The sequence below is a fragment of the Tympanuchus pallidicinctus genome, unplaced genomic scaffold (genome assembly GCF_026119805.1).
Source record: "Tympanuchus pallidicinctus isolate F22 unplaced genomic scaffold, pur_lepc_1.0 scaffold1, whole genome shotgun sequence".
NCBI lineage: Eukaryota > Metazoa > Chordata > Aves > Galliformes > Phasianidae > Tympanuchus > Tympanuchus pallidicinctus.
In genome coordinates, this window is record NW_026294618.1 from 32,307,710 (window position 1) to 32,451,888 (window position 144,179).

At 39.0% G+C, this 144,179-nt stretch overlaps 2 protein-coding genes and 2 long non-coding RNA genes across 9 annotated transcripts in view; 1 reads left to right on the plus strand and 3 right to left on the minus strand.

The window, feature by feature from the left end:
- Positions 1-30,715: 30,715 nt before the first annotated feature.
- On the minus strand, positions 30,716-86,189 carry IBTK (inhibitor of Bruton tyrosine kinase). Of its 5 annotated transcripts, none has more exons than XM_052701204.1 (30): positions 86,001-86,189; positions 79,658-79,731; positions 79,059-79,407; positions 74,909-75,005; positions 73,385-73,509; positions 71,097-71,207; positions 70,050-70,220; positions 68,719-68,836; positions 66,979-67,159; positions 65,895-66,018; positions 63,954-64,131; positions 63,035-63,212; positions 61,629-62,225; positions 60,699-60,785; positions 59,679-59,761; positions 59,544-59,581; positions 57,716-57,812; positions 57,288-57,389; positions 56,335-56,452; positions 54,744-54,804; positions 53,802-53,929; positions 51,457-51,569; positions 50,720-50,868; positions 50,078-50,241; positions 48,207-48,299; positions 47,467-47,625; positions 42,994-43,146; positions 34,890-34,958; positions 34,660-34,792; positions 30,716-32,100 (listed from the first exon to the last, which is right to left on the minus strand). In XM_052701204.1, the coding sequence occupies exons 3-30, from the start codon at positions 79,380-79,382 to the stop codon at positions 31,975-31,977; spliced, it is 4,077 nt and encodes a 1,358-aa protein (XP_052557164.1). In that variant the 5' UTR covers positions 79,383-79,407; positions 79,658-79,731; positions 86,001-86,189; the 3' UTR covers positions 30,716-31,974. The 5 variants fall into 5 exon arrangements, with proteins under 5 accessions (XP_052557164.1, XP_052557397.1, XP_052557245.1 ...); XM_052701437.1 differs by having other exon boundaries at positions 79,059-79,186; positions 86,001-86,188; XM_052701285.1 differs by having other exon boundaries at positions 63,035-63,209; positions 79,059-79,731.
- Positions 86,190-91,213: 5,024 nt separating this feature from the next.
- On the minus strand, positions 91,214-98,676 carry LOC128090016 (uncharacterized). Its single transcript, XR_008210770.1, has 4 exons — positions 98,625-98,676; positions 93,689-93,889; positions 92,951-93,052; positions 91,214-92,831 (listed from the first exon to the last, which is right to left on the minus strand). It is a non-coding gene; the product is annotated as an uncharacterized LOC128090016 (long non-coding RNA).
- A 10,636-nt stretch (positions 98,677-109,312) lies between these two features.
- On the plus strand, positions 109,313-116,101 carry TPBG (trophoblast glycoprotein). Its single transcript, XM_052701562.1, has one exon. The coding sequence runs from the start codon at positions 109,424-109,426 to the stop codon at positions 110,561-110,563; it is 1,140 nt and encodes a 379-aa protein (XP_052557522.1). The 5' UTR covers positions 109,313-109,423; the 3' UTR covers positions 110,564-116,101.
- Positions 116,102-138,297: 22,196 nt separating this feature from the next.
- LOC128089838 (uncharacterized) overlaps positions 138,298-144,179 on the minus strand; it is a 7,300-nt gene continuing 1,418 nt past the window's right edge. Inside the window, exons 2-5 of one of the 2 annotated variants that reach the window (XR_008210708.1) lie at positions 142,097-142,192; positions 140,980-141,034; positions 139,383-140,032; positions 138,298-139,264 (exon numbers count right to left, since the gene is read on the minus strand). This is a non-coding gene — a long non-coding RNA (uncharacterized LOC128089838). Of the gene's footprint in view, positions 140,033-140,979; positions 141,035-142,096; positions 142,193-144,179 lie in introns of both variants that reach the window. The other variant, XR_008210704.1, reaches the window with a different exon arrangement.

Genomic DNA, 144,179 nt, shown 5'->3' on the forward strand with positions numbered 1-144,179 from the left:
TCCCTTTCTGCCTGCCAAGGAAGCTCATTCCTCCAAAGTGACCTGAAGGGCAGCTCACAGCTGATGCCTTCAGAATTGTGCTTTTATTTTTTACTCATCAAGCTTAAATCAGCTCTGTTCTTTTAATTATACCTGAAAGTTCACCTCAAAAAAACAAAGGAAACATGCATTTCTTTCTTGGGGAGAGCGGAAGGAGCAGTAGTCTGCTCAAAAAAAAAAAAAACAAAAAAACCCACAGCAATTGCTACTCTGAGCCTTACCAACAGCTAGAATCAAAAGTCAATCAGTGTGCTGAACATGCTATAGTATTTCCAGTTTTGTACTTCAGAAATAATTAAAGCAGGCCAGTAGAGTCCTGCCAGTACCAGATTCTTTGGTGTAGAAGGCTCCTAAGGTGAGTCAATGGTTAGTCTAGCCACAAGCCAGCAACTCATAAACCACACCAGGAATTTTGGCATAAGCACCAGAGAACACGCACATGTGCACATTCCTATTTTGTAACCAGGCCACCGTTAATTAAGAAACAGATGTTAGAGGTTAAACATCCCCCTTGATTTCAAAAGCAGAAATTGCTCTGACTCGTAGTAGCCTCTGCCATCAGAACAACCATACTGAAGAGTCCCCGTTAACTTACCCCAAGTGACACAAGACCACTCACATGAGGAACAAGGTGCAGATCCCAGTCACTTTCCATTAGGAAGCCCAAGACTTGCTATGCACTTGTAGAGGCAGGCTGAGGCAATAGCAGCATCTCTGTCACCAGAACTTTTTGCCACCAGCCCAGTCCATGGGCAAAGGAGCTATCCTCAGTCACACAAGGAAGCCCCACCAGCAGTCCAGGGTTAGCAAGAGACTATGGGGGATATTTCGCTCCAATTCATAGCTGGCAAGACATTGACACATACATCTGTACAGTCCTCTTCTGCAGAAAACTGAAATGCAAATATCACAGTTTGTACTTTCTCCTTGACTCCATTTTTCCAGCAACATCCAGCTACCAAACTAGGAGAAGAAAATTACTGCATTCCAGCATTGAGGAACTGTAATTTTAGGGACTGCAGCAGAGGGACCACTGAATCCAAGCATCTACATATATATATATATATATATATATATATATATATATATATATATATATATATATATATATATTGTTTCTAGTGACCAGACTGACAGTAAGCTGGTCTTTCTATTTAAGATTTTAACTGAATATTAGAGGGATAATGAACTTGTGCCTTTTCAATGACTGCACTGATGACTGGGAGATCACAAGTCACTGTCATTCCACATTTCTCACAGTTTCCAAATTTTTTTTCATGATCACAACAGAAATTTGTGCTAAGAATGGAAGAAAAATTCAAATTCTCATGCTATCAGTCTTGCAGAGTAGATACAGAAGTATGCAGAGAGAAATGGGCCTAGTTTTGGGGGTAGGGGAGACAAGTTGCAGGAATAAGTTATTCAAGCTTTTAATTTCTGAGTGTTCTGAATGTAATTCAGCAAGATAGTTGAGCATATTACAACACAACAATATGAGTTTACACAGATACTCAAAATTAAATGCACCTATAAAGTGCTTCCGAAACTATAACCACTAAAAATGAAATGTGGGAAATGAAAATGCAGTTCATGATCTAGTCTTTTTCCTGTCAGCATCCCAGAAGTGAGAGGAAAAACTAAGTACCATCGGTAAGATTAAGTGCTAAAAGCCTCTTTAGAATGAGTGACTTTAAAAAAAAGTCCATCTTAAAATAAAAAAAAAAAAAACGTAATCACTCCAACATTATACTATAGATATTTCTCGATTATTTTGATAAGTGTAATCTTCTGAGAAGCACAAAGTTTCGTGTGGCTGGGAGATTGGGAGATGTTTATATGCAATTTCTGATTATACAAAAGAACCACAATTTATTTTATGGGTTGGGACCACATAGTTGACCATATCCCATCCCAAGACTTCAAATTCTCTTATTGACTTGATGGTAGCACAGCATATAGAGCAATGACAGATACTGTTTATCAAAAATCATATTTTCACAGCCTGGATGTAAGTCTTCAAATTTTTAAAGGAGAACCATTTTTCTGAGTGAAGAAGAGAGCTGGAAAGATGTCAAATTAGTCAATTTATCCAGTATTTGTAGTTATATAGGAGTTTAATAAAAAAGTAACTCTACTTAAGAGAGAGTAAAACTTTAACAATTTACTTGGTTTGTTGTTCTTTTGTTTTGTTTTAATACTACAGGAAAGTGAATGTAAAAACCATACGCTGCTAAGAACATTACGAATTTCCTGGCATTAATTTGGCTGGTGCCAAAAAAACAAGCTTAGAAATGCTGCTATTGCAAGAATCTTGGATTGAAAGCAATTCATTTCTGCAAGACAATAACAACTCTCCAGCATAACAGATAAGAGAAAGGTTGTTTGCTTCACATGCAGATCTGTAGGTTCTTGTCCAAGTGGTGGGCTGAAAATCAGAAGCCATCAGTTTTCTCCAGTGAAAGAGACCATAAAATTCCAAAGATGTCTCACTAGAGTTTTGCCTCAGAAAGAGAATCTTCCAGCAGAATAGAGAGGATAATTAGGAATTCCCTTTGCCAGCATACACAACATCATTTTATTCTAGAGCTAAAGTGTTCTGCTTTCCTATTGCCAGTATGTACAGACAGTCAGATAACATGAAGTAATACAGATAAGATTTTTTTTTTTAATTAAACAATGCATGAAACACTTATTTCTCTGAAGCAAAAAAAAAAAAAAAAAAAGAGTAGCCATGCCCATGTCTGAGCCCTGTTGAACCCCTCTTCATTTAGTTTTTAGAAGATATTGATTGCACAAGAGAACAACATCACAAAAATTCAAAACCAAACAAAACAACCAAAATAATGGATGCTTTAATTCTTTCCACACATAAGCATTTCCCTATTATTTATTCTTCAAATTTTCTATTCTAATTCAGATTTTTACACAAATCATCAGCAATAACAGGTTCATAGATATTTTGTTCTTCTTAAAGAAAGATACACAAGTTTCCAAACAAAAACGTCCTTGAACTTTGGGCAGAGACTCAGATTCTCTACATCCCACCATTATGTCTGAGCAGTTCATCCCTCGTGGCCTGACTTGTGAATGGAGAAAAGACTTATGACTGTGAGAGAGCACAAGAGTAAGAGGTGAAATGCAGCTGCTCAGAGAAAAATACTGGGCAGTTTTTTCTCTGAAAGAGACAGCTGGGAAGAAGAGCAATGCTGAACATAGTCCATTAGGCCTTCATAATAACTACAGATTTCTCATAGTTCTGACCGTTACATTGTAGCTTGATCCATTGGAGAAAAATACATCAATTTAAATCTCTTCAAAACTAACATGATAGTTTCTTATGAAATAACACCTGCGCTATGCACTCTGTATATCTCCTTGGTTGTAAGCTATGAATTAAGCAATGCTGCTATGTTATTAATAAAAAAATAAAAAAAATAAATAAAATGGCACAAGCACCATTGACAATGAATGGAGTTTGCTCCTAGTTCCAGCGTAGACATAGCATCACCGACTTCAGCTTGGCAAAAATTAAATGGTCATAGAATCATAGAATCACAAAGTTGGAAAGGACCTACAAGAGCATCTAGTCCAACCGTCCTCTCATTGCCATTGCTACCACAAGCTACTAAACCATATCTCATAGCTCCTCAACCAGACATCATGTCTAAAGCACACTTCAAACTCCTGTAGGAAGCCTGAGAATTAAATTCAGTGCATAGAAAAATTCTACAGCCATCAGACTTTCCTGCTTCCTTGAGTTTAAAAGCTGGTTTATTTGTACTACAAAATCTACTATGAGATCCCCTCTATTTTGTTTTCAATATCCACACAGGAGATGGTATACATTTGACTAAATCAATTTTCTCAATTGATTTTAACTAGGATAACTCCTTCAAAAGAAAAAGACTATCTTCAGAGTCCATCCCAATAAACTCAATTCAAAAAAGAGTAGGTTGAGAGATCTGTCATATTATTGACAGTAACAGCTTGTTTTAGCTGCAGATGAAGTTTCAATTCTTTTTCAATTAAGGGTGTTTCAACAACTTTGTAATTTAGGTTATTGCTTGTAGCTGAGGTGAAGGAACTGTCAAGGGTTTTCTGTAGCCCTACAGCAAATAGTGTCAGTTATATAAAAACCTCTTCTCTAAGGTATGCTGCATTTCCTGGTTTGCCACATGCTTGCAGTATGCACACTAACAGTCTCAGTAGCTCAGATGCTCACTGCCAGCTTATGATGCCAGTGCGCTGGCAGAGGGTAGATCTCCCACAGTGTATGTAATGATACCACCTGTCATCCTGTCAGTCACCTACCTGCTAATAACTGACAAATATATTAGGTGCTATGCTCATTTTACAGGTAGAGAGTAGAGAATTTTTTAAAGAAGTGTCACTCAGAATGACAGGAACCACCAGGGAGCACATCAAGTCCCATACAGACTCTTCAGCATGTCTCTCCTCAGTGACCACTTGTATTCTTCTCTTATTCTCTGCAGTTAATCGTTAGTGTCACAAATCCGCTTTCAGAATCCAGTAAGTCTCCCAAATTTCTGTCTGCTGGGCAAGGTGCCCTTCCTGCTTAAAAAAAAAAAAAAAACAACCAAACAAACTAACAAAAAACCTAATAAACAAGTAATTATGCATTTGCTAATTAACCACAATTCTCCAAGCCAGCTAGCCATAAGTATGCAAATAGTATGCAGCTGGCTTGTCCACAACCTTATGAACAGATACAATAACAAGGGCCCACACTTCAGTTGTCCTTATTTTGTCTTCAGGAACATATCTATTGATATTTAGCTCAAAACAAATTTCAGACACAGGCTGAGTACCATAAGACAGCACAGCTTCACAGAGCTGATTGCTCACTTAAATTATTTTAAAACAAATACATACATACAAAAAATCAGCAGATGATAGATAGCTCCAGCCACATACCTGTTCATCCACAGTCAAGCAAAAAAATGATAAGATCCCTATGGTGCTGAATACATAGATTTAAGTATCACATTAAATTTGTCCAGTGTAGCAATACTCATTTTATCTCCATGAGCAACGGATCCACTCAAAATGGTCAAAAACAGATGTAATTCCAAACAGCACAATGCTGCATAAATAATAATTTCCTAATATTAGTTCTTTTTTCTTATTAGAAAGAATGTATTTGCCATCATGAGATTCACTCGTTTTCCTTGAAAGAGAATAACTGACCAGTAATGAGAATAATCATCAGCAATTAATGCTTAAAAAATAAACTAACCAATCTAAAATCTAAAATTCTGTTTTCCAATGCTTGTAACTTTCCATCAATTCCAACTTTGGAATAGTAATTAAAAAAAAAAAAAAAAAAAAAGTATTTTTCATAGTGTGCAGGGTACCCAGAGCATCAAGCCCCAGATACATACATCTCACACATGTTCCTGCCACATGGCTTGGTTAAACTTTTTGCAATCATTTGATCTCTATTACATTCCCTTCTAGAAATCAATGGTGGTCCCTGAAGAAGCATAGGCAACCTCATGCTTCAGTAGCACTACGAGATGTATGCACAGGATGATTTAGAATGAACAGCGATACCAGTGACAGGTACATTAAGCAAAGCACCTGTAATTTTTGTGAAAATGTGCCACAATGTGCTGAATTGTCCTATCCACTTCCATTTCTCCTCAGTGGGACTAGCATCTCAGGGAATACACAGCCACTCCAAGCTATGACTGCACTACTCAATCCATTTCTGTTCTCCAGATTTAATTGGTTGATTCTCTTCAGACCACATCTCTGTACTTTAGAGTCACCACAGCATGGTGGTATATCAACATAAATCAGCAGAGACTAGCCTGTAGTTGTTAAGAGGTACAGCCAGCCTCTGAACTCACAGTAATCCAACAATTCACCACAAACAACTGCAACTTTTCTACTTTTATGTTTTCTTAAGTTAATGAAGAGAGAGAAATTTCCCCAAGAAGTACTGGAGATCCACAAAACATTATTTGCCCTTCTTTTAACAGCATCATTTTTGCCAATGGAAATTACTCAGAATGCATTAAAACATGTTTTTCTAACAAAGCAAAGTCCAAATCTTGTTTCCTGTACCAATGTGGATTTTCCAATGGTAGAAAACAAAACTTCCCCTTAGACTAGAGAAAATGCTATTTATGCCTTTCTTTTAATCATACAGCACTGGTACATAAATACATAGATAGGCCATCACTATGCTTTATTTTGTGGGTAACATAAAGATTCCTCATTGATCTCAGTTTGACCTTGTTTAAAGCCTGGTACACACTGAAAAGTGTCTCAGGCTCACTAACCCTAGCTACCAGGCATGCACCCACCTCCAAGATAGAGAAGAATTCACAAAAATACACCCGGAACTTTTCTGGGGCTGCTATCTTCAAGTTGACCCCTCTATTGCAGAGGCTATAAGACTTAAAAGATTGCCTGGGTGCAAGCAGGAGTAGGCAGTGATTTATTTCTAAAACAGAGAATAACTGTAGGGTACTCACCCTCTAGTTTCCAGAGGCTGCTATCCAGAATTACTATTCTCCCCAGAGGAAGCCAAAAGCTTACAAATGATGTCCAGGAACAGGTAAGGTTAGTTACTTACTGGGCATGGAGCTTCCTTGGCAGGAGAGGAAATTCTTTTGGCACCTACAGTCCCAGAAACAGTCTGGGGTTGCTATAGAGAATCTCTCTGGAGGAAGAAAGAAGCCTACAAATCATCCCCTGGAGGTTGTAAGGATAGAAATTGTCTCCAAAATAGACAAAAATTCTAGGCATCAACCCTGCAGGAGCTTGGTACTTCTACCTCAATTTCAGCTCTCCCAGGAGGAGGGCACAATACTCTCAGCAATGTAGAATTCTAAGCCAGAACTACAGCAGACCTCCCTACAACACAAGCAAAGCTTCTTAAGTATCTACCCTGGAGAAGTCTCATGCTGCTACCTCTGCATTTCAATTGTTCTAAAGCATACGTAACTTCTGGCCACTGTTTTCAGATACTCACGCAGAGAGGATGCTCCATACACACACACACAGAAAACAAACAAACAAACAAATGAAACAAAAAAAACAAACAACAATTACTGTTTTGTGTGACAGAAGAGAAGCTGTTTTCAGACTATGATTATCCTAGGCTTGGAGCTTGAGCAAAAATTAGGTTTGCTGGTTATTTCTAATCTTGTGGAAGAAAATCACTGAGAAAATCTGTATGGCTCATACATAACAGTGTTTCTCACCTCAGACTTAACTTCCAGGGTCTTTGACCAGCTATACTTCTGGCAGTTTATCATTTGTTTCAAATATAACTAAATTAGAATAATCCCATCCTTGCCAGTCCTTTCAAAGAGTCAGCTACAGCTAAAACTAGCTTAAATGTAGCTAAGATTAATAAATACATAAATTAAATAATGCATAAGAATCCCATTTTCTGGCAAATACATTTCAAAAATTGTTAAAGAGTTCTTTGCAACTCATAAAGTGATAGGAATATTTCTATTAACTGTATATCTGCCTCAATTCTGTTTTCTTTTAACTGTATTGTCCCAGGATTGCATTATTATTATTATTATTTTAACCACTTTGTACTGCAGGGTGTTGGGTAATATATTTCTTTTTTTTAAGCAACAAAATAGTAATGACTTTTCAGTTATATTATAAGAGGGAAAATCATTCAGTTATCCATTGCTTAGTTTATACGTGAAATTCTTCTGGCAAACTGTTCTGATGTCAGCATAAACTATGTTTACATTAGACACGTTCAGCATTCTAGTTACAGACAGCTGATGTAATGAGACTACAAAGCCATTACATTTTTTCTTAAAAGTGAATGGCTGCACCACTTTTAAACAGAAATTTCTGTTCTAATAGGTTCTTCACAGTTCGTTTTCTCGTATTATAAGATTAAATATTTCATCCTAACAAGGGAAAAATACCAAATATATTATGTACATTTTGTGCAGCTTTACAAATAAAGGCACATTAGGTTAAGTTATTCAAAGTAAAAAGTACTAAGAGACAAGCAAAGTAATACAGAGTTTCTTGCAATAGTAAGGACCAGCACAGAGGTTCACTGCATGAATATTATCTTTCTTGATTGGAAGGCAAAGAAAGCTATCACAGAATGATAGAATTGCAAGGGTTGGAAGGGACCTCAAGAGATCATCAAGTCCAACTCCCCTGTTACAACAGGTTCCCTACAGTAAGTACGTTACAGGCATCCAGACAGGTCTTGAATAACATCTCTATAGAAGGAGACTCTGAAACCTCTCTGGGCAACCTGTTTCAAGTGTTTTGTCACTCTTACTGTAAATAAGTTCTTCCGTGTGTTTGTATGGAACTTCCTACGTTCAGGTTTTAGGCCATTGCTCCTTTTCCTATCACTACCCATCACCATGAAGAGCCTGGCCTCATCCATTTGCCTCCCTGTAGATATTTATAAACATTAATCAGATCCCCCCTTAGTCTTCTTTTCCCAAGGCTATTCGACCTTTCCTCAGACAGGAGATGCTCCAGGCCCTTTATCATCTTTGTTACCCTCTACTGGACTCCTAGGAAATCCCTCTTTTTTGAACTGAAAAGACCAGAACCAAATACAGTATTCTAAACGTGGCCTTAATGGGGCAGAGTAGAGGGGGAGGAAAACTTCTCTCAACCTGCTGGCCATGCTCTTTTTAATGCACCTCAGGATACCATTGTCCTTCTTGGCCATGAGGGCATACTTCTTGCTCATGGCCAACCCTTCTGTCCACCAGAACATCCACATCTTTCTTCACAGAGCTGTGAAGAAAGGGACTCCATCCCTTCTTTGAGATCATCGATGAAGATTTTGAATGGTCCAGACTCAGCTCTGACCCTTGACCCCCATCACTAGTTACAGTTGTTGAAACTTAGTATACAGTTTCTACTATTCCTTAGAAAAAAATAAGTAAATAAAGAAATGAATCTCAATAGTGTGTCTTTTTAACACAATTGCCTGATGCCCCAGACTTCATTGCCGCCAAATCACAGTGATACCAGTGGAACCAGGAAAAACAGGACAAGCACAGCTTGTGCATCACCATAAGAATTGATGATTGAACCAAAACAGGGTGTGATCTTCCACAGGAAAAAATGCCTTCTACATAGATGCCAACTCTGACCTGAATTCCTAGCCTCTGAGTTGTTTGACCTGTTTTAAAAATACATCGATTGCCACAACAACGCAAACAATTCTACCTAAATAAACACCTACAAGCACCTCTGAAATGAAAAACTTTTGAAACATCCAGAAATATTCTGATTATCCAGTTATGATTGTGATCTCTATGACACTCAGTCATGTTAAGTCAGTTCAGTCAGTAATCGTGGTGACAAACCAAGTCTTAGCCCTTGCAGGATTTGCAATGACTCCTGGTGTTCTTCTTGTAACCTCCAGGCTTTTTAAGAGAACGGGTAAAATTCTCCAAGCATCATCACTTTGGCTTCTGCAAGCCTTTGGAGAAACCAGTGCTGAATTTTTGCTGAGATGGTTGTCCACATGGTACACAATGTGGTACTGTATATACTGTTTCCATAGGGTAAAATCATGGCCCTGACAGAATCTCACCCACATTTCATAGATTCATTGCACAATCAGCCCTGAGCATTTTCATAAGCAACTCAGCTGCTCTTTTCTCACCATGGCACCATTTTGGAGTTTAAAACTTTGCATGAAAAAGGAGAAAAGTGGCCAAAGGGGAAGAGAAAGGAGAAATACAAAAGAACAATTCCTTACCTTACAGTAATTCTGTAACTTCAAGGTGTGTTGTTAACTAGGATTCTGCCTTTTGGGCTCATTCAGCTCAGTTAAGAACAGACTGCTTTGGCAAGTGTCCTGCCCCATATAAATACCTTATCTATCTTTGTTTCTTTATCAACGAGTCCTGAAGCATAGTGGTTTAATACCAGGAAAAATAATTACTAAACAACATAGACAAAGCTTCTTAAAAATCATGATTGTCTTAGGTTAAGTAGCCCTTCTGTACTCTTTCAGAGATTACTCACACAGATCCCACTTACCAGTTATTATAACGCACAGTTCCAAGCACACTCAGGTTTCCTCAGACGTTATATTCTGAGATAGGCATTCAATCCAGAAGACAGGCCACATGAGTAGTACTGAGAATATGAGCCAAGTCACATACTGTTATTTTTGTTAATTTTCAGGAATGTCGTAGTTTTTCAAAGCAGGCACAAGATGTTCTGCAAACACATATCCATTTCTGAGTATGTTTGTCCTGTCTGACAAGTTTGATTTGACCAATTGTTCTACAGACCAAGAAGCCACAAATTTCAGACCAGCTCCGCCTCTAAAAATGGAGTTCTTCCTCATCTTTGATGCAGTGTGCTGTTGCCTGTCAGTGCTACTGTATCTTAGACATAAGGAACTTATGTCTTACTGTATTTTAGACATAAGGAAGAACTATTAGACATAAGGAAGAACTTTTTCTCTCAGAGAGTAGTCAGGCACTGGAATGGCTGCCCAGGGAGGTGGTGGAGTCGCCGTCCCTGGCAGTGTTCAAGAGGCGTCTGGATGAGGAGCTGCAAGATATGGTTTAGTGCTTGTGGTGGCAATGGTGGTGAAGAGATGGTTGGATTAGATGGTCTTGTAGGTCGTTTCCAACCTTGTGATTCTATGATTCTATGATCTCCAGATAAAGGGACATTCACCAATTAGGCAGACAGGTTTCATGCCTTGGATGCTGCTGGAAAAATTACATGGTTGAAGGAAGTCTATCAACAGTACTGAAAACATCTTAGCAAACTTCTCATTTATGACAGATATTTTTAAATAGAATCAGATCTAGATTTTGCTGCAAAGAATTTCTGAGCATGGTAGAAGAATACAGAGGTACTCAAATCTATATGGGAACAAATTCAAAATAATAGGAGTGGATAAATAGGATTTACTGATTGAAAAAAATAATTCAAGTGATAGAGAATCGTTCACTGCTTGAATGAGAATTTTGCAGTCTTATTGGCACTAACTCTTTCAGTGCCCAGTTAACCATTACTTCATCAAAATTATGAGCAGAGGAATTACTGGTATGCTCAAGTAGTTTGAAAATTTCCCAGAACTCTTTTTATTAATGTTAATGTGCAGTTGGAACATTCTATACTTGAGTTAGTGACTCACAATATTAGATATAGCCCTACAGCAATCAAAAGTGTCACAAATATCTGATAGTACACTTTTGTAGCAATGTCCTGTAAAATATCCTTTGCATCTGAAATTCATCATTTCCTAAGCAAGCTAATAAAAATAAGTTTAGAGATGCCTGCAGCAATACAGGCTGTACACAAGCCTGTTCTTCCACACGTCACTTCACAGAGCTGCTATTAACATTCATGAGCAGTAAATCTGGCTGGTGGGAGCTAAGCATTGGCTGTCAGCTCATCATGTTCAATCAGTCACTGCTGGTATGAGCTTGTGAATAATGCAGCATAGAGCAAGCACTTCTGCAGATAATGACAAAACATCAAAACAACAGGAAGGTCATTACTGAGTGTAAAGCATGAGACTCATTCCACAGTATGTTTTATTTAATAATACTGACAGCAAACCCAATAAAAATAACTGTGATGTGGTGCCATCTAGACATGAGGCATTAAAGAAGTCCAGCCTTGCAGCTGAGAGAGAAAGGGAGAGAAGTTCCATTCACTAACCACCCACAGAGAGGCAGATCCCCAGGGCTCTCCTGGGGACAACAGATCTCCAATGTCCCTGGGATCACCAGACATTCCAAATCACCAGGGACACCACTGAAGCAGACTGCTGTCCCCAAGACAAACCCTCACAAGCTGCTCTTGCTGGTGAGCATGTAGGGTTCTAGTTCACAGCCACTGCTTGTGAACAATGCTACCAAAACTGAGATATTTTTGATGAGGATAAAAAGAACACAATATCACCAGTTCCATGCCACATTACCAGCTCTTGAACACTCATCTATCTGGAAGTGTGATTAGAAGACCATAGAAAGGCTTGAGTTCAAAGTACCTTCAGTATCTAGTTCTAACTTTCCTGTTACAGGCACGGGCACCTCCCACTAGACCAGGTTGCTCAAAGCCCCATACAGTCTTGGCCCTGAACAATCTAAGGGATGGGGCATCTACAACTTCCCTTGGCAATCTGCCCCAATGACTTCACAGGGAAGAACTCATTCTAAATATATAATTTAAATCTACTCACTTAGGACAAGATGCTATCTATACATCTGCTAATCACGTAGCTTTCCCCAGGCTCTACTGATTTTTATTTATGTGGGAATATTATTTTTCCTTCGGCACACGTTTCATAATTATTGTCAAAGTAATGATGACCTGCAAAGTAATTTATCATTGCATGCATTCACCCACCTGCAGAGCACGTGTTTGTGTACACACAGGCTTTCCTACATAGTGCCAAATCCAATATGAAAAAAAAAGATTCTCAAATTATGTAACAGAATAAAGGAAGAAAGTTTAAAGTAATCTAAGAACTATATGCTATGCAGGAAAAGTGTAAGAACAGATTAACATCTCCACCTGCAAAATGATGATTATCCTTAAATGTTTGAATTTTGGATGGGTAATTAACTGAGATAATGATTATATGTACATGGCCTGAAGTTTTCTTTTACTTACTTTAACATGAAAGGTAATATCCATAAGGAAGAAATGTTCTCAAAGAAAACTAATGGCATTAATCAAGTCTTTCCACATGGGAGGACAAATTCTCTCCCATAAATTATGAAGTTGTTCTTAGAGCTTTTTTCTTCAAGCAGAAGAAATCCTACAGTGATTTCATATAGAGATTTTGATGGCTTGGTACGGTATGAGTTTCCTCAAAATTAATCTGACCCCAATTCAAGCAATGCTGTTTCTGTACTTATTTACATATAGTAGAATATAATAGCAAGAAAAAAAAGTTACATTGCATAGCTTCATTGAACATCATTCTTTCATCAGTCAACTGACATGGCACTTAAAAAAACCCTGTTTATTAAATATAAAAATGTAGTTTATGAAAATAAACGTTGTAGGAGGGCATGACTCAGTATTTTCACTTTTTCAGAAATGCAAACTCCTATCATACAAATGACAGACAGGATATTACCTTCTTTATAGCAATAGAATAGCTCCAAAAGTTTGGTTTTACTGCCAGATCCAAATTTGGCTACTCATGCCCAGAGCTACTGATGAAAGTGCTAGGTTCACCATTCCATGGGGTATGCCTATACTCCTCTTCTGGAACTGTCTCTGTTCACTCCACGTTTCTTAGAAATACAGCCAATAGAGAACGTTTGCTTGAGATCACAGTTGGGGATGAACAAACACGATCAAAAGATGATATCAATCCATCCAGCAATAAAAGCTTAGAAGGAACATTCCTCCAGCAGGCATTCAAACTGCTTCATATGCTCTTCAAGGTAAGTGGCTGCAGACCCCCACCTATTCCCCAGTCAGAGAACAGGGAAATAGCTATGACACACTACAGCTTCCAGCTGCTACTCTAGAGCTTCTACTCTATGCCCTGATGATTCTGTAGTAGGTACACATTTTATGAAATAGTAATTCCAGGCACCACACAGAGAGTGAGGCTGTTTTCAAAAGCAACTACCATCAGTCTCTGCACATACCACAAAAAATACTTTAATCCCTACTCTACATGACTGCTTCAGACTTCATAAAAAATGTTTTGGTTATATTTTGGTTATACTGAATGAACACAAGGATCTTCAGCACTCCTGCTGAGAGACCAGAGGTGAGAGATGTGAGATGCAGCATGCAGAAAAGCAGCAAGGAGGGAGATATGAGGGTCCTTCAAAACATGCACAATATTTTCCATCTCCAAAACATACTGGGAAAAAAAAAACCAAAAAACAAGGAAGAAGCATGTAATGCAACATGATAGGAAACTGTAAGAGAAAAGACACTGCACAGGAAACAGAGGAAAAATGAGGCAGGAAGAAGAAGGAAGGAATGCAGCAGAACTCATCTTGCAAAAACCTGCGAGGAGTTGAGATTCCAGAGATGATGTTCATGGTCAGGTTAAAACAAAAATAGATGTAAAATGTATTCACATTCTGTTCATCTACAGTGATAAAATTATGCTAGCTTTCTTCCTGTAGTTATTAACACCAGTATACAGAGTCTTACTGCTGCACAAGGCTCAAGCATTTACTCACATCTTGACCACTAGACCATATACATCTATCCTCTGCTGACTTATACAGTTATGAAAAACATCTGGAAGAATTAAACTAGTACCAGTGGTTTAAAGCTTTTTGGCTCTCTTCCTAATTTCCACTTGCTAAATTGCCTTAAAAGGCAAGTAGTTATGTGATGGCAAGGATTTTTCTTGTGGCATTTCATAAGTGATTATCCTTAGCCTTCTTGTTTTTCACATCACTTCCATGTGTCAGCAAGAGGCATCTTAAAAAACATCTTGTGTAGTCATGATTAGCAGAGAAAAAGTCTCACAGCACTGTGAACTGGGAAGGCAGGGGGCAGATGTGACCCACCTGCTGGCATGATAAAATCCCAGCTGAAACATTATGCCTTGGAAGCAACCTTGGGGTCTCTGAAAGAAAATTCTGATTTCTCAGTCTTGTTGGTATGCATCAGTACTGCTGGCACAGAGGGACTCAGACTCTTCACAGGATCCATTCATACTCCAGCTCCAGATTCTCCCTTAATGTATACAGTGGCTTACCTTCAAGTTCACAGCCAAGACTTGGTAGGCCCTGATGAATCACGTCTACCAAATCTCCTCACAAGAGTAAAGAGTACAAATGATATGATTTGGCACAAAGAGGAACTATGTCTTGTAACTACTTCTCACAGACATCTTGACTGGATAAATCAGGCAACAAATAAATATTAAGAAAATGTTAATAAATATTATAATTAATAAATATAAGCAATAAAAATTATAAACAGATTATTATAGATAAAATATAAATAATAAATATAATAAATACTAAATATAAATATTACTTTCATAATGGAGGAAAAAAGAGCAAGGATGAAAAGTACAGACACAGGAGATGCTCTTAATGGAAAGATGCAAGTTCAAACATACTGAAATGAGATACCTGGATACCTGGAATGAGAGGGCAAAGTATCTGAAAGCAGAAAGGAAATTTTCTTCAGTCCAAGGTGGAGAAGTTCCTTTCTCATTTTAATCAAAATTATTATGTTCTGTGCATGTTGTTAAGCTGCTCCTATTACTCCAAAGCTTGCCTTGTTCATGCATCAAGGTAACATGCAGCTGTACAGTAAATGATCTAAATGTCCTCTCTTTGCTGCATCATAACTATTTTCTGATCCACTCTGAGATTGAATACAAGCTGACTGCATAATGTGTGGCTAATATAGTATACTGATGGTAAAAACCAAGACTAGGGCAAGAAATACAGGTGCTGCACACTGGCTGGCATTTGCCATAGACTCTAACCAGAGCAGTCTCAAAATGAAACATGTTTCTCCAGTACCTGCTCAGATATTTTCTCACTTTTCTAAAAAAAAAAATATGCATATATATCCATTTATTTCCCTTGTTTAGATTTTTATTATTTTTCCATTTTCTTCACTATATTAAAAAGGAGAAAGTGAAGCAGGCTATAGTGACACTGAGTCACTAACCACTAGGAAGAACAAAAACTTCAGGAAACCATCACCATAAGAAAGGAGGCTAGAATAAAAACATCACAATAAAGCTTGACTGGGACTAAATCACTGTGTTTAAAAAAAAGTTTTCTTTTTCATTGTTTTTGTGAGAAGGTCACCAGAAAGTCATCTATTATATCCTGCAAGTCTAAACTTCGAAAGACTACAAACTTTCTTACCAAAACAGTATTATACATTACGTTTTTCTTGGGGGAGATAAGTTTAATCTGAAATACAGTTACAAATCCAAATTTAGAGTTTTGGCAGTTTAGAGCTCTTTTCATAGCATAGCTCATTTTCTGCTTCCGCAGATGATTTGATAGACAACAAGGTGATAAGGAAGTGTCTAGCAATCAATATTCTGCAATTAATTTTCTGTAACAGGGAGCTGTAAGCAGCACATGGAGAAGGTCAGGGCTAAAGAGATTGCACAGTTACTATGAACTACGTAAAATAGAGCAGATGCATTATACTATTTGCGTCAAACTGCTTTACTTTTCCATACGCACTTGCACATTCATACTGCTTTTGTACATTTCCACTAAAAGCCAGGTACTTATGTTCTATACTCATGCATCAGATTTCCAAGATAAAAGCACCTGACTCTCTCTACACCCACCAGATTTTCCAAATCACAGTCGCTCTTTTTTAAGAACATAATGGGCTTTTAAAGTGAGTGTTTTACATAAATTCAGACAGGCATAGTAGTGTTAGTACATTATTTTCATTGAGATAACACCAAACTCTAGCTGCTTTGAATGGCACTTCAAGTGCATGGCTGCATATTAAAAGCACTCGCAGAAATAAAAAAAAATAATAATAATAAAGAAAGAAATTGAAACAATCAAATTAATTCCCGATTATGCTTAAAGAAAAGCAATTTCAGAGTAGTAGAAATTGGTAAAAATAGAAAAATAGAAATTTGACTGGTAGGCCAGTCAAATCTTGTTACTCAACCATGACACATTAGATTTATGCTTTGATGCCTATTAGTTCTCTAATCGTTTTCCCCTCAAGCATTGATTTATGGAGATTTGATAGATCTCTAGGGTTGTTATCAATTACTCTGAAATGATCTGCCCTTAAAAATTTTTCATTGTTCTTGATAAGTGGTGAGTCTAAATGCTTAGCTGCATGATTCATGCACATCAACTTTTATTAAAGCTCCTACAGATAAGCACTGAAAGTTCATTGCAGTAATAACAGCATTTAATGCAGAAGCTTTTCTCTTAATAGCTGTCTTTATACAAAGGTGCCTGTTTCATACATATATCTGCACTGGCAGAAATTTCTTCCTTTTTAGGATGCTAGTTATGATTTCAGGCAAACCACTAAGCAGGAGGATATTTGCATGAGAAATGGAATAAACGATTTGGACTTGTACCCAGCTCACTTTTAAGTGGGCTTTACTATGCCTGCCTTAATCCAGCACATTTCCCAAGACTTTGGTGATTAAAACTGCCAAGCAAAGTCATGCTAAGACTTCATCGTTGCTGTTATAGTGGTTTTCTTACCATTAAACCTCAGTCCTTCATGCTCCAGTTCTCTTCCTTTTTCACCACGGACATCAGCAAAAGGTGTTTCTTTTCCCACAGTTCAGTATGTTCCTGTTGCTTTAGAAAACCCTTCACCATCCTTTTCTTGATGTTAAACTATTTTAATATTTCCAATCTTTCTTCAGTTGTGAGATCTTCTACACCTGAAATGATTCTTGATAGCAAACTTGTCCATCTCAGTCAGAGAAACCGTGCAGGAAAGCAAGTCCAGACAATTTTCATAGATATCGTTGTATTGTAAAGGCATAGCAGGAGGTGCTCCAAAGGCCCAGTGTGCTCTCTGAATGCAACAGGCATTCCTTGTGCAAGCACCTAATGCAAGATGCCATATGTTCATGAAAAATCATACATACAGAATTAAGAATGGAAGCCATTCTTTCAGTGGGAGAGTTCACTCAAGAAAAATAGTGTCAATGAAAGAAACAGTGATAACAAGCTGCACACTAGGAATTAGTATACAAACAGGTTAAAGGGTTACTGAGATTCTGTCCATGCCAACTAGTCAGCTATCAAGAGCAAGGAAACACTGCACCCCAATCACTTTGTTCTATGACTTCCAGTGGGATGCTGCATCAATCTACTATACCCAAATATATATATTTCAAAGATGACTAAAAATAAAAACTGCAATATTTTGAACAAACTGCTAAAATGACTAAAACAAGAGGAAATGGCCACACAGAGAAGAATTAAAGAAATCCAGTATATCTAGTTTAGACAGTTACTCAGTTATTCTTTGGGATTCTAAACAAAATAAAATTTTGCAGAAAAAGCAATATTGAGACAAATGATGGAAGCTAAAACTAAGCAAATAAGATTCACAGTCAATTCACTAGTGAAGGAGATAAGACTTTTCAGAGTATTTCACAAAACTTACAGATATTCAGCTGACTTTTGGAAAATAGACTGTGAGCAGCAACTCACAAAGAGCTGCACTTATATCAAGATTTGATTAAGTTATTGTAGCAATTTTCAAACTTGCTGAGTTTTTTATTTCTTAATTCATTGGATTGTTGTCGATCTGTAGCTTTTAGATACAGCATTTTTTTTATCCAGATCGAAAAAGGAAAGACAAAATAAAATGAAGTCTTAGATTGGAGGAATCACTGATATTGCCAGGTTGTAAGGTCAATTTGATTCTTTGTCAGTCTCAAGGAAAGTGGGAGAGGATGCAGCTGGGATGGGGAAGTATATATGTATAGACTGAGTTATCATAGAATCATAGAAAAGCTCAGGTTGGAAAAGACTTTAAAGACCATCGAGTCCAACCACAACCTAATCATACAACCTTAACAACCCTCTGCTAAATCATGTGCCTGAGCAATGAGAGGCTGAGAGAGAAGCCCCTCTGAAAGGGATTTGGGGTTCTGGCGACCGCAAGTTGAACATGAGCCAGCAGTGTGCCCTGGCAGCCCGAAGTGACAACCATGCCCTGCGGTGCAGCAGGGGAAGGGAGGGGCTGTCCTGATCTGTTCTGTGCAGCCTTATTTCAAGCATTGGTGTGCAGATCTGGATATCACAGTACAAAAAGCACGTAGAACTATTATACAATGTCCAAATGAGGGCTACAAAAATGGTGAAGAGTCTGAGGATGAAGTGTAAGAGAAGCAGCTGAGGTCCCTAGGTTTGCTCAGCCCTGATCAGAGGAGGGGAGGCTTCATGGTGGCTACAGCTCCTCACAAGGAGTGGATGGGCAGCACTGAGCCCTGCAATCTGTGACAGTAACAAGGCCCGAGGGAATGGCATGGAGCTGTCAGGGGAGGGGCAGCTGGGGTTAGGGGCAAGTTCTGCACCAGAGGGTAATGGGCATGGAACAGGCTGACCAGGGCAGTGGGCACAGCTTTGAGCTGCAAAAGAAGCAATTGGGCACCAAGAAGCAATTGGACACCACTGTCAGACAAAGGGCTTGCATTTGGCTGGAGCAGTTTGGATCCAAAGTCAGACTTGGTGATCTCTGTGGGTCTCATCCAACCATGTATATTCTATGCCTCTATTTCATATGCAAATACACTGAACAGATAGAGAATAATTAATAAAACATGGACAAAAGAATAATGGGATCCAACTCCAACCTTCATCTAAATCACAAACAAAACTTAAACGTGAGCCTTGCTGGCAGCAAATAAAACTTCACTTGTGCTCCTTTCATTCCCTCACTGCAATCTTCTGTGCTCAATTTCTTATTGGACCAGAACTACGTGCCACCACTCACAGCAGCATCTCTGACCTCCTGTATTCCACAGTATGTGAGAAAGGCCCTCCTTGTACCGCAGTCTTGCAGTCAGGCTCACAGGAAAATATAATCCAGCACAGACCTCTCCCTGAACTACTCCTTTCTGCACAAAGCATGGCCAGACACCATTTCCAAGACAGAAATATGCTGTTATGCTTCCCACAACAATATTGACATATGCTCCCTAGCATCAGCTCATAAAAACCTGGATCTCCTTTCTCCAAAATTATGTCGGTTCACTCAAGAGTCAAGATGCAGGAATCAGACATTCTATTGATGGTTTGCTACTAGAGGTAGCTAATAGATTACTTCCCTAGGCTTGCAGGATTTCTCTATTGATTCACATTATCTCACTCAAATGCCATTTACATCTCTTAATTTGATTTCAGATATACTTAATTAAGTTATTTAAATCACTAGTTGCTGAAAACGTGTATGTGAGATAGTGTAGTAAAGAGTATCAGGAAAAGGGATGCCAGGTGGGTGTACTTCTGAAATGGCTGTGCCTGTCCAATATCCTGGATAATCATTAGCACAACACCATTAGAACAGCAAATTGCTTCCCAGGATGAGTCCAACTGCATTTTTACAGACCTCTGCAGAAGTACAGAATAGATAGTAAACTTTAATCCACTTTCCAAATGGTGTAAAAACAAACACTTAATATGAGGAGAAAAAAAAAGAAAAAAGAAAAAAACAACTGCTTGCATTGGGACCATAAAGATGCTACAACAAGAGAACTGAAGGGTGATGCTGGCTTCACAATGACTGCAAGGTAGAAACACATTAGATGCAACATTATAGAAGTCCCAAAGACAGACGTGAAATCAGGCATCATGAATATTACAAAGCAGATGTAAATAAAACATAATCAATGAGAACCTGGTAACAGATCAGATTGTTGTTTACAAGCAGATGAACTTTACAGAGGAAATGTTTAATAAGTGAGTTTTCTACAGCTAATGTAGACACTGTGAAATCGCCAGAAGAGGAGATAAAGGGAGAGGGAGGTAAGCAGTGGAAGGAGGAGAAACATCTTAAACATGCTGTTGTGTAACAGCAGCATTTAAATCAACCATGAAGTAGCAGGGAGCCAAGGGAGTGGAATCTTGGGAATTCTCCAAAAGCCCTTTAAATCCACAGAAACACCCCATGTATAAAAGATGTTTTTGAACATTTTAATCAAGAAGTTGAAGAAATCACACTGTAATATTTCATCAAGCCACACAAAATGGCTGACTCATGTAATGCCCTAATTTTCGGAGATAAACAGATGGCCTTAGTAACAGAAATGGAAAATGCAGTAGCTGAAATGAAAGCGCAGAAGTTTATGTGAACTCTTCCAAACACTGTAGACCCAAGCCAACGCGATAAACAGGCTTATATGCAAACACAAGTCACAAATTAAACAGGCAGAAACAATACAAGGAGGAAGAGGTGTCAGGCAAGAAAAAAAAAAAAAAAAAAAAAAACGAAACAGGCATGAAAAATAAACTGGCACTCAGTGCCAAATGTATAAAAGACAAAGAAAACGCAAGGAGGAATCCAGTGATGTTGTGTAGAAACCTGAATGAAATAAGTCTTACACAGTCATTCTGTAAAGTGTTTCAGGAAACAAACAAACAAACAAAACCAACACACGTCAGTGACATAGAGATTTCCCATCAAGATATTTCAGAAATACAAAAACAAAAAGTAAACGTCAGCCGCCCCCCCAAAAAAAGCAAGACAGCAGCAAATAAATTAAAAGACAAAGAGAGAAAAATGAAATTTGTAGTAGTGTAAATCAAAATTCTAAAAGATGGTAGAGGGATCTTCATTATAAATACTATCAGACACAGGATAAGGTAAAAAGATTGAAATTTCACAAAGAGTGGAGAAGTCACAGTTTCCAAGTAAAACAAAGTGCATATATGAACTAACTAGCACAAAACAATACAGTAAAATCAAGATGGTGTTGAGTCAGTCACTAATTCAGAAGTGAAATATTTGTTGATCATCGCCCTGAAGAAATACTGCAGGTTCTCATCCTGAGCACTATCAGTGCAGAATCATATGGGGGTTTTGGGCTAATGCATTCTCAAAGACCTCCAAGGATTCACCACCTGAGACAACAAATGGAGTAAAGCTTCTACAGGATACTAACTCAGCTCCCTGCAAATTATATGTAAGGAGATTGAAGCCAGCTACCACATCCTGAAAAATAAAGCAGTGAATGAAAAGGCAATGAGCATTCAGTATGAGGTCAGGCAGGCAGAGCAGGTGTACCACTCCAGCAAAAGGCAGTGAGCTGCTGGCTTGCACCTCAGCTTCATCACCAACAGATGATCCAGAAATACTTGAAAAGAACATATGAGGAGAAATGCCTGCTTTCACAGCTATTTTTAAAAAAATATATTAAACAAACAAACAAACAAACAAAAAAGTACTTCACTAGGGGAACTGAGGGGCAGCTAATTGGTGAAATGGAGTGTCCAGGCTGTATGAAAATGTGTCAACTGAACAAGAATGTTAAACTCCTAAACAGAAAGTGCCAGCCATTCCACTTAAATGAAAGTTTTAGGCTGGCACCAGAAGGAAACAGGAAAATAAAATAGACATATCCACGCATTCACATTTGTACTTGTGACAGGCTGACCCAGCGGTGGAAGGAAGCATTGTCTGTCCTCATAAAGACACAAAACATGGAGAAAAACTGAGCCAACTTGAAAGCACTACGTAAAAGGTAGAGTGCATCACTGAGAACAGAAGCATTGTGAAAAGAGCCACTGTGAGAAAGAAGTCTATTCCTGAAAAGCTGGAATTTCAGCAACTGAAGTTAATTACAGTTACACTGCCAGCAAGAGAATCTAAAGAGGTATTACTGAAAATTAGAAATATCTAGACAAAAGTAGGAGTTAAAAAGCCAATTCTACAGTCTCCTGGATGTCAGCACGCTGCTTCAAACAGACATCCAACCCTGACTTAGAGCTGATAGCACTTTTAAAGAGTTAAAGAAATATTAATTGCCTATTCATTCATTCCAGAATGAGCTTCAATTAATTAGCTCTCAATAAATCCTTGATAAATCTTTAAGCTGCAATGAGTTTGTAATCCCTCCTGCTACCCGCTGCATCCGCTCTAGCTGCTATAGTCTAACAGTAATGTTTGCAGAATGAGAAACATGGAATAGTTCCTTTCTGCTCCAGATGTCAGAACTGACAACTGATAAAATAGTGGCATCACCAATGGTTTATACCTCTTTCCATCACAGAATGGCCTGGGTTGAAAAAGACCTCAAAGATCATCTAGTTTCAACCCCTCCCACTGCTACAGGCAGGGTCACCAACCACAGGCTGCCCAGAGCCACATCCAGCCACATCCATTCACCACCTTTCAACCTTGAAAATATGAATACAAATAATAAAGCAAAGCATAACTCAACTGTGCTCCTAGTTAAGGTAGTCAAATTCTTTCTTCATTTGAAGTGGAAGGAGACTCTTTCTAGGCAGCACTCAATCCTTAGCCAGAGAAGATGTGCCTCTCTATCATTTCTCATCTGTAATTTCATTTACAGTGAGAAGGACAACTAGCAGCTATCAGTGTGTCATAAATAAAGCAGGGTACCTGTAGCGGCTCTAAGGATGCTCATTACACACCAATAGCATCTCCAGTTGTTGCTCAGCTTACAGCAGGCAGAGACTTCAACTACAAATTTTATTGTAGATTTGTGTGTGCACACTACTGCATATGCTTGTGCACAAAAATAATGCAACTGAGATAGAGGAACACAGTACGGAGACAGACTCCATCGCACCCACGGTAGGAGTCTCTCAATAGACCAGTATGCCTTTTGATTTCCCTGCCTCAGTCCGGTAGGAATCAGCAAGCACCTCCTGTATTTCAGATAGAAAGCATCAGAAGAACATTAACAGTCACAAACTGACAGAGCTAATTCGAAATACTCAACACTGCAGACACTTTACCAAGGCTATCAGCTCTGGAGTGACAGGCAGAAAGGCACCTTTGAAAGGTAGTTCACAGGGCCTGTGAAACACAGCAGGTTTTTGCTACTGAAGGCACAATACCAAAAGAGATTAAATCCAGCTTCAGAACTGCAAGCACTTGAACATGACTCAAACTAAAGTCGTAATTTCAGTTTCTGAACAAGGTAAAAGGTGCAGTTTAATGACAGTATGCAGGTAAGACTTCCACACTGAAACATAAGGAATTTCTGGGTGCAGTTTATGTCCACTCTTCAGGTAGAGAAAGTAAGTATATAACAATAAAATCACAAACATGTTTTGTCTTTGCCACTTATAGTGAAATCTTTGCAACCTTTTCAGCAGTTGGCACACTTTTAACATACCTAGCAGCCCTCACAGAATAAAGTTTGCACTGCGAAGTGTTACTTAAAGCTTCAGAGGAAAAAAATCTGTCATGATTGATCAGTATCGTGCTTTTAGTTATTGCTGCTCCTTATGGAATTGCAAAGGAAGAGGAAGGACCAAATCTCGAAATTACGCTTCTAGGAATGCAGAGATTGCAGTGTGAGGGATGACAATGAATGTGGGACAGCTTTAACTATTTAACAGCTTGCAATTCCCATTGAGTTTTCAGAAATTCAGCCAGAACTTCCTTTCTGTTGTCATCAGCAAGAAGAGAGCCCTAGCAATACAGTTCCCTCCACTGTCCATTTGTACCACTGCCCAGCCCTCATAGCTCTTCTGAAACTTTGCATGGATACAGTGACATCACATGCCTCAAAATATAACAAAACACTATTATTATCTTTTTAAATAAATTAAACTTCTGATTTTTCACTTGCATCATTTTGCCATTTTTTTTTCTCTCTGACACTGCCCCACTCCCAGGCTGAGCTTCATTTTTGGGATCATTTTGATTTGGTGCTGCAAAACCCAGGGAACTCAAGTCAGACCTGAAGATTTTCCAGAGGCTGGGAGAATTGGAAGACATTTCTGTACCAGATACTACCACACAGTCACCAAGAAACTGCCCACAGCTTTCACCTCCCCCTCAGCCATCTCAGAGGCTACTGTCACTCCTCCAAGCTGTGGGCATGTGCCTCACGTTGTTGGGCCTACCTCCAAGAAAACTATTGCCACTGCATTTGGTTAAGCCACCCTGATTAAGGTGCAAACATCACACTAAAACTTCCTGGAACAACCATCAGGTTGCCAATGGCACACCAAGCACTTATTTGATGGAAATATTACTTTACAGGACTAGTAATTGCCTGTGAACATAGAATGAAACTAAAAAGGAGATGCAGCTCAACCACCTTGTGGAGAGCACACAGATCCCTCAGGGCAGGAAATAGCAGAACTTACCCCCAGCTGGCAGTTCTGGTCACAAGGCTGCATGCCTCATAAAGCTCAAGAAAGGGAGCAACAAGCCCTGCTTCAGTGGGATTTGCCTAGATTGGCAGTGGATGCCCTGTCCCAGGAAACACTCAAGGCCAGGTTGGATGGGACCCCAGGCAGCCTCCTCTGATGGGTGGCAGCTCTGTCCGTGGCAGGGGGTTGAAACTGGGTTCCTTTCCAACCTAAGCCATTCTGTGATTCTATGGATTTATGATCTGCATGTAGCTGAGCTCAGAAAAGCTACAAGCTGTGTGTGTGACTGGGATGGACAGCTGGAAGAAGAGACTCCCAGATTTTCCCACAGGACACGGCATGACATTTAGTGCTGAACCTGAGTCACCAGTTTGTAACTCACACATTGATGACCTCCTTCTCGACAGTGAGTAACAGCTCCCTGTTCCTGTACCTCACAGATACAGTGAGGCTTACTCATTAATATTTGCAGAGTATGGAGATAATGTTCAGATGAAAAGGTTCACTACCAATTTATATATATTAGAGAAAGTGTGCTATTATAGCGTCCATGCTATCAAATAAAGAGATTGCACAGTACATAAAGATGGAGATGACAGATAACATCCCAACTCCGTTTGCTGAAGTGGTACAATATAATTAAATCCTACAAGTGTAAACAAATCAAAGAGTTATGGTTATGCACACATGCATACATACACATTCTCCTTCACTCCTGATGCTGTCAGCTGCTTGTACAATGCATTTACAAAGATGGGATCCTGGAAGCCCCACTGTGTTCACAGCTTGATGGCTTAATTTTTATCTTCAGAGCATGCTTGTATGTGGGCAGTGTGTCTTGTAAACATCTTAAAATATACACATGAGGAAAAGGACTGGGATTCTGTATATTTTCCCTTCCTTTGCAATAAAGACAGCATCTCACTGCAGGCTAAACAGATCCGTGAATTTGTACAGGCAAAACACAAAGCACTTTTGAGTTAGTGCAGTCTTTGCATTTTCTTTTTTGCTAGATTACCTGTTGTTCCGAGCATTGTGACACTAGGTGGCATGAGTGTAGCTCTCATACTCAAGTGCTGTGCCGCCATCGGTGACATTAAGCAGTAGTTAGGGTCTGCATCAGAACAGACAGACAGAAAATAACCTCAAAAGCTCGGTCACCCTGCAAGGCAGTAACAGCTGATGAATCATTATGTCCAGAGAGAGCTAAGCTGGAGCATGTTACTGCTATTTGCAGCGTGGTTCTCATAACCTCTTCACTCAGTGTATGTAGATTATGGACAGACTCACGGAGCAGATGTAGCTCCTGTGCTTGAAACAAGGGGTGCCTGGCATTCTCCCACCTGCAAGAGCGTAACCTGTGAAATAGGCAGCTCCTTCCTTGCAGGAAGAGTTTACTGATATACTCCTGCAGAATTACAGGATGGTGAAACAATTAGATTAAGACTCAATTTCTTTAAAGCCACTTGAGTCTGAGTAGCTTTAAATGATTTACCGTTGATATAAATTAGTTGGGAATCCATTGCATTTGGATTGTTGCATTCTCTGTCTTCCTAGAAAAAACTTGAGGAATAGGAGGGAAAAAACAAAAACAAAAACAGCAGGAGGTAGAGAAAAACATAAAATAAACTTTTGGGGTCAATTTTTCTTGCCTACTTTATTATTTGAGAATGAAAAAAAGATTATTTTTTCTCTTAAGGTAGCTGACTGTTGGCATTCCAGTTGCTTGTATGCTATTATTGCAGAGAAAACTCAGCGCACTTGCTGAAGCGAGCTCTTTTTGCTTGCTTGCTTATCTGGTTTTGATACATGTAATATAACTTATGCAAACAAAATTAAACAAGCATGGAAAGTTGGGTGGAGAGTATGAAGTTCAGTAAGGGCAAATATAGAGTCCTAACCCTAGGGAAGAATAACCACAAACATCAGTGCAGTTCAGGGACTGACCTGTTGGAAAGGAGCTCTGCAGAGAAGGACCTGGGTGTCCTGGTACCCCGGTGTCCTCCTAACAATGCTGCCTGAAGGAGATGCTCTAGGACAAAGCTTAGACTTTTGACAATCTGATGGTGTCACCATGAAAACATTAACCAAGAAATTCTCATCCTACTTTCTTAAGGATGAGACACAAAAAAATGAAAGCAAAAAGCCACAAATGACAAATCACCTTCACATGCGAAATTCTTATCAGTGCAAGCTGGGGGACAAAAGGACTGGAACAGGGTGACCCAACAGGTGGTAGCTGCCCTGTCTCTGAAGACATCCAAAGTCAGGCTGGTCAGGGCTCTGAACAATCTGGTTTAGCTGTAATCCCTGGGGAAGTTGGACTAAATGACCTTTAAAGGTCCCTTCCAACTCAACAATTCTATGATACGAAGAGTCTGAGCTCTGACCAGAGCTGTGGAGATTCAGCCAAGGCAGCACCACAGCCTGGACAGAATTCAACTGACTTCTCAGGAGCCTGTTCCAGGACCTTCATATCCCTTTAGCTCCACTGTTTAATCTTCATTGACTATAACAGGAGCTCAGCCAACAAGCACCTACTCCAAGCCCTAATTTCAGCTTCCAGCTGAAATCTATGTACATGACTCCCTTCTAAGAAGAACTCACGGCCCAATATACTGGCCTGCCCCAACCCTTAGGGAGGTGTGCTGCCTCCCTGAGGCCTGGTCAGGGATATCTGTACTTTATAATAAAACAGAGATGTCTGCATTTCTGTCACACAAATTAAGAGGAAACAAAACACATTTTAAGCAACATCTTAATAAAGTTAGGTATATTTTTGAAAGGTGGCCAAATGACCATGCTCGATCTGTCAAAAGTTTTAGCTCCATTTAACCCTTATCTGAAGTCCTCACAAAATTTTGCTCCAATTCTTTCCTCATTTTTTTAAACTGACAAGAAGGAAAAAATAGAAGACAAGCAATGTTAACAAAATAGCATTCAGTATGTGCTTCTAGAGGGGGATGGGAAGAAAAATCAGGAGTCTTTACTGGAAGAATGAAGATGATAGTGAACCTGAGAAATGGCTTAATCTCCATGAGATTCTGGCTTTTTCACACCTAACCCAAAACAAGGTCTTTGAAGCTCCTGGAGCTGAAACAGTAGGGCAACACAAGTCCCTGAAGGTATCCAGGAGCTGGTTGGTTTTTTTTTTTTGTTTTGTGTGTGTGTGTGTGTCTTAGAATACAGTACAGTGCAGAAAACCATTGCATGGAAAGCAAGAACTTTTTTAGTTAGCCTGTCTGATGCTTATCTCCTACACAAGAAAAATCTCACACAAGCCATCTGAGGCACTCCCTGAACTCAGGGAACTGCTTTGCTGTATTGTTACTAAAAACATTTTCATACAGAACATAATATTACAGTCATGCAAATTTGTTGGTCTTCTACAATTAAATATTTCCAAAGTTAAATACCTAAAATAACATTCCAAGAATAAAACCAGGAGTGTAAGTATTCCAGGCTAGGTTAACCTAGAAAGCAGGTAATGAGTAAGAAAAAAAGAAACAAAACAAAGTTTCAAGTTTGAGTCTAAAAACTTGAATGTATCTTCAGATCCTGCCCATAACGTTCCTCCAAGAACATTCATAGAAATACTTACTATATTGCTCTCACTGGGTTTAGAAATTAGCAGACATATGACTAATCTCAATGAAGTTTCAGGTTTCATAGTACTAGTCAGTGGTCACAAAGATTTCTGTATTCAAGCAAGCTCTGCTGGGTTCCTCCCCTCTGAGCATTTTTGAGGTTTGTCACAGCTATAACCTCAACAAGGGACACTCACCTTTTGGTACCTCATCCACATGTCACCAGGTTGAAGGGCACTGTGCTTTGTAGATGAAATAATTCAATTAACAGGCTCTTTAATGAAGTTCTACAGTGTTGTGGTGGATTACAATGCATGGCATCCTATCTGAGACCATTTGATACCTTTGTAAACCAGTTTCCTGTTACCGCAAAGGTCGTCTTAATGCTAGCACGTCAACCTTGCTCATTCTCTGATGTTATCATAAAAGTTAAATGCTTAGAGGCAATGTTGCTTCATTTTAAAATCAATCTTTTACCTTCGTATTCTGAAGATGATCTAATAATCCAGTAACTGTTCTGACTTAAATGGTGTACATCAGAATAAGCATCTCTTTCAGCAACAAAGAAGTTCATATTGTTAAGCAGCTGAAGAACGCTACTCTAATACTGGAATAGACAGTGAACTTGTTCAGCTGAGCACTGTTGAGAGAACATGAAGTTTCTCTATTCCAACTATTTAAAATGAGGGAGAAAGAACAGCCATTTAAACTTCAGAACTTTAAAGGCATAGCATTACTTCCCTGTAGCACAAAACTTTGCTGAAGCCTTTGTAAATAAATTTTGAAGTTTTATTTATCTTTCAATTCTTTCAAAAGTATCTGATGTTTAAGAGATAAATAATGGAAGAGAAAAGAAAAAGTGCTTATGTGCAAAAATCTGTTGCGAAGTTTTGATTTTGAAATATATTTCAGTGTGAGGAAAGACTAAAAGAGTGGAGATTGTTCAGTCAGGAGAAGAGAAGGTTCAGGGTTAATAAAGTGTACAAATAGTCAAACGGGCAAAGGGGAAGAAAATAGAGACAGACTTCTCAGTTGAGCCGGTTTGGGCTGGACAGGTTGGACTAGGTAATCTTCAGAGGTTTATTTCAGTCTCAATGATGACGCAGTTAAGACTGACATGACATTAATCTCAGGAAGTGATACTGTTTTAGATCAAAGCAAAGTATGTAACTCAAGAAAATTTCAAGTCCTACCACTTCCATCAAAAAGATATTTACATCTGTTGAAACAATTGCCTTGTTCTGCATTTTTGTTCGGGCTGTCATGTATGCAAAAGCACATACAGTGAGTTAGAAAATCCCGTTTCTGTTTCTAGAACTTTGACAGATTTAACTACATTCCAGGCATCTTACACTCTTCAATTCAAAGTTTTGACAAAATAAAAATAGAAACTAAGCTTACTCAGCCTAGAATCAGTGACAAAGAATAAACAAACTACTGCAATAAACCCAGGCTTTAAAAGCAGTCAAGCTCATCAGCATGTGGGAACAGGAATTCCCTGATAACAACTTAAGAATGACATTTAAAACCACATATCCTAAACAATTTTGAATAAAAGAACTGAAGTGCATATAAGCAACATCCAAGTGATTTAACAAATGGGGTTCAGACTTGGAAAAGCCGAGTGCTTTTATAGCTGTTTATCAAAATACATAAGCTTTCTTTCAATCTCAAAGGATTGATGCAGCAGACTAAGGCCCTGCGCATTGAATCGTGCAAAGCACTTTGCAGAATCATAGAAAGGCCTGGGTTGAAAAGGACCACAACAATGATCAAGTTTCAAACCCCCTGCTATGTGCAGGGTTGCCAACCAGCAGACCAGGCTGCCCAGAGCCACATCCAGCCTGGCCTTGAATGCCTCCAGGGATGGGGCATCCACAACCTCCTTGGGCAACCTGTTCCAGTGCATCACCACCATCTGTGTGAAAAACTTCCTCCTAATATCTAACCTAAACCTGCCCTGTCTCAGTTTAAAACCATTCCCCCTTGTCCTATCACTATCCATCTTCGTAAACAGTCATTCCTCCTCCTGTTTATACATTCCTTTCAAATACTGGAAGGCCACAATGAGGTCTCCTTGGAGCCTTCTCCAAAGATAATTTCACTTAATGAAATTATCAGTATATTGAAAGAATCACCAGTAGAATTTAAAATATAATTAAAATCCACATCTTCTTTTTTTCTGTGTAGCTCCAAAATGGCTACAGTTTTTTCATACGTAGCACAATTACTTTCGTATTACTCTGTACTTACCTAAAGTATTGATTTTATCTGAACAGCATGTAAAAGTATACTAACTTTGGGTAAATCAAGGTTTTATGGTTTATTGCATTTGTTTACAACTTTTGTGGAGGATTTTTTTTGGTGTAGCTTAACCTGAAACCATTAGACATATCTACACAGCGTTTTTTCAAGACTCAACTCTTATCACACAGTGATCAATTCTCTACATTCATCATCTGCAGCTCTCTCAATTCCAGTTTTCCAGAGTTTGTGAGTACTGACACTATTGAAAAAGTAGAAGTTCAAACACACCTATGCAAACAGACAAACTAAACAGAATACTGTAGATAAGGCTATCCTTTTTTCTTTTCTTTTACATACATATACAAATTTTTTAAACCAAGCACAGAGAACTTCAGGAAACACAATACTGAAAGCCACCTATGATAATCTTTGCAAGGTTAGGCATTTACAAATTCCACAAAATCAAGCATTCATCCTTGTAGCTCTAGCTTTAACAATGAACGTACAGATCTTGCATTTCCTCACCACTTCAAGTGAATCGTACCTTAAACACAGTGGTTCTAAAACTGTACCATATTTACCAGAATAAGACTACAGATGAGCTAATCAAGTGCCACCACGTTGTATTCAACTGTGTACTTCACAATGGAACTGACTGCTCAAAGGCCAGTCTCACAACAGTGAAAAGAACATGCATAACCAAACTGATAGCAGGCAATGATTGGGCACTTAGGTACAGCACAGAGGTTCATTGTGGAGCATGACAGTAAGACGTACTGGTCACAGCAGTCAGAAAACCAGCACAGACTTACACTAGTTAAGGAAAACTGCATTATCAAACTGTACTTTTACATCAAGTTCAAGCACGAACTTTTTGCTATACTCCAATTTGTCAGAAAGCTCTGAAGAACGTAACCCCCCAAATAAACTTTAAAGATGTATAATTCTGCACAATCAATTCCACATTAAATCACAAAATAAGCACTCGCTTTTCAGCCACCTGTAAGTTCAACAAAATACCTTCAATATTTAAATTAGCAAACACATTTCCAATCTACAGCTTCATGTGACACTACTACTTAAACAGGACTTGTTGAAGAAATTCTCTCAAACCATACATACAAAACATGTTGTGGGTGAAAGACACAGTGAACAAATTACTTCCATTATCTCTACCAAATACCTACTGATTATGTGCAATTTTTAATGCTGATGTTAAAAGTTACATGATTTATGTTTTACCAGTCTCATTCTGATTGTAATGAGGATTTCAGAAGTGCATGTATAATATGTGCTGTTAACAGTATGAATTAGTGCTTGTTCCACATAGGTGTGGCCATAGGTCCCTGTGGAGCCCTTTCAACAGTCACAAATTCTTCAGGGTTGTCAAAAGCTTCATAGTGGATTAACAAATCTTGAATAGCACACTCCTCAATCTGGAACAAAAAAAAGAACATGTATTTCAGTATTAGACTGGCACATACGCCACGAATAGTTATGAACAGGCTGTGGTGGCCCTTAGTACATCTGCTATAGACCTCATCAGCAAGTAGTAGTAGCTGAGGTCTCCTTCAAACCAATGAAGGAAGCTTCATGCTTGCAGACTCTGGCCCTCATCAGAGACCCTGATATCTGCTCGAAGGGCAACGCAGAAGGGCACAAGTGCTCCAGAAGTTTTGCTCTGGTGACTTCCTCACACAGATGATCAAGAAACTGACAAAGGGAGACACTGTTAGATGTCAAGGTCAAGGGCAGCTTTGGCCACTCTGACCTTGAGATCTTGCACCATCTCATGAGAGGGGAACAGGACATATCAGAATCACAACCCCAGACCTTCAGAAGAACAGATTATGATTTGTTCAGGGATCTGCTTGGAAATCTCAGAGAACGTGGTCCTTGAAAGAAAAGGGGTCCAGAAGACCTGCTTGATTTTAAGATCAGTGCTTCCAAGCTTAGTAACAGTCCGGTGACCAGGAAGTCTAACAAATATGGCAGGAGGCCTGCATGGATAATAAAAAGCTCTTTACAAAACTCTAACACAAGAAGGAAGTGCATATAAGGTGGAAGCCAAGACAGATGACCCAGAAGAAAAATACAACCATTGTCTAAGCATGCAGGAACAGAATTAGTAAAGTCAGAGCCCAGCCAGAGTTGAGTCCTGCAAGTGACATGAAAGGCAGTAAAAAAGTTGCAAAAAGAATACTAGCGAAAACGTAAGCTCATAGCTGAAAGAGAAAGGAGATGGACAAGGCTGAGGAACAATTAGTCTTCTTCATTTTCATCTGCAGTAGTAAGACCAGCTTTCAGTAATCCCTGGCCCCTGAGACCAGAGGGAAAGTCTGGGGAGAAAAAAAAAAGATCTACCCTCAGCAGAGGATAACAAAGTTAGGAAATATTTTAATAAACCAGACACCCATATACCTATGACACTGACGGAATGAACTCATACTTTTAAAGATTGTTATGGCAGCTGGCCAGTCAAGGCCACTGTAAAAAATACTTTGAAAGATCATGGTGGTAGAAGGAGATTCCTGAGGACTAGAAGGAAGCAAAAATGTCATCTTCAAGAGGACCAAGAAGAAGCATCTGGGAACTAATTGCCAGTCACCTTCACCTTTATCCCTGGAGTCATGATAAAACAAATCTTCCTGGAGGTTATTTAATGCATGCAGGACAGGAAGGCTATCTGGTAGTGTACACATTACAAGGGGGAAATCATGTCTAATGAACCCAACAGCATGCTCATCATAGAAGGGTGGCTTGGTGGACGAAGAGAAAGTGGTGGACATTGTTTACTTCTTCAAGTCTTTCAACATTGTCTCCCACATCCTCACAGACAAATTGAAGCATGGACTTGATGAATTTAAGTAAAATGCACTGAAAGCTACCTGAATTGGTAGTCTTAGACAATTATGAACTATGTCCCAAAGAACATGTTAGTGCACCACTGCTAGTATTAATACCAAGATCAAGACAAGGGTCAGTACTGCTTAGCATCTACATTAATGACCTGTGTAATATGACATAACACACCCTCAGCAAGGTTGTAGATGACAAAATCAGGGGGAGTGGTTGGCACACTAGTGAGTTGTGCTGCTATTCTGAAGGTATTCAGCATGCCTGGGGCATTAGCTGAGAGGAATCCCATCAAGTTCACGAAAGGAAAATGTAAAGTCCTGCTTATAAAAAGAGTGAAGCACAAGAACATACACCAGCCAAGTGTATGGAAAGTAGCTTGGCAGAAAAGGACTTGGGGACCTGGTAGGCAAGTTGACTCTAAGTCACCAATGTGCTCTTGCATCAAAGAGTCCCTCTATTAGGGACAGCACTGTCAGAAGATTGAGAGAGATGATTCTTCCCCTCTACTGGCGAGAAACATCTAGAGTTTTGGGCCCAGTTATGACTCCGCAGTATTACAAGAGAGAGGGTCCAGTGAAAAGACACAAAAAGGATTAAAAGCCTGAAGTCACTGATGTGCAAGGAGAAGCTAAGAGAGCTGCAGCTGCTTAGCAAGGAAAAGATTCAGGGATATCTTATCAATATGTATGAACAGCTGATCAGAGAAAGTAAAAGAAGCTAGATGTCTCAGTGATGTCCAGCAACAGAACAAGAGGCAATGAACAGAGACTGAAATACAGAAAATTTCATTTCAACATAAAATCTTCTAAAATTTTAAAAATCTTTTTTTCACTGTGGGTGGTTGGACACTGAAACAGGCTTTCCAAAAAGGCCTCTGTTAGTCTAGACTATTTACAGACTTCGACCTCAACTATTTTGTGATTCTGAAAATCTATCCGCCATGGATTCAACAGTCAATCTAACATAGATCTACCTTACCAAACTGCAAGAAGATGTTATTATTAAATGATATTTAACTCCATTTTACAAGTGATACTAAATATAATGATACATAATTAATACTAAAAACTGATCTCTAAAACAGCCAGTGGAAACTCGTGGTGATAATACCCAGCTGCAGAAACTTAGCACTTTACCTGGATCAAAGCCAAGGGTTTTTCTCTGCTCCTAATAAGAGCAGCTTCTTGCTGGCGCTCTTCCTCTACAATAGATGCAAACATGACAGGTGCCATGACAGGAGAGTTAGTTGGTGGTGTTGCCAACCAAGGACTGCAAAAAAGCAGAAGACATTATGAGGCAACATCGAAAACAAGGTCAGCATGGCAGAGAGAAAATAAATTCTGGAATTTAAGTGAGTCAAACTTACTTATGGCTCTCCAGCTGAGGAGAATCCAAAACGTGGCCTTCTGGACCTGGGCTACTTCGAGCCACACATCTGCAAAAAGGAAAGAAAGGGGGGTGAAAGTCACTAACAATGGATTTTACTTAATTGTAATTGATTACAAATTCAAAGTAGCTAATTACAAATTTGTACTCTTTCCCCCCTTTCCCCCCCTGCAGAGGTTAGGCATTATAAAGTAATGCTGAGTTTGTCTTTAAATGTGATACTGTAACATGAGGAGACACTGATACTCCTTTCTGAACGCCAGAACTTACTGCATTTTCAGCTGGAGCACTAACTGGCATTTCCTAACATTTGAGCATTTGAAGAAAAGCACTTAAAAAATAACATATAGATAGATAGATAGATACAGATAGATATATTTAAACCTGTAAAATATTCAATCAAGTTATGCACTGACAGCATACACTGTAAATCTGTTTGGAGTTCACATGGAAAGAACACGGCTTCAAGACAGAAAAATCTTGCATTCAAATTAAATATTCTATGTAAAAAGAGCTAGTACAGTACTACAATAGCACTAGCAAATTATTTCCTCAAGTATAAGCCCGGAAAACATGGACTTCCAGTGTATGTTCTGCAACCACCTCATATTCATACAAGCAGCATGTAACTAGAATTAACTGGATCAGAAAAAAATCCTGAAATAACAATAAAGAATTGCCAAGAAGGGAGACATTTTATTCCATTCTACAATGTTAACCTGTCTACAAAAATAAGTCAGAATAGGTATATTCTACACCTTAAGACACAGTGTATTTGACAAAATAATCCTACATCAGTAAGACGAGAGAGACCTACTTTTGTTATTTTATCTCTCTCTTTGGCAACTTCTGCAATTTCCACAACTCTAAAGAAGTTTTATAACATACTATGAAATGCTAACAGACTTTTTTGAATTATTCTATGGCATTGAAAAAATTCTAATGGTGTTGGTATTTCAATAAATCAGTCTCAATTTTCTTTATGGCTTTGGTAATCCTCTGTAAGTGGCCACAAACTCTTGGAAAGGGGGAAACATCTACAGAAAGCTATCTAATAAGAGAATTCCAGTAACTACTAAGTTCCCTGCCTGGAATTTTTTCCCCACTACACAACTCCAAGGACAACAAGAACCATGATTCGTACTGCTAAGCAATGAAGGCAAGATCTCAAAAAACCTGAAAAGGAACGCCCATTACCAAAAACAACATTTCTGTGAACCATGCCCAGCTTTCTGTCACAAAACATAATCTTGTCCACCAAACAGCCATCTATACAAAGAACAAACAAATGTTAACATCTGCCAAGGCATAACAGTGGACTTTCAAAATAAGCTCTCTGCAGTGTCACTCCCATGAATCAAGCCCAGTAGATTCACCTTCTGCCAGCTCATAATGCTTGTCTGTTTCCACTGGAAAAATACACTTCATATGAGTCAAGATGAGACTTTGCCTCCATTTTAAGTAATGGTGATCATATCAGACACTAACAAGAAAGTCAGTGCAACAACGTATGGAGAAAAAGCCAAGAAGGTAGGTTCTTTCCAAATTGGCTGTTTCTGGGTAACCTTTATTCCAGAACTGACCCATGAATCAACAGCTCCATGACAAGAGTGATCAAATCTGCTTTACCATTCTCCACACTGATCATCCATCCATAGGGCTGCCAGTTTCCTTTCACTTAACATTACTAATTTGCAATGCTTTTTCCATGAGGATCAAAGAATACTCGAGGAAAAAGGGTAGAAAAAAAGTTGGTTTTTTGTTTGTTTGTTTTTAATCTTTGGTCAGAAAAAAAAAAAAAAAAAAAAAAAAGGCAGCTTAGAAATTCCTGTTTTACTGAACAAAAGTATCAGGTCATAAAGGGTAAGTATGATAAATATGGAAATTCTGTAAGGAGCTAAGCACCACAAAACTTTTTTTTTTTTTAATGAATTTCCCATACCTCTCATTTCTAGCTTACTCATATTGCAGCCACGTTATTCACAATTTTAGAGAGTAAGTTAGCTAAAAGAAATACCATCATAAGTTAACGCTAAAGGATGTAATAAGCAGTGATGCTTAAACTAACAAACAAAATTAGGAAATTCTATTAACTTCTTAAAGAATAAACAGCATGACTGTGGTACAAAGCAAAGGGCAAGAAAATTCAGTACAAATAAAAAGGCTGAAGGGCAACTAGTTAAGCTAAGAATTTTTCAGCTTGAAAAGAAAAAGTAGAATCCAAGGTGTATTGATCATGACAATCAATCAGAAGTACATTACTGGGGAAAAAAAAAAAAAAAAAAAAAAAAGAATGTTGAGCAACATGGTTCAATTTGGAACAACCAATTCTGTCACCATATACCACACTGGATGAAGCTTATTTTGAAGACCTTTCATTTTCATCTGTTACATTCAAGAAAGATGAATCTAAATTTTCATGCATGCAGAGAAGAACAATTTCTCATGACAACTAGAGAAAGCTAAACATTATACCCATCTTCAGGAAGAACATGGGGAACCAGTCTGATCAGTGTCACTTCAAACCTTATAAAGGTTGTGGAACAAATCCTTCTCTAAGTCATTTCTGGATTTATCAACTACCAGCAAATTTATTCTGAACAACATAACTACCTTCTACGATAGGATGACTGGCTCTGCAGACAAACAGAGAGCAAAGAAAATCACTTCATTTGCTAGCCAAGTCTTTATACTCAGCCTGCACATACAGTGTATCCTTACCATCAGTCTGAAAAGCACGGACAAGGTACACGGACTACAAGATAGATGGTTCTGGATGAACTGTATAAAGCTCAACTGGAAACCAACTACCAGTGATGGTCCTTAAGAACTAATATAATATTTAATGCATTCACCAATTATTTGGTGGTCAGATAAAGTGTACTCTCAGCAGGGTCACAAATAGATGGGGACAGGCTGGGAGTGCACATGCTGGATGCTGGGTTGCCATTCAGAAGGACCTCAAGAAGCTGGAAAAATGGGAAAACAAGGCAAATGTGAAGTCACATATTTGAAGGAAAGTATCCCCAGGCAGCAGCACGGGACAGAGGATAACTGGCTAGAAGGCAGCCTTGCAGAAAAGGACTCATGTAGTCCTGGTAGGCAGTAAGTCTAAAATGAATCAGTATGTGTCCTTGCAGCAAAGGCCAAAAGCATACTAGTCTGTACTAGCAAAAGCACAGCCATACAGTCAAAAGAAATTACTCTTCCCTTCTGTGTTGTATTTATGAGACTACATACAGAGTATATCGTATTTGTGCCCCTCAATACAAGAAGGATGTTGGCATGCTGGAAGACATCCTTTATAGAGCCACCAAAACTAGGGACAAGTGACAGAAAGAGCTGAAAACAACTGTATGCTTGCAAAGAGGAAGTCTCATTGTTGCCTTTAACTATATAACTGCAAGTTTGAAAAAAGATGCAGTAACCATGTGCTTAGTGGTGCACATGGAGTAAGAAGTGATAGGCACAAACTGCTAAATAGGAAATCCCAGTTAGATATAGAAAAAAAATCTACCGTAAAGATGATCAGACCCTTGAACGTGTTGCCTAGAAAGGCTGAGGTATCTAAACCCTTGGAAATACCACAAGTCAATTGGGCCAGGCCCTGAGCAACACGATCTAGCTAGAGCTATGTTGAACAGGAGGCCAGCTGACAGCATCTAAATTATTCTACAGTTTCAACAACGGCATCACTTATGTCGGAAGTCTAGATAAACCAGCTTCCAGTTTTTATTTCAGATAGTGAAGACCATAACAGAATAAAAAACAGGAAAGAATCAGAAAAGGAAGGACAGACAACAGGAAAAGGCATCGGTTTTCTGCTTGCTGGTTCGTTTAACTAAGAGCATGTCTGTACATCTTAGTGAATGCCTTTATTCTGACGTCACTTCTCTACTTCAGCTCTTTCTTCATCTCCTCTTGCAATGCTCACCTAACTGCACATTTGACAATAACCTGCACCCCTCCAGACATTTGAAAGAAACTCTCTCCTCCTCACCCATAATCCAAAGAGCTTACAGCACCACTAGAAACTAATCCATAATCCAAAGAGCTTACAGCACCACTAGAAACTAATCCAAATAGACTGTTTCATTTAACCAACCTGTTTGAGTATAGACAAAAAGATTGTTTTCCAGAGCAAGAAGGAAAAACAAAAAAACCATACACTCACAGGCTTTCCCTAACTGCAATGAACAGTTCCAGTGTCACAGCACACTCTAGCGTTCAATCAAAAGACAAGTTTAAGTACCTGTGTCATCTACCTCAATTTAAGTGAGGCTTTAAAATGTAGGAAACAACACTTATTTTGAACCTGCTTGTGCATATGTATATTTGTGTTTCTTGCTAGCAAGATATTTATTCCAGATGCTAAATCAATTGCAAGTATTTCAACATGCTATTCCTCAGCGGGTATCAAAATAAATAGGAGAAATAGAACAGAGGGGAAATGAGAAACAAAGATATATAGAAAAATGGGGGAAAAAAAGCCTAAAAAACACAGAACTTGGAAAGATAGAAGTCTAGAAAATTAAAGACTGATGTAGAAAAGTAAGTGCATGGAAACAAACAAGCCAAATATAATCAGTTCTGAACTAGACTGATTAACTCAGTTGGCTGAACTTGCCATGACTCCTGCCCAGACACTGTGATGTCCTAGCACTTCCCAATGTTTCTTGAGAATTTCTTCACTTGAAGCCAGTTCAGGTCTACTGCCTCAAAGATCTGATAACTGCTCTATGAAAAAAAACGCTGGTCTCCTGCAGAACCTCTTGGGTTTTGCTGTGCCATCTGACTCATGTACTAGCTATTAGCTCAATATTAGCCATGCCAAAACCAGGCCTTTCCCATGCAAAGCCAGAGAGATGCATTTCCACTAAGGCTCTTTACTGCTCCCTAGAGTAATGCAATAAAGACAATCTGGGCAGCCACAAAAAGAGTCAAGTCACGTCAGGCCTGTGTTTTTAGCTTGAACTGTGAGCTATACACACACAGCTGTGCAGCGTAACTCCCAAGACTAAGTTGTCCCTGGAAACAATGCAGCCACATCCACTTGGCTCTGCATTTGAGCTGATGTGCTTCTGGACCCAATCCAGTTCACATCTCCACATTCATGACATTTTTCATCTGCAGAAACTGGAAGATGACAATGTATGGAAGCATGTTTATGCACCCCTTCCAATGTAAAAAAAAAAAAAATTATTTCCCATTTTATCCAAAAGAAAAAAAAAAAAAGAAAGCTGACACAGTAGTTGTGCAAGTTTCTTCAGTGTCCCATCAGTAGGTCTGACATTCGGGGACAAGGATTGCTTACGCTTTATGAACATTCAATTTCCTTTCCTTAAAAAGGAAGAGAAACGAGTGTGGACAATGAATCTTTACTGAAACAGCTCTTGATGTCTGCTGGCAAAAGTCAGAAACTGCTGTGACAAAAGCTGTCAGTCAAAGAATAAAACTAGCTCAAAGTAGAAACCTTAATCCTAACTCCAGGTAGATGAACCTTGATTCTTTATACCTAACAGAAAGAAATCAGCATCTTTAGAGACAGTTCAAAACAACCTGAAATAGCTCTGGAAGTGCCCTTTTTTTCCTGACTGATGATAGACAATCTAGTCATGTAGCCTCCCACTAGTTTAATATATCATTTTCAGGCAGCTAACATATTATGCCTGGAATCAGCTCAAAGAATCCAGTTCAGAGCCTGCAGACAGGCCAGACTGAACAGACTAGACAGAGCAAAGCAAAAGGAAATTAAGTGACTTTATGAAGATCAGAGACCACGTGACAAAACTAGTAAAAGCATCCAGTGCATGTTCCTCTATCACCAGCCCATACTCTCTCTCTCATGTGATCAAAAGTTTTGCTAGAAATTAGATTAATAATACCTGTTATGTCTGCACATGTGTAAGTGCATCTCCACTCACCACAGCTGCCTCAGCTTTATTTCTGTTGCTGAAGGATACTTCTGTTACACTTGCCAAATCCCTCTTCTCTCCTGTAACATCATTTCCCACACATATTTCTTTAATTCTCCATTCTTTTTTGCTGTGTAACTACCAATATGGCACATACTACTTCTGTTACAGAGAATCATCACTTTCTATACAATTGAACAACCTAGAGGGAGGTCCAACAGAACCACCTTCTCCTTCTTGCACAGCCAACTTTTGGAGTGGGACAGAACAGAGTTTCTTTTAAAATTAAAAAAAAAAAAAAAGGAGAGAGTTAAAATGTGTACCTGGGACCAGCATGCACCAAAAGGCTCTGCAAACTCTTCTCCCTTTAGTCAAGTTGTTGGTGACACAGTTAATTTGTAAGAAAGAGCCATGAGAAGGTGCAGGGGGACTGCCCCTCCTCATTGATTCTAATCCTGACTTTTAGATCATAGAATCATAGAATGGCATGGGTTGAAAAGGACCACAATGGTCATCTAGTTTCATATCCGCTGCTACGTGCATGGTCGTCAACCACTGGACAAGGCTGCCCAGAGCCACATCCAGCCTGGCCTTGAATGCCTCCAGGGATGGGGCATCCACAACCTCCTTGGGCAACCTGTTCCAGTGCATCACCACCATCTATGTGAAAAACTTCCTCTTAATATCTAACCCAAACCTCCCCTGTCTCAGTTTAAAACCATTCCCCCTTGTCCTATCACTATCCATCTTCATAAACAGCTGTCCCCCCTCCCCTGTTTATATGCTCAAGTACTGGAAAGCCACAATGAGGTCTCCCCAGAGCCTTCTCTTTTCCAAGCTAAAGAAGCCCAGCTCCCTCAACCTTTCCTCACAGGGGAGTTGCTCCAGCACTCTATCACCTTAGTTGGCCCTTCTCTGGACCCGCTCCAAGAGCTCCATGTCTTTCCTGTACTGGGGCCCCCAGCCTGGACACAGCACTACAGATGGGCCTCACAAGAGCCGAGTAGAGGGAGACAATCACCTCCCTCTCCCTGCTGGCTACCCCTTTTTTAATGCAGCCCTGAACACAGCTGGCCTTCTGAGCTGCATCTGAGCTCATTGCTCTCTCACCCTTACAATTTGTCTGCAGTCACTGACTGCGGCTCATGCTGGTCGCTCACCAGCAGAGAGCCTGCCGTGCTCACCTCACTCTGGCGCAGTGGGGGTGTGCCCTGCCAGCCTTGCTGCCACCTGACCCCACCAGTATGATAGAGCATTCAGACTTTGTGTCTTCTAGATGGCAGGTAGGAAAGTCAGTAAGAATTTCAAGCCCTCTGTCTCTTCAATATATTTTAAATGCCTAGTGTTTAAAACTACTTATGACAGAGCAAAGAGATGCATGTAGATGACAACTTGGTCCTAAATACTTTCAGAAATTAGGCTGAAATTTATTTCCTCTCAGCTTAGTAATTCTAATTCCAACACACAGATTTTACTGGAGATAGCAGAATGCAGGGACAAAACAGTTCAACAGAAGAACAATGTACATCTAGTTATTATACAGCAATTTACACAGACTTCAAAACAGGTCATTTTTGTCCCTAGAATTATAGTACCTCATTAGTTATAATATACAAACATAAATGATACATCAATATTTCAGTAAGCCTTTTAGATTGTTTAGGTGCAATTTTTCATGGAACGAATCGGCTTGTAAAACAACTCAGATTAGGGAATGCTCTTTGTTTGAATCAATGGATTTCATTCACCCACTGGTTACAGAAAAATACTCTTAAGCAAAACTCATTCATGCCATATCTGAATCCTAGAAGATACTTTCTAACTTATGCAGAAATTAGATGTTTTCTATGTTTATACATACGTATATACATACAGATACACAAGCATTTTGTTAGTAGTCAGAAGTGTTTATGTTCATGTGTGCATACATATATGCCCACATATACAAATACTTCAAACTATAAACATAATATTAGCAGTGGCATTATATTCCTTAAGTCTACTTTACTTCCTATTTATAATAATATTCCATTCATGAAATCCTATTGATATTAAAACACCATTAGAAGAATACTTTAAGGACTTAAAAAGGAAAAAAAGGCAATTTCATCCTTCCTGGTTCTGGCATACAAATTATTATTCACAATTAGGAAAAGACTGCTCTCCTACCTTGTAGTGCTTTGGACTGGTGAATCCTCAGCTCCTTTACATCCAGCTCTCTTGGTAGCAGTACCAGGCAAATTATTTGCACTCACGTATTTTTCTTCCTCCATTACAAGATCACGGAATGATTTCGGCAAAGCAGAATGCAATGAAGATGACCTTTTGAATAAAGAAGCAATTAAAAACATAGATATATACACATATAAATCCCCTTTACACCTCATCCCTTCAAATACATCACTTTGGTACAAAAAGGTAAACACCAGATACATTTCAGACTTTGGCACACAGCTGCTAAGCAGAACCAAAACAGTGAATGAGTCACTTGTAGCTACTTGAGGTTCTGAAAATCCCCTAATCCACAGTGAAATTCACAAAACTGATATGCTTGGTTTTCTTTTACTTGCCTAAGTATAATGTACACTGGTACTGAACTAGAGCCTGCATATTACCTTTCAAAACAAAACAGAATGAAAATACATCCATTTAGAATAATAAATGGTGTGAACAATTTCCAATACAAAACCTTTATTTACAGAAATCAAGGTAGTTGCCCCTCACGTTCCTGCCCATCATAACTTTAGATTTAATTCTCCATAAATTTACCTACATTTAACTTTACTAACCATCTATTTACAGTATGCCAAATATTAGAAATATGCTAAATAACAGTTCTGTTTGTCATCCACTCAGAAGGTGACAGATCAATTATAAAAACTACTGAAGTAGAACAAGCTACCTATAAAATGTTTACTAACTGCACAGCTACCACAAGGAGAGGTGCATTTGAAGTCAAAGATGCCCAAACTGCATCAGTGCAGTATAAAAATTAAAAAATATTAGGGAAATGAAATGTTACAACAAAAGTATCTGAATGCTATATAATCTGAATCATACGCTAGAATACCCAGCATTAAGGGCTTTTTTTTTTTTTTTTTTTTTTTTTTTTTTTTTTTTTTTTTTTATGTTTTTCTTACTGCTTGAGCAGCACTGTAGGCATATTAAGTAGAATGGAAACCACTAGATGGAACTTGGAGTCATTCTACGCTTCCTCCATTCCAACCATCAGCCTCAGCTGACTTAACAGAACCATGGAAATTGTTTTACCAGAACTTCCCCAAGCTTCTTACACTAAGCAGGCAAACAGCTCTCTTGGGATCTGCCATGACAGAAGCCTCCTGCTGCTAACAGTCTGAATAACCTATCTGTCTTCATGAAAATTCTGTACTGAAATCAGATTCACCAGCAACCCAGAACCAAAACATAAATAAACCTACACCATCAACAACAACAACAAAAACCAACGCAATCATGCCATTCTTAAAGACTGATCCTATTCAAAACAACAGGAATAGCATAAAATGGTTCAGCTTAAACCATTACAAATTTTCTTAAGAGTAACAACTCTCAGCTTGCCTAACACTGTCATACTTACTTAATATGTAACATTATGTATAATTTAAACATTATACATTAAAAAAATGAAAGAGGAGGAAGTTGTTCTAATCTGTAACTGCAAAATATCCAAGTGTCAAGTTCCAAAACAGCTGTTGATGTTTCACAATAAGCTAAAATATCAACAAACTGAATACCTAAACATTTAAAAAAACACGTCATATATATGAATTCTCAAGAAAGGCTTTAAATTTATACTTCTATTCTTGAAAAGCCATAGGCTCTCTGGAGTTTAGAAAATAAAAACAAAACACAACAAAAACAAAAAGCCCTACCACTCATGATCAAAGTCTGAAGAACTAATAAAGTCAATACATACCAAATACCTAGCTTCTCATACTTCATGTTCTCCAAGTATTATTTTTTGTTTGCTTGTCTCGTTTTTATTTGGTTGTTTTTTTTTCCTCCCTTATTTTCTCCCTTCACAGGAGGTAGCACTGCTTCAGACCACTCCCCAGCTATGAAACTGGAGGTTGCTCTTGGTGGAAAAGTTGGGCATGGTGTACAATACACTGTGCATTAGTCAACCAAGAAAGAGTCGGAAGGTCCCTCACCCTTCTGGCAAGTGTTCTCACTGCACATCCAACATGAATATCATTTCATTGGAACGCCAGTTCTATAGCTTGGACTGTATTGTATGCATGGAAACCTCCATCTATTGCCAGAAGCACTCTTAACAGTCTTTTGTGAATGTACAGACTAGATCTTTGCAAATAAGATATTAGGAGTAACACTCTTCTATTTTACATAGAAAAACTACTTTGAACAACTGATGGCTTGCCTTCTAAAGCTTAAAGTCTCTTCAACAAAAGCTCTTTTACAGAAGCTGGGCATAATTTAAAATATTTATTTACCTCCCACTTTTCTAGAATTCTAGAGCTAATGGCAGTTTCCAGATCAGCAGCCAGAACATTGCTGAGGAACATACAGAATCGTGCACAGTGACCACACAAGCAACAGCCTGGATTCCATCCTCCTGATGGAACCTCTGGCACTTTCCACTTAAGATTGTGTAACACAGTAAAGCTCAGCCACTTTCAAGAACTGTTTAATGAAAAGCTCAAGAATACAATATATTTTCTAGACAGACTTATCCAAGTATACTCAAAAAAAAAAATAAAAAAATAAAAAAATAAAAACAAAAATCAGTCTATATTTGCTTTTTAACTGTAAGGAAAAGTTCACAGGTATTTGGTAGCTTAAAAATAAATAACACCCAATAGGTAAAGAATTAGCCTTAACAGAATAGATCTATAGTCTGAATAGTCAGCACAGCCTAACGAGATGCCCAACTAAGGAAATCACACTCCATAGTCTTACACATATTTTATCAGCTTCTCTTACTATCTTATTTTCTGTATTCAGAAGAAAATAGTCTAGAGGCATCTATCAACACGATTAAGTTAATCAGCACAAATACGTCTAATGAGTCATCTATCTTACACCCCAAATCAGGACTCAAGGAACAAAAAACACTTCTGAAGATATTCAGATAACTAGATTAACTCTTCAAAACGTCCTCGAAAACCTACTTCAGGTTTTGTTGTATCTATCAGTTGTGTACGAAGGAGAGAAGAGAAATACAGACAACCAAATAGATACCATTCTGTGTTATCTCAGAGCCCCTTTCCTTGGCACCCAAAATATTGTAAAGCTTTATGCTTCATTTTGTTTATGCAACAAAAATTAAAAGTGACTGATGACATTTAAGACGACTCGTTGAAACTGCCCTTGAAACACCTACAGCAGCCATCACTAACGTTAGAGCAAGCCATGGCAAGGGATGTTTGGTGAAGTTCCTTTGAGGACTTCAGGCAAGAGCCAGCGATATAGAGGAAAGGTCCCTGCCCTTGCTGGATGCATGAGGAGAAGAACCGACTCATGCAGATCCCAGCCCATATAATTAACAGCCACACTGATCTCATACATCAGCATGGATGTCCCCAATGCCATCCACCAGGTGGTGTGCAAGTGGATGACTTTCCTTCCGTACCAACCGCTGACGGGTATAAAGGCAGTGGGTTTGTAAGGACACACAAAGTGGTACGCAAATGAGCATGAGTGACCTGTGTGCACTGTCACTGCAGATGTTAGGCTATACATTGTTTACTCATAATTATAATGTTAGCAGTAAGATTAAAAACCAGTGGCTAAATTATTGCCATAGCGACATACCCCTGTAACTATAAGTTGGACACAAGAAGTACACAGAGTATAATTTCTTTCTAATAATCAACTCATGATAAATAGATGCCTACAAAGATTTCTTGCCCCTGTTTTCATAAATCCTTGGTGGAATTCTAGCCATCATAGATATTTATTAAGTAAATAAATATAATAAATTCACATGGCTCATTGCTATTTGCTCAGTTATGCCTCTAAGATTTCACCCTGTACCAACTCAAATTGTGAAAAAGAAATTTAAATGAGGCAAGTTGCAATCTTTCAGTGCTGTAAACCCAGACTACAAATAATTGTTTTATTTGATACAGTGATATTTATTTAAATATTTTAATTGTGTGAAATCTGCACTAAATATCATTTTAAAAGCATTACACTCCAAAAGAATCCTTAACACTAGTATTCATCACTCACTCTGTAACAAAACCATTTTAGCTCTTCCCTCCAGGAAGGGCTTTTTTTTTTTTTTTTTCTTTCTGACAAAGAAAAGCAGCATTCCTAATGGTTATCAATAACCTCCTCCTGACTGTTCCAAACATTGTGTTCTACCTTCTTTTTCTATATATCACTTGGATACCACCTGCAAATACCACATCACACACAGGCAAAAGCCAGAGGGGACAGTGCCTACTGACTTACCTGTAGTAGAACTTTAAACAACAGCTAAGCTGCAACCACTGCATGCCCCCATCCCCTATGGGCTTACTACCAAATACAGATACAAACATCATTATTCTTTTTAATGAACAGAAGCTAGGTCACTTACAGAAGTAATTGCTTCTAAGAAATTATTTAAGGAAAAAACATCCAAAACTGAGAAGTGATTTTTAAAATGTAACATACCATGCGTTTCCTAGCTTCACAACTTTTGTAGGTGTGGGTGGTATGGTTATTAGTGGAGTAGGCTCTGTGCTGGTAGTTACTGACCCACTATCCTTTGCTGCCAGTGCAATCAGTTTCCTTTGCTTCTGAGAAAGCTTAATTCCATGAGAAGCCATTCTGCTGTGAATTGATATTGCAAAGAGACATGTGAGATCAGAGTCCTTTCAGATGACTTGCCTTTAACCCTGCACACTAAACAGACAGATATTCCTTTCTTAGACCAAAATACTATTTTAAATGCAGTGATTATGGGCCAAGGGTGGGCTGGGTGGCTGGGGAGCAAAAAGAAGGATCAAAAAGAATCAAGTGACAGAAAGAAACTGTCCCTTATTGATTCCTACAAATGAAAATATGCAGAGTATAAAAAAGTTTCCAAGAGAAGTCTACCACCAGATGAAGACTACTTTTTAGTTTTGTGACCTTTCTTTTTTTTTTTTTTTTTAAAAGAGACTATCTGAAACTTGCTTCCTGAAGCAAAAAATATTCTTGCCTGAAGATATATACAACAAAATATAGTCATTATTTTCTATTTAGTGATTTGTTTTTTAAGCTATTTTGATTCCTCATTCTCAGCTATTTGGTTTACAGCTTCACAATCTACCTGGAGAACAACCCTTTACAACTTTTACACTTTTACACTTTTCTTTTATAAGTTTTGTTGAATTTTTGCTGTGTTTTTTTTTTTTTTTTTTTTAACTAACCTTGAATTTGTCTTTGGCATAGTTCCACATTTCTGCATATTTTCTTCTATTTCCATGATAGTTCTTAGATCCATAGCAGGAGGGCTGGCAGGGCTAAATAAAAAATAACAAGTTACCTCCCGAGGCACTCATTTTCACTTACATTCCATACTTCCAACCTTCTCTGAAACTCTCTAGATCATACATAAGATCAGTAATGGGATGCATAATTTATGTCTGTTTGCTCCATTATGGCAAACAGACAAATACGTTTATGACAAAAATATTTTCATATATTCAATATGTATTCATGAATATATATCTATTTAAGAACAATATGCTATGAAAAAAAATGTGAACTACGATTGCTTTAAAAAAAAAAAATAATAATAATCAGATATCTATATCCAGGATTCTTATTTAGTAGTGAACTATTCATTTTTTAAGTATTAGAAAGGCACTGCTCACAGTTCTTTCACAAAGACCAAATTAATCTTTCTTTCAAGAGCCTGTTTAACACTAGTTCACACTGTAATGAAATTTGAAAGCTCTCCCCAAACACCAGCAACATTCTCAAACATTAGAAATCAGTTTCATTTTTGTAAATGATCTTTTTTTTTTAAACTTCTGTAGAAAATAAGGCAAATTAAATTTTAGAAATGCCTGGATTTACGTAAAACTATAAACTAAAACCTGGGCATTTGAAGACATATATAAACAAAGAAAAAAAACATATATAAACAAACCTAGTGTTACAACTAGGTTACAAAGACAAACTGAAATTAGATGTAAGCAGTACTTTGTCATTCCCTACAGAAAACCAGATGAAATAGACTAAGTAGTGAATAAATCGGTGTGAATTCACACCAATACCTGTCATCAATGCTTTTCAATAGTACATCAATCAAATGTTTTAAATCCTTAAAACACTATACAACAGTGCTGCCTGATTTTATTTTTTTTTTTATATCATGTGCTAGCATTACTAGAAAAAGCAAAGAAAAAGTATAAGGAAAATCCATAAAGGTACAGGGATATTACTACAAACACCTATGGTTTTGTTTATTCCTTTTCACCGTGATCTTCTAAAAAACGTTCTGTAAGAATTGTAAAGTGACAGATGAAGGTAGAACTTCCTTCAACCACGTCTAAAGACCAAGAAGTCTTTGCACAAACTACACTTGCATAAATATGTGGCAAGACAAAACAGTCTTAATGGATTCTGCTGTCTAAACTACACATTTCAGAGTTGGGACTTCTAAATTCTATAAATTAACTGTATTCACAAAGCACATCAGCCACAAAGCCATAGAGGATAAGAAAACTGTGGGAAATTATCACCGTGTGATTCCTTAAGAACTTAACCTCTTCTCTATTCAACTTTTACTGGCAATGAGGCAAGACAAATCTTCAGATTATTATGGTACTATTATTCTGCTTTCACATGCAAATACTGCTACAGATAAAAACTAATAGGCAATTATCTTATTACTGCATCAGTTAAAGCTGCAGTGCTGATTTTTCATAATCCACTGTAGTCTAAAAGAATGGCTTAAAAATGTCAAAGCACAGTGGTGCTTCCAATGGCTTCAAGCATCATCTGATTCCACAGAAAACTTTATAAAAGGACAATAAAAGCTGGCCTCTAAAAAAGGCAGCAGAAGTCCAGACTGATAGCACTTAAAAAAAAAAGAAAAGCATCTGTCAATAGAATCTCAAAGAATAATTTTTAAAAGAACTAATTCAATAAAATTAACAAAATTTTTAATTAGTGAGTCAAATGTGAGAAGCAGTGAACTCTGAAGTCTGAACAGAATGTTACTGGCACTCACTGCCACATGAGGAAGAAATAATGACTGTAAGCTAGGTAGGCACCACAATATTTACTCCACCTGAAGCTGCTTGCTACCCAATTGGGAGAGGTTGGAGAGCTGTTTTTGGTACTGGGAATGGACTGTGGAACAGACTGTGTCAGTGCTGACAATCCCTTGTTTGACTTCATCTCCTTGTTCTGCTGAGAGGCTTTCATAACCAGACTGCATGCTTTATCTTTCATCTGGAAATAAATAAATAAATGCATACATAAAAATAAAACACAAAGCCAGAAAACTCTGTATAAATATTTTTATGTTCTTCCCTGCAGAAGAAAAAATACAAGGCTATAAGCAACTTGGATGACATGCATATGACAAAAAAAATTTAAAAAAATACTTTAAAAAAATGCTATAAAAACAGGCAAAATATTAGTGAATCTCTGCTCAGTTTTATTTGTATCTTTTTTTTTTTTTTAATTCATACTTCACCCTGAATGATCTAAGTCCAAATATTTATCTTGATAATAGAAAATTTACTCCAAGATGTTCATTTCTAAAGCTGTAAGGCAGAATTATTTCAAAATTATACTTTGCCTGTTATACCAAAGTCTCTCAATTTTAAGGACAACAGTTTCTCAGAAACACTCCAAAAATACAAACTGTCATTTGATGGATTAGATAAATAACAAAAAAAACTTGCTAGAAACAAAGAGATCCAACCTCAGTCCTCTCTGGATGAAAAACTTTTGTGAAGTCAGGGGACTGCAAGTCTCTAGGGCTACTCACTCCTGCGTAACTACCTTCTGAGTCAGATGTTAGGAGTTCTGGAAGCGATTCTACTGAGTTGGTTTTATCCAGTTTTATGGAGCCTACAAAATAAGAACAGAGTAAAACTAATATATCATCAAAGCAGGACTAATTTTTATTTTTTTTTTTAAACCAAAGCAAAAATTAACCTCATATTATAGGTATAAAATAACTAGATTACCTATCCCAGTATATTAGACAAGAATAAGTTCAAGCAGACTTTCTTTAAAAAAATGGGATTGGTATTGTTTTGAGTTTTCTCGTTCTGTCCTGTAACATACATTCTCAGGAAAAATAAAATAAACACTTTTCTGTTAAAAAAAAAAAAGTCTTCCTTAACATTTTCAACAAAGTGAGTAAACTATTTGATATTCCAGAGAAAGGTATGTAAGTAGAAATGTTCCACTATATGGGGAAGTGCCTTTTACAAAAAAAACCATGCTTCTACTGAAAGCTTTGGGCACAAGCTTAAGGTGATAACCACTCTTTCAAACAACTCAGTCTTCAGAATTCACTGTTCAAATTCAGCAGCAATTCAACTTGCAAAATTTTTGCAAGTTTTAACTACTGAAGTATAAAAATTGCACTGTATTTCAAATTAACTTTTATGTTCTGTCTTTATAACTGAAAGGAACATCTTTCCCACTGACCTGTAGAGGCTGGACTCTGAATAATGTCGGAGAGATTATATCCACCAGAGCTGTCAGAGCGTTTCCGTGGCTTCTTTTTTGCTTTAGTTTTTGCCCTTTTGAAAAGAGCTTCCCTATTAAAAGCAAAAACAGTACAAGATAGACTAAAGCATCAAGGAAATTGAGTCTCGGAACTATCAGTATCAAGTTTTTCAGCCACAGCTGTAGTTACACTTTAAATAGCAATAACTACTCGCACCAACTGTCAATAGCTTGCTTGTTCCTTCTCTGACACTTCACTGCTTACCAAAAACACTTATTAAATTACTAGCGGGGAGGGAGGGTAAGTAACATCACTGCTTCAATAGAGCAGGCATATGGTCACGTTACTAAAACTTCACTTGTTTCTACTACCTGTGATATCAGGGACAATGGAATCAAAGAGTATCTTTATTTCAACACAACTAACAGAAATTCAGAATCAAGTTAATAACATCTCCAACTTCAGTCCTGCTTCAATACTGTAACTTCAAATACATATTTCTTTAAAGTTTTGCATTCCTATCACAGTCCACACAAAGACTGCAACACTGAATGGCTTGAAGTCTAATACAAGACAGTCTCTCAGTTCCCTTGGCCTACTATTTCTTAACTAAAGTAGCTGACTTCAGTACAATTTTATGTTACTAAGTCGTCATATCAAATTCATTTTTTCCAGTTGTGCAGACTTTACAGTCAATTTCCCCAGTTAAAAAGCTGTACTAAAAAAAAAAAAAAAAATAGTAGTATAAACTTCCTCATCAGAAAAGCAGCATGTTGTTAGCCTGACAAGTCTCCTCACACCTTATTGGTGTCACTTTCCCATCTTTAGAGAAATGTTGTAAAAAAGAATAACAGAACTCCAGAAAACTACTAAGGCCAAATTACCTGACCAACAGTTGCTTGGATTACGTTTTCTAACAATTCTTAACCATAGGAAATTTGCTTTCTTATTCCCCAACCAGAAAGCATCCACTATAAACTGACAGATTAAAATCCTTGCACTACAAAGGTTGTTGTTTCTCATGACATACTGATAAGATTAAAAAAAAATGCGGATAAAAAGTATTTCTCAGACAGACCTATAGTACAGTAAAAACTGCAAGTTTATCTCCCAGTTTCTAATTCAGTGAAGTTCAATGAACTTCATAGTTGGTTGCATAAATACAGAGGTGCTGTCACATACACACAACACCTAAACATTACTTTCAATGCCCATTTTGCTACCTTTGCTCACATTCTTATAGGAATAGGATGGGATAGTTCTGTTCATAGCTGAAAGAGCCCTATCAGTATTCATTCCAACTGTCCGATTTCTTCAGGGCTAACCCAAAGTTAAAGCACATCAATGATGGTGTTATCCAAATGCCTCATGAAGACTGAGGAGTGTGGGACATCGATTACCTCCATAGGAAGCCTGTCTCAATGCCTGATCACCCATACAGTAAAGAAATGCTTCCTGATTCCCAGTCTAACCCTCTTCTGGCACAGCACTACGCTGTTTCCATTCTGTTATCACTTCCCAGGAGCAGAGCCCAGCACCCTGCTCTTGCTTCCTGCTTCCCCTCCTCACACAGCTGCAGCGAACAGTGAGATTGTTTCTCAGCCTTTTCTTCTCTATTTTGAACAATGCAATGTCTTTAGCCTCTCCTCAAAGCACATGCTTTCTAGCCCAATCTACTAGCTTTGTTGCCTTCCTTTGGGTGCTTTCAAGAATCTTCACGTATATACATAAGTTGTGCATATGTATATATATGTGTGTATGTATATATACATATATACATATACTATATACACATATATATACACAAACACACACACACACACACACACACATATATATATATATATTTTTTTTTGACAGTGTGGAGTCCAGAACCACACACTTATTCAAACTGAGGCTACACCAACACTAAAGGTAGCAGGAGAATCATCTCTTCTGACTGGCTGTGTTGCATTTAATGCACTGTAAATTGCAGTTTACCACCCTGGCAGCCAGGTGACACTGCTGGCTCATGCTGAGAAGCTGCTGTAACCAGCACTCCTCCCAGGTCCCTTTGGGCTGCGCTGCCCTTCAGCCACTCTTCACCCAGAAGAGAGCATCTCTCTGTGCATCCAGCATTACTCTGTCAGTAAGTTGAAGGTAAGGGGAGGAATTTTTCACTGCAGCGTACAATACTTCAGGGAACTGAGAGCAGTCCTTGAAATCATTTATCCTGCTTTTTAATATTTCAGTTCTGATCCCAAAGAGAACCAGGTACCATTCAAAGGCAAATAAACACTACATATAGCTCACTTAGAAATGTTGATGAAAAACAGATACTTACTGAGAATTCTGTTCTGTATTCATTTCTTCCCTTATAAAAACAAAGTTCTCTCCCTCTTCAGGCTCAAAACAACTTAAGTCAGGTCCATCTGGATATGGCGTAATTACCCTCCTGACCATAGCAGGAATCTGTAGTTGCAAAAGTTATTACATCATTGCTCTTATATTGTTTGCTAGCAAATATTTAATCTCTCATGAAAGGGTCAAAATGATAGTTATTGAAAATACTTTTACAAATTAAGTAATTAATTATTTAAACAGCTTATAAACTTCAGTTACATTACTAAGTAGGCTAAGGCTAATGGTAGCGACTGCGTTGAAGAATAGTTTTTTGCAGTTGAGAATCTGCTCTACCAACTCATGTTATTGTATTCATTGTGGCTGCTACAGTTTCCACAGAAAAAAACAGGAGGCAGTAGCTTTAGAGTGACCTACATATGCTCCCAGCTGCTTAGAACTACTGACAGAAAATACTTCAGGGTTACACAAACTCACATCCTTTATTCTTTAACTACGTAACAGTGTAAATGTGTTCTTGGTTTTCCCTTTATGCACGGAATTTCAACTTCCACATTATTTTTCTCACTGCTTTTAAGATTTCTTGAGAACACTTCATTTTTCACAGGCAAGTCTCCTTTGCTTTCTTTTCCTTCTAAGTCACAGGTGCACTTTTCCACATATTTTGCTTGTTTTTTTTTTTTCTTCCACACACAAAAACTGTTAATTAACAAGTACATTTAATATATTAAATGTGCAATTTAACTACTATTAACTATTGCAATAAGAAAATAAGAGCTCCATGGAAGTGGTAATAGCAGGAAATAAGTTCTTTGAGTCAGATGTTCTCCTTTCAGCCTGTCATCTAAAATCCCTGCAGGTATATATATCTTACTCACTTGATCTCATTTTAAACCTAACCTTACACTGAGGTTGTATGACTCACCATTTTCCTGTAATAAACAGAAAGATCCTTCACAACTTCATCGCTTAAGACATCCAGAGTCCTGAAAATAAATAAAATATAAGTCATGTTAACGAAAAAAACAAATGAATGTTCCAAACAAATCTCACTTTGAAGCATGTATAGTCCCAGAAATAGAAGGAAGAAAATGAACTCAAGCCATAAATGAGTTAATGCATTCATTGTAAGGCAGAATTAAAAATATAAACTTTCTAAATAGACCACTTTTACTTAATAATCAGTTCATGACCGTGGCTTTATCCTCTCTATTTCTGCATACTTTCAAGTCTTCCCGACAGGTACCTAACACTCCCAGTCCATGTAAATTCTTCTGTAAAAATCAGCCACAATAACTTTTGACACTTATGCCAAAAAATAATACAAGATTTTACTCAACTAAATTCTGCCTTATCTGCATGAACAGCTTTCCTTGCACAATGCTGTCATGGCTCATTTTCATCTGTCTCAAGCCTTTCAAATCAGAAGTCTTGCCACCCACTGATGGTACTTTCATTAAAACAGAGATGCACTCTTATTTCTAAGTAAGAATGCTGCATGTCCTTTCTGGGCTTAAAATCCAACAAATCTTAATTAAGAACAACACTGAAAGCAACATTAATACGTTTTTACTCTCCTCTGCAAAATCGAAGGTTAAAATGTATACAGATATGAAGATGTGAAGAAGAAAAGTGACACTATCAACAAATTCTTTATCTGTGACACACATAGGACATCTTTTTGACACGGAACTGAAGTGCTGGCTTTCTGAACTGGTTAACGAAGATCTCCAAAAACTCTATTGATAAAAGGCTAGGAAAACAGATAAAAGTGGTGATAGAAATTAATTTATTTATAAGTCTTTGCTAGGAAAGAAGATCAGTGAGCTTGCTCTGAAAACATGTTACCTACTCTGGAAGTAATCCAAAGCCCTGTATGAAAGTAGTGACAGAGAACACCTTTAACCTCACAGGGGTCTAGCTGAATTTTTGTGGAAAGTGAGAGTAAATCATTTGCTCAGCCTTCACTGCAGGCAATTAAAGCATATACACTACCAGAAGGCAAGCCCATCCTTTTCAATATGATCTAGTGAGAGGCAGGGGAGTTGGACACAGACAATTTTGTAGTCCCTTTCAACTCAAGCCATTCTATGACTCACTCTTGGAAGACACACCAGCTATAATTAACCTACTCAACATAAATTCAGATAGCACAGTAAATATTACATGTATTAAAACAACAACAACAACAACAAAAAATACACAATTTTATGCATATTTAAAAACAATGAAAAACACTGAACAAGTGTCAAAGTCCATTAAATTCAAGAAAAGTTTAACCCTTAATTTAAGCTTCTCATGCCTGTTTGGAAAACAGTTTTTTGTAGTATGGAACTTGTATAGTATTTACATGTATGCAACTACTTTCTCTCTCCATGTTTGGCAAAAATGATCCTCTCTTTAAGATAGCAGCACTCAGTTGCACTTTAGCTGTTCCTACTACTTCCAACAAATTGGCCTTTCTGGAATACTTGACTTTAACAGTTGTACATAAGCTCATCTGCATCCCTTCTTACCTTGTTTCAAGCAAAGCTGCCATATTGAGTCCTATGAACTGCAGGCAAGACAGTTTTAACTGTTCAGCATTATACATTGCTGAGAACTCCAGCAACTCAGCAGCATTCTTTAAAGTAACTGTGGAGAGAAGACACAACAAACTAGTAACACAATGCAGTCTCATGTAGCCATTTTTAAGACTTACTGCATAGCATTAACTACAGCAAGCTCCACATAACTACACGACAGCATGAATACAAGTGCTCCTTCACAAAAATAGGAAGGTCCTATCCACAGTTACTGCAATTTCAGTTTATTGAAATTCAGCAGATCAAAACAAAGAGGAAAAATAAAGTTAATAATTGCAAGTTTCATAAACAGCATACATGTGTTCTTAAATCTTCAAATCTTTCTATAGCCAGAAGAAAGAAAAACTGGGGAGGGAAAAAATCTAGAAATGACAAGTAAAATTTGTATGCTGACTTTGCATATGAAGCCGAGCAACAGTATAAAGTGTTTTCTAGAATAGGCAGACCTTTGTATCCATGTAGAAACAGCACTATGTCAAACAAACAACAGAATTACTAGCAGAACTCAGTACAAGGACAGAAATGGAAACACTGAATTATTTTGTCCTATTTTAATAGCAGGAAGTTTGAATTTAATGAACAGAAAACAAATATTGGTAGAAATGAAGGTTTGATGAAATTTTGGTATATTTTTATTTTTTATTAAAGAGGAGGTAATGAAGAAAAGCAAGCATAATGAAAGATACATTATGCTAATCTAGAACCTCACCCTGACTAAAAAAAGTAATTGTAAACAGCTGTGCAGTTAACAGCAGAAGGTAACCAGTGCAAAGGAATGAACAAGTAATTGTGTGCAGATATAGAAGAAAAGGCAATAACATTAACATCTAAAAAAAAGTATATTTTAATATCTAAAACACTGCAATAGAAATTGCAGAACTCACGTTTTTCTGCAATGGCTACTTCACATATCTCTTTGAGCCTGGATATAAGAAGTTGGTCTGCTACCACAAGAACATTGCATATGAATTCCACATTTTGAGAATCTGGAAACAAAGCATCACATAAGCACCATGGGCAAACCATATAAGCAACTGTTACACAAGGAATAGCTTACAAAAGAGTGTAAAAAGTGATTTTCTATATTTATTTTTAAGAAGGAGAAGGAAAAGGAAAACTAAGCTCGACAAGCAGAAAAGAACTACAAAAAAGCATGGGGCAAACAGCCCAGAATCTAAAGTCACGCCAATTTGGATTTTCTCAATGAAGACATAACACAAGCATGCTAACTGTGGAATTACTTTTAAAAATATATCTAAAACTTGCAGGAACTACTGAAGATACAAATGAGCTGAAAATACATTACTGATACCTTTTATTGCAAGTGCTTCATCTGTATACAGGTAATCTACTATTATCTGCAGTATGTCAGAATGTATTGGCATTTCCAGAGCAGAACAAGAGGAAGCCTAAAATGCAAAAGGAAGGGAAATAAAGAAGTTGATTATTTAGAATAAAATAAATAATTAGTGCAGTGATTGCATTTAGCAAATTGTTCAAGCTGAGATTCACGTTTTTAGCATTAAAAATTATTTGAGCATTTGGACAACAGCCATTCAAATTTTAAGAACTGATTGCAGCAGAACAATTAAAGTCTTGCCAAACTTCTGAATAAACAGACATTAAACAGTTCAGTGTTTTTTCAATTTGATGATCTTCCCTAAAAACTGTCCTTAAAAATAATAGTTACAATTGTTTAATAGCAGAGCACTGAACTCCTTTCCTCTCAATTTCGAAGGTCTAGTGAAATTACCAGTTCCCATTTAAGAATAAAACTGAATGGTTAATTTAGCCTTTACTATTGATCCCACAGAAAACAGGGTCATCAGCAATCCTTACATTTCAAGAATTATCCTAACCATTAAGGCAAGCATCAACCACTAAAGTAACTGTTATCATTCAAATGTACACAACATCACTGCTTAACTTCTATTTCTTTCAGCTGGCACTGCAGCAAAGCTTGACAGTAAAAGACTGATCTCTGTACAGGTATATTGCCCGACTCAGCTTTAAAATTTCTTATGAAAATTGACGTTTTCATATAATATCTAGAGTCCGTGATTCAGAAAATATTTACTTATGAATGTTTTACTTATTTCTATTGTACAATTGGGAATTGCATAATTATATAATTGTATAATTATAATTGCAAAATAATAGACTGACAATCTACACATAACAAATATAGCTATGACTAATATAAATGGACACTCCACAATTTAACTTTTAATTTTAATTTTTTTAATTACTCAGCTTTGTGTTTCAGATACATTTTCTTGTGGATGACTGAGGAAAAGGCAGTAACTCAAAGGATTGGAAAAGTTTTGTTACTTAGCAACAAGAGCTGCCAGTATTTTGCCAAGTCCTTCAATTTACATCTTGCCAAAAAAAGCTATGTGAAGTTGAGACAGCATTTCAGCTTTCAGTCTCTAAAAAACACTTAGCTGTTTACATCTTTCCCCTTGTTCATTAAATCATTATCAATTTCACTCAGATACTGAAACAGACGCATCTAAATGAATTCTCAATGTCAAAAAACCCATTGGAATCACAGAATCATAGAAACATCAAGCTTGAAAAAGATCTCCAAGATCATCCAACATGTAAGATGTTGGTGCACAGCCAGCAAATAGGAGCCGAGATCAACAGGAGATCTATGCCTTTTGAAATAGCAGCTGAGGACCAATTGAAATAGCCTTAACAGTGAAAGTCAAATAGAGATACTACACATTAACTTTTGATTTCACTGTACTTTTCACTCAGTACCTATGAGTACAGCATTTTATTTAAATTTTAAGATATTTTACAGAAAATGGCAGTATATCCAAAGGCATCAGTACCCTTCAAGAACAGGCCAGCATCAATCCACAAACTAGCTCAAAATAAATCACTGAAATAATAATTTTATCTCCTTTGATATTCAATCTTAGATTTATTATTCTCACACAATACAGAATCTCGGTAGCACAATTATAAAGTAACTAAAAATATTTATTTTCTTACAAACAGGATCCAGGAATCCAACTTTCTCTCTTCTCCAATATTTAGGGTACATTATATCAGGAAAAACTAAAAAGCTGTCCCTTACTTGCTGTCATAAAAATGTACCACTACACATTTGTGTTTATCAGTAAGCTTACCTCAATCCACGAGCTGCTTAACATGCTGTGAAAATAATCTGTAAAGAAAGGCATTTCAGTTCAAGATCCAATAAAAATCCAGTTAAAAAAGACAAATATTACATATTAAATATGAATGTATATACACACACGTACCAAGTCTTGCACAAAGTACACATTTATGACAAGGGAATTCCTTTCCATCTGAAGACTTCAACGTCACATCGCAGAGGTATGAACTACAAAATATTTAATAAGAGCAAAACTGTGACTGTTCATCAGACCTGTAAGTTGTAGACTCTACAAATGCATGCTTACTTCAGTATGTGAGGACTTATACACTTGAACTTCAATGTAAAACAAACAAATAAAAACCTAATAGAAAAGGCAAGATAATTTCAAGAGAAGTATTTATTGGTCCAAAGTACAGTTTCTCAAAAGGCAGGCACTCTATCTCAGATTTTTCTTTCAAAAAGTCAATTACTGTTTCAAACAGCTGTGACCAAATTAATTATGGCTAATTATAGTCAATCTAAAGATATCTGTGTTATTCATTATTTCCATTAAATTAATAGCTACTAGAAGCTTCAACAAAGCATTTTAAGAGCTAAGGAATGCTAAACCTGTGAATAAATTTACTGTTATGCATCTTAGCTTTGATTACATAGGCAGACTATTCAAGCCTTTGTGTATAGATATCCCAATCAGATCAAAGGAAGAACAGTCAGCCCTCTGATGAAATTGTAAAGAATTTCTTCTACTGAAAGATATTTCCGATTTTTTTTTTCCATTAGAAAAAAATTACACAACTTATTTCCAATCAATGTAGTCCTAATGTAACAGCAAGACTACTTGCAAGAGGTTTAACTGCTTTTGATAGAACTACCCTCACAATTTCCCCTGGCATTAGCATTCTAGTTAATTTCCAGAACAAATTCATGTACAGTAAAAAGAAGTAACTATATAATGTATGTAACACATCTCAGACTATTAACACATAGATCACTACATGAAGGCCTACAAAGAAAATAAGTATCAGTTACTGTAAAAGGAATAAGCGTACGCTAGCAGCTAAAATACAGCTGATAAAACTCAGCCCACACTTAACAGACAATGAGATGTAGAAAAGAAAGAACAAGACAGAAATGTGAAGAAAGCTTAATTGAAAAAGTTTACCATTTTTTCTGATTAAACTTCAGTTTGTTCCCATTCTTCCTGTTGACAACATTAATTTTTCCATTTTCTAACCTGACTCCATCCAATCTGCAAATCATTAACATCAGTAATAAATAGTACAATCAGTATAAAGTTCAAACCATTAACAATAAGTTTCAAGATGTAATAGCACTTCAGTCCATTCACCCTATAAAACTGAAAAATAATTCCATCTGTCATGGAAAATCACAAAAGTCCAGTTGCAAAAATACACCTGAAATTCATTCTACACCTTTGGTATATTTTTATTTTTATGAAAGCTGTACTGCTGTACTGAAGGCTGAAGTCCATCATAACAGAATCAAAAATCTAGAAGCTACACGTTCTACTACCAGCCAATTAGTTATCTGAGCAAAGACAGGCTGTGGAAGAGATGCACGTTTCAGCAGAAGCTTTTTAAGTTACGAAGGCTTGTGAATTGGAATAGTAAAGACACAGAAGCACTGCTCATAGATTATGAGCAATGTACTTCCAACAGGAAAGTGCTTTATCATGGCAATTTTACCTGGAAAGTTTATTTTTAGCAGTAGATTCACTTATTTTCTGAATAATTTCAGTGTTTGTGAAAAATACACTGAAGACACCTGCTCTGAAGTAGTTCATCTTCACTGAAACAAAAAGATAAATGTGGGGAAAAATGACTAATACAATTCTACATATTCTATTTGCTGATTTCCATCATTTTTACCATGTAACATTAAGAGCACATCAGTGTAACAGGAATTTAAATGTTCAGTATAAAGCAACACAAAGTTTTTAAAGCCTTTTTAGTCGAAAAAGGCAGATTTAGCAAACCAAATTGATCTTTCTTCCCTTTTAATAAAAAGCTAACAGCACAAACAAAAACTCTGTGAAGAACTTGCCAGAACAAATTCATTTACTTTCACCTACCTTCCACTTAAATTGCTGAGTCCAAATTTTTTTGCAGCACTCTGCAACGTTTTTATGAGATTAGCTTCTTCACCTACAATTTTGCCTTTTTTAGATTTGTTCTTCTGTTTTTCATTTAAAACTTGCACTTGATTATTTCTGTAAATTTCAAATGCAGACTTCCTATTAACATCTTCATCAAAACTCATTTTGTTCAGGTTAGAAATTAAAGTATCTTGATACTCTTCTGATTTTTCTTTATGTATGATTTTTGGTTTGTAACCATGAGTCAGAAGATCACAAGTATCAGTGTATATGAACTGCAGAAGGTAGGCAAACAGATCTGGATGAACCTTCTCTATTACATACAGATCACATCCAACAGCATCTTCATCTTTACGGTAGACATCTGGAGTTTCTAGCTGACTATCACTGGAAACAAACAGCTTCTTGAAGAAGTCAGAGCGTACAGCCAAGATGTATTTGTGCACAGCGTAAGTTCTGGTGCCAATCTGAAGAGTCACATCATGGATGCTGTCCATTTCATCTGTTTCATCTAAGAGCTTGCCAAAATCCTCTCCAAAACTTGATAGTGACACACTCGGAATTTCATAGAGACTAGAAAAAATTGCACCCATAAAAAAAAAAACAACTTTATTTACAAACTCCATGAAAATTTAAACAGTATGCTTAGTGACAAGGGAAAGGCAATCTCCTTTTTCCTTTCATTGCTTACCTACTCAAAATTTTGTGTTCTGTTTTTTACAGAAAGAGCTAACATTGTGCTACTTATACAATTAAACCACATATGTAAGATCTGTCATATCAAATACATATTGGAATATCAAATACAGCACTTCTGCCTTTATAATTAAGCCCATAATATGTATTTTTTCAAATCTTCATCTCATTTAAAAAACAAAAAAAAACAAAAAAAACCACGAACATTTGCAATATTTCATATCACCATTAAAAGCAATAAGAAAAAAAAGGTGATATTTAGTCCTATATCAGATATACTGGAAACTATTAAGAGAACATCATTCAGTGGTCTTCTATTTTACACTCAACATTTTTTCCCAAAGATCCACTTTCTACTGTCATTTAAAAGTTGATTGCTGATGACTACTGAGGGAATGAGTTTCTACAGAGTTTACACTCATAGTATATTAAAAAATGTATTGCAAATGCTTGCCTTAAATTCTTCATGTAAAATATCAATGCTACCTATCCTAATTACTCAAGGACACCTTTGCTTATTAATTTGTTGGTAATTAGCTGTGCTATACAAGTGCTACTGTCTGGCAGTATGGATAACCACATATTTTATGACTTCCACATGTGTTGAAAAAATAAGCTTTTCTGAAAAGCACAATAATTTATTATCACATGCACAAACACAGGAAAAATGACAGCTGTTGAAATACCTTGTTTTAGGGTCTGACTGTAAAACAGCAAAATTGCATCCATTAGGATCTGTGCAAATACTAACAGCTCGGTGGACAAAAGCAAGTTTCTGAAGTCGAATTCTTTCATACACGTTGTTTGTATCATAGGAACAAGACATTTCAGTGGAAGCATTTGGAAGGCTTGATACTAGCTCTGCTAAAAACAGACAAAGAAACAAAAAGGTCAAGCTAATAGAAATGCAACTGATTAAAAAAAATGGAAAGATTTAAGACTTCAAGTCCACTGATGCAGTCACTAATAAAGTTTAGATGCTTTAGATTTCAGCTCACTCAGCACCACTCAAACTTTCAAAAGAAAAAAACAAACAAACAAACAAACAACAAACACACAGAAGCTCTCATTCATTCCACAACACTCATGAATGTCGATTAAACATTCATCTAGTCAACATATCAGCAAATCTGGATTCTGAAGTTTCCTAAAAGATACTAAAGCTGCAAAAAGAACAATGAGGGGAAAGAACATTGTGCCTATAGATACATACCAGCACCAGGACAAAGAACAAGAAAATGAGATGCACTCGGGAGCTACTGTACAATACATAGAATAAAAGCAGCACAAGCAAGTATATACTTCTCTTTTTGTTCAACCAGTTTTCTATGACTGGTCATTTAATATGTGACAAAATTGCTATGCTGAACATTTGTGCTACTATTGTTCTTCAGAAGTAGTTTTCTTCCTGGAAATCTGTGATGGTTAACCAAAAAGGAAAGAAAACACTACTGGTCAGTGAACCAACCATTAGCCACAGAGAAAACTTACTACATAATACTGTTAGATCAAGCAGCAGAAAAAAAAAAAGAAAAAAAAAAGTTGTAAAGGTTTAATTAATCTTTTATATTCAAGTACTTAAAAAATTATGAAGTCATTACCAACCTCTCTTCTCTAGCATTTTTCTTCCTTCTTCCAGCCACTTGCCAGTAAAGGCTTCACCATCTTGTGTGACAAACATCATTTCGTTTCTATTCAGAGCAACATCAGACATGAAGACTTGTCGGCCATACACCCAACGACATTGCTTCATGGAATTATTAGATGACTTCCAGCAAAAAATCTGTAATATCAGTAGAAGTACTTTTCAGAGCAATCATATAAAAGCAGCACTATATTATTTTTAAAAGCAAGAATGTGCCATTTCAAAGTCACATATAGAAGAAGGACATTCTTCTAAATCTTACCCTAAAATATTATAAGCATCTATTAAAAGAACCCACATGCAAAGTGGGGAAAATTATAATACTGAAATCCCTTTGCCCATGATGAGCATTTGCAAAGCTTCTCTGAACATTCAATTATCTTTGTAACTGTCATCTGTAGGGCAGTATTTACTTACATTTCAATTAGGACAGCAAAAGATATCAAAGACAAGTCAAGCAACAAGCCTAATCCAGTTGATTTACAAATTTGTACAACTGCCTGTTTTATGAGCTAGGTCAAATTCAAAACTAGCACATCAAAAACCGTAAACCATACCTTGCTAATCACCTGATAAAAATCTTAAGTTTCTTTATACCATCCAAGGTTCTGCAAATGCAGGCCATAACCAAATATAAACATGAGAACATACAACATAAATGTGAACATATATATACATACAGATCTATGCCTTCAGATACATATACATCCACACGCATAATATATGGTAAACATTAGAATGATTCCTTCTAAGTCTTCTATTGTCTTGGCTGAAAAAACTACCATCAAACTAGACAGGAGTTGCAGATCCCATCTCCCAGAGATCTCATCTCTCTCCTTACTCACTAATTTATAGAGTCTAAAGCACAAATCCCAGCATTTGCCAGTATCCAGCATGAAATATATGCAGTGTAGGTTGACACAATTCCACTTATGTAGGAAGATAAGTAGTTTTTTTTTGTGCTAAAGTAACACTCCAAAGATGCTGACGAGACACTACCAATACCACATATACAAAGGATAAACCTCATAAGAACAAATACTGAAGTGGAAGTTCATGACCTTTGAAGCAGCTAATGACCTAACAAACAGATAAGATCTGCTCAATCAAATGCAAGGAAAGAAAGGGAAATATCGAACTGCTCCCTATTTTGATACATAGACAGTTATCAACATTTTTTAAGGCAGCGTTTCAATAACAAAACCTTTTTGTAAGCACCACTAGGTGGCACTGAAAGCTAAGGTCTCCCAGTGAACAGACATAGTTTGGAAAGGCTTGCACATATTCCGTAAGAGCCTGTGAACTGCTCCACTGTGAAAGGGGGAGAATAAGCGAGTAAATTAATAAATTCTCCATAATATTGCAAAACTGAGACAACACTATTTACATATAGCTACAAATCCTAAGTTATTCACCAAGTTTAGCTGCAACTTTTCTAAAACTGTTTCTGGAGGGCATAAAAGTGATGAGGGAGGTGAGGTGAAAGATAGAAGACAAGAACCACGTATGCCCTAATCACTTCTGTACGCTTAAGTAAAGCAGTTTCAATCTCCAATGAAAAGCTATTAGATATCCCCAGATTTAAAAATCAACTAGTGTTCATTACTTTGTTAGTTTTCCCATAGCTTTTTTAATTTATTTTAAAAGAATACATCACTAGCAGCACTACACAATGAATTGTATATTCTCTAGGCCTGATTTTGTACTGTCAACTTATGTTTATAGTAAAATAGTAAAATACAGTTATTTATTATTCCAGCACACATTTTACCTTCCTTTCCAGGGTAAGTCCTACTTTGACTTCTTTAACCAGAGGTTTGCCAAGAGAGCATAAATGGTTTCATTCCTATTATTCAGTAAGCAGTTTGCCATAAGATTGGGATTTTAGAAACATAACTTACCCTTCCAGCTTCATCCAATGCTAAAATGCAGATCTTCTGACCCCCATTTTCTTTAAGATTCTGGGTGTCTACCTTGTATTCCAAATAGCCCCCATTAACTAAAACTTTTTTAAGGTTCAGCTGTCTGAAAGAACACAAAAGGTTATAGTAGCATTTTTTCCATCATGAACAAACATTGCCTCTAAGATCAAATTATCGTTTAGAGAAGTAGGGAAAGAAAGCATAGTTGAAGTAGTGACTCTGAAAAGCTACTTAAATTTAGTAATCCTCTGCTGGTATAACTAACACAACTGCTAATCTGATTTGATTAGTAGACTGCATAGATCTATTCTGCTTTTTAAAAAGTTGCAGCATATTCACATTTCCTTTCCATGATTAAAAAAGTAGCTTTGATCTTCAGAATTACATAAATTTCAGTTTCAGCTTTGGAGTTCTCAATCTCCCTCCAATCTAACTGGTTAAAGCCATGCAAGATAACACTTCTCAGTTTCTTAGCGTGAGAAAGGTTATTTAATGATAGAAAACAGAAATAGAAGTATTAATCCCTGAGCTAATTAGTATTGGTAGTATTTGAAATGTAGCTGAAAAGCTAACTGGAAGCTGTTGAAAAATGTTCATTACCTCTTTTGAAGTGTTCATGAAGACTATCAGAGAGAATGGGATTTATGAATGTAATAATTATTTATGAGCCATAGGGCCAGTCTCTTCAACAAGTTTTACACCCAGGTTTTAGCAGATGAACTAGCTGGTATCACGAGGTCCCTATTCCAACCTAAATTATTCCATGCAGCATGCTATATTCACATGTTCTTTATGAAATTCAGAGCCACACTGACTGACTCAAAAACACATCAAAGTAGAACATCTTCAATATCTCTACCAAGATGCATTTAAACAAACTGAAATCAGAAAATGTACAAAAAATACCAGTTTCAAAATTTTTAAGCCTGCTGCATGAAATATATTTTTTCTTAATTTTTTTTTTTAAACATCCTTAGAACGATGAATGGGTTTTAGTCCCATCTATTAACAAAACAAACGCACAACCTCAAACTTCATAACAAATTAGAAAATTAACACATACTTTGAAGCAATCTTTTTGCACTGATAGTCTGCAAGTAAATAGATATCCCCTCTTTCAGTAACACACACTGTAGCACCATCACTTGCAGACACCAGTGACACAGAAATATCTTTATGATGTAGAGCAGAAACTTGTCGAGGCGCAGTTACACACTTTTCTCCATTAGGATCCAGCAGATAACCTAGAAAATACAACCCATCCCAAAAAAGTATTATTTAACATTCCACACAACTCAATTGAAGAACATATTGCTAACCTACTTTGAAGAACTTTTAGACTCCTTAAGATTTTTAGGTAGTTAGATAATTCACCTTAAAAACTTTAAGACAGGTAACAGATGCACCACACATACTTGTTAGCTTACCATGAACTCCTGAAAATATTCAAGATCTGACATAAAAATTAAAAAAAAAGGCAAATTCTAAAGGGGCAGCTATTAAATAGTATTAGACTAAGCAGTAGCATTGCCTTTCATCTCAAAGAAAGCACTTCTATCTGATTGCATTACAGTTCGTAACACTGGAAGTATTATCACACTTGCATCAACTATTTCTGTCACTGGAAGGTATTAAACAAGCTCAGCACAGAAATCACTATAAGTGCACATAAGCACTAAGGCAGGGAGCAAAGGTGAAACAAAAGTTGGAGCTGTAGATGTAAGGGCTAAGAAAACTTAAAACTTAACTGCTCTGCTGCATTGAGAATTTGTAAAAATGTACCCAGCATAACCTTGCTTTGTGCGCACTTACCTCCGCAACACAAAGTCCTGCAATGCTGTCCTAACAGCACAGCACTATGCCCAAACTTCCTATAGAGGCACAAGGTTTATCTTCACAGTTCCCTGCTGACACAACTGTATCTTATAATCCAAGCTACTGTCTCCATATGGTACTGCACTGGGTCTTGTGCGTATTAGAAGAATCTCAACAGCACAAGTAACCACAAAGAAATGTGTAAGATAGATAGATGCATACACACACACAATAAATATTCATTAGTAAGATGCTTCTCTGACAAAGATATTTTTTTCACATACCTTTACACTCCTAAACAGGAACACAAAAGTGTATGAACCAAATTTCAGAACTGATGCAGACAAATTGTAAGTAAGTATCAGAGCTAGATAAATTTTGTCTGCATAAAGATACAGAGCTGTCAAATTACAAATCCAAATCACAACTGCAATATACAGTGGTTAAAGAAGACAAATGCAACTGAAGTATCCCATTCATATAATTAACTAGGAAGTTCACTAATTGGTAGTTTGTTTTTATTAGGTTCTCATGTAAGAATAATACTGAATTAAGTAAAGACTATGATAATTTTTAAAAATCTACTTACAGGAAAGATTTCACCTCAAAAAATTAGTAAGTAAAAAAAAAATAAATTAGCAGCTTGTTTACAGTGGAAAATGAGATGGTTTATAATTTATTGAAGACACTACCAAGCAAGACTTGAGGTAATTTGCAACACAAACAGTAACATTCTGTATCCTTAACATTTTCAATAGCAGAACCACACAAGAAACAGAAGCTAAGTCAGATCAGCTCCCATCATCTCAAAATGTAAACGTTATGAAAAATATTCTTTAAAAAAAAAGCAGGGAGGGACAAAATCATCAGATTGGCAAAAAAAGAGAAAGCTTTAACCAAGCTTCTGTTGTAGGAAGCAGATGATAGCTTTAGTATGTGCAACACCTTCTAATGGCTGTGTTTTACTTTTAGAACACTTCTACCTTACCTAGTTGGCCTCCATTCAGCCCCATGGTATACACTGCTTCCTTAGTCCATAGCACTGTATGGAATCTGCCTGCAGCCACTCCAATCACCATTCTACCTTTCAGGTTTTTTGCCTGAACCTAAGCACAAATCCAAAGTACATCTTAAAATCAAGCAGCAAAGGGTGAATTTCACATGTACAAACTTCTGACAACATTTAACTTCCAAAGTCATTAAAAGTACAGCACTGGTATCAATCCACATACAGTCTATTAAATCAGGATTATTTCAGAAGTTTGTCAAGTGGACACTTGTGCATTTATGATTAAAAAAAGGCTTTTTTGGTTGTCTTTGTTGTTGTTGTTGCACTATTTAATCAGAACTAGAATCTCCTTAGATGGTCTTCATGTGTAAGATGCAAGGATTGCAAAGCACCTGTGAATGAATGTAAATGAAAAGACGACTACAGCGCTGCAAAGTTGTCATTTAAAGTGTTTCAGTTGGTATGCCCTAATCTCCAGACTCTCTGTAGAACAATATACTACTACTTCCAGACTTCACATTTAACTTGATCTTGACCATCAATCACTATCTGGAAAATCAAAAGAAATATTGTGGATATACAATTATCATGAAGGGCATCCCACTGTTCTTCAAAACATTATCCTCCTGCACTTTCGAAATGATTCTTTCCTACTTTAATAACACTGGTAGTACAATTTTATTTTATTTTTTCTTTTTTTATTCCATATGAAACTAATTTTCAGTGATAAAACAGCTCCTATTTCCTTTTAAAAAAAATCAGAATAAGTCATCAATTGAAGATAGAAAAACACTCAAGTTGCTGATGCCAACACCCTCTCCTGAAGCCCTACTAGTTCTTGTTATTACTTCTTATCCCTGTTTCTATTCTTTCCAAAGAATTACAACTTCAAAATCAAAAGCACTTCCAGCAAAGGATACAACCATCATATTCTTAGATCCATCATCCAGTGAACCAAAATGTGTCAAGGTCATTAATCTCCAGTAAAACATTCCTATTATTATTACTTCATTTCAGTTACAGAACAGTTTGGAGGAAAAAGTTTTTGGAAACTGCAGCTTGTATCATACTTATTGCTACAATCTTTTGTATAGTTGAGGTTACAAACTGAGATGTAAATCAGAACACAAATAAGAATTTGAGATGTACGATAATACCAAGATAAGATTTTACCTCAATTCAAATTTCATTTCAATGTCCGAAAAAGTTTAAAATTTACTTGAAAATTTTCACTTTTCACTTTCTGTTAAAAGAAAAATTAAAATGAAAATAACAAACACAGCCAAGCTTTTGGTTGATATTGTTCTTACCTGTCTAGGAACACTGCAATTAGCGGGAGGAGGAAGAATACCTAACTGGTGGAAAGTATTTAGACCAAACGTGTAAACACATCCATCCTCTGTTAAAACAACTGTATGATCTTTAGCTGCTGCTATCTGGGAGCACTGGTGGCTACTTAAGCCTTCCACAAGTCTTGGAACCTAAGAATAAAAGTGTTGTATTAGCCAATGGCTATACATATAACAGAAATTCATAACAAAATATTGAAACTACAGATGAAAATGTATATGAACAAATTTACCATATCCAATCCAACTACAAATTAAAAACACATCCTCTGCTATCAGTGCAGACCTGCTCTAAAATCAGGGTGGAAACTGTATCTTGAAGACAACTAAACAACTATTAACTGTTAGCTTTTTTGTTTTTCTTAAAAATTATAATGGTTTCTCCCATCCATCCAAATACAGGATCATCTAAAGAAAGTTATAGAGAATAAGGAAGGAGTTCTGTATCTTTGACTCTTTAAACCCTCTAATGGGAATTCTCCTTTATATGAGTGTCATCCCCATTTCAGACCATGGGGTTCCATACATTCTGCAAGAAAAATCTGACTTCCTAGAATTGTGTTCTCTAAAAAAAAAAAAAGCAAACAAGTGCTCAAAAGTGAGCTCTGATCTTCATAATAGCATTCAGAACACAGTATCAAGTTCTACCAGATACTCAATACTAAGAATATTTAACAAAACTGAATACTGGTGCTGTAAATTTAGTGCACGCTACCAAGTACACAAGGTAAGATATTCAAGTCTAAACTGTATGGCACTGTCTTTTCAAATTTCATTTCTGTATATTGCAACAACGTTCTGTTCAAATGAACTCACTTAGCAGCTGTGCAAATCTAACACAGAATAATCCTTCCTTCACCTTTCATGATGTTATTTAGCAAGGAAAGGGGAGGTCGTTTGTGTAAAATAAACACCAAAGGGAGTGAATAAGTTTAAAAAGTACACTCACAGGAACTCTAATTCAGTTTTCAGACTTTGTTTGATATTAAAGAAATATAATTAAGTTACCAGGCATGTTTGCTCATCACCATGTCCCAGGCGCCCTCCTTGTCCATGTCCACATGTATAAATTTGACCTTTGTGGGAAAGGAACACCGAGTGGAATTTGCAGAGTACCACCTGAAAGAATGAGGGTGGGAAGAGAATACAGGACAATTTCATTTTCTTGGATAATCTAAGAATGTCTACCAAAACCACCCAGTGGTTCAGCTTTAGTAAAGATTACAATACAGTCAGAATTTGTGAACATGAAACTATACGCTGTGCTGCAACACAGAATCTTCATCCTGAGGCTTAAGTAACCTCAGCAAAGAAGAATGCAAATGATCAACATTGTTACTATGAGCAACTTCTTAGTATGTGTTTATGATTATGACGTTTGAATATTAAAATGCAAAATACTAAAATCAAGATAAATTATTACTGAAAAGATAAAAACAGAAAAGAAACATGATTACAGAAATGTGTAACAGCCTAAGCTGTTGGTCCTCTCTATTATATTACAAAAACCACCCTAAAATTAGTTCAATCAGCCAACAAGAGTTTCTTCTGTTTTCACAGTAACTACCACTAAGAATTTCATAAAGAAAGAGAGAATTCAACTGAAAGTGAAACACTCCTGTCATATCATCTCCCTGACCTTGCTTATAGAGCCAAGCTACAGCTCTCTCCATACAGATACAATGATTAAGCCGGTCACAGAATCACAGAACGGCCAAGGTTGGAAGGGACCTCAAAGATCATGAATCTCCAACCCCCCTGCCACATGCAGGGCCACCAAACTCCACATTTAATACCAGACCAGGCTGCCCAGGGCCCCATCCAACCTGGCCTTAACCATGCCCAGGGACAGGGCAACCATAACCTCTCTGGGCAGCCTGTTCCAGCACCTCACCACTCTCTCTGTAAAGAACTTCCCCCCAACATCCAACCTAAATCTCCCCTCCCTCAACTTAAAACCATTTCCCCTTGTCCTGCTGTTATCTACCATTTCAAAGAGTTGATTCCCCTCCTGTTTGTAGGCTCCCCTTAGGTATTGAAAGGCTGCAATGAGGTCACCCCGCAGCCTTCTTTTCTCCAGGCTGAACAAGCCCAGCTCCCTCAGCCTGTCTTCACAGGGGTAGAGCTCCAGTCCCCTGATCATCTTTGTGGCTCTCCTCTGGACCCTCTCCAACAGTTGCCTGTGTTTCTTGTACTGCAGGCTCCAGACCTGGACTCTAGATGGGGCCTCATAAGAGCAGAGGGGTCAATCACCTCCTTGTCCCTGCTGGCTACTCCAGTCAAAGTGCAGAGATCCCAGAAGAGATTAAACTATGGCAGGCCAGTTCAGAAAAGAATTTCTCTGATTTTCTATAATGTACAGGTACAGGACAACAGGATTTGCGCATGCTTCTAGTTATTTCACTTCTTCACCAGCATGGCAAACCTCTTTGAAAGCTAAAATCTAAATGAGGCAAAAGTTATAATATATCTCAGCATGAAAATGTGAGTAAGATACCAATATAACAGCAGACACACTACCAAATCAAATCCCAATTAATACAGAACACTTGCTTTAAGTTTAATATGTACATTAACTTACTTCAATAGTTTTATTAAAGCATGTTCAAGCAACGGCCTCATAGGCTAGCAAAGATTGTTTCAAGGATAAAAATACTGTCTCAGAATTGCTGAAGGAAAATGCAGCACAGATGGTTAGCACTGAATGCTAGATCAAGTTTTCATTGCAAACTTTAAATTACCCTTAAAGTGAAGTCACAAGAAGTGAAAAGCAATAAACTACCACTTATGGGAGGTGTGCTCTAACAGCACATGCTGCTTTCAACACAAGAATTTGAAACAAATAAAAAATAATCATAAAAATTCATTGTCCTACTTCCATTCACTATGGGAGTTTCACAAGAGGTCAGAAATAGAGGAGCACCATGTTTCTGAATTCTTGAATTATCTTCAAGTCATTTAATCAATGTTAATCATCAGTAGCAATCAAAAAACATTCTCCTCATTGAAACAAAATTGTGGTTTCATTGCAGGTGATTGGGAGGTGAAGCAGCAAGAAAATAATACAGCAGGCCTTGACTAATATTCCTCAGCTATTCTAAGCTGCTTGCCAGATCAATGGAAACAGTATGCTGAGAAGTAACTGGAAAGAAAACATAAAAATATACAAATCAAATTCAATATTTTTTTCCATGTCAATTTGCAAAACTTGGTTACATTGTTGACTATTCTTTTCCTCCACAAATCCTTCCACATTTACTAAGGAAGTCTCTCCACATTTACTATTCTCAAAGTACCTGTTTGATATACACGTTGTTACGAGGAAAGAGGTCCACCAATTCAGGATGATGTTTACTCTGTTGACCTCCGTGACCCAACGTAAAATTTATATTGTTTCCCCACGTGTAGACTTCCGTGAGATCTGCAATGAAAAAAGAATATTGTTTCTGCAGCTTGTAAATACGGCAGTTTCATACACACTGAATTTGAGAACTCCTATAGTTTCTATTAAAAATTTGAAGGGGAAAGTTATTTTTTCCACCTTGAACTGAACTTGAAAAATGATTCTAACGTTCTAACGTTCTAATGAGAAGGTATGATGTCATAAAAGAAAGCTCTGACAATTATGTATGCAAGATAAGCAACATTACTCACATTTACATTCCCTTTGCTTAAGATGCAAATGCTTCACAGCACAGTTACTGCAGTTTTCAGAAGAACATTACTACTACTTTAGCTTACATGTTTTTAGTTCTCAATTTAGTAAAAAGTCTTTCCCAAAAAAGATTATACACTCTTATGCATGAAAGCCATAAGCACTTTCACTGTTCTTTATTTACCTGTTTTTTTAAATAATGTTTTATTTACACTGATATTTGAACCCTGTTTTCTGATGAGTAGGAAACTATAATAAATGTAAATTTGAGCATTTGGTCCAACTATTATAAGAATTAAAGGAGTTTACCATATTAAAATGTAAAATTCATACATGAAACTCAGGATTTACTTGACCAAAACCACTTAAATTGTCTGGAGACAAGATGAAAAGAATAACTTTCACTGTGCAACTCTGCAGACAAGAGTATAAAAAGTATAAAACAGCATTAAAAACGACAAAAAAAAAAAGTTGGAAAAACTGTTTCTGTCAAAGAAAACATTGCGTGCTCAGTTATTCACGCTTTTTTATCTACATGCTCGTCTCCCATTTGGAAATGTATTTAAGAGAGACTGTAGCTAACTTACATCAAGTTATTTTAAAGTACAGATTCAAGAATATATTCCCCTACTTTTCACAGAAGATGCAGAAGTGATGTAAATCAGTCTACTAAATTCAAAGACATTGTCTTTGGCAACTTGACAGTGTTTCTGACAGCTTGAACTCATAAAAAGATGCCAGCACATTTGGAAGGCAACACTGGAAGCCACCTACTCCAAGTCCTCCTGCTGAAGAATGATCAGTTAGAGCTTGCTGCCCAAGTCCGTGTCCTTTTCAGGTTTCAAATATTTTGTGGAGACTGTCCTTTGAGATCTCTGCACAACCTATTAAATCACTTGCTTTTGTTCAGTGTTTTTTTGTTTGTTAGTTAGTTCTTTCCTTCAAGCCAGTCATTATTTGTTCATTTTTGGTACATAAACAAACCCTATGTCTACTGCCAATATTCTGCACCTGTTATTTTATGGACATTAGTGACTCAACATCCTAAGAAACCTGATATCTATAAGCTTCTAATTGGAAACAGAAAACACTGTCTACAATGGTACATACATTAAGATGTTGAAATTAGATCTCCTTGTAAAATACAATTTAATTTGTTTCCTACCAGTTTTCTTGAACACCACATGGACTGGTCTGTCTTTCATCACAAGATCCAAGGCTGATAAGCCTTCTTTATCTTGAATGTACAGACTAACACCATGCTGAAAGAGAAGGAGAGAAGGGGAAAAGAAGAAAAATTAAAAATAGCTCCATTGTTTGAAAAAGCCATGTAATCATTTAAGAAACTACATACAACTATAACTGATCTTTGAAACTGAGAAAATATTCCAAACCTTTCTAGTCAGTTGGGAATAGATCTGGGGAAAAAAAATTGCCACTTTAATAGTGTAATTTTGTTCAACTACATTCAATATAATTCATGTTAACTCATTAACTGGAATTTTATTGTACTGGTTGAGTAATAAAATGTAATCAGAAACACAGAGGAAACTTCAAGGTAAAGCACTATCATCTAGGAAGGGTGAGTATTAATAAAAAAAAAAAAAAAAAAAAAAAAGGCATTTGCCAGCTTTGAAGAATATAGCTTCTTCTTAAAAAAAAAAAAAAAAAAAAAAAAAAAAAAAAAAGTTTTGACAAGCTAGGGAAGTAGGATTAAAAACCACCTACTATGGCTTTGAAAACAAGCAGGGAACAGTAGATCACAGATGCTGAGAAAAAAGACAAGAGAGCACAAATAGCCAGACAAAATAGTAGTGAGGAAGTTTCAAAAGCAAAAAGCATTAATAGGTCATGAATTCTCTTCTCAAAAACTAGGGACAGTGACTCCACCACCTCCCCGGGCAGACTGCTCCAATGCCTCACCACTCCTGAGAAGAAATTTTTGCTAATATCCCGCCTGAATCTTCCCCAGCACAAATGCCATTACCTCTTATCACTAATTACACAACAGAAGAGGCAGGCAGATCCCCCCACCTTGTCACAACCTCCCTCACAGAGAATGACAAGGTCTCCTCTGAGCCTCCTCTTCTCCAGTCTAAACAATCCCAGTTCCCTAAGCCGCTCCTAAGATTTATGCTCCAGACCCCTCACCAGTTTCAAGGCTCTTCTTTGGGCATGCTCCAGGGCCCTGATGTCTTTCCAGCAGCAAGAGGGCCAAAAGCCAACAAAGTACTTGAGATGCAGCCTCACCAGTGCCTAGTACAGTTGGGATGACCACCTCCCTGCTCCTGCTGACTACACTATTTCTGACAGTGCAAGGATGCTGTTGGCCTTCACAGCCATCTGGACACACTACTGGCTCATACTCAGCCAGCTGGCAACTAACACCCCCACACCCTTTTCCTCCATGCAGCTTGCCAGTCCCTCCGCCCCAAATCTATAGCAATGCCTGGGGTTGTTGTGACCCAGCGCTTGGTCTGCTAAAGTTCATACAACTGGCCTTAGCTTACAAATCCAGACTATTCAGATCCCTCTGAAGGGCCATCCGATCCCTTGGCAGATTGATAACTCCCTCTCAGCTACTTGTCATATGCAAATTTACTGAGAGCACACTCGATCCCCTAGTCCAAATCATCAATAAAGATATTGAACAGGACAGGGCCAAACCACTCACGACCAGTCACCAGTTGGATTTAGCTCCATTCACCACCACTCTCTGGGCCTGCCCACCCAGCCAGTTCTTTACTCAGCAAGAGTAAAAAGAGTACCTGTCCAAGCCATGGGCAGCCAGTTTCCCCAGGAGAATACTGTGGGAGACAGAATCAAAGGCTTTACTAAAGTCTAGATAGATTACGTTTACAACCTTTCCTTCATCCACTATGCAGATCATCTGCTCATAGGAGATCAAGCTGGTCAAGCAGGACCTGCCTTTCACGAATCCACACTGGCTGGGCCTGATTTCCCAGCTGTCTTGAACATGCCACGTAATCACAGTCATGACCTTCCCCAATACTGAGGTCAGGCTGACAGACCCATAATTCCCCAAATCGTCCTTCCAACCTTCCTCGTGGATGAGTGTAGATATTCTGTACACGTACATATATATACAGTGCTCTTAATTTTATTTTATTTTATTTTTTTTTTTAAAAAAAAAAGGTGCTACCGACATCAGTTTTAAGGAATTAAACAGCAACAACTGAAGGGGTCAGAGAGGACCCACAAAAAACATGAAGTCCAACCCCTGGTTCTGCACAGGACCACCTATAATTCAAATCCCATATCTGAGAGCACTGTTCAAACTCTCCTTGAACTCCAGTAGCTTGGGGCTGTGACCACTGCCCTGGGGAGTCTTCTCCACTCCCCCACCACTCCCTTGGCAAAGAGCCTTCTCCTAATGTCATGACATGATAACAGCTAACACAATATTTTTCCCTCTGGCTGCCTCATAAGTCATTTATAAGCATAACAAGCTACAGCTATCATTGCAGAGTCTGGAGAAGAGGAAGGAATCTGAGGGGAGACCTCACCGCTCTCTACAACTACCTGAAAGAAGGCTGCAGCAAGGTGACAAGTGGTAAGACACAAAGAGAGACTCTCAAGTTGAGCCACAGGAGGCTTAGATCATATATCAGGAAGAGTACCTTCACGAGAGGGTGTTCAACATTAAAACTGGCAGCCCAGGGAAGTGGTGGAGTCCCAGCCCTGAAAGTAACTTAAGAGAGGTGTGGATGATGACTGAAATATCATGTAGGAGGAGTAGCCAAGAGATCTAGGATGCCCAACTCAGAGAAAGTTCAGGGGGCAGATCTTATCAACTTATATAAAAAAAATACACAATTGGAGGCAGTGGAAGAGAGTTTTATCAGCAGTATCCAATGACCGGGCATAGTGGCAGTGGGTATAAATTTAAACAAAAGAAATTCCATTTGAACATATAAACATGTTTATTGAACTAGTACTAAAACATTGCAACACATATATTTGGACTAGACAATTGCTCCAAGGTTCCCTTCTAGCTCAGCTATTTCATAACTGTGTTCCATAATCCCTTCCTGTCATTGCTGTAAAACCTTAAGAACACATGCTCTTAATAACACTGCATAGCAGAGAGACTTCAGTTAAGAAACTAGAAGTTAGAGCACTGTCCATGACTCATTTTTTCTTTTAAAGAGGCATATCAACAGAGTCACCTATCATAAAAACCTCACATAGTCATGCAATTGATGAAGAAGTTAAACACCTTTGGGAAAAACACTAAAGGCCTCCTGCAAGCAAATATCTAAGATACAGAGACACATACACACACTAGAGGATTCAATACCTTTTCAAACATCACATATGCAGTTACCAGTTTTACAGAGAAAAGAACCACCCACAATTCCCATAAAAACATTTACTTTCAGAAAGCTTAAAGAAAACCTCCTCACTACATAGGGGTACAATACATGAAACGTGTATTTATCAGTTATCACATTTTCAAGAATTAAGAACTACTGGACCCTCAACCTTTTTGTTTAAACTGCTTCTTGAAAAAAAAGAGTTTAATGCTTACAAATTGCTAGTCACTGCAATATTAAATTGAACTTAAACTGAACTTAAAATGGAAAAGTCTCTGTCTTAAAATTTGCTTTAAGTCATCCTGAACCACAAATGTTTATTTTCTTACATGGCTAATGGGAGCCTGAACATCTCAATCAAATGTAGATCTTCCTGTTGTCGTACTTTGGACTGGAGAAACAGAGGGAGAAGGAAGTAAAAATAAAAAACAACTTGCTAAGAGGTGGGGAAGAAACAGCAATAACACAGAAGGAACAAAGGGAAATGAGTGGTAAAAAAGCCCTGGTTGAAATATAAATGAAATGACAATGTGTTTAATAAAACACTGCATTATTTTGAATTGCCTCTCTCTCAAACATAAGCTTGGATCTTATATTTTGTGTTTTCTAAAAAGTACTAATTGGCATAATAGACTGAAGAGTCTATTTTTGCAGTATCTTTTCTCTAACATCACGTTCATTCTATACTCTTAAGATCCTAAGCCTGATACTGTTAACACACTGTTCCCCGTCTTTCAGGGAAGTCCACAACTGCCTGAGGATCCTTACTCAGTGCTGATTTCTTAGTGGGCAAAGACAGACTTCTTTTAGAAATAAAAAGACAAATTTCAAGTAAATCAGTGCTCTATGCTCTAAATGTAATACTAAGATAACCTTCAAGAGGCTTTCAGCCAAGTTTAAAAAACATTCACTTTCCAGTGACTGATACAACTCTAAAACTTACAGATATCAAGAAAAACTGCAGTTGCAAATACTCACCTTAAGTAGTGACAAAACACAATCAATGTATCCATAAAATATACTTCTGTGCAAAGCTGTCCATCCAGACTCTTTATCTTTTGCCAATAGATCCACTCCTTTGGTCTCAACCAACCAGTCCAGCACACCTTTTTTGCCACAGGATGAAGCAAGATGTAGAACATTTCTACCAAAGGCATCCTTTATAGTTGCAGCATTGTAGCAGTAAGAAGAAAGAAAGGCTTTGATCTGGCCTTCACTTCCTCTGGTTACTACAGAAATAACATCCAAAGCATGCTGTAGAGATCGACACTTAGAAGTGCAGTCTGGCATGAGAGAATTCATCTTCACTTCGGAAGCTGCTCCTCTCCTTAAGGGGAACAACCATTAAGAATATCAAGGCACTCAACTCAGTATACAACACAGTGCCTTCACAGATTTGTAATTCCAAAGATGCAAATCCAGTTTTATTGAGCTGCCATCAGAAATCTTTGTAATGTTATGTTTGGCACTTGATCCAAATAAATACTTAAAAATATATATATTTTAAGAAGTCTTATTTCACCATCATATATAACAAATATTGTTGTCCATAGAAAATTCTGAAGTGAACTGACTACCTTACGTGTGGAGAGGGGGGATTCCCCCTCCACACTCCTTTATTCTTCTAAAACTCCATAATTGCAAGGGAGACCTGAAAAAAGGACAAAACAGAAAAGATTAATCAATAAAAAAAAAACATTTCTCCCATCAGCTACACCAAGTTAAATCATACTAGAACTTACAAGTGCAGGAGCAAAGTAGGAAGAGTTAACTGACTTGTCTAATGCCATTTGAGCTCAGTCAGGCATTTAGCCAGTCTAAAAACCCATGAATCCCTTCCCCACCCCATGCTTGGAATGTAATGCCTCCCCTTCTTTGACATAGATCTTTGAGGCTACATGATGAACAAGAAAAAAAAAAGTAATCTAAACAACAACTTCTTTTCCCAGCCACCTCAGGACCTCAATAGTTTATTATCAGGAAGCAAGGACTGAACTGAAGGACTGCTGAGAAAACAAGTAACCAAAACAAAAGAAACCCAAGCAGATGTTGAATACATCTTGGCTCTGCCAGTCTTGCCCAGGAGGAGGAGAAGGACCACCACAGTTTCCCTTTGCCACTGCAATAAAGGATTAAGCTCTAGGCCTCCATCTTCCTACTAAGTCTCTTCTCCACAATGAACAGCAAGGTTCCCTTCCACCACTTCCAGAGCTGCTGACAAATGTGAGGAAGGACAGCAAGACAGGCAAGAAAGAAAAGCAACTTGTACACACAAATGAATTCAGATTGCTGACTGCCTGCAAGGCAAAGGTGTAAAGCTCCTGGAACAAGCAGGAAGCTTATAAGTGTTTAAAAGAAGTCAGGCAACAATATCATGAAAGATGGATAAATAAAACATAACTCTCAGGAAAAATAATAATCTGTTCCCTTCCCAGCTCAGCAATCAATATAAACCTAACCACACTCACACCAAACTCCTTGCTCTCCCTTTTAAAAGCATGCTGCCATCGTTTTTCAGGTACCCAACACACAACCATATTTTAGTATGTCACAATCTGCAAGGATTTGTCATAGGAAAATTACTTTGGCTGGAAAAGAAAACAGAAATCTCATTCCACCTATTTCAAGAATTATCAACCGTTGCCATAAGGTTTAGAGCAAACACTAGTAATGGAAGTAATGGAATCTAAACTTTCAACAGGAAGTAAACAAACGCACAACTCCAAAAATATTAACTGAAACATATTATGAAAAAACCTCTGACAGTTATTATTCTCCCTCATTCAGGAAAGATTAAATACTTGGAATGGAAATCTACAGACTACAGTTATTCATTATGTACTTTCCAATCAATTTCAAGGATTAGGGAAAAAATAGTTTTTATTCACTATAATTGAGTCCCTCATCCCTGTCCATGAGTAATATTAGAAATATCTAACATTATAGTCCAAACGTGACCACAACCATTTAGCTTACATTTGCCATAGTGAGTTTATGTCTTCCAATCAGCATACAAACCTCTGCAATAACACAAAGTTTAACCCATACCTTTTTGGACTTCTCTTTCTATCTTCTTTAAATTCTTATACTAAGAAGAGAGCCAACATCACAGATTTGAAAGGAAGCTTTAGTTTCAAGTACATGGCCTGACGCTGTTCCAAGGAATCAAGGCATGACAGGTAGCTCTTACTGGCAGCCCAGATACCCAGGGCATCAAACTCTTCTAAATGGTAACTATTCTAAAATATATAGGGGTATCTATAGGAAAAACTATCAGTACTCTAAATAGGTGATAAAACCATGTTGTGGAGTAGTATGAATTTTACTTCATGCTTTTTGAAGCACATCTTTAATAGCATTAATTTTTAAGACACTGCTATTAGTGCTAACAAGAAAGAAAAATAAAACCAACAAGCACAGAGAAAAAATACGCAGAGAAGTCACAAATAAAACTGACTAATTTGTCACGTAAACTGATAGGAAGTGGCACTGCCACTCGAGGCAGCAGCCCTGCCGTGCCCCATAGCATACCATCCATCCCTTGGGCTGATACTCATCTGTTTACAACACTGAATTGCATGGGTAAATGATTCAGAAGGAAGAAGAAACTTGTACAAAACAAACAAAAAAAAAAAAAAAACCACTACACCATGAGAAACACTACAATAAATGAGCCCACAAATAAGAAAAAAGTTGTTATTATATTATATTATAATATTATATATTACTTATTAGAGTACCTGAGCTCTAGCCTAAGAGTCCAAACACCAAAATACAGTCCTGACTACCACACAGTAATTCCATTATGACGATACTGCAACTATGTGAATTATTTCTTTATAAGTCACCCTAACCCAGCCCTCCTTACTATAACATACAACAACAGATACTACATTAGGACAGTGACATGTGCACCTTAAGTTTTGAGACAGAAAGCTGCTGTTCAAGTTTACAACCCTCTTCAACAAAGACTGAAACATCAATAACATAGTCATGCTATTACAACACCTGAAATGAGTTAATAATCATATCTGACTGTTTTTACATATGAAATAGGTCCTTAAGTGAAATCTTAAAACTTTAAAATTGTGATGTTCATGTTTATGTGAAAACCCTGTAAGTGGTGTTAAAAATGCTTAATTCTAGTACATGAAGTCCCAGTTGAATCAGCAGCACCAAAAGGAAGCCTGAAGACCATCAGCATTTTTTTAAACCTGGAACTTCAGTGGCTAGAATGTATGTTGCCTTTGGTTATGCGTTTGCTTTTTATTTGCAGCTATTTCTGTAGAGTTCTCATCACTAATTATACCGAGAACACTAGTCTTTTCCTAATGCTGTAATTACTGGAAGACAAAAAGGTAAATAACGTTATCAGCCTTTGAACATTTTTGTTATGGAATGGGTTGGAGTTCAAATTAACGGACATGCTGATAGTCCACTCAGCTATAACCCTAACCCTAACCCTGCAACCCTCCCACTCAGCTCTTCCCCAGAGAGGGCAAAGCAGCACCACACCACAGCTGTCAAACCTCCTGGACAGCACTTTCACCCAATCACTTCAGCTCTCCTCCAGCATGGTCTCAAAAGAGACCTACTGCTACAACTCCTTCCCTTCACCAAAGCATTAGCAGCTCATTTTCAGAATCATAGAATCATAGAATCATAGAATCACCAAGGTTGGAAAAGACCTAAAAGATCATCCAGTCCAACCGTTCACCTATTCCCAATAGCTCCTACTAAACCATGTCCCTCAATACAACATCCAGTCCTGTTCATCCTTATATGCCACTAGAAGGACTCTAAAGCAGAGTATCTACCCTCCCAATGAACAAGAACACACGGTTATCTGACCTCCCAATACATATAAGGTCTCTGGCCAGAGAGGAGCCATCAGACCTTAAGGAATCATAACTCCTACAGGTGGAAAAGTTGCAGTCACTTGTACTTGTCTCAAATTTGTTTCTTTAAAGTGGTCTCTACGAATTCCAAAAACGTGCCACTTTATTAAGAAGTCTAAGAACACAGTTGAAACACCTCTCTTGAGAATGAAACTAAGATTATGCACATCAGAGGGCAGTTAGATGAAATCTTGAGATTCTATTCAGTCTTTGCATATAACAAACAAAGCAGAGAGAAACAATCTCCCATTTGGGAGTTCTAGAAATCTTGCAGGGTATCAAAGCTGCTTACAGGGGTCCTCTGGTAGGTCAGCAGTCTTTTAGTCCAAAGGTTCTGTTTAGCTCTTTTGTTATCCAGGATGCTTCCCAGAATAAACAAGTATATACTATATGATCAATTAAGTTCTGGCAACAAGAAATCTCGTAACAATTATGTAGAAACAGCAGAAATGCTAGTAAAGAGGCAGACCTTACTGCAAGTGTTTCTCAGTTGCTGTCTTTCAGTTGCCAAATGCACCAGTGGCACAGCATACACAGCCAAGTTTCTGCGATGCCTAGAACACCAGCAGCGAACACAGAGGGATCACAAGCTAACGGATAAAGGAAAATGCATGCTGCTCGCTTCCACTTCTGTCAGACCACATTCTCAACCAACACATTCCTGAATTTCTTTCTTTTTTCACAGTTTGTTTGTTCCTGCCTTAAAAGTACAGGGGTGCTGACAGAAGAGAAGGGTAACAAATCCTATCATATGCTGGATGCCAGAAACAGACATTGAAGCTGCCAACCTGGGAGGCACACATTTAATACTAGAATTCACGTGGTCTTTCAGATTCTTCCTGAGAAAAGCCAACCCTCAGTATTGTACCAATCAAAATCTGACTAATATAGATGTGAACATCACACTAAGGCAGCAGGCAGTAACTGCAGTTGTGGTTTTCTGGTCCTAAGAGCACAGGAGACAATGATCCTGGCAGAGAAATGAAAGAGAAAACTAGCAGCAGTGATGAGAATTCACTGCTACTTTTGGACAGATCACTGGTTTAGCATCTCCCATGCACAATGCATTACAGTAACTGAATTGATAACTTAGCAACACTGATTTTAAACCCTGCTTCTAGCTGTTTTAGTATTGTCATGGTTTTATGATTTTTGGTTATCAGTATTCCACATCATAACATTACGTAGTGCACTGGGAGTTAATGCTCCAGGTACAGCTACCTGTCCCAGAAGAGAATATATTTCTCAGTATCTTATTTGATAATTAAATTAGTATAACCTCCCCTCATCTCACTCACTGTTTTGAAAGGATTTATTTAAGTGGTGTTGATTCATTCCTAAATTTCAACTATATACTAGGATATACTCAGTGAAAAAATTACCAAATATTTGGCTTTCCTACAATTAAAGTAGGAGTTTCTATTTTGCATTAAAAAAAAAAGAAGTCCAAAGTTTTCTCATCAACCCTAATAATCTTTTTTTTTAACAGTGTAAATAATGTGGCTTTAAAGACACAAAATCGATTTACTTTCCCATTTGACTGTAAGTTGCTAGAAGCTTACATGAAGATTAGCAACAGGCAATGTCATACACTGCAATGAGGCAAATCCAGCCTTATAAGGGCATTGCGAGTTCTTAAAAGATATCCTGGATGCTTGTGAGGCTTTTTTTGTTTTCATTTTTGAACAAGCATGCTGACATTCAACAATGTTCTCCAAGGTCCATTCAGACTCGTTTCCTAATATCACAAAAAATGTGTAACCATAACAACATGTTAATCCTGAAAATATTTGTCCCCAAACCAAACTTTACAGAAGACTACTTAATTATTAAGCTAATGAAAATTAAAAATAACCTAGTTTTAGTTCCATAAGCCATAGATTTTGTTTGCTAACACGTTGCTAATTTTCCAGACTTTTCTGTTGACTGAAGACAGCTTCCACTAATAAATACTAAAGTAGTTTAGACTAGCAAACTGGAGCTAAATGGTAATATAATGGAGGTAGCACTGACACTAAACAGTGTAGCCTCAAGAATGCATTATGAGAAGCCACTGAACACAAATGAACTCCTAGATAAATATCACCAAACACACCTTTCAGCTACAAGCAGCACATTGACCAAGCCTTTAAAGAATAACAAGATCATCATTTCCTATTCATGAAATTACATATCCATAGAGTGTTTAACCTATTCAGTAACGCTCTGCACATTTTAACCCCTAGAACAAGATTATCTTCCCCGTCCCTGGAAGAGTTCAAGGCCAGGTTGGATGGGGCCCAGGGCAGCCTGTTCTGGTATTGAATGGGGAGGTTGGTGGCCCTGCAGGGGGGCTGGAGATTCATGACCCTCGAAGTCCCTTCCAACCCTGGCCATTGTGTGTGTGATCACAGTGGGGAGCAGTAACAGAGAAGTAGAGTGCATACAGTTATGGGCATTTCCACAACATACTGGGATCCTGCTCTGAATGTGCAGCTTATCTGTCTCACAACGAAAGAGCAATGTAGAGAAGACGCTTCTTAGAATTTCCTGTACTTAAACCTATGTCAGATAAATACATCAAGTCTTGGGAAGGGCTGACTTTACTGAAAGAACTAAGACCTCGGGAAAAGCGTTGTTAAGAGCACCCATCCGGGTGTCTTCCTATTTATTTCTGTAAACCACAAGTCGCGGTCAGCCTCCATGCAGACCGACAGCTCCACTGACCACGTCAGCAAAGGGAGGGCCGGGTGCCAAAGATGGGGCAGCTGGCCCTAGCAGGGCGGCACGGAAATATCCTCCCTAGCCAACGACGCGATGCCAGCACCCCGGTGCTGCTGCTCGGAGGCAGAACCGCTGCCGGCACCGCCACGGGGTGAGCTAACAGCAAGCAGGCCCGGGAACCTCCAGCTTGGGAAAGCAGAAGCTGCTGCCGGCGCCCGGGGCTGCCTCCCGTTACCCTATGCTCTACCCCTTCAGCCGCCGCCCTCCCCCCAGCCCGGCTCCCTCCGGACACATCAGCAGGTTGCGGCCCGCCCCTCACCAGTCGCTAGATGAATGGGCTCGGACGGACAGGGCAGGACGCGCGCTGGGCACCGCAAGGGCTCATCCTCAGTGAAAATAGAACGAAAGCGAGGCCAGGCCGCAACAGCTACCGCTGCACCTCAAGCAGCGGCAGCGGCGACAAGCCTGCGCCAGCAGAGCAGGGCACAGGGACACCGCACCCCCGAAGAAGCGAGCAGTCGATTGGCCGCGGCGCCGCCGCACATCGGGTGCCGATTGGTTGCGACCGTCGGCCAGGCTCCTCCCCTCACGGCAGAGCTCGGATTGCATGACACGCCGAGGAGGGGGGCGGGAGGAGTGGGAGGGGGCGGGGCTTCCTGGGCGGTACGGGAGTTGAATCAAAATGGCGGCCGCGGGCGGTGGGTGGGTGTGGTGTACGTAGCGTTGTGAGCGAGCAGGCGGTGTGCGGAGAAGGAGCAGGTGGGAGGGAAAACTACCAAGTTCCAGTCAGGTTTCACAAGGAAACGAAAATTGTGGCCACAGAGCTGGATGTGCTGCAGTGGCAGGGCAGCACCTCGCTGCAAGACTCAAACAGCAGTCACTCAGTAATCAGCCCTCAGACCTTCAGAAAGCAATGAAGTGGGAGAAAGCACCAAAGGGCTTGATTGACACACACTGCCTTAAGTCGGTGTATCTTAAGCCCTGACACAGCAAGCACTCGGCGTGGTACAGTTTGACTTTTGTGCGGCTTTGCACCTCGCAAGCTTGGTTTATGCACAAGGGCTTGGAAAATTCTCATCCAAAGAGAGGCACCCATATCTCAGGTGCCTGAAGTAAGCTCCACAAGGTCTCGACTCAGTAGTACAGTTTAATGTATTGGATGATATCATAAGAAGGGCACATTACAGATTACTCTGAAAGAGGATAAAGGTTAGCATTTCAGGGTGGGAAGCTAGGAACCAAAATAGGCAATACCTAACGCAAAACACAGAGTAAAAAAAAAGAGAAGAAAAAATCACAGAACACTTGCAAAATAGAAAGGGAAGACAGGCTTTATTAATAAAGACAGGCTTTAATTAATAGCTTGTGTATTTATTCAAAGCCACAATTTTATCCCAGAAGTGGTGCAAGCATTAAGGAGTTTAAAACAACCTAGCTATTTTTTCATCTCAAAAAATTTGATGTTGGAAAAGATATGTGTGTGTAATTAGCAGCAGCAGTTTAATTTGGGGAAAATAAAAAGAGCAGAAGTTTTATGTTGGTGAATCACAGGCATTTTTATCCATGTCATCTAATCAAGTTAACGTGAACTCTACAGTCTGCTTTCTGTATTTCACTGTACCAAAGGTTTGGTTTTTCCAGCAGTCAGTCCCCTTGGTAACTAACCTTGCATGCTGTGTGAAATTTATTGATGTGTTATTTTCCTACTGGTAGCTTTTTTGTGCTTCAATCACGAGCATGTTTCAGAGGTGGCCTTGCTACAAGTATGCTGCCAGCTGGCCTGTGAACAGTAATGACTATCTGGGGAGATAAGGAGGTCCAAACACAGCTGAATTCAGCCATAAACAGTGCTTTGTTGTACAGTAATGAATTCGAGCTAATAGCTGAGGCAGGCATCCTTTGGAGAGGTAAACAGCACAGTGGAGAGATCAAGAGCCTTAAAGGAGAAGAAGGTCCAAGACAACAATAATGGATTCTATATGAGAAAAATAATTTTTAATACGTTGGAGTGCCCTTTGGGTACTTTCTCTTTCATACTGCTCAGAGTACAACTGTGAAGAATACAAAAATAGGACCTGATACAGTCTGCTGGATCAGACAAAACTTTGACAATAAACAACAGTCTTTTAGCAAGTTCATTTGTTTTAAGAAAAACAGGGTATTAACTACTTTATTTATTGTTTATTGTTGAGGTTTTTCTAATTGCTCCCAGCACATAGGCCAGTAATGGAAATTCCTGCTGTTTTGTGTCAGTTCTTCAAAAGCAGCCAACTAGTGAATGCTGTTCATAGACTGAGGATGATATAGTTTGATTTGCAGAGAGATACTGAGGTGATAAGGTAACTAGTTATAAAACAGATTAAATAGAACCTGTTTAATGGTTTTCTTGTTTATCAAGACACTAAAGTGTCTTTTCTAAATGGATGGTGCAACAGCCAGATTTGTGAATACTTGAAGCATGTAGTGCCTGACTGTTCAAAACTATTTTTTTTCTCTAGTCTGTGGCAGAAAGGTCTGAATAACCACAAATCAACATGTAATTGTTATAGGAAAAAATGCGTCTCTGACCACTGTGATCTTTCATAGCAGTTTTAGACTTGCAGTCAAAAATCCCTCAAATAAATAAATAATTAAATAGGCAACACTTTAAAAGGTTCTTCAAGAATTTGAGGAGGAATGTCAATTTTGAGATGGTCAATTAACTTATAGAGGGTTTTTTGTGTGTGTGTTAGTATGCATCTTAGTTCACTGACAGTTGAGGGAGTTATAGGTTGACTGTACTCCAAATGTGTATGTTTGCTTAAGGTTAGGGAAGATTAAACTGCAAGGTGGACATTACCCCATTAAGCATAACTCTAGCAAGCTACAAATCCTTTCCACTCTTCCAGAGAAGTCAGAAATACTGACAAAGTTATGTTGTTTGTCTACTGCCCCAAGCTTAAGGCTGATGGAATAGTTAGGAGAGAAGGTATTTAGTCATAGTAAGGAAAAAGTGTGTTCTGTACTTTGGGCTATCATTGTAACAATCTCTTAACAGATTCTGAATGTTGAAAAAAGATGACGATTACTTTTGTCAGCCAACAATCTAGAAGTTGATTCTATATAAAAAAGGAAATAATTTCTCTTTTTCCTTTTGAGCTACAGTTAAGTGTCTAGTGATGGATTTCTGCATTCACATTTCTATTTTTATGCCTCAGCTGGCCTAATTATTACCAGTTTCCTCTGGAGTCTTTAGCAACGATTCTTATTGGCAGCAGTAATACTCTCTGCTGAAGAAAAAATTAATCAACTCCAGGCTTATCTTCTTCTTATACTAAATAAATTCCTCATGATCTTTCCATTTTATGAACTTAAAAAGAGCAGAAGAGTATGAAATATTTGAGAATTCATATTAGAGAGATAACAGTAGAAGATAAGACCTCTTAGCAGGGAAGATTTTTGCTTTGCCAAGTGAGAAAACAAACTACTTATTTATCAGACAGCCACACACTTAAGATTTTTTTTTTTATATATACCACTAATGTAGCTCTAAATTTATAAAGTATATATATACATATATATATATATATATATATCTTGCAATAAGAAACCCTATCAAGAAACTCAGAGAGACAGGTATACTAAATTCCATATTTCCACCTGAGAAAAGTATGGAGAAGTCTGAGGATAAAATAGAATTGAGAGGAGGATGGAAACATATGGACCACTTCCTGAGGTCTCATCTGACTACTTCAGAGTTCCCGTGAAAGTAAAGCAGAAAAATGAAGATGCACCTGAGCACACAAGAGCTTTCATTCAAGAAGTTTAAGCAAAGCAGATTCTTCATCTGGCAAGGCTGGGAACTTCTACGTAGCCATTGCACATCAGATACTCTGACATCGTTAAGATCTCCAGTTTGTCTAATTAAACTGGGAGAGCACTCCTGATATTCAAAGTCTATTTTCTCTTACTAAGCTAATCCACAGAACCAGAGTTAGTTACAAGCCATACAAGCTGTATTCAACAACAAACCACTGCCCATAGCTTTGTATGGAATTGCAGTGACTGTACAGACAATAAACATGCACTTTTGTACTTACCTTGCAGCGCCATCTACAGTCTGAAAACTCTTCTGGCGCTCAGATGACATCACAGATACCGTTTGCTTAGTAGCTCAAAGCATTAGCAGAGTAATTTTGCAGTAAAAACTGAAGAGCTTGTTGAGTGTCTAAAGATTTCAGACAGTTTTCTTGAGCTAATTTCAGCCATGCCAGTGACTCACTGAGTGTTGTGAGTCACTCCCAGCACGGTCCATCTCCATGCTGAATCAGAGATAATAGCCTCCTCAGATAAGACTCTTCAAAACAGGAATTTGTTACCTGCTTTAAACTGTCCCTTGTATGAGCCTGTGTCTGTCACCACTGCAGAGTAGGGTGGATCATGATTTTGGTTGTCTAAATTGTGTTGAAACCTAAATAAAAACTATAAAATTACAAATGAAGATGCAAGTGAAACTACAAAAGGCACATGTGGAATTTCTGTTTCTAGAAATTTTGAAACAAAACTATGCCAAACCAGAAGGGGGACCATAAAAATTTAAAGGTTTGGTTTTCCTCTCAAGTAATTCCAGCGTACACTGCTATCAGCTAAACCCACTTCAATAAGATTGCACAGATCTAAATTACATTCTTGACAATAATCAAGAAATACATAAAATGTTTAAAAAATTGTTTGCGGTTTTGATTAAGGACTTTAACTTTGATTCTAGCAGTTTTGAATCATCTGTCTGACTTTCTGCTGAGGATTCCAGCTGCAAAACTCAAGCAGCAGCCTATCTTTGAACTGCCATTTTGCAGTGCATGATCACAGAATCACAGCCACAGTTACTGACAGGTTACGAGTATTTTTCCATTAAAAAAAAAAAATGTACATTGTTTCATATACCACTTAGAGTCCATTGGAAATAAAATCAGGTGAAGTGGTTGATTAGTAGTCATTATGGAAATGATCATTTGCTTAATTTATTCTGGGTTTACAAATTTGATGCATAATTTTTGATCAGTTTCATACAGTATGCTGATTTGTAAGCTTCGATGAAGTCACTCCAAGTCAATAAACTTGTTTCTGCTCATTTAATTTTTTGCTTCCAAGTACAAAGACTGTATTTCTGCCTCCTCTGCTAGCATTGGTTGGTGCAGTGTGAATGCCTAGTTATCATACTATCAGTGGAAGGGTGTTTTAGTAGAACTATAAGCCTTAAGACTGTAAATGTTTGTGAAACACTGTGGATTGAATAACCCTAATGGCTTTAAACCAGAAGAGGGTAGACTTAAACTAGATGTTAGGAAGAAATCTTTACTGTGAAGGAGCTGAGGCACTGGAACAGATTTCCCTGTGAGGTTGTAGATGGTTCCTCCATGGAGGCATTCAAGGCCAGGCTGGATGTGGCTTTGAGCAACCTGGTCTAGAGGGAGGTGCGCCTGCCTATCCAAGCAAGGGCTTGGAACTAGATGATCATAAAGGCCCTTTCCAACCCAAACCCTTCTGTGATTCCATGAATACAGCAACACTGTTCTTGAGCCTCAGATTAATACCTACAAAAAAAGGGAGCCCAAAAAGTACAATTGCTGCATATCTCACCACACTCAAGTTGTATCACATTTTCATAAATATATTCCCCTTGAGAATCAAGCCAGTTCCTATAGTCACATTCACTCTGAACTGTGCAGTGCTGCTGGGCAGCCTTGTGTGCTGCCTACAGGAACACTTTTCTTCTGACCAAGAGGCAGTTATGCTGTGATGACAAATAAACATTGTTGACAAATACATTCACGATTGGTAGGATGGATTTTTGCAGTCTGGTGGATGCACTAGAGCATGGTAGCATAAACATAAACAAAGTGAGGCTACACAGAAACCAGAAAAAAATGCCACTTTCGTAATGTTTTTTCTTACAATTTTTGAAATACCCTGCTACCAGCTACAGTAACACAGACAGCATCCTCCAGCAAAATTCCCATTTCCAACAAAAAACAAATGCTTTTTTTTTTTTTTAAATTATTTTACACTTCCTACAGCAGACTATCTTAAAGAAAATTTCTTTCTTGAAAAAACGGCAGTCTCCCTTCATAGTTTCATTACACAGAAGTATGACCACTAGATGCCACTGCCGAAACATGTTTGCTTTCCTCGTCCTCTGGTTACTCAGGAAAACCAAATTTTAAAAAGATATTTTTATTAGTAGCTGTTTGAAAAGCCTTAAGAATAAGGCATAATTCAAAATGTAATCATGTATACTAAATTTTCTGGTGAATGTGTATAGTTTCATAAAGTACAATCAGGGAAAAGTATCTTCTGACTAACTTCTATTTAGCTGTTTTAAATAGTTGTGGTAACTAGAGCCAAAGTGAGTACGTTTCATCTATTCATATTTGTTTCAACCAATTCAAACTTTACAGATCCAAAGATACGGAAAGTAACATGCGATTTCTATTTAATTGTCCAGGAAAATGTTTGTCATATTAGTTCTTCCCCAGTTTTTGGAAAGTCCACTTGCTGGGGAAGGCATGCTTTCCTCACTTGTGAGAAACTCCCATTCCTTCTCAGATGATGGAAATCTGATACCCAACAGCCAGGGCAAAAAGAAAGGAGCCCAGCAGATGGACAATTCTTCTCCCTTCTTTTCCTAACACAGAAGAAAATACAATTCTCTCATTACCCTGCTGGTATCATGCAGAGTAGGAGGACCCACCCCATCCAGATACTTCATGGAGACTAGAGCAAATTTGCAATTCTATTTCTAGATCCTGGAAATTGAAGACGTCCCTTAGTCATGTAGAGATCTCCTTCTGAATCAGAATGTGTCAACACAGTCCCACTTTCATTTGGTCTAGTGGTTATCTGAAAAGCTATCCTTGTGCTAAGTATTACTCAGCTCTCGACAAGCTACACTGCAGACAGCGGGACCATTTGCTGTCTTGGAATGTCTGGCAGAGCAGGGAGGCTGACCTGAAGTGCAGGTTGAAAAAACAGGGACAGTGTGCTGCAATTCTGATGCCATTCTATGCAAACATAGCTCTGTTTTCCTTTGGCATCACTTGGAATAGAAGTTAAAGGACTTGTGCTCCGAATCTCTCAGTGGCAATTTAGTGAATGTTCGGTACTTCAAAAACTGAAATAGAAAGCGAGTTATTTCAAAAAAGATGCTAAAAATGAAGAACAAATCAATATCTGCATTTTTAAAAGTCTGCTTTTTCAGAAGACTTTCAAGTACATCTGTGTATTCCCTACCTGTATCCTTTCCCAACTGTTGCTGCTTAAGTCCGTAGCCAGCAGTACATTGCTTCCAGAACAAGTGACTGTTACATCTTGAAGAACAGTTTAGCCAGCTTGCTGCTTTTTAAAAACCTTAAGAATGGGATTACCCACTACAGGATCAAATTCAGATTTTTACAAAGAAGTACTTGCTCACTAGAGTGTAGTGTAACTACATCCCAAAGTAAATGTGAATTTCAGGAAAACTCTCCTATTTTGTCCTCAATCAGACCAAATCTCTCAAACTTAATTAGCACAACAGCGCAAACTACAGCACAGCCATGGAAATAACAACCTGGGGCAGAGAATAAGATGGAGAGGCAGGGATTTTGTAGGACAGCTCCGAAACAAAGAAAAGATTGGCTAAAGCACCACACAGCTCACAGCACCTTTTGGCACTCTTCCTGTCACCAGTGACACTAGAATACTAACATAATGCCAGCCAGACCACAAGTGGATGTTTCAGCAGAGGCACGTAACCCCAGGAGAAAATACTTCAAAGTCACCATGGTGGCCAGGGAGCTCCAAGTCAAATCCCCATTTTGGCCTCTCTGCGTAGTGACAGTGCCAATAGGATAGAAGCCACTAAGAATACAGGCAAAAGAGCATAGGAAATGATTAGTAAAGAAAGGTTCCCAGGTGAAAGAGTTTGTTTTTAAAACAAAAGACCAGATGCAACTCCCAGCTGTAACTGCTGGGTATCAGTTCACTCACCCACATGGCTTTAAGAAAACCTCAGGGAGCTCCTGCTGCTCCTGCTCCATGGCCCCACTGTGTCCTAATGATTGCTTTATCTCAAGGAGGGGGCTGGGCACAGTGGAAAGTGTTATTTTAGCCCCTTCTTTTCTCTCCTGATTTTCAATTCTCTGAGCATTCTCATTTGTTTGCCAGGCAGTCTTCCTTGCTCTCTCAGCTCTATTTTTGTAGAGAATAATATGAAGGAAGAAATAAGTATCATTTTTCATGCCAAACCTCATTAAGTAAATTTGGTTCATTTCATCTCCCTCCACAGGAAAAAAATAAGTAGAAAAGAAAAGGAAAAGTATAACTCGGGAGTCAGTTTTTCCCCACACTTCAGTAGCACCATAATGAGCTGACCTGTGAGAAATTATTTTTGTCTACCTTAGTGAAGTGTTCTCAGCAATGTCTCATCTCAGCATTGTCTTATGTCTTGGCTCAGCTACATAGCAGCACAACAAAACCTTTATTATGCTCTTACCAGTGCGTGCACATTTTATACTAAGTAGCATTATGTTACCCTTCCAACAAAGCACATAGAAATAAGACTGGGGCAAAAGATATCCAAACGATGTATTTGGAGCTCAGAGTTGCACTAACAAATTTTCAAGTAATTCATGTTGCAGAGCTGTGAAATGGATGAGACACTATGAGATTTTTGTAATAAATAGGCTCAAATAAATGGAGCTTCATGATAAGATAGTGCATGGTGATTCACTGGCTACTTTGTAGGATACTGCTGTTACAAGCTCTCCTCAGGGTCCTCTTCTTTCTGCATCCTGCTTTTCTATGACTTTAAGCTTTATGCTCAGACTTTTCCAGCCTGGGAGGATTACTGACAGCTTTTTTTGCAGCTCCTCCCAACAAAGGGCCCTGCATTGCCAGCGCAGGCAATATCCTCACACAACTGCATTCTGCTTTGACATCACACATAGCCCAATACCAAAGCAGGCATGACTTTATACAAGGACAGCCTGAAGGAGAGGAAAATAACAGGAATTATAAATGTTGCTTCTTCTGGAAGCAAACTCTCCACTCTCTTACAGAGTTCTCCCCTTAGTGGCTAGTAAATCTCAGATCTGGGACTCAGCTGCTCCTCACATAAAAATGGCATATGCTGCTGAGCCTTCAGATGCCTCAGCACCTACTAATATTTTAAATTCACAAAAAGTCATGTCCAGATGGTATAAGACTTAGTTTCTCTCTCACTCAGGGATTTGATTATGTCCTGTCTTGCTCTTTATATTGCTCGTACTGCTTGTACCTACTAATTTATACCTCTGTAAAACATTGCCATTTGGGTAAGGTGACACTGTACACATACCCATAAGTGACTGCATGGGAAACAAAGTAGGAGAAAATTAGATCTTTCATTCCAATCTGTCCTGCAGGAGAAAAAGAGGAAAACAATCTAGAGAAAAGGAGAATAGGAATTGCCAGCCAACTAAGACAGTGTGGCAGATAAACAAAACTATTATTCTTTCATCAGTCAAGGAAGCAGAAAAAAAAAAAAAAGCAACTTGTAGTGCACCCAGGCACTTCTATTATGACTGCTTCTCAGAGACCCCCAAACACATGTACTTCACAAGGAAAATCCATGCAACCCCTTTGAGGAGTTTTCTTCCTGAAAACTTACAAACCAATGTGATCCCGCTACCTTCAGAGCGCTATGTCACAGCACTGATTCATCCCACCACAAGCTCATATGGTATTAATAAATCTCTATATATGGCCAGCAGACACAGCAATGCCTATTCTAATACAGCTGAAACATTAGGCATCCACCTAATATACCTGAAAAACTGCTGAAGAGCTAAATACTCCTCAAAGCACAAGGAAGAACTGCAAGATGAATGCCAAAAAGCTTTGTGCTTCTGAGCAAGGAGCTGGATTGCTGGCAGCTGCCCACAAGGCTTGCACAGAAGGAGAGGAAAAGGAGCTGCTGCTGAGAAAAGCTCTGGTCTGAGATTCTGTCAGAAGCCTAACTGGTCTTTCGCACAAGCTTGTAACTCTCCTCTTATATCAAAATGTAAGATAAACTGCATTTACAAATACATTGATTGCTGTGAAACATTAATACTTCATGCACATGTTATATTATCTAGGGGCTGCTCTTTACGGTAAGAGAAAGAAAACACTGGACATCCCCAGGATGCTCTCTGCATTGCCATGAGAGCTTTTTTAACAGCTGAAGGGCTTCTTCATAAATGTGTGGGGTATCAGAGAGCCATGGAAGTTGTAGACACATTCAGAACTAAGTAGTGCTATCTAGTGAACAGCTTTAATCAGGCTCCCAAGTGCAGAAGTGGAAGGCAGAAATTTGTAAGGAACAAAGATGGTTAAATGAGCTCAGCATCAGCCTGGCTCCACCTGTGTGGAAATCAGCATCCCACCTCCCAAAGGAACATAGCAGGGCATAGAGTTTGGAAGCAGCACCTGTAGTCCTTTCTTACTCATTGCCCCTTCTCCTAAAGTAAGGCTGTGTTGGTAGGTGAGAAGTAAGCACTGTTTTCCCCTAAGGACTTGGACATCTGTTTCTCTTACATTGAGTAACAGACAAGTTAGACATTTCATTGAGATAAAGGCCTGAACTTTCTGTCTCTGTATAGACGGTATCCAGTATGGCATGCACTTCCATTCTTGGAATATAGCTAGAAACTGAAACGTGTGGAGATACTTGAAATCTAAATCAAGCAACTTTTGTAACTCGAAATTCAATTTGACCTAGTAGAGTCTTTCCATTTCTGTAATTAAGTCTATCGTAACTGTAATAAGGGCTAAGTCTGATACTGGAAAGATACTGTAGCTAAAAAGAACATAAGTGCCTCATTAAAAGTGAAAAGTATTCAAAAGGTATCAACTTTTCAATAAGAAGCAGGTGAATAAGACATTAAGCTCTCAAAATAAATCTGTTCCTTATTTTCAAAATATTGTGCTTATACAAAGAACATCTTGTAAGCAAAATATATGCTCTATCATTTGCATTTAACACTGTACCTGAAGAAATTTCCTTCCATTACAACAAAAATCTTTTTTTCCCCCCCATTTTGCTGCACATAATACACCTCTGGAATGTTAGTGAAGAAATATTTACTGCAGAGAGGCAACTATGTAGTGGCTGAGACTATGGGTTAAGATACCCACAAGCAAAAGCTTGTTACAGATCTCATTTTTTTTCTATGCAGGATGTATGTACCTATGGATTCCATTCTCCTTTACATGAGAAGCTTTGTTGTAATTGAAAAATATAAATGAGCCTATGTAAGTATAAGACAGGTTAGTTTCCCTAAACCTGAAGTGTTTTATTACTGCAGTTAAAAAAAAGCCAACCACTCAGATACTGTTGTGGTTTTACCCAGCAGGTAGCTGAGCACCACGGTCACTCAGAACTCATGGGCTGAGATAAAATGATTTATTAAGACAGAGAAAAGGAAAAGATGTTTAGTAATATACATATCCATATATGAGTGTACAAAACAAGTGACGCACAAGTAATTTGTGCACCACCCCGACCAATATCCAGCTAGCCCCTGTGCAGCAGCAGAGAGCCAGATAAACTCCCACCCCCTTCAAAACTCCATCTGCATGATGTCACATAGTATGAAATATCCCTTTGGCCAATTTAAGTCACCATCCTAATTCTGTTTCCTCCCAGCTCCTTGGGCCCTTCACTACAAATGGCCTTGGCTCTGTACAACACTCCTTAGCAGCAACATGTAAACATGGTTGTGCTATCAACATTGTTTTTCTCCTAGGAAAAAAAATCATAGCATCACATATCCTGAAGAAAACTATTTCATCCCAGCTGAAACTAAAACAGATACAAAAAGTCAATTGTAGGCTCAACAAACTAAAACTACTCCTGTCAAAATCCACTGGACATCTTTGCTTAAAGAGTTTCTGCTTCAGCAAACATAATGCAAACACACAAAAAAAGGCTTGTTCAAATCTACAACTTTGAGATAATGTTATATTTTTCAATTAGTTGGATGAAAAGTGTCTTCTTCACCCACCTGAAGACCTATACCATACATTATGAAGATTTACCTAGACATAAGTAGCTCCATTTCATTCTGAAGCACAACATTTGATCTTTTAGCACACAGTATTACTTCCTACAGATTATTTTGTTTTCAGATTAAATAATTCAAGCACTTTTTTCCCTCCCAAAGATGAAGCTGCTATTAAGAAGTAATTCCAAGATGCATTCTCCACATTCATTAAGAAAAGCATTGCCTGAATAACAAATAAACCCTCTTAAAGACTACATCCACAAGGTAACACATGAGATTTATTAAGTGTTGCCCAAATTATAACTATTTCTTTCTTCATTATAGGCTGAATAGTAAAATTTTGGCAGTAACAAGAAATGTTAATACCATTTTTTTTTTCCTATTCCTAAGAGAGATATTTTGATATTAAAGGTAGCACATTCAATTCTTAAGTAGTGCTATTCTACTCATTGGGAATCTGCAGCCAGCATTATCTGACTTGTAGAGGCACTGACTGAGTACTGGGGATGAAAGCACCTCTGTAACTAATAAATAGTTAGAAGTACTGAAAAGCATCCTGATTCAAAAATTTAGATGCTTGTTTGGAAGTTAAATCAAACTTCCAGAATCACAACATTTACTGATGTGGTGGGTTTTTTCCCCACATTTTCTATGAGAATTCATACTCACACAGAGCTATCTGAATTCATGTTATGAGGATTTAATTATTAGCATATTATCAGTTGCCCTGAGGGAAGCAAACAAGGGGCCTTAACCAAAGAAGAAAGTACGTGCAACAATCAGAAAGTTTAAAAGAATAGAATGGTTATACAGGAGGCATAATGAGAAAGGAACTAGCATGATGGAAAGGTGCTACCAAAAAAAAAACCAACCAAACAAACACAAAAAACAACCCTCACCTGCCTCCAAAGACTTAGGATCACAGGGAAAACACCACAAAGGAGAGATGTCCAACCAGAAATCCTTCCCCAATCACAGTCAGCCCTTAAATGAGGCCTAAGAGAGGTGCAGCCAGGCTTCACCCCTTCTGGTCACAGCTGAATTGCCTTCACCTGTGCTCCCAGGGCTGACCGGGTCCTTTCCCCAGGTGCTCAATCAGTTGTTCAGGACATGACTCAACAGTTGCCATACAATGTGAGAAGAGTTAATCTTTTCTTCAGAAAGCAGAAAAATGGGAAATAACATCGTGATTATCCTAGATTTCATGTTCCATATCTTCATCGTGTAAATGGCAACTATAAAAGATGGGAATTACTTTTTCTTGTCTGAACTGAAAAACTATTTAATTCCAAGCATGAAAAGTAATTGTGTAATCAGATGAAAACATCTACATGGAGCTTCTGCTCCTGTTTAAAACATCTGCAGTGTTACATTACTTGTGGCATTCATGACTTCTGTGTTGTCTGTCTCACTGTTAAGATGCCAGTTCAAGTCTTTCTTGAAAGATCAACATATGCCTTCCTTCTCTGCTTACATAGACTCATTTTCTACATTGCTCAACATCTTTTTAAAAATAATCACTCCCTATCCTAGACAAATACGTAACTCAGTAATGTCTCATTGCTCAGCTTCACAAAGCCAGGGTTATTTGTCTTTCAGAGAGATTTAAGAGACCCCAAATGAAATGCTTAGAGTTAAGGCAAAGCACTAAAACTTCAGTAACTCACTCAGTTTTTGGGAACTGTTACTGCTTACCAATGCACCAAAGTCTTTAGCTCTTGAAACTGTGGCCAACAATTTTGGCAGTCACACTGTGCTCCTGAAAGGTTGGCAACATGCTGTCTCTCTAAGGGAGTAGGATTTTCAGAGCATACCTGAGAATGCCAGACCCTATAGATAAAAGATATAAGATAAAAGTAATTAAGACACCTCTATGTGTAGGTAAAAGGTAGAACAGTCAAGCTGTGATCTGAAATATTCTCCTGGGACAGCCTGAAAATATACAAGCTAAGCAGTCAGCCATGCACATGCCTGTACATGAAGGAGCTAAATGTACAATTGAACATCCTAATAGGAAGCTGACATGAACCTGAGGCTCCCATTCAACCCAACAGCTGGACTCACTCACAGTCTTTAATTTCAAAGGGAACTTCCAGAGCCTGAAGGAAGTAAGATATTGCAGTTAAGACACACTAAGCTCTGATGGCCAGTAACTCCTTCTTCCAGGCCCTAAAGGCCTTGAACTCAAGCAGTAGCAGTACTAACAGAACAATCCTGATGTGCTGCTTCTCATGTAGCCAGATAGTAGAAAGCCTGAACTATGGCCTCTGTGAAACCACCCTTATCAGACTATGGATGAAAGAGTCACAGTTACCTTCCTGGAGTGGGTTCTTGCAGCTACTGCTACACCATCCAAAGCCAAACAGCACTGGGGACATGAGCAATAGATGCCACCTTATAGCTGTCAAATTGCTTAAGGAGCTGCATGCTTCTCAGGCTGTCTGTGAAACCTCAGTGCTGATCAATGAAGCTGACAAAAGTTTGCAGGTTGAATTTATTCACTACCACAAAAGCACTAAAATAGATGAGACTTGTCCTAAAAGGCTGAGGATGATATCATCAACATTTTTTCCCTTTGCTGTAACAAAGGCAGATTTTTGGCTCAGCTGATTGTGAATGACGTTACAAAGGTTAAAGATTTTTATTGATTCCAGAAGACCCAAGTTGGACTCTCTGTCTATTTCTGATGCTTTTATTAACTTTTGTTAGGAGAAAGGAATTTCAGAATGATGGCAAGTATCTGCAAAATCATACAGATGTTTGTATGGACAGTTTTGAAAAGGTGAGTCTCATGATAATGATAGATTTGCTTAGGAAATGCAGCATGTGATTGTATCTTAAATATTTTCCAAAGCATACATATTGTGTGTATTCTTAAAGATCAGTCAAAAAGCACTTTCTTGTTTATTTTCCAAAACCTTTTTCTCCATTAACATTCAATCATACTGCTCTCAAAATGTAAAGAGAGCATCTGAGGATGTTCACCAATGTGCATTATTCTTCAACATGCCAAAATACCCTCTGTATAGATGGCAAATCAATTAAAAGGCATGGTTTTGGTAGTTTTGCTAAAATATAGGTACAATTGGTTTGAATTTTGGGTGCTGCTGTGTGGAAACAGGAGTTGGACTTGATGGACTTGATGACTCTTGTAGGTCCCTTCCAGCTCAGAATGTTTTGTGATTCTGTTACTTGGAAAGTGGAAAACAATCTTAGTGTCAGTCTCTCAGTGTCAGTCACTTACGAAAACAAAAGTTGGAAGCAAAAATGAAGCAGCCTGTATCTTTACTGTAGAATTCAGGGTAAGGCTGAACCAGTTCAAAATAGGTCAACTGAGATAACTGTAGCTCTAGCCACAGCCTCAAACTTAACAGCAACTGGCAGTATGAGCATTATATAGTTTTCCATTGGGTGGCTCCACTCAGTTGAAGGTGGGTAAAGTATTATTTCCTGAAGGAAAAGCAAAAGAATACAGGTTTTTGAAACAGGTCTAGACAACACCAGAGCTCCTAGCAGTGTTAAATGAAATCTTGTCCGGGGCTAGTCTTTTTTCCCCTGATTTTTTCCAGCAATTTAATTTACCTTTGTTCTCCTGCAACTCTGAATTGTGACCTGGCAATTTGAGATTAGCAAAGCAAAGGCAATATCCACACTGATATTGGATGTTGGAGAAAATGCCAACTTACTGGAGATTCAGCTGTCATAGAACATATAAAAGCTACCTTTATTTTATGTAGAAGCAATAGATGTCAATATTTTTTAATTTTGTTGTTGTTGTTGTTGTTTCAGTTGGAAACACAGTGAAGAACAAATCTTGGTCCTTTTTTCCTGCCTCATCTGGTTCTGTTTCCTTGCTTGCAGCAGTTGCTTGAAGAAATACTGAAAGTGTGAAAAAGTGAGCAGACTTCTCTTCTATGATAAATGTAACAAGCTACCTCCATGTATTTTTGCTAAGAATTGGCTTTTTCACAGTAAAGTTAATATCAGATACTGAAACTGCCATTCAGGACAACACTGGCAGCCTAGTATCCAACCCCAGTTTAAACAAACCCAAGACCTCCGCACCCTGTGTGATCAGTTCCCAGTTCTGGTAATAACTATAATCTGCCTATTTATATTAAAAGCAATAAAACATTTCCAGCACTGAAAGCTCCAATGTGATCTTTTTTTCTCAGTATGATCTAAAGAGGATTTAACCATGTTAATAACTGCTTTCTGGCCATTTTCCCTTGTACCACATTAATTTTAAAATGGCCCTTTTATTTACTTGGTATTTACTTACACTCTGAACTTCAGAATATTTTACTAGTTGTAAAAGAAACAACTTTTGCCAGTCTGGATCTAATTGTGTGCCATTAATTCTCCCCAGTCAGGAAAGCTGAAGCAGGAATTATTTTGCTACATTGCCTGCACCACCACGTTAGGAGGCTCACCCAGCCAACACTGTTTTAATGCCAACTCTGCTGGCTTTTAAGTGATGCGCCCTTTTTTTCCTTTCCAACATCACAAAACAAAAATATTTTTAAATCAGTACATCAGAGAAGGGTGTGACTTGTAGAAGCACATTTCTCCCACTTATGGGAACTCCTTGTATGATAATGTTGCCTTGAGATTAGCTGCAGATGGAAGCTGTTTTCTCAGCTCTTTTACCCCTCTGCAGTATGAATCGTAGGAGAAACAACATGGAGAATGATGTTTAGTCTGTGCTGTAGGCCGTGACTGTTCTACCCCAAATGTGGGTCAAAGTAATCACAGTCATTTCCTCTCTCCTCAATCCCCACAAAATGAATTGCACATATACATGGCTCACCCTAATGCTAGTACAACCTTTCAGTGCATTCCATGTCTATACTGTGTTTCTATGGAGGTAATCTGCGCCCAGAGAAGAGTTCATGTTTGCAAGCAACTTATAGTCTTTCTACAGCAATATGTGCTGGCTACCATAAGAGGCAAAGTGCTAGACAAGGTGGATTCTTGCTCCAAATCTGTAAGATGTTGGCTTTTTATTCAGGACTGATTTTTGTTTGATTGGTTGGTTTTTTTGCATTCTATATTCAAGAGTAATAAACTTAAAGGAGCAGACTTCAAACCATTTGACAGCAGGCTCATAATTATACCTGAATTTCAAATGTAAAATGTACATGATAACCCATAAAAGATATTAAAATTGTTCAGTAAGCACAGTGAAATTGATTTTCACAGTCTAAAGAGTGATGACACACATAATGCTTCATTATAACATTAAATACTGATAGTGTATTTTTAAGCATGCAAATTTGGACAGAGAAAGCTTTTTTGACCCTGACAATCATTTTATTAGACAGAGAATGCCCAAGCAAACTCTATCATCTGTGTGATTGCAGAGGACATTGTGGTTTTTTGCCACAGTGTCACAGAAGCAAAGGGAAAGTCAAAGATATTCATTCCTCTCAAAACGCTCAATTCTTGCATTAACTCCCCCTGCCTTCGCCTTTCCATCTCTCACCATACTGGACTTAAAGATAGCTGGTCAACTTCCAAGGGATAAAAAGACTGGACCTAAGTAAAAGGTTCTTGGCTTAAAGAAATAGTGGGGAAAAAAAATGCACAGAATCTTGTGCTGACAACCATGAACTAAGGGAAAGATATGATCAAGAAGTGGTCAGGAAAAATCCAGAATTTGCCTTTCATACATCCAGATTGACACGCATCTGCCTACTGGTGTGGTCTTTGAGACCCTTTGAGACTTTTCTCCAGCAACAGCAGGAGCACATTTATGTGCTAGAGTCATGTCTTCACCAGCTTATTCAACAGAGATGATATTACTAATTCTGAATTACTTTCTTTAATTAGTTAAGGTAAAATAGCACAGCTCCTTAGTGTAGGCAAGCTTATTTTACAACAAACATGCAGTTCTCTTTCCTGAATTTTATCCCACTGTCTCTACCAGCATGAATTACTACAAGTAATTCCTTTCTTCACTCAGGTTTAGTCTGCTTTCAGACAGCACCTTCCTTCGCCTTTTGTTTGGGAAAGATTTTTAAACCTTTTTAAAGATAATTTTGTCTTTCCACATAAGTTAATACAGATCTAGCCTCTGAATCACTTTTACTGTTCTTTCTTTTCTTTCTTCATTCTTTCTCAACATTTTTCTAGTTGGAGGATGCCAGAATGGTATTTCAGGGGGAATTACTGGTGCTAGAGTGAAGGAGAAATGTCATCTTGCTCCTTTGTTGACTGACTGTGCTATCCTCACAAACACTGACTGAAAAACACTGAAATACAACATAGAAGACAGAAGGGCATCAAACTTCATCTGCTCCCAAACCTGCTGAGCCTTTCCTATTGCCATTTTTGTTCCTGTCAGGGAAGCAGAGCAAACTGTGCAAAAACATGGCCTGCATAGCCAGCTTAGCTGTGTCCTGATGTGTAAGGAATACCTCAGCCCAGATTGTGAGCAGATCTGGGGCTCTGCTTGTTGCAGGTATGAGGGATTGTGGTTCAGTTCTGCTTTCCCATTTCTGATTGCAAATTCACTAAGGTATGCCATCTTCTAGTCCCTAGAAATCAACAGCAGATGAAAGCTGGAGTCCAGCACTTTGAATCAGGTGCCTTCCTCACACACTTTGACTACAACAGAAATGCAAATTGGCCCAAGAAATAGGATTTTTATCTTAGTGAATGTTAGGAGCAATTGTGTGCAACAAGGCAGTCACTGTGGGGCACTAATCCAGCAGATACCTGGAACTAGATGATCTTTAAGACCCCTTAGAACCCAAGCCATACTAAGACTGACATGCTCTGACGATTTCCCAGAGCTGCAACCAGACTGCTTGTTTGCTGCCTCTTTACAGGACATCCCAAGTGGACATAACCAATACACCAAATTCCCAGTGAAGCCTGCCTGTATAAGCTGTCCTGCAGTGAGATCCAGAGGAAAACAGAAGACAGCCCTTCCAGTCTTACGAAAAGAACTAAGATAGGAAGGCTTATTTTGCACAAAGAAGAGTTCTAACTGTAATGGTTTAGTATGACCTACATAGAATTTATACGGAACTTAGTCTGGGTCACCTAGACCTTAAATTGTTAAAACCTTAAATTGTAAAAAAAAAAAAAAGAAAAAAAAAGAAAAAAAAGAACATAGTGAAAAAAAAAAATTACCATTTTCAAATACATATAGAAATCTATCAAACGAAGCTTGAAAGTAAAAGACATGCATTCCTGAGCAAGAATAAAGCGGGACTGAAAATTCACCCTGACCTGTTCCAGCATGTTGAATTCTCAGCTGTATTTGGATGAACTTGGAAGCAGCCGCTCACATCCCTCACATCAGACATGCTGAGCCAGAGCAAAGGCAGAGGGATGCACACACAGCAGCAGCACCTGGAGCTCAGTGAGCTCTCCTGCCAGGCTTTTCCTAGCGTATGCCTGACCCCAGCTCCAGCTTCACTGTCAGCAAGTCTCCGTAGATTCCTTCTCATTTGAGAAAAGGGCTCTAATAGTAATCCACTACTGGGATTAAAGATGGAGTAATGCATAAAAATATGTAATAAAATACGAACATGGCTTTATCTTACATAGCAATTAATGGCTGAATGATTTCCACATGGATGAATAGATAATCACAAGATTTATCCTGCATTTCTCATACAGACAGCAAAAGCCAGAATAGGTCAGCGGGTCATTAGGGCAAGGTGGTTTTGTGTCTGGAATCAAAGTGCCAATTAAAAAAGTATTTGAAGACTGAATTCTGTATTACTTCAATTTATATAAAAATCAATAACTTGCATAAAAAATGTAGGTGTACCTAAAAGAAGACAAACAGAACATAAATGTTTATGTGTGTGAGCATGTGAATACTGAATAAAGCATTCACACCAGAATTCAGTGTAGCAGTTGGTAGCTGAAGTATTTTTATGGCACCACTCTAAGTTTTCTGATGATGTTTCTTCAAATGTAGCCGAGTCCTGCGGGAAACAGAAGGTGTCCTTTGGAGGACCTGCTGGATCACTCCGTGTGAGGAAGCAGATGGAGTCGCAGCTTGTTCTTCCATTTTTGTGGGAAGATATTTTTGGTAAAAGAGAAGACTTCTGGTCCCTGTGCTATTGCTCACTTGGTGTACAGTCTTCAGTGCATCACAAATACCCCTCCAAGGCCACTTCCTATGAGGTGCTAAGTATCTTCATGCAGTATTGAGGCAATGTAGAAACACTTCACAGAGGAAACATAAATTTCCCCATCAGTCATAACGTTCTCCCTACAACTGTTCCTTCAGTCAGGAATTTTTGGACTGAGATGAAATATGAGAGTAGTAACTTTTAAAAGCAAGCAGTTCTCATCAGTGTCACACAAAGCAAACTGCAAATTTCTGCGGAAAGAAGGTCAGAGGTCTCCTTTATAACTCCTGATGGCTGACACAATATCCAGCCATAGCCAGGAGCACCAGAACCACTGGGGGACAACCCCAAGCCTCCTTCACAGAAGCTTCTCAGGCAACCCAGAATGCTTTCAGACACAACAATAATGGTAAATTGTCATCTACTTTGAGTTCTCTAGCCAATATCATTTCTTTTTAAATATTGTATTTTAACTCAGAATTAAGTTTTGCATAAATTTTATTCAAAAGCTAGGAGGTGACATTCTATGGGTTGGCCAATGCAAATTCCCCTATCCCCTAAAAATAATAATAATAACCCAAACTGACCTGAAAATACATAATTTTTTCTTGTTTTTTCTCTTTTCTAGCAGATTACAAACGTGTCCAGGAAAACCATCCAATACAGCTTATTCATCAGACAGCAGTGTTTCCATTTTGGAGTGCACATCTGAGAAAAGCTGTTTTATTTAAATGGGAAGATAACACAACAGATTAATGAGTTTTTTTCTTCTTGCAAGCTTAGCTGGTGCAATTCAGTCCTGGTTAATAGGAAAATACTTGCCATTTATTATTTGAACTACTGTAGCACATCCAAATACGGAACAAGGAGTTCCCTGTACAGGGAGCCAGCCATCCATACAGGGCAAGAGATGCATATGTATATAAACAGTCACTAAGTGCCAAGAGGACAATTTTGGTCAGCATAGTAAGATCAGTATTTTTGTTCTTAATTCTACTAAAATTGACATTCTATCTAAACATTTTAACAAACAAACAAATAAACAAACAAAACACAAACGTGGGTACACTCAGTATGTTTTCTAGGCTTGATTTCAGATTTTTTGTTAGAATTGTCAGTTACCTATTTTATAAGCCTCTCTTCTTTTGGAAACTCCCTCTTACTGATCACTGAATTTCACCGTTGTCTAATAGGCCAACTTTATTTCTTTCTTCAACACTTCTGAAGAATTCTAATAAACTTGGAAAGCATGTATTTCACTTACAAAATGTGAGCTATCTTCACCTACATCCTTTTCTAAGCATTATCTTACAACAGCCATTTGGATCTGGAACTCAGATTCTCTTTAACAAAGCAAACACTCCTGCAACACAGTGCCATTGCTTTCATAATTCTACATCAAGGCAGTAACTTTCCAAACCTCTGCAAGTGCTCACAGCCCTGAGATCTCACTTATATTACTATAACTTCTGCCATTTCATATTTTAATTTTATTTTCTCTATAATTTCCTCCTAAAAAGTACCCTAGTCTGTTGCCCTAGGCTCGTACTTCATGTTGGGCAGGGAGAGAAACCCTACAGACAACAGTATTGCAGCTGATTATTCTATTGATTATAGTTGATTGTAAGGGTACATTCGAATTGTAAGGAGTACAGCGTCCAGGCCTGGAGCCCCCAGCACAGGAAGAACATGGAGATTTTGGAGTGCATCCAGAAGAGGAAACGAAGATGGTCAGAGGGCTGAAGCACCTCTCCTATGCAGATAGGCAGAGGGAGTTTGGTTTGCTTAGTTTGGAGAAGGTTCCAGGGAGACCTGTGGCCTTCCAGTACATGAAGGGAGCTTGCAAGCAGGAGGAAAATGGACTTTTTACGCAGTTTGACAGTGATAAGACAAGGGGGGATGGTTTTAAAGAAAACGTTTGAGGTTACATAATAGGAAGAAATTCTTTACTCAGAGGGTAGTGCAGCACTGGCATAGGCTGCCCGGAGAGGCTGTGGATGCCCCATCCCTGGAAGCATTCAAGGCTAGGTTGGATGGGGTCCTAGCCAGCCTCATCTGGTGGGGGGCAAACCTGCACGAAGCAAGTCACTCTCCCACACTACAGCATTTACACAGACTGAATCACTCAGCATGCTCCTATTTTACTAAGTTGGCCCACAGCATCAGAGGCAGATGCTGGTAGTATGGCAGCAGAGGCTGAATGTTCCCATCAATATCTCTTCACGTTTTGTTGCTGTGCCACAGATCAACACTTATTGAATATTTCTGGAGGCCGAACAGTGGAGTGAGCACAGTGAGGCAGCATGTGGCATGTTTCAGGAAACAGTGGGTCACCTCCTGGGGCAGCGGCGCAGATGTTTATGAGTGCAGCACACAGGCTCTTGTTCATCACGGGTGAAAATGCATGGCTCATGAAGATGACTGTACTGAAACACAGTGTTCTGTAGCTGAGAATTTGCTCTATCAAAATGTGTTATTATGCTCTTTGTACCTGTTGTAGTTTCCATGGAAATACATAGGAGGCATTACTTTCGGAGCGACCTGTGAAAGCAGACATTTAAGTTTTTGCCTCACCGTAGCATAGTTTAAACCTCAGAACTTAGCCGCCAAGGAGCTGCTCCGGTTCGCTGGTTTTAGGACCTCGAGAGGTCCCGGCAGGTTTATTCTCGTTTTGTGCAGGAGATCCTCCGGGATGTTTTGCCTCGACGGGATGGGACTGAGAGAGACGCCCAGCTTCCCCTTCCCCACTCTGCTCTAACACTCCATGCTGTGCGCAGTGCCATCAGCAAGGCAAATCACTGAAAACAATAAAAAAAATAATCGTCCGAGGTGGGAAGGGCTCTGCCGGGGGGCTTCCCTACCGCATCTCCTCTCGGAGAGCGGACGGGAGCCGATCCGAGCCGCGCGCAGCCGCCCCGTCGATGACAGAGGCGAGGCAGCCCCGCGTGGAGCAACCCCTGCTCGGCGGCAAGGTAAGCCTCCGGCCGCACCAACACAGCCGGGGGGAGCAGGACCGCGCAGCGCCGGGCGAGACCAGCCCTCCCGCCGAGTTCCCGGGCACGGCCGTCCCGTGACGGCAGCGGCACCGGGACGCGGGCACAGAGGGCGGGACGCGGGCGGCGGCGGGGCGGACGGCGGCGGTCTCGGCTCCCCCCGGGCGTGGCGGCGGTTGGTTTCTCCTGGCAGCGGAGGCAGGGCCAGGCGCGGGGAGGTGGGCGCGGAGTTAGCGGCGGCGGCGCGGAGTTGGCTCCGGGCGCGGGGCGGGAGCGGCGGCTGGAGGTGAGCGGCGGAGCTGCGGGACGGGGCCGCGGGACGGCTCCTCGGGCGGCACTCCGCGGAGCAGAGCGGGCAGCCCGGGACGGGAGGCGGCGGGCGGCTCGCGCCTTTCGCTCCTCTTTGTGCTCCGCGCGCCGCGACCGGGGAGGAACTCAGTCGGCGGGGCCACGTGTGGCGGGCGGGGGGCGAGGCGCGGAGCCGCGCTGCCCTCTCGCTTTGCCCCCGTGCCGCGGCTCTCTCTGCAGGAAGCGGAGCGCGGCCGCGTGCGCTCGCCGGGGAAAGTTTGGTCCCGGGCCGAAGCGCCGCCTGCCCGCGGGGCGGGCGCGATGCCGGGGCGCGAGGCCGAGCGGCGCGGGGCGCTGTGCCTGGGGCTGCTGTTGCACGCCCTTCTGGGCTGCGGCTCGGCGCAGCCGCCCGCCGCCTGCCCGGCCCCCTGCGAGTGTTCGGAGGCGGCCAAGACGGTGAAGTGCGTGAACAAGAACCTGACGGAGGTGCCGCCCGACCTGCCGCCCTACGTGCGCAACCTCTTCATCACCGGCAACCGCCTGGACCGCCTGCCCGCCGGCGCGCTGTCCGCCCCGCGCCTGGCCGAGCTGGGAAGCCTCAACCTCAGCGGCAACCACCTGCGGGCCGTGGAGGCCGGTGCCTTGGCCGCCCTGCCCGCCCTGCGGCAGCTGGACCTCGGCGGCAACCCGCTGGCGGAGCTCAGCCCTCTGGCCTTCGGGCAGGCCGGCCCGCTGGAGGAGCTGGCCCTGCGCGGGGCCCTGCGGAAGCAGGACGCGCTTCTTGGCCTGGCTGCCCTGCTGCAGGCTGGGGCCCTCCGCAACCTCAGTCGCCTGGAGCTGGCCGACAACGGGCTGCTGTTGCTGCCCGCCGGCATGCTGGGCGCACTGCCTGCTCTGCGGCACCTAGACCTCAGCAACAACTCGCTGGTGGGGCTGCGGAACGTCTCCTTCCAGGGGCTGGTTCGTCTGCAGAGCCTCAACCTCAGCGACAACTCGCTGGGAGTGCTGCGGAATGGCACCCTGGCCCAGTGGCGCGGGCTGCCCGCCCTGCGGCGCATCAGCCTCAGCCGCAACACCTGGGTGTGCGACTGTGCCATCGAGGACATGGTGGCCTGGCTGAAGGAGAGCGACCAGGTGGAGGGCAAGGAGGCCCTGAGCTGCGCCTTCCCCGAGAAGATGGCGGGCAGAGCCCTGCTGAAGCTCAACACGTCAGAGCTCAACTGCTCCACACCCGTGGACGTGCCCTCCCAGCTACAGACTTCCTACGTCTTCTTAGGGATAGTCTTGGCTCTCATCGGGGCAATTTTCCTCCTGGTTTTGTACTTGAACCGAAAAGGGATCAAAAAGTGGATGCACAACATCAGAGATGCCTGCAGGGATCACATGGAGGGATATCACTACAGGTATGAGATCAACGCCGACCCCAGGTTAACAAACCTCAGCTCCAACTCGGACGTCTGACAGCGCCGCGGCAGTGGCCGTGCACCATAGCTATGCATGACATATAGACTGATGCTTTGCCCTTGTGCTCGCTTCCCTTTCCCCAGAGAAATCTCGGACATGCTCACAGCATGAAGGGGATATGCCTCTGTGCGTTGCTCATTGCCATCCTCCCTTTGTTCTGAGACGCCGGGCAGCTGCGCATGGTGTTGCACTGCACGCAAGAAACAAGCTGCTACTTCTCCTCTTCCTTACCAATTCTCATGGTGGGAAATTTTTTCAAGATCTCAAAAGAGAAAAGGATACTGTGCTACAAAGCCACCGGAGTTTATAACAGATACATACACCCCCCCCCCCCACACACACACAATTATCATTCAACAAAACCTGCCTCAACTTTTTGAGAAAAACGTTAAATCCTCTGTGCCAGTTTTAAATCTTGTATATCTGAATCCTGATGATAATGTTTCCATTTCATAGACTTAACTTTGGATTTAGAAAAACAAAAAAAAACTCCTTTTAACAAGTCCTCTGTTACAAAGAAGGAAATCAAACAGTGAGCACGCACAAATACTTCTTAGTTTAACGTGTTAGGACACTTACAGTCTCAGTGAATCACTTACTATTTTGTACTGTAATTTTTGATTGCAGTTTACCTGAAAATGGATTTTTTTTTCTATACATAAACTGCATCTAAACTCCATTTGAACTGTTCAATTCAATAAACAGTCTTGCAAGAACTTGTGTGGAAGTTTCCTGTTTAATGAGAAATGAATGGACATCTAAGAATGTTAATAACTTTGTGGGCTCTGGAGTAATAGCCCTCGGCAGTACTCCGAATAAAATCCTGTACGTGTGTAGCTTCGAGATATAAATGTTGATAATGGTTCTGTGATGTACACTTTAAGAATTACACTGATTACGACGAGAGTGGTTCCACTTGGCACAAAAGCCCTGATCTGCTCTCTTGAGACAACTGCAAAACGTCAGGACGGATGCGAGGGTCTGTCTAGCTGGGAAGGTAGAAGCTGAATTTACATTAGGTTTTCTCTACCATATTGAAAAACATTCAGATTAAACTGTGGAGTTGGTAAGCTAAAGAAAATTGTACCTGAATGGAATTGTTTTTTTATAAAAGACATACTTGCAGATTCTGATTGAAATTGGATGCAGCTCAGTCGGTGAGCTTCAGACTTGTAAATCAGTGCAGCACTTGGTAAATTAAGTGCTTACTGTTTCATTTAAAACTCTCAATGCAGTCCTTTAGTGATTACATTGAGTAACTTGATGGAGCTTACGTTTATCTTTAAACTTCTAGCAAGTACATTCAAGAATTGTATTATTTCTCATGCTTATTACTTGCTTGGGAATGCTTTGTCATGTAAATATATGAAGCATGCAGAGAAAAACTTGAAAAATGCATCATCTAATAAGTAATTCTGGTGGCTTATCAAAAGGTTAACAAGAACCTTTCAAACACCACCGATAATTAATGCACTTTTTCTAATACGTTCATAGGTTCTTGACAAAAAACGTACACCGAGTGTGAAAGTGTAATGTAAGTTGGTACATTTCAGTACAGTGGTGGAGCTTTTCTCATGGTCACTGTTACTGGAAGCTCTCAAGAATCTCTAAAATATTACGAGTTAGCTGCTAATTTCCTTCATTTTCAAAAGGTACAGTTTTTCTCATAGGTATGCACCTTTTGGTAAGAGCTCATAAATATAAAACAGTCCTCAAGGTATCAGAAAAAATGTGATCTATTCTGGGCATCACTATTATTCAAATGCATTTTTCTCTCCTTGTAACTTCAGACACTGTCAGAGCAAATAGCACAAGTTGGTTCGGACTAATTTTCTATTGCTTTAAATGGGCTTTATTCAATACCAGCTATTTTTTTAATGTGCTTTTATACACTTGCCCTCAAAAGTAATAAAGAATATTAAGTACAATTAATATTTTGATAAATCTATGTATTCTACAACTGATGTGAGTTAGCGATAGCCTGTTTCTGCTGGTGTACTTTAAATGTATGAGCAATACCTGAATAACAGCATCTGAACTTAAGTTTGTGGATTCTTAAATTGCTGGCCTGAACATTAGCTGCACATAACTTAAGGATAGTGTAAAAAGCCCAGTGTGGTTAATTATTACTGTGCAACTATGCATACTGTTCATACTTAGCATACATACAATAATCCATGTAACAAGGTAGAGCTTACAGTAGCTGTGCAGTGTGTCGTGTATTTTGGAGATTATCAGCTTACACTCATCTATACAGTACCAAGAGGAGAAAAGCATCATCTTTGCTCCTGTAGTATTAACAAAATGTGTACAACCAAGCCATTTCTTGGGCAGTGTCCTGGTTTTGGTAACATGCTTTCAAGTAACTGCAGTAGAAACCTATTATTCATAGTGTGTTAATGTAATAAACATGCATTTATGGAACTGTGTAAGGTTAGGCAATGACTTGAATCACAGTCTGTCACCACTGGACTGAGTATTTGTATAGTGAGCAAGTGTAACTGTTGTACCACACTTCTTATTCTAAAGATAATTATTATTTTTGTATCATAGAATGTCTTTGTGATAGAGTTTTATTAGAGACTTGGTGATGGCTACTTTAAAATATTTCTTTCCCGCTTGCTTACATGTACATTTAATTAGGATGTAACAGTAAGCATGTGTCAATATTGTGTTGGATAACATTCTCCTGCAGTGTTTGGCTGACAGTGAATGCCTTGGTGTTTTGTACAATGCATTTGTTCTTAAATCCCCTTCTATAAACAGTGCTTGAAATCTGTTATCCCTTCCTATTACAAAATAGGTATGGTGGTACTCGGAAGACATTTAAAAAATAGCTTCCAAAGTGCTTCAGAGCTTGGTTTAAAAATATATATTTAAAATAACATCAATTTAAGGTTCTTCTGAAGTACATTTTATAATCCTATTCTGCTTTGACACCTAAAACATCAATTGATTACTATTTCTAGAGCAGCTTAATTAGCCAGGCTGTTTTATTCATACATTCTTCAATAAAACACGTGCAGTACTAAATGCCTATAAAATGTGTTTTGTATACATAAAACCCCAGAGTTCTGCATGGTGCAGTTGTCATTGATGTTTCATGGAAAACATAAAGCAGAGGGCAAATCTGCAGGGAAGGCAACACAAGAAGCAAAAATGAGGGATTATCCAAGGGTCAGCTGCCCTCTTAAAACTAGCTGTAGTTGTAATGAGCCCAAAACTTCCTCAGAGGAATAGTGCAAGGGTTTGAAGTAGTTCTAATGCAATTTAAATATTTTCACTAAGCACTGTAGCCAATTAAACAAGAAAATTTTCTAAGTCTTCCTTTACCCGCGGTAGGTCAATGTTAGCTCACCTGTTGTATTTTACTCTCAGCAAGCCAAAATATTCCAAATATTTTTTTACATGTAAAAAGTAATCTGAAGCTGTATGTAAGTACTTGTAAATCACCCAGAACAAAAAGATTTACTTTCAAGAACTGGTGGCATTCCCCTGCGACACGCTGTCTGATGAAGCAGCTTGCTCAGACCTGTGTTCGGTTGTTGACTGAGATGTTGCTAAAGACAGGCATGACAAAATATTCACAGTACAACTGCACTAAGATCCAAACTCATTATTCTACCAGCATTTTTCCCTGTGGTATACTCTGCTCTTTATGCATCCACATAATTTCTTCTTTGTCTCATTTTCCCAAGAAGTCCATTAAAAGGAGCACGAGAAGCCTGCATGGGTAGAGAAATCATTCTGACTGCACCTGTATCTGTGGTTTAGCATCTTCATTTCCCTTTACATCTTAGCATGAAAAAGAGACTTTTTCAAGGTGGACAGAGTAAAATCTGATATGAACTTTAGCAGCTGAATGTTGAAGAAGAACCATTCATTCTGAGCGTGTGATGAAGGAAAATAGCATTTGGTAAGAAAAACATTTCAGTTTCAAGCTTCCAAATGGCATTTATATTTTTAAGAGAAAGTTGAAGGGATAAGTTTATAAGGCAAAAAGTTAACAGCACTGAAAATCTCAACACTATTGCCAGGAAAAATCACTGACTGATTTTGTCTTTTATGTTGAGGTCATATTTTATGGATATGGCTCTAATTTCCCCTGTTGCTATAAATAGAAATTTTGCTATCAGGCAAAGTCACGTCCTGTAATATTTGTAATGCAAGTATTTCTAGTGTGCATTTTTTTTGTGGGGTATAATAGACAGTGGAATTCGATTTGGTGTCTGCTGATTTAATAAGGGCTAGATCAGGCCCACTATGTAATGCTCTGTTTTTGTAAACATGCTGTTTACTAGTTGCAGAGCCCTTGACTTGAAATCAAACAACGAAAGCCCACCAAGGCAGAGGGGAAGGCAGCTCGCTGAGGGAGTATGACATTTATTAGATATTCCATACATGCTCAGAGAACAGACGTAAACCTTGCAGGAGCCGAGGGTCCTTTGCTGATGCAGAAGTTAAGTGTGTTACTGTGACTTCTTGAGACAATCGAGCAGCAGCAGAAAACTGGTGCCTTGCACCAGTCCATAACAGCACTCCTCTCCCAGCTTGGAAAAAAAATAATAATAATAACATAGGCTTATCAAAGTACAAATACAGGTTTGCAGTATATGTGCAGCTTTAAAAATGAATGTTGCTTTCTCAACAGCGTTACAGTTTTCACATTGTCACATCCTTGGAAAATCTTACATGCCGGAAGTCGTCTGTAGCATAGGAAAAGCTTGAAATCAGGCTCGTGTTCCCAATCTTATCCTAAGTAGAAGTAGGGAATTATTAAAATCATTTAAATGGTGCTCTAGGCACTATTTGTATTTCAGTAATCCACTACTTGCAATTACTTATATTTTTCAGAATGTTCATTAGATGGCTTTTCCTTCCTGATGACAGAATAACAAAATAACAGAACATATTTGTTTTCTAGTAATTATGCATGAAAGCTCCAAATAAATTAGCAAATGTTTCAGTGTGTAGAGTGATGAAAATGATAAAAATCTATCTAGCATTCTGGAATATTGCACTACTCTAGAAATTTTAGACATGCAAGATACTGCTGTGAATTTCTCAAATTGAAGCTGTATTTCATAATTAAAATGATACTTCAGTAAAAGAAAATGTATACCAGATAACACATAAATGATGTGTGTTCAGCGTGCTAATTATTGTAAATCCTTGTAAATATTGAGATCCTTTCTGTCATTTTCTTTATAGCTCAAACTGATTATTGTACTGTGAATTTGCATGACACAATAGTGGAAAAGCAACTTCCATTTAGATAGCACAATTATTTTCTTTAGAATGAAATTTAATCAACTAATTTAAGGGATTGTGGTTTAATCACTTAATATTTTGGACATAATTAGATAGCATTTTTTGTTAAAATGTGCTGTATTGATTTGCAAGATGGGTGCAGACTCTAAATTTAATAGTGATGGACTTTTATTTTTCTTAATGTGTGAATCAAAATGTATTTTAAAGTCTTCAAATATGTATTTACGTAGTGAAATACAGAGGCAGTGTTACTGACAGCATGAATTTTATGATTATGATGGAACTATTAAAGGAAAGCGTTGCTGAAACTGAAGGATGAAAAAAAAAACAGCAGTCTGGAGGCAAACTATTTTGTTCTTTTAACTTCTTTTAATGCAAATATTTAGATTGTGACTATATGGAAATTCAAAAGAATGGATGCTTCTTTATATCTCAGATAGCTATTGCAGACCTGTGAAATTCTAATAGGATGGAGCAACTTTATGGGGCTGTCCCAGGAGCATACCTGGTGACTTGGTTGCCTGTGTATGTAAGCTGTTTGCTGTTACTGTTTTTTCATATTGTCAGACACCTAGCAGGGTTGGATTTTTAGCTTGACAGGGAATTGGCTGATCTATCCCAGATTGTATCTTCATATGGCTGATCTGTCTCAGTATCACTCCACAGCCTACTTTAGCTACACCATTTGTTCCAGTGTAAATTTTGTCTGTGGCATAGCCTGTACCTTTGCATGTGATTATATGATACCTGCATGCAATCATGGGCATTTATGTAATAAAGAATCCATTTGTCAAATTGGCATTATCAAATATCACACAGATGTTTTCACAGAATCACAGAATGGCTCGGGTCGGACTGTAAAGGTCACCCATTCCCAGCCCCCTGCCATAGGCAGGGCTGTCTTCTACCAGCTTAGGCTGTCCAGGGTCCACCCAACCTGGCCTTTAGTACCTCCAGGGATGGGACACCCACAGCTCCGGCAGCTGTGCCAGCGCCTCGCTGCCCTCGAGTAAAGAACTTCTTTCTCACATCTAACCTGATTTTTCCCCCTTTCAGTTTAAAGTCGTTCCCCCTTATCCTATCACTACTAGACTATAAAAAAGTGCTCCCTTCAAGTGCTGCAATACTGCAGTGAGGTCTCCTCAGGGTCTTCTCTTCCCCAAGCTAAACAAGCCCAACTCTCTCAGCCTTTCTTTGTATGAGGGGTGTTCCAGCTCTCTATCCACCTCACTTTGTATATAAACATATACATAACGTAAACGTAGGAGACTGAAGAGTAGGAAAGTCTGAGTGCCACTGACCACTTTCTGTTGGCTGGTATTGGTGCCTGACTTTTCCCACATGCTGCACAGGGGTGTCAGGCACCCACAGGAAGCCCTTGAGGAGCTCTGGGTCTCGTACCTCACCTTGCTGTGCACCTCGTGCTGGTGTTGATGGCCGTGCAGGTTGGTACTGAGCAGACCAGGCTTTCTAAACACCGAGATTTTCACAGGGAGTAGGGTCTGCTTTCAAAGTACCTGAAGGACCTTCGTATTCAAAGCTGCTGAACACCTTTTGGAAAGTTGCATCGCTGGTTGTTTTAAGGTAAATTGAACTAAATGTAGAAAAAAATGTTCAGTGTGTAAAGGCAAGTGTCTGGTATATACTTGAGTGACACTGCAAATACTTGTAAGAGCTTTTCAGATTCCCTAGTCTTTGCTCTCTGATGTTTTTTTGATTCAGCGAGATCTCCATAATGCTTCTGTGCAGAACATCCCCTCATCCAGCTGATGATCAGAGAATTTGGTCCAACACCTGGCTCCACACAGCACCGCACAAAATTCACCCCTATATCTGAGAGCAAACACTCCTTGAAGTCCAGCAGCTCAGGGCTGCGCCCATCGCCCTCTGGTGCAGCACCTGTCCCCAACCCCCAGCTGCCCCTCCCCACACACGGCAGCTCCATGCCGTTCTCCCGGGCCCGGTCGCTGTCGCAGAGGGCAGAGCTCAGCACTGCTCCTCTGCTCCCTGTGAGGAACTGCAGCCGCCGTGAGATGTTACTCATCTGTAAACTAAATACTGTTTTTTTCAATCACATCTGCGTCGTGCCAGACTTGATCACCTTGGTAAGCAAAGACAAAATTCCTGTTGAATGAAGTTAAAGAAAATCAAATCAAAAGGTTTGCCACTAATGAAATCAACATAGGTGATGTCTGTTATTATGCTTTCACACAGGTTTTCTCTTGTCCTGTTTGCCCTTTTCCATTTAGTTTTCCAGCACACCAGAAGCTCCCATGGCAGCCCAGAGGCACACTCTGATTCTAATTTCCCCTGCTGAAAAAGAACATTTTAGTTTGAGAAGACAATCTGGGAAAAAACAAAAAAAACCAAAAAACTTGCAGAAAGCGCTCAAACTTTTCTGACACTCAGGACAGTAAAATGGCACTGAAAATAGCTCTGCTAACATCGCCTTCATTTGTCAGAAATCCTACACACGCAGAAAGAAAAGGAGTGCTGAATTTGCAGTACAGATGTATGTGCTATATAAGTGGATCAGGAGACCTGGCACAACAGCTCGCTGAAGTGTGGCTCCAGGCTCTCTTCCTCACAGCCTTCACACACCTCGAGAACCTCAAGAAGGGTTTAGGTGGGTTTGGAATAGGCACAAGCAGGCCATAGTGATCTGTAGTGGTGCAAAGGTGATTTTTCAGGCACATTAAGAAAGAAATTCCAGTGCTTGTAAGTCTTAACACAGAAGCAAACTAGCTGGTATAAGGCTGGTTTCATAACTTATCTGTAAAAACAAAAAATGCTCTAAATTTGAATTTACAAGGAACAGACATCCTTCCACAAGCTTGAGTGTAAATTCAGCAGGATTTCCAATTTAATCCGGGATATAATGACACAGAAACATATTGTAAACAAAGGAATGACTTCTTTCTCCTGTAGCTCTGCAGGCTGTGGAGTGCACACTGTACAGAGCAGCACAAGGTGTTGCACACTGCAGGTTTCCAGGGAGACAGTTACAATCCAGTAGGGGTTACTGTTGTTCTTAATAAAGCACTGTAGATTTTGTGGTTTTAGCAAATTTTCTGATCAAAATCACACAGATACCAGATAGATTTGATAAATGACACTGAGTAACGCAATTTAACCTGGTTCAAACAAGCATATATGATGCTGCAGTGTGCAAACTTATAGCAAATGATGAATGGGTTTCCGACAGCTAGAATGGTCATTTTAAGCACTAAGAAAAGACTTCAAAGGGAATATTAGTTGCTACAGACTGACCCTATCCTCTAGCTGTTGATACAGCAGGCAAGAGAGAGCGTTCAACAGAACAAATTGCGTAAGAGAGAAGACCAGAATCCTCATGTAACGTCAGCTGTTTCTGCCCTCACAGGGAAACGATGTGGCAATGGTAAGGATACTGAAGCAGAGGAAGACATTTTTTCTTTCAGAAGTTTCAAGTTATTTAGGTTTATTCGGAGTTTTATTTTGTTGGAGCTATAGCTAGCTCGCACATCACACAGCTGTAAGCAAGTTCAAGCACCTTGTACTTATCACAGAAGGCTGTGATATTCCCTAATTCCTGGAGGAATAAGTTCCTTCGGAAAATCTGCTGCTTTTTTGGAGAATGTTTTGTGTCCTGTACTAAAAGCCTTTTGTCTGTATCAGGAGAGAAAGTTCAGTGAGATACATTCTCCTCTTTAATTTAACCTTAAGCGTTCATCTTTCTAAAGGAATATAGTAGTCTTAAAGTTTTCTTTCGCATTGCAAAATAGAACATAAGTTGCTCATAAATTTAGTGAGGCCCATAGGAAAACAGTTGTTTAGAAACAGTGAAAAAATATGGAATGCTAAGCTTTGTGTGCGTGGGGCTATACCCAGAGCTGCCATCTCCTACCAGTTGTGTCCCTCTCTCCTCCCATCAAAACCACTCTTCCTACCCGCCAAACCTTTCTCAGGTTAGAGTAGACAGGAAGTCTCTAACTCAAAGCTGCCAGCCAGCTGCTTCTCCCCTTGTGTTGGTGCTGCAGATAGCCCTTGCATACAGTGGGCTTATTCCCAGCATATCAGAGCAGCTTATCAGAGCAGCTCATGCTGCCCAAGCCTACCCTGTGAGCCAGTTGGTATCCCAGCCACATAAGTTTCATCTCCTACCCTCCTGCACACACAGTATTTGAAACTCAGGGCTGCTCCTGTGTCCTCCTGCATCAGATAAAATTCAGCATGTGTCAATCCAAGCTTTGCAGCTGCTTGAGGTACACAAGGAGAGCAAGGGTACACTAGAGATGTGCAGGCAACTTCATCACCTCGGGAACTGCCCTCACTTTCTTTAAAATAAAAGGGGAAAATATCCCCATCCCACACCCTTTTGTTCTTTGTATCTTCATCTCATAAGGATATAAGTAAATAAAACTCATTTTACACATTTTCAAATTCTATACAGTTAACATTGGAAAAGATCTCTAAGATCACCTAACCCAACTGCAACACCTACCATGCCCACTAACTGTGTCCCTCAGTGCCACATCCACACAGTTCTTGAATACCTCCGGGATAGTGACTGCACCACCTCGGCAGGCAGCCTGTGCCACTGCCTAAGCACTCTTTCTGAGAGTATCAACACTTTTATTTGTGTATGTATACACAAACACACACATAATGCATTTTAAAACGTATTAATTTTTACTGGTTTTATGCATACATGAAAACACATGCTCCCTATCCTCAGGTGGGGATGGACATGCAGTTCTTGGGAGAAATTAATATTTCAGTTTTATTTTCAGTTCAGCTTTTGTGCTTGTTAGGAAAAAAGAAATAATAAATCTAAAGCTTCAGAGATCATAATTGCAGTAAAGTTTTGTAATAACCATTTCTGAGAACGGGAATGGTAGTGCAGGTTCACATGGCAATTTTTAGCATCCATTATATCTTGTGATTAGCTTTAGAATTTGTAACTTGTAAAACAGAGAAAAGCCTATCCTGGGTGACTAGTTTAGCACAAAACACTCCCTTGCCTCCTCTTGGTTTTTATTGCTTCTTCAGCACCGAGATGCTGCCAATATTTTGACATTTTTTTCCTCCTAAAAATCTGTGTAACTCTGTCTGACTGTGTGCCTTCAGAGAAAAAGAGCAAGGGATTGGGATATTCTTGCATTTTCTTGTCAAAACAAAGACAGGATAATTACCAGGAAACAATATAATTTGCCAGTAGGAGAGCAGGTATGCCTGATATGAATATTTATGCTTGGAGGACGAATATCAGCATGGTTACTGCTTTATTTGAGCATAGCATTTTGTAACTGGAAAAGGTGAGTTTCAGTTTTCAAGTGTGGCAGAGGAGCAAGGTACCTATCTCCAAGTGTAATTTTGAGACGCAACATTGCTCTTGCAGTAGGTGGAGGATAAGACTCTTGAAGCCAATGCTTCACAGCTCTCCAGAGCCACCCAAGGCTGCTCCACAAATAGTGTGGCTGTCCTTCATCCAGGGCCAGTATGCTGGGCCTGTGATGCCAGTTACCCCTTACGATCAGAAATCCTAGCTTTGTAGCTATCTTGGACAGCAAATGGAACAACTGTAGGGGAAGACCAGGTCTCCATCCTTATTCTGAAATGATAAAAACATCAGATTCCTCATGGGGGCCTGGGGCACTCCAGCAAGGAATGTGAGCTTCAGAGATATCTTCCTGAACCCTGGGAGTAAATCATACTTGGTAAAGATCACTTAAGTTCACTCAGGGAGGCGGATCTCTAGTGATAACAGGAAAAGCATTCAGTGGTGTAATTTTTATGATGTTCCTTTCTACAATCCCTTCAGCCCATCACTTGACAGTTTTTTGGGGGTGCAAACTAATGCAGTACAGGATTGCCTTTGATTAAAAAAAGAAAAGGCACCACACTTACTCTGATTTCATTCATGGCTTCATTTTTTGAAAGTGGATAGAGCAAAGTGACTTAGGAAAAATGCTGCGAAAAGTGTGCTGTCATCTTTTGTTGTGAACTCTCAGGGGCAGAGACTAGCTTTGTTCTGTATTTCTATATTGCCAGGTACATTGGGCTGTTGTTCTCTTTCAGAAGTATCCAAATGCTGCTGCAAAAGAAATAATGGCAGTGCTATGCAAAGCAATACACCTCATTTCTGTGTTAGCTCTCTTGTCATGTTTTAACATAACCAAGAGTAATGCAATACAATGGAAAGCACAGCAACAACAGCAGAACAGCAAGGTCCTAGGCTATAACAAGTGAAGATTAGCTCAAATACAACAGGCACAAGCACAGAAATAAAGGAAATAAGCTGCTTACCTTCAGAAGGCCTCAGGTAGGCAGGGGTCTCCAGCAAGATGCCCTTGCCTCCGCTGCCAACACTTAAGTGATGTCTAGGGAGGAGTGCAGCAAGGATCTGCACTTTCAGGCCACTCAGGGGCACTGCATGCACCTGAGCTCCCCTGGGTTGGTCCTGCCTTCCCACCAGGTGCTCAATCACTGGTTCAAGCCGTGACTTCTCATTTCCACTACACCAAAGTATTTCAGACAGTGTAACAATTTCTCTAACATCCGTGCTTCCTCCTTCAGTACTTAGCAGGAAGAAAATAGCACCTTCTCCATGCAAAGTATCCAATGTTATAATAGGGCTTTGCCAGGAAACAAATTTTTAAATGAGCTGTATTGAGACAGACCTTCTTTAGACAGCTAAATGCTGCTTTTTAAACTGGGGAAAGCCTACAGTTTAATGTAAAGATACCCCAGCTGGCTTTAACTTGCTTTGTGTACAAGAAGTCTGGTTGTGGTTGTAAAGAACTTTTTGAGAGGGAATTTACTAGAGAGACTGCCTCTTGTAAGAGCAGCAACAGCTGCAAGATACCTTTATTTTTGTTGCTTTAACAACAGTTCTTCAAGCCAATGCTAAAAAAATTAATAGATGATGGAACCCTCACATAAAAATATTTTAAGTAGTCCCCTTTATTGAACAACAGTGCTGTTGTGGGGAAAAAAAAAATAAAAAATAAAAAAAAATCAGGAAAAGAGAATGTGAGCATCCCAGATGCCTTCAATTGTACCAGAAGTACTTTCTGCCAGAGTCCATACCCCTCAGAACATCATTGGCCCCTGCTGAAGGCTTCTTGTAAGGGTTAAGACAGCCATGCCATTTACCCTGGAGACTGAATCCCAGAATCCCAGCAGGGCTGAGGCTGGCAGAGACCTCTAGGTCCAACTGGCCCAGCCCCTGCCCAAGCAGGGACACCAAGGGCAGGATGCCCAGGCTTCTGAAGATCTCCAAGAAGACTCCATTCTGGAAAGAGAGACTGCACCCCTGAGCAAATGTGCCCAGCCCCTCTGCTGTCTCTTAATTTATCTTCTGCTTAGAGCTATGTCCCCACTGAGGAAGATAGCACTGGAAGGGGTTAATGAGCTTTTTTTAAATAAATAATTAGATAAAAATATCAAGACAAGAAGACCTTGCAGAAACCTCTGAGGGATGCTATGATGCAGTACATCTCAAGGGCTGTAGGTAGTTTGCTGTAATGTATTTGCATCAAAGTAACAAAAATACAAACAGTGAACTGCTTATCTTTCATTAATATTCTTTCATATGCTTCCAAATGTACTAATTTTATAAAAAGACATCTGTTAGCTGTAGCAGATATTTATTCTCTACAAGAGCTGAGCACTTTGGAGCATGCAGTGGCACTTGCAAGCAGGCTTTGGAGTGAGGCAGTTATATACCCGCTCCTCATCATCCTTTTTTCCATCCAGCCACCTCGCCTTACCATCCTCAAAGGAGCTGTTTCTTGCTGTGGAGCTGTAATAAGCTCTGGTGGGAGTTGGGCATGAAGGCAAAGCTCAGGAAGGCACCTCCAGTTCCTAAAGCAGGAGCTTTCCCTGAGAAAATTCATGCTCCTGGCCAGGGCTTGTCCCAAACTTCAGAACAACACAGGCACCAATCATTGCATTGTTCTTACATGTAAACAAGCCTTGACATACAGTACCAGGAGACAGTTTGGTTTTCCCAAGTTCTTCATAATCATGCTCGGTAAATTTTGAATCTGTTCCAAAGGAAAACAGATAGGCACACACTCTTTGGGTACTGTAGCTCAATAAGATCTGTTCATGATCACATCACATCAGTGAGCCTTTATAATTCGGGAGTGAGGAAGACTTGGAGAGAACAGGTGACTCATGTAATTTTCTGTTCTGTGAGAGCAGAACTTCATTTGTCTCATAATTCTTCTGACTCATCACTAGAAAATGTTTAATACAGTGAGCCGCTAGGCCCAATTGCTCATACCTTCTTAGTAAAATGAGAAGAGTATGCTCCTCTAATGGTGTGATTTCTGTCATTTTTTAATGTATTTATATCACACAAGGGTCTCAGAGAATCCTAATATGCATCTTCTTGCACTACAGCAAAATATCCTTAAAAGTTCCATCACTGAGGCGAATATGATTTGCTCACGGAATTATGACATAGATTTTCTTTCCATATGCATGTTTTAAACTTATATATAATATATAGATAATTATATTCACACAAAATTACACCTTCAGGAAAGACTGAAATAACTTCAGGATGTTGTGACTTACAGGCCACCTAATGCCACTTGTGGAATTTTTGCCTGTGGGCTCAGGACATAAGCAAACCATAATTCAAGCAATTGCACACCCCTGCTTTTGAAGTTCTCTGGAATATTCAACCCTGGAACTTGAGTCTTGCCCGCGCCCAGTCCTACAAACACAGCTTTTTGGCAATCTTTAGGAAGAAAGGGCTAAACACTGAAGTAGAAGAACAGTGCTCTGGGATTATGTAGAGTAGAGGTGGAGGAGGGAATGCTTACAGTTTGTTGAGGTCATGAGGATATCTACTCCCAGAGTGTCAGAAGCCAAACAACTTTACCTGGTCTGTATGCAGACCTGTCAGTTAAAACCATAAAGTGGTCGGAATGGGATCACGATTGCTCCCAGGCTGGCTCCATGTGGTCTCCGAGGCTTGGAAAGGCAGGGCCTAGTCCTTCTGCAACATGTCCTCTTCCTCATCCTCATGCAGAGCAGGGAGCATCTGGGTTAGTTCAAAAGCTCCACAAGACTGCCACATCATACACTATGTGGGTTTGGGAAATGGGAATTCTTCAATGTGGGCTTTTCCAGATTCCTATGGCCTATATGAATACTTTACTACTATACACTGTTATCTTGGAGCACCGTCAGAGAAGAAATCTCAAACAGTTTTCAGGTTCAGTTCCAAAATAATATATATGAACATCTATCCTAAGTGATGAAACGTGCAATGGACAGTTCATGTCTCATTAGTGTATCTTCATTGTATTCTTCACAAGTAACATTTCTGAAGTACTTACTCAAACTGTGAAGGCCAAGTTGTTATTTATATACATACGGGACTGTTATTACTTATTTACATGTATTTTGATATTTTTTTTTTCATAAGCTAAAGTTTATCATTAAAGAAAATCTAATTGTGAAATGGAATAAATTCCTCCTTCCCTCTTCTTCAGAGCTGTCTAGAGCACTATTAGCACAAGTTAGATCTCAATGCTCAGTGCAGTAATACTACCACAGTATGCATCTCCATGACTCCTTTGACTCCTTTTAAGCTCTTGCACAATTAGCTTACATTAATTAGTTAATGAATTAGTTTTCATTAATACCTTTCCTCTACAGTTACGGAGATCATATTCAAGTGCAAGTAGAGGCAGCAGGGTGGTCTGGAGTTTCCTAGCAGTAATTCTAAGAGATGGGATCTGTCTTCATTAATAGGATGTTAACTCTGAAGTGTAACAAAGACTATTAACATTTGAACAGGAATATCAAATTACTTTTTACCTGTCACCTTCAGATCAGTATCACCAGACGTTTGAACTTTCACCTTTCCTTGCTATCCCTGCTCTGTGATAGCAGATGTATTCAGATAGTATTTAAAATAATTCTGTTCTTATGCTTTTCTGCTGATGCAGGTAGGAAATATGGCCGAAATCTGTGGCAGCATTCTACAATATAATCTGTTTTGGTAATATCTGACTAAAGCAGCAGGGGTGGAAAGGAGTTGTTCTGCACAATGAGGTCCCACATGGTGCAGAGCACTGACTGTTGGGGTTGCATGGAGTCAGGCCATGGCACCCACCATTGTTTGCCAAGGGGAGCAGTTGGGAGCTGAGGTGGGCAGCACCTGTAAGCTTAGAGTTCAGTTCTTTTGTTCAATAAATAACCTTGGTGCCAGTCTCAGTGTAGCCTAATACAGAAAGCTAAAAAGAAAAAAAAAAATGTGGAGAAAACAATTCTGTATATTTCTGACCAATGCATAATGTGCCCATCCATTTTTCTGTAAAACCACTATAATTTTTGTATATGTAAAGAGAGAGAGTGAACGACAAACCTTCAGTGGTTCACTAGTTAATAAAATTCTTTCCTTTTTAAATACAGTAACAACAGCAAGAAGACCCTTAGGATGAAAATGAGTTCTCCGTAAAGACTCCTCGTGCAGATCAGTAGCAACAAGATTTAAAAAAAAAATACTGGTGACAGAAAGATCACTTCATTTGCAAATATAGTAGTCTCTGAGGGAGATGCTCTCACAGCAGAAGACATTACTCTCCTTACTACTCATTACTTCATGCTTAGCATAGGGACGTTATGATCACAGAGAGAGCAAACGAGGAAGCAGGCAGCTAACCTACAGCGCTCTGAAAGTTACACATTGACTTAGGCCTCCTGGGGAAACTGCACAATACCCTGAGATGCAATATAAAACATTTATAAACTCCCTTTTAAAAGACTTCCAGAAACAAAGTTTCAGCTTTTCCTTTTTTTGGTGTTTTTTGAGGAGGGAGCTTCTTCCTCCCTTCCTTCCTTCCTTCCTTCCTTCCTTCCTTCCTTCCTTCCTTCCTTCCTTCCTTCCTTCCTTCCTTCCTTCCTTCCTTCCTTCCTTCCTTCCTTCCTTCCTTCCTTCCTTCCTTCCTTCCTTCCTTCCTTCCTTCCTTCCTTCCTTCCTCCCTTCCTCCCTTCCTCCCTTCCTCCCTTCCTCCCTTCCTCCCTTCCTCCCTTCCTCCCTTCCTCCCTTCCTCCCTTCCTCCCTTCCTCCCTTCCTCCCTCTCTCCCCCCTTCCTCCCCTCTCTCCCCCCCCCCCCTCCCCCCTCCCCTCCCCCCCCTCCTCCCTTCCCTTCCCTTCCCTTCCCTTCCCTTCCCTTCCCTTCCCTTCCCTTCCCTTCCCTTCCCTTCCCTTCCCTTCCCTTCCCTTCCCTTCCCTTCCCTTCCCTTCCCTTCCCTTCCCTTCCCTTCCCTTCCCTTCCCTTCCCTTCCCTTCCCTTCCCTTCCCTTCCCTTCCCTTCCCATATTTTTTCACTGGGAGAAATACTCCACAACGAAAGGAAAAAGCAGAAAAGTTAGCTGCTAACAGCTTAATTTAGGGTTTTTTGTTTGTTTGTTAGCAACTTCCTTAGTACACACTAAAATGTTTTGAAGCAATAAAGCATAGTGAAACAGTAATTCACAGTTAAAACATGAATGGAAGGTGCACCGCTGAAAATGTTTTAAAAGTTCATCCTAATCCTTTCTCTGAGTAGTCCAGCCACAGGACAGACCAGGCCTCGTGTTTCAAGGGCAGGGCCCATTGACATGTAATCAAGCAGCTGGAACATCCATTATACTTTTTTATCCGTGAAATTATTTATTTGCCAGTAGTATCTGGCTAGTGCTTTATTGGTTAAATAACATATATAGCACATGAATTTCCTCACTTAGTGCTGAAATCTGTGACACATGATAGAACACCAACTTTGTTGATTTTTTCTAGGAAAAGTTAATCAAATCTATTGATTTGACATAATGCAGAAGCAAAATGAAACCTAATGGAAAAAGGAATTCTTTCATTTAAGTCCACCTCTTAATCTGGTATCCTAAGGTGAGAATTTTGCATCCCATCCCAATTTATGCTGAATTTTACTATCTGGAGACACATATTTAAAAGGAATAGTTTTAAAAGAGAAATCTCATTTTAATTACATTTTAATCCACCCACAGAGATGTTGCATTTTATTGATTTGATTAGTCGATGGCTATTACTCTTGTGAAATCACAAATGCAAATTTCTCAGGAGTAAAATCGTTTTACTGGCAATTTTGGTTATGCAAATAGGTAGATGCAGATCTTGAACAAGACACACCGAGAATTCTCCCTCTCCCTCCAGCCCGCTCTCATTAGAACAAGTTATCCTCACTCTGCAGCACATTTGTGTATCCTACCTCCATGAAGAGGAGAGGGGTCACAAAAAGATGTTCTCACCTCCAGTTGTCTCGGTTTCATACCAGAAATCATTTTTAATGAGCACGTTCCCTTGTTTCAGGGCAATCCCCACAATATCACATCGCTCTGAGCAAGAACACCTGGGAGCCCTCAGCAAGGCTGTGTGAGCAGACCAAAAATAGGTCTGTAGAAGATCCCATGATAAATTGCTAGCCAGCTTGAGTCACCTCTGGAACAGGAACCTGTGCTCTTTGTTATGCTGTTTGCATTACTTGTAAGTGAAAGACCAGTAAACTCAGCTGCAAAAAATTATGGCTAGTTTGAATTTGCACAAAAGCAGCAATTTGTGCATTTCCAAAAGCAGATTATGATGGGAACTAATTGCACATCATACTCTGGGTACAAAATCCTGCCAGGTTTTGTTTACTGTGACCTGTCACTGTCCCCCTACACATTTCTAACAAGGCTGCAGCACTGCCTGGTGTGCTGCATGCAAACTGCTCTGGGGTGGAAAATAACACAGAGGATATTTCTTATACTCATAAATACAAATTATAATAGTAGGTACCACAGGCAATTTAAGTCAGAAAAATCTCAACTACAAGTTCCAAAGATTTAATTTTGCTTTCCCTGTAATGTAGGCTGAAGACCCACAACTGACCTTTTCTTCCGCATCCTTTTAGACCCAGAAATCCACCTTTTATTTCCCAGTGTACGAGAGTCCTACAATCTGCCCTACAGATGATGCTGACTGCTGCCCCTGCTCCATATTGCCTTCACTCTTCTGGTAGTGATTTAGTCTTGTGTCCTTTTACATTCTCTGGTACTTTTCTGTACTCTTTTCAGGGGTGAGTGAGCCTGCTGCCGGAGCATGAGGTCCAAATTTTGTGTTTATCAGGAAAAGAAATGGGGAAAAAAAGTGAATTTATCATTTCCAGGACATAATGTGTGTTTTATTATAATCTCTTACAGTCAAGCCAACAAAACAGTCTTCAAAAATAAGGTAAACCACTTTTCCTAATGGCATAGCTCATTTCCCAGCAGTATCAGAAATGCCCAAGAAAAGATTTACTGTGGAGTTACTGAGCAGGATGTGGTACACAAAACAATTAAGCCACCTTGATAATAGACAGTGCTTCCTCTCCATTTCAGACTTGACAAATCTATGGCAAAATCTCACAAAGAAAACAACAAGCATGATTTTATCCTGTTCATGCTTCTGACTAGGGAAATGGAATTTGGAGATGTTATGTCTTTTCTCCGGTCTCTACTTTTGGATGTAATACTGCAGTCCTTTCAGTAAAAAGCAGCCTGTCAGCTGAGAAAATTTAGAGCTGCCTAGGGCAGCCCTGATCCTCAGTTAATGCACCATGTTTTGCCGGGTGAAGTGTTCTCTTCCATGGGTTACTTTGAATGTACTTCACTATTAATCTGTTTTATATCAGGTATTCTCTTCCTCAGAAGGACAATGAACTAGACTTATTTGATGCTGGAGAGAGAAATTGCAAACTCGGGTTAATAATGAGAAATGTATGAATCCTGCATATGGTCTCAGCTCCTCACTGGGTCTGAGGATTGTGGTCTAGCCACCCTTTTCCTGTGGCTTTATGAACAGACTGTTGATTCAAAGAGCAACCACTTCAAAGGCAAAACAAAAGGAAAAACAAAGCACCTATAGGGTACAAAGTCCAATATAGCTGATACAAGTCGGAAAAAGCAAAAATAAAATAAATGCCTTGCTAGGGATTCCAGTAGTAGCAATTTAATAAGCTTGAAAATATTGTGTCTGCTATTACTTTTTGTAGTCTTTAAGTCATTCATATATTAAATTTTGGAATAGTAAAGTTAAAAGAAGGTAGACACAAGGGAATTCTTTAGGTTGCTCAGGGAATTTGAGAGAGAACATCTGAACACTCCTGGGAGCCCAGTGCTCTGTAATGAATGTAACTGCTGAATTATTCATCAAAAGAGCATACACTCCCATAAATAGTAAGCAATAGCTGAGGAAGTGACCAGAAGAGTATTTTCTAGGAAGACTGGAGAGATTTGCTCAGAATTTCATTGTTCAAATAATCTGAGCCAGATACAGTTGCTTTTGTCTGAATCAGTCACCTTAGGATGACACACTCAACTTCAAATTCTTTCCTTCACTCATATGGGTTGTAACCTCCATCCCTCATGCTCAGAAATGGGTTACGCATAGCCAGCACTCCTCCATCTCATTTTTTTTAGCCAAACAGTGGCATTTTGAGCAAGTAGTCAGCTCTGCAGCTCCAGGAGGCATTACATGAGGCAAGGCAGGTCTGATGGACCTTGCTGAGAGTGCTCTTCCAAACCCCTTGAAGATGGCTGGCACAGAAGAAGAAATGTGACAAGGTGGTATCCTTATCTGTCTCCAGAAGGCAGGGCAGCAGTGGAGGGGAGAGAGCAGAACAGAGGTACAGAAGAAAGTACAGTATGTACATGAGGAACAGCAAGCATTTCTGGAGATGTGTATAACTAATCTTTTACAACTAGTGAATGGAAGGAAAGAGGTGACCGGAGGCACCATAGCTTACATTACTCTCTTTCTAGGAGGTAATTGCCTATAATACCAGAAGAAGAAATGTATCATAGGAAGTAATGTTGAAATGTTGTTTGGCTTTCTGATTAATTATTTTAATAATGCATGACCTCAGGTAAATTATTCTAAGAATCCAACAAAACTGCCTATAAATTGCATATCAGCAGCCAAAAAGTGGAGAGGAAATTTCTATTTGCATTCAATCAGTCTTCCTGCAAAAAATCATGCCTGCCCTTCTATACAAGCTATGTACCATAAGGGACTTGGGAGCTAGTATTTATTCGAATGCTTTTGGCATCTTTCTTGTTCTGGCTCTTCTAGATTTCCCATTATACCACTGAAATGGGCACCTTCAAAGGGAAGCTCTGAGCAACAGAAATATTCCTCTCTGTAGATATATTTCCATTTCCAAAGGCTTTTGTCTAGTGAACAGTGCTTGCTCGCAGACCAAGTCAGGGTATGGGGCAGCCATTGTCCATCTTGCTTGGGGTGGATCCTGCTACAGCACATTGACCATACGCACCATGCACCATCATTTTACCACTTCTCATCCAGCAGCAAGACCAAGCAGCTGATGTGTCTGGCATCTTTTTTTCAGTGGAAAGTGCCTGAAATATTGTGACACCAAGTCCTGTGGGTACTGATCCCAGTACAGTCAATAGGTGCAAGGCCTACTTAACCAGTAGGTTAAGTAGGAGGAGAGGCAGGAAGACTGATAAAAAAATTTTCTCCGTATATAATGCTGTAACAGGACAAGTGCTGATGAGGAAGCAGGTGCTGCCCATGTCACAAGCCCCAATTTTAGAAGAGGTTTACTGCAGACATGGTGTCTCTTCATCACTTAAATTTGAAGTAGTCTTTCCACTGTTCAGTGAAGCAAAGCCTTCTCATGAAAACCTCCAGTTTATGCTTGTTGCTAAATATAGACATTTCTCTAATATGGAGTTACATTTTCTTTGCTTCTTTCCTGTGCGTCTCACAATCTCAGCTCCTGGGCAGCCTGCTGCCAGTGTTGAAAGAGTGTTCAGTGCCATTCAAAGGCTTCCCCATAGGTTTTATGCAATACCCATTGTGCTGTATGCTTACCTCTGCAGTACATGCTCTAACCTCCAGCCTCTGCAGCAGGGGTGGGCACTTGCCTACTATCAGGAAGGGTTTGGGGTGTACAAATTCTTGGTGAACAGACGCATTTTTCTCCATCTCTGAGTCAGCTCATATGCTCCAAAAATGAGATATTCTCTCCTTCTGTGTTTTCTCATCAGGCGTATTTTCTGCTTGGTACATAAGTTGTTTTCAAAAACCACTTTGAAGCACTTCACTATCTCACCATAGGTGGCCTACATTTTCCCTCCTGCAGCCAAATAAGTAGGTAGTTGCTTCACTCTCCCTCCAAGACAAGATTTTTAGCTCCTTCTCTGTATACTTAATTTCAGCAGAGATCTTGACTGCTTCCAGTCATTTTCTACTTTCTAACAGCCAGTAAGACAGATATTTTTTCACTCTTTGCTGCTTCTACATTTTCATGAAGTTTGAGTTCCGGGTTCCACACTTCCAAATACCCAGTAGGAAGAAAAATCACCCTCTTGAAGAAATCTGAAACAGAAAGCACATACTGTAATGCTAGGCTGTGCAACATTTACTTGCGGTTTGCAAACTTCATTCATAAATGATTCACCAAAGCATGTGTCTACTCATTTTTCTTTCTAGGAACAAAAAATAAACAACTGCACTGCAAAATCAAATATCAGAATAACAAGGAATTTACCTGATTGAGCTCAGCATCCACATACAGACTAAATATTTACAGTTACAATTGCACATTTTTTTTTCTTTGATAAAAATTTGGATTACCTGATCCATCTGTTTTTTATTTATTTTTCAATATAATGTAAAAACTGTCTTCAATGATGTAAGGTAAGTCCTGTCGGTGATTTACTTTCAGTGGATACATGTTTGAAAGTAATCATTCACTGGGGCATTTATTAGCCCTGACTAAGTGATTACAGTGTCAGATGTCATGGAAGGCCTGTAGGATTGAGACACCAACACTACAAACTCTGACATGCTAGCCAGTCAAACTAGTCTCCAGGATATAGCTAAACCAGGTCATAACACTTTGCTTGAAGTAAATGCATTTAGGCTTATTCATGCTTTGGATCATTGTTTCTCTGGCTGCAGGGAAAGTGTGACAGTCAGCTCTGTACTGGAGGAAGAGCTTTAAATAAATGTGATACACAGTCTTTTTTCTTGATACATTAACTCTACAGTTTCTCTATAAAACTGTAATTACATATTCTCTAAGTTATTATAAAAACTAGAAATAAAAAAACATAGATTGATGTGCTTTTTCAGTGAGGAATTTTGGCAAAGCAGCAAGCAGGTACCTCAGCAGATCTTTTGTATCCATCAGTGATCTGCAAAAAGGAAAACTTTTGCTTCAAATATTTTAATTATATTTGCTTATATATATACTTATATGTGTATATATATATATATATATATACAGAAAGATGATTTTTCTTTTTCTGTATTATGGTTTAAAGAGACCTATAAAATCAGGTGGTTTTGCTCTATCATCCCAATGTATTTTATTCGTTCATATCTAAGATAGTTGAAATTTTCTGTGCAACTGAAAAAAAAATTACCTTTTCCTAGTGGCCTAAGCAACAATAAATTATGGTTAGAAGCAATACTGCCAAGGGAGGAGAAAAATGAAAGACTGAGTATTAAATCTGATCCACACGTCCAAGTCAGTGTTGCTACCTCATGCAGCAAATACTATTTTATTGGCACCACCCGCCCCCTTCTATGATCTGCCATACTGAACCACACACCATCTGACAAGCGGAACTGAGTCACATTTAGCATACTTGGTCTCACAACAGCAAGCAGGACAATTATTGGCTTGGGCCACGTTTGGGGCGCTCAGTGACTCCTTTAAGGCATTGCCTTCACCTTTTTGCACATCTGCTTTCAAGGTGGGAAGCCAGCCCCACAGCAGCACCACCACCAGCTTGGCTCCACTTATCTGTGTGCCCAGCACCTGAGCAGAAGAAACATTTCTTATCTAGCTGTTGCTGTGGGAGCTCCTTGCTGGGCCCCTCAGAGCCATTTTGCTGCTTTATTTTCTCACTGCAGTGCCTGGTGTCCCGCTTGCTCCCAGGAGGACATTGAGTTTGTGAACCTCCTACCAGCAGCACAACAAGCAGGGCTGTTGCACACTTTACTGCTACATCAATGGTATGAGCTGCAGGAGAAGAGCCAGGGAAACTTTGCCTGCACAAAACATAAAATCTCTTCTCAGCAAAATGGAAAAAACAGCTGTTTTTTCCAGCAGCAAAGATGCATTGCATAGATAGAGAAGTCTGAATGACTCTACCTTGGGTGCAAAGATGTCTGGACTTTTCTTGCCTAGGCTCTTTTTAGCTCAAAATCACTTCATGACTAAAATGTGCATATATAGACACAGCAAACCCTTCTACCCTAGGAGTGGCATCTAGGTAAAGAGCCTGATTTCTCTTTTCCTCTGGATCTAATTTACCCTTTGTCTTGGAGCTACAACATCTCACAATGAAGAATCTGATTTCTGTTTTTACTCTGGATCTAATTTACTACTCCAAGATTATCTGGAGATAAAAGATCCCTTTCAGTCCAAACCATTCTATGATTCTGTGATACGCAACAAGCAATTTTGCTTCCTTACAAACTACACTTTCCACATGCACTGCTGGAGCTGAAAAAAAATGTGGAGAGTATCTGAAATTCTAGAATGGGAGAACGGAGAGGAAAGGAGCATTTGTTTTTAATCATTTTAAGTAGGAAATCAATAATGTCAGATTATGATAGAAAGGCGAGTATTATGAACTAATAAAACCCAGGCAGTTATTACATGACAGTTACTGAAGGTAATTAATGTGCTGGGTACCTTCTCAGCATATTTTAAATAAATGAGCCTATTAAACTTGTATAAAGAAACTTTTGCAGACTGTAACTGATTAAAGTTTTATTATATTGCCATAAAGACCAGAAATGCCTTAAAATTCATTGGGAAAAAAATTGCTAAGAATGAATAAAAGCTACTAAGATACATCTGGGAAGGTAAAATAGCATTTAGCACTACCCAAAACCAACAGATTCATGCTGCTCTCTTCAGCAGCAGACAGAAACTGTCTGCCAGGTGGGTTCTCAGCTGTCTCATACTGCAGGTGAGCTTTGCAGCCTTTCCCTTGGCAGAGGAGCTTATTTGGGTGTTTCACAGAAAAGGAGTAGCCAGGCAGAAGCAGTTTGCAGGCATGCAGCATTTCTGAGATCTCTACCTTTGTAGTTCAATATCTGAAGTTACCCAACAGATCAAAAAGTACAAAATGGCAAGTACAAGAAAAAGATCATGTGAGCTCAACTTCCTTTGGAAAGCAAACTATAAATGCAGAATGGACTTTTGCCTCCATTGTATACTTCAAAAAGAAAAAAGAAAATAGTTTAAGCCAAATAGTAATATTTTCAATGGCACAGAGTTTTATAGTATAGAAAAGGATTTTCTTCAATAAAGGAAATTTTGAAAGGCCAAGATGCTATTACTCTGTATTAGAAAAAAAAGTTTAGTAGAAAAACAAGAAATCACAATTATCTTTCATGTATGCTTCAGATAATTCCACTGACCCCAACAGAGCTGTATCTCTCAACCACGATGTTTTCATGTGTTGTTAGAAGACCAGACTACAAAGAGATTCACTAGCTCTGCCTTTGACTTCCCACACTGGGTAGCCAGTTGAGGCACCAGCTTGAAACCACGCCTTATGGCACCCAGTGCTTGCAATATTTTCAAGCCCTTTGGTGAGATAGAACCTCTGTACATTTTGATTTGGGATGAGATGGTAATTTTGCCAGTAGCAGATAGACAATTACTGTGTAGACTTAACAGCTGTTTTCAAACATGTTTCCAAATTTGTAACTTGGTTCACATGTCAAGCTGTTATCAGATTGCTGTGCTGAGCATTATCAGTACAGCATGCTTTAAATATCTAGACTGAGACAGCTAGAGAAAATGATCAGCAAATGGCATGAAGCAGATGTACAGTAGCTATAGAAACCACAGCTTACACAAAACAAATAAGCACGGACCATTACCTACAATTTGGTTCACGTTCCTCCAAATGCGTCATAACATCTGTTGTAAGGAATCTTGTAGGGAACGCTGAGAAAATATGTTGAATACAAATACTGCTGAACGAAGAATAAAGCCATTTCCAACTTAATGGTGCTAAGAAGGTATTTAAATGTACTAATAAAGAAACTAATGAGAGATGCTGTTGGTGCCAAAGCAAAACACTAGAGAAAATTAGCTACAGCAACTTGGAGCAACATACATTACATCACGCTAGCACAGGCTATAGGGCTACAGCAAAGCAGTGTTGTAATTGCTTTAAGTATCAATTAAAACAAAACAAAAATACTGCTCAGAAACCTGTACTATTCTAATTACTTCATGACATAGGGCTGCCCTCTATGAAGATTATGGTTTTCCTCCTGTGGACCTGCCTCTCTCTTTAAAAGTAGATTTGAAAAGAGGATTTGCAATGAGGATTAGATTTCAGCCAACAGCGGTGATCTTTGTCTCTCTCTGGCCTCCAAGGGTCTAGCAAGGCCCTGTTACATTTCAAGAAAGAGAAACTGGAAAGAAAATATAAAAAGGAGATATAAAATAAGGCATTTGAAGTAATGAGATATTATGTCTCTAGCCTAAGGAATAAACAAATGTCTTTCTTCTCACTGACCAAATCTGGGGCCTCCTTGCTCTAATCGTAGACCCAGCTACCCAATGCTCTAAAGAGCACTCTTATGCCAGGAAGGTGATTTTAGACAGTCCGTCAAGATGTTGAGTTTGAAAACTAGCTAAGTGCATGAGTAAACATAGAAGTAATTTGGGAGCCAAAACCGTGGATGATCATGAGGCTTTGAGGCTTTGCCCATATACAGGACCACAGTCCTTTCTCAAAAATAGGTTGGGTGAATGAAGCAGGAATGCTCACTGATCAGCAGCGGCACTAAATACTTGTTCTAAAAATGCTCTAATTACTTGCTGAAAAAGCTTATTGCTCCTGTATTTGGTCAATACGTTTTGTTGACTCTGGGCCCTTAAGAGCATTCAGTCTACTGCCAGCATCTCTTCCCAGTTTTAATGAGGATCCTTTGCAGAAGATTAGAGGAAAGCTAGTTGAGATGAGCATCCATACATATGGCTAAATCCTGTCTTCATGTATCAGCCAGCAAAATGAGAAATAAATATCAAGGGCTTAACTAGTTTCATATCAAAATACATCACGCAGACAACTTTACTGCACTGTCTGTTGCATCTTCTGTACTAAGTCGTCTCTTGAAGTCAATCACCAAATCTCAAGTGTTTTTTCAAAGGCCAACTTCAGATTCTAGGCTGTGTCATTTTAGTTTGTAATATTGTCAGCATTGTGATGAATAACACTAATTTTCCTTGCATTTTCTAGGAGTTCAGTCTAGTAACACCTTGTTAAAATGTCCTATGACAGCACCAGAGGCTTCACTGCACTAAGCGATAGACAAATAAACAGAAAAGTGACACTCCTTGTCCTCGAGTTTTAACAAAGGAAAGGAGCGTAGAAAGGAAGGGCTGCCGAGGATATTTTACAGATAAAAAACTGACCTACAAGGACTTTTTGAAGATATCAGAACTTCAAAACACAGAATTCTCAAGAATACTTAAGTGAGTGTTCCTACTTTGCCTATCTCCAGGAAGCCTGTCTTCAGTCTGTCAAGAGCACATCATAATAAAATAATAGATTTATAACTTTTTAGTATTTGTGACTATGATATTTTTCCAAAGGCTGCAACAAAATTTAGGATTTCCCAGATCATATCATAAGTATACAGGGGACAGTGGTAAGTGTAAAGACTCAGTGTAATGCTAGTATGCAAGATGCAAATGAAAGAAATGAGCAACTTCAAGGAGACTGATTTTCCCAGGATTATCACCCATAATAGTTGTTACAAACCTGTTTTTTTGTTTGCTTTGTCTGTTGGGCTATTTTGCAACTGCAGTCCCAAATTCAGCATCTAAAGATTTGATTAGTATGAGGAAAGCTGAGAATGTCAAGTTACTCAAGAAACCTAGTGTATGTGGTGTTGGCTCTTTTTGTTTGCTTTCCCTAAGGATTATTGAATATATTTCTCAACTAAGCCACTCAATGCCTTTAATGACATTTCCCCCTTACATTATTCATTTTTATTTTCATAATTTATAGAAGGAAAATTTTCCACCAAAGTTTAAATAAAATATATGCTATTCAGTTCTTTTCATTATTCATTGAGCTGTAGCTTGCACTTTCTTTTTCACAAAAACAGTTCATCAAAAACAAAAAGTGCTTGAGAAGAAGGGGGGAACTGATATAACAGATATGGCAAGGAACTGCAGAAAAAAAATCCCAGAGGTTATTGCATTTTACTACTTGGAAGGTAAGCAAACAAGAATAAATATATAAGCCAGTTGGAATTTGCCACAAAAGGAAAATTCTGATCGGTTACTCTTAAAGAAGACATAGAGTTCCCTGATAACTTTCATGAGTTCTGTGATGCTTGGTTTTGTTTGTTTGAGAAGCCCTGGAGACAGAGTTAAGAAGATGCTTGAAAATTTTGTCTTTTTTTTTTTTTTAAATACAAAAGTGAGTTTCTAGCCTGCAAGGCAAGAGTCAAGAAATATAGAGATTACCAAACAATTTGCCTGCAGAAACCAGAATGTTTAAAAGAAACCTAGCATGAGATGGTCATGATTAAATAAAATGAATTTTACAACACCCTGGCTTCTGGGGATCATCTTATGTATAATACAACAAGCAATCCCAACAAGTGCATAATGCTCCACAAGGTTCTGCTGGCTTTCCCCACTATCTGGACATGCTTGTGGTGTGCTTCTCATCATTTCAGCTACAGGTACTTCTACCTGCACAGTACCGGAGGGATTACACCTATCAGGAACCCACTAAATGAAAATTATCCACAATGGAAATGGGGTAGAAGAGCATGACTGAAAACATTCCCAGGGCTGTGTCTGCAGAGGTGAAAACAAACAACACTATTCCATGAGAGGGTGTTACGTGAGCCCCACTGAGAGAACAGGACACACCAAGATGTGCAGGCTTTCTCATCCTTTGAAAATTACTTGGTAATAATTTGGTTAGGCAAATGCATATATTCATTTATTGTCAGCAGCTGGAAATAATGAGCATCTGCATGCAGGCTACTGCCAGACTTAAACAGTATTTGAACATCCTCATGGTAAAATAAGCTTTTTTCCTGCATTTAATTGAAATTTTCTGCATTTCAGTTTGTACCTGTTGCTTTTTGTCTTGTCACCAGGCCCTAGTGAACAGAAAGTCCAGCTCCATCATTTTTACACTTTCTATCAGGTATTTATACACCTTCCTGGAGTCTTTTATCCCAGCTGCACAGTCCCAGCTGTCTCAGCCCCTTCATATGTCAGATTCTCCAGGTCCTTCATCATCTTCCTAGATCTTCACAGGACTCTCTCCTGTATGTCCGTGTCTCTCTACTCTAACGGAGATCCCAGACCCAGACTCAGTACTCCAGATCTCACTGTGCTGAACAGAGAAGAAAAAATCACTTCCTTTAATCCACTAGAAATGCTCCTCCTAGGGCAACCCAGGAGGCTGACAGCCATTCTTGCTGCAAGTGTGTATTATAGTGAGTATTACTCACTTATAGTCTACTGGTTGTCCATAGACTTCTCCTGTCAAGCTAGTTGGCCAAAGCTTGTATGGAGACACTGGGTTAGTAGTAGCTGCGACTTCACATTGCACCTTGCTGAGCTTAAAGAGAGTCTTCTCAGTTTGTCTCTCCAGCTCATTAATGACATTCCATATAGCAGTCTCTAAACTAAGAGGCAGCTTCACAAGACATTGAGCCTATAACCCCTACTTAGCTTCTCAGTCAGAGCTAAAAGCTCAAATACTTCAGTGGATCTGGTGTCAACTTCGTGCTATTTCATGAACAGCCTGACAGGAAAAAGCATATCTATCATGCAAAGCTGCTCATGGGATGTTGGAGATCCAGGCCCAAGGTCCTGCTCTGCCTCACAGGAAGTGGTTTTAAGCACCGTTGTAGGCTCCTGATGGGGCTGTTCCAGTTCATGTAACATTAACATGTTACAGGTCTCCTTGATCCCAGAGGAACAAATCAATCATTGTTTGGACTAATTCTTCTACTACCATATCAGTATACTTATATCTTCATTTTTCTTCTCAGAAGAGCTGGAAGCATGTCAGATTACATCCTTCGGACAGTCTGACTTTGCAGAGCATTCTTCTGAGGGGCAAATGATTTCTTTTTCCAGCATTTCTGTCCTGTGCCTACACAGAAATAAGAGCAGCACAGAGTGTATATTCACAAGGAGGGCGAGCCTCATAAAATCTTTCTGTACTTGTTCTTTATTCCTTATTTTGGCTCCAAACTTAGCCACTAGAAGCAAGTACAATCAAAACAACTAATTTTTAATCACGTAATGAGAAATAGATAAACATTACAAAGGGAGTAATTTCTCAAGATGTGCAATACAGAAAGGACTTTCCTGATTAAAAAAATGTTTTCCTCTTTAGAGTGATGTTTTCTTAGGAAAACATTGTCTAGTACGCCAGCTTCGGTAGAAATAGTGCCATTATCACTAACGTGTGCTATTTTTATTCTGTTAGCTACTTAAAATGAGTTTGACAGAGGAAAAATGTGACCATTAGGCAGTCAGAACAATTCTACTTAAAAAAAATTGCTGGTCAAAAAAATCAAATAAAAGGGAGGAAAAATTTAAATCCCATGAAAATAATTCTTTAAAAAATACAGCCATATAAAAATATGGAAGTGAATATGAATACATATATTAAATTAGTTCCACATAGATCTTTATGCAATTTCCTCTTACGTAGGAAACTGGAGAGATGTTTTATTTATATGTAGGCCACTCTGAAAGTAATGCCTCCTACTTATTTATTTTCATGGGAACTATAACAAAAGATGATAACACTACTTGATAGGGTAAATTCTCAGCTAAAACCACTGTTTCTCAACACAGTCACAGTCACTATTAGCTATGCATTCACCAGCAATGAACGAGAGCCTGTATGCTGCACTCCTCAAAATCTGCACCAGTAGAGGTGACCCACTGTTTCTGTTCCCACTGCTGAAATGTACCACTCACCACCATGCTGTGCTCACACCCACTGCTTGGTCTCCATAAGCATTCATCAAGCTTCAATGAATATCAGTGGATGCCATTTTTTCCATGCGGAAGAATTCAATGACACACCTTTTCTTCATCCACTCTTCCATGTCAGATGTCATATGGACAGACTGCCCCTCTGCTACAACAAAATAAGAGAATATTGTCCTGAAGGTCTACACTCCACTGCCATACCATCAACATTCACCACTGACATCATGGGCCAACAGGATACAACTGGAGGCATTACATTCAAAGTAGCCTTTGTACGTAGTGGCAACTATCTCTTAACAATTCAAATCCAAGATACAGTCACATCAGTTACCTGGATTTCCTAGGCTCTGCTTCATTGTTCTCTTCTCTGAGGGCCTCAAGGAACATGGGGCTTAATTGATATTTCTTTGAAAATGAACTTTATATTGGTGTTCGTTATCTGCACTTCAATATCTCTAACAATTATTTTGCAGAGAAATCTGCACAAGTTGGTCTGCCAAAACCATTTTAATGATGTAAAGTTGTTTCTCATGCAGCATACTGCACACTTTCATATATTTGACTTTATCGCTGTTCTTTGCATGCGTAATTCTTCACGTATTGTTAAAGCAGCTAGTAACCCAGCCCAGCTGTAACAGTGTTGCTGTCCCATTGATTTACATCAGGGTACAAAGGAAACCACAGACTCTTGTTGCTTCCAGCTCTGCTTTTTAGAACAGAAGTTACCACACTGCGGAATTAGGGCTTGATCTTGTCACTTGTTCCATGTTCGATTACCTTTGTAGGTCCAGCTGGTGACAAGAAAGCAGGTATGACATCCAGGAAAAAAAAACTAAAAAGAATAGATTTAATGTAACCCCGTACTTAGCTCAGATTTCTGAGCCTTTTGAAGGAAAATATGTTTTCAGACTATGAATGGTGTAAGAACAAAGCTTCTGTAATCCATTTTTATATTGCTATGAAATGTTATAGTATCTAGTGGTGTTTGAGATATGCTATTACTCAAATGAAAACAGTATTTAAAAAGTACTTGTCTGTGGAAAGAAGGAGAACTACTTTCTGAGGTACTGACACTTAGTTTATCATCTTGAACTCATCTCGAGTTCACTCTGTTCCGCTTCTCAATGACTCATATTTCCCATTGAAGATTTATGTTTTAAACACATTTACAGGCCAGAAAAGTTAAGCCAGTGCGTTCTGTAACACGTACCTTATGTGTTTTCAGTCCGGTTTCCCAGGGGAATGCAGCCTATGTGATCTTGCTGTCTCAGCCCATCCATCCATCATGTGCTGCCTACAGCCTGGTCTGGCAGAAAGGTAAGATATCAATGACAAATTATTTCCTACAAATGTCACAAAAGACTGAGACAGGGCAGATGAGAAAGATCTAAATACCCTGCACAGAGGGAAAGGCTATGGAGTGAGTCTGTTATTGTCAACAACCCATTGGGAATAAATGCATCATACACGTGCAGTGTCAGCATATGTATGGGGAAGGGGCTGCAACTAAGACATGAGTATCACGAACATGAGAAGACAAGTCTCTCTGGCCATTCTTTCGCCACTCTTTGTCTAAAAGAAGAGGTAAAACAGAGGTAGCAGGGGAAGCAAGGCTAGGATTGGAGGTGATGTCATGGCAGGGGTAGGCACAGTGAAGGAATGAGGCACTGAAGAAAGGAAATCTATATGAAGGCTTCTGCACCAGCTCTGCTGGTTCTAAGGCAGTTTGTTTGCCTAGAATCATAATGGGAATTAGTCTTATGTTTGCTGTTTTAATACAATATTCTTGAGTATGTCAGGGCAGTGGAGGAAGGACCCAAAGCTATGGAATCTATTAGCATGAATTTTGCTGGAAATGCTCAGCACAAAACAAATAATAGTTTCAAGCCTCTTGAAGGGAAATAGAGCCACATTTGAAAATGTATTTTATATGTGCTCTTTATTATACTGTAGTTTCCTAGACACATTTCACTCCCAGAAAAAAAAAAAAAAAAAAAAAAGAAACAAGAGTAAAATCTGCAGCTAGCATATCATTACAGAACCTCAGAGACTGAAAATATTCAACATTCCTATTAACAACAGCAAATAAAGAATGATTGATTATATTAAGCCCAATAACTTGAGTTCTGCTAAAGTATTCATTTCATCCATTTATAATCTGAAGTTATCTAAAAATTAAGAATCCATTACCAACCCTGGCAATTTGTTTCCCATTGATTACTAGTAACAAATGTTCTTCATTTCTCATTTGAATTTAACAAGCCTGAGCTTGCAGCCATTTCGTCTTTTTATGCCCGTGTCTGTCAGGATAAAGAACCTTTAGGGCCTTTACTTCCTCTCCTCGAAGTACACTGTAATCACGTCTCTTCCAAGTTTTAATAAACTAAGGAGACTGAGCCTGTAACTAAAACTCTCTTCCTCTTAAATCATTTCATGGCCCTCTTCTGACCAGCCTCCAACTTCTCAACACATTGCAAACAAAGCATAAGCAGCAAAGATGGGACTCATCTCACCAGACTGCAAACCTGTGAAAGGATCCCTTTGCAATCACTTCCTGCTGGAAGATAATTCCTCTTGTCTCAGCTCACATATCTATTTCCAGATGAGACAAATCTTTTCTAAACTACTGCTGTGGAATCTCGGTCTGTTATCCTAATGGCTATGCTCACCAACACTGTGTACCGAAATAAAATTGCATCCAACTAGGTCTACTATTTCCTTGCTTGCATAGCCAAAGTGTGCCTTTAATCCTTCCTGCTTCAGCACAACTTCAGAATTTCATCTTGAATCATCTGCTCACCTTAACCCCTAAATCCTATTCAGAACTCTTATGTTCTTTACTTAGGTCAAATTACTGAGTTGATTATAGCCATCCGGAAGACTCAAGCATACTGCAGTACTGAACATGGTAACAGGTATAAATGCATGGAAAGAAAATGAACAACACAGTTTGAATCCAAAAGTAGCTAGATTGTTTATTTCCAAACACAAGGCAGTATGGTCCCTCTGACCACACAGTTTCATTCTTTCATTTCCATCACAGCTACCAGCTACTTCATTCCTTTGATAAAGGCCGAGAGAGTTGATTTTTTCCTGTCAATGTCTCTGTCCAGCTTTGGAGCAAAGAATTAATACTTCACATCGGCTCTGCATACTGAGATTCTTAAACAGCTTCTGCAGCTGTTGTTGGAGCTGCCAAGACAAGACTGAACAAGCAGAGGCACCAGGAGTAGAATTTATCTATGTGCTATGCTACACCTGTAGCTCATATACTCAGATATTTATGTTCTCGC

Bases quoted from the DNA above. Each gene is read 5' to 3' on its own strand.
- IBTK (XM_052701204.1), bottom strand. From the start codon at position 79,382: ATGAATTCTCTCATGCCAGACTGCACTTCTAAGTGTCGATCTCTACAG. The intron at 63,213-63,953 runs GTTGGTAATGAC...GTCTGTTTTTAG, and splicing joins AAAAATGCTAGAGAAGAGAG to CAGAGCTAGTATCAAGCCTT. The intron at 54,805-56,334 runs GTAAGAAGGGAT...ATTTATTTTCAG, and splicing joins GCAGCTTTGCTTGAAACAAG to GACTCTGGATGTCTTAAGCG.
- TPBG (XM_052701562.1), top strand. From the start codon at position 109,424: ATGCCGGGGCGCGAGGCCGAGCGGCGCGGGGCGCTGTGCCTGGGGCTG.